We start from the raw sequence: 144,179 nt of genomic DNA, 5'->3' as shown, positions 1-144,179 counted from the left end.
ACCAAGAACCAACAACAAAAACACCCACAATACAACAACCACACCCTACAGTTGGGAATTTTTGCTCATGTTCTTGAATATCTTGGGCACAATCTGCCTGTTAATAGTTCCTATCCAAAGGGATGAGGAGGCAAAGAAGATTGTTTTTCAGGTCATTTCTGCAACTGAAGAAAACTTGACTGTCTAAAACTGGTGCTGGGAGATGCAATGAAGATTTTCCATCCACATCCAGTTAGAACTTCACACAGCCCCAGTGCTTATTGTCATTTCCCTGGGCTTTTTCTAGGATGACAAGACAGACCAGAGGACTTGAACTGTCCTGTAGCTCTTTGCAGGGTCAAGGTACAGACATTTCAACTTGTTCAGTGTATGTTTGGACAAAGAAAAGGTGCTGCTTTCCAGTCAAAACCAAAGTAACTGCATCCAGGTCTTGAATTTGTTTGGATCAGGAGGTCACTCCTGAAGCTCTCCATCACCCCCACTTACCCACTGCAGTTTTTATTCACTTCATTGAATTCCTTTTGGGCAAAACTAAATGAAAACATACTTCAGGAGTGTTCCTGATATGGTCCAACCACAAATGCTTCCCTGTCTGTAGGACTAAATTAAAGCTAATTAAAGGAAAATTTCATTGAAATGTGCATAGACTGGACAACTGTTGACACGTCTGCTTTTATGGGATTGCAGAACTAACAGGCATAGGAAAATGGTGCTACTTTTGCTTACATTGACTCTACCAAAGACCAAAATGAGGACATAGAATTTCTTAACTTCCAAAATAATTACTGAAAAAAAGCAATTTTCAAACCGTGATAACTACTGGCAGATTTTCCTACCCAAGTTCGTTAGCAGTGTGATGCTGCACAGGCTGGGAGTGAGACAAGTATTTATCTTCCTGCTGAGGAAGCAGTACCTGCAATCTTGCACGTCCTTACTTATTTTGTCTTCCTTCAGTATCCTGCTGTGGCTTAGAGTTTTTTTGTTTTTTTTTTTTTTAATGAAGCTGAAACCAACAAAATGTCTTGAAATGCTGTAATCTTTGCATTTCATTTTAGAGCTGTTCTGGTGCAGCACAGTGTCTTTACTGGAAGTAGTGACTGAGGTGGGGGAAGTCACAGTGGTGATGGCAGGATTAGTTCTAAGTTGTGGATGTGGGTTTTTGTGGCTGCTTCTAACATGGTGCAGGGGAAGAACTCACAACCAGTCTGTTGTAGAGCTTTTCAGGAAACAATTCATGGGGTGTTGTAATGCCTCTGCTCTCACAGGGACTTTCAGTATCCCTCTGAAAAACGTTAGGGATAAATTGTTTGCTTATGCTTTGTTTGCGGAGCATATTGCTGAAGAAGGCTGTCTGGGCAATGGCTATTGCCACAATTGAAACCCTCACTTAGCCCTTTTCTGTGGCTGTATGGTGAATACTTCTTGGACTTGCACTGACTGAATATGGGATCCAATAGTGACACTTCCTTGTGCCCTGCATTGTAACTTTCATTGACAGAGAGCAGCACGAGCCATGTCCAGGTGAGTCACACACGCACAAGGAGCTGCCTGAGTGCCTGTTCTGTCTATAACAGACCAGTTTGGGGAAGGTGGACAGAAACAATTGCAAAATTATTTGCAAGCACAGAACTAAAGCTGATGAGACTCAGCAGCTCTTTAGGCACCTGACTGGACTTGCTTAGAATCCTTTATTTTTTAAATAAATCTCTTGAAGAAAAGCTGAGTAACCATTGGCTTTTATGTCCTGCCCCTTGGCTAAAGTACCATTTCTAAAATTAAGTAATTTCCTTCTTATTCTGGGAGTTGCAAGGTTGGGTCCTAGAAAGGACAACAAATTACTTAAGGTGTTTTGGCAAATTATCACTTAAGGGAGTGCATTTATATAGTGCAGAATTTGTTCAGAAACCTTCTACTGTCTCTCTGTCACATTAAGTGCTCACAATAACACTGATTGTAATCTTTCTTCAGTTTGATTAAATCTTCATCACACTTGTAGAAGCTACGTTTTGACAGGCAGTCATTAATGTTTATGAAGCATGTTGAGAATGAAAAAGATGACTGGTAATGTGAGAAGCTAAGCTGTACTTGATTGTTCTTGTGCCCAGTTGCTCAAAGTACAATTGTGTGTACTCATAACAAGGGTTAGCTTGGAAACCAGCCATCTAATTATTCTGATGTCACAAACATCACTACTCAAACTCTCATTGATCATGCAAATTGGAAAACTTCATCAAGCAGGTTTCATAGACATATTTTAAACAAGTTGGGCACCTTCCAGAGATCAGACTGACTGTCCTGCGATAATGCCAGCAGGCAGCAATCACACCTCCCTGATGGAGGGTGGAATGCCTACAGCTCTAGGGAGCAAGTTGCCGCCTTTGCCAGGCAAAGACAGTGACGCTGGCACGGAGCAGGGGGAAAGGGATGGCTTTGTGGTGCAGGGTTCAAAACAGAGTCTGGGTTTGTTCCTACCTGCACAGTATTAATGGATACAATTTAAAGATAACATCCTCCCCTACAGCTGTCTTCCTTCCTTTTTAATAGCCATTTGCAATATGTCACAAAGTGTTTCAGTCAGGCAACTGATGAGGTGCCCTTTCCATTTAGTTTTTTTTTTTTTTTTCCCCAGCTGATGTGGCCCATCTGTTAGGTGTGACTCAGAGTGGTGAACAGATGTTGAATTAATTGTGGAAGTGTCTGTTACCCGCCAGGATTAAAAGTGTTTGCCCTCCAAAGATGCTGGGTGAGGGTGAAACTTGGATTAAGCAGGACAAATAGTATTTTTGCTTCTCTCAAATGGACCTGATGCAAATACAGGTGATGAATTTCAATTCCATATTTAATTGTGGCAGTTGGTGAGTGTCCTCCTGCTGCTTTATTTTCAGGGAAGAGTGGTCTGGGGTTTTTTTAGGTTTTGAGTTCCTATGTCACAGCCCCTGCCCTTCAGCCTACTCCAACAAAAGAGGCATTCCCAGCTAAGCCTCAGTGGCTTAGTTTACTTACACAGCTCTGGATGTGACAGTGGTGGATCTTTCTCTATGCCTGCATGAAAAATAATTTCAGTTTTCACCATCTTTTTGAACCTATATATGTTGTTCTGTGATTCCTATGTAAGCCAGTGAAGGGTGGCTGTCGCTGTAAAGCAGCAATGGCCAGGGCAGCATGTACAAAAAGACATTCTGCAGACAGTCACCCCAATTTTGAGAGGCTTCACTTTGTAATGGAATTGGAACACTCCAGTTTGTCTGGTCATGCACAGTCTCACACAGATTTACTGTTCTTATCAGTTGCTCTTGATAATTGGCAAGTCCAAAGCAAATATTTAATTCTGAATCATTAATTTCAACTTCTTAAAATACAAGTTCTTTAATTTGAAGAGGCTTAGCACAATGTTTCATTAAATCTGACAAGTTTATAGGCCCTGATTTTTCAAAGCACTTGAGTTTTGCCTTAAGTGTCTTCAAACATCCAGGTCTTAATTTATGTAAGTATCCGAGGGGCTGGCGAGTGATACTGATCACTGAGGATGCTAAGACAGTGGTCAGTCTGAAAGGAATTTACTGCATAGCCTTAAATGCTGAATATTGAAATATTTACTACGTCAAGTAGTCTTGGGGAGTTGCTTGATGGTCCTAAGAGTTTGCAAACACTTGAATACAGTACAGAGAAAAAAAAATCTAGTCTAAAAGATAGTTATAGGAATCAGTCAAAGGATGCAGGGAAGACCTTTGCTCTCCAAATGCTTTCTAACTAGGCTGGCTGGTAAATCTCAGATTCAGCATCCTATTTCCAGCTAATAACAATCCATGAAAATTAATATAGGAATTGTGGTGAAGAAATTATCTAACTTATGCCATGTTCTTTAGTTTGATAGTTGATGGTTTTGTGTAGTTTTTGCTGGTATTTTCTTTATTTGTGAAATGTCTTGAATGGAAATTCCAACCATCTTCAGCCATGTAGCACCTTTCATTAGAAAGAGCTTTTCTGTTTGCATTTGTGCAAAATATTCAGTCATTCAGACAGCTTTTGCATAGATTCTAATCTGTATTGTTTCGATTGGCACAAAGAATTCTCAAATTAAATTTTCATTAAATTGCTGTATTGGATAGTCTTTTGGAAAATGAGATGGAGGGGAAAAAAACAGTGTTGGCAATTAAAGTAGAATGTGTTAAGAATGATAGAGAACCCTCTTTTTAAGTCACTTTTAGAGTTAATTTTAATTGAACAATTAGTTCTTTTTTTCAGAGATAAATATCTTCCTGAAGTCCCACTCTATTCCCTTATAAGCATCTCCTCAGAGCTGATTTGTTTTAGACACTCATCAAGAAGTCAAGTAGGAACAGTAGCTTTGATTTGCAGGAATCTGCATAGACCCAGCTATACATGTCTAAATGAAGAAGAAGCAAGAGCCAGTCCTTTGTCCTTCACCTTTTATAAATGACCATGGTGAAATTACAAAAAAGTCCATTTATCTTCACTTTTTACCAAATGCTAGTATTGATTTTAAAGCTCCCCACATTGTGGAATCACACTGTTGTGATCCTCTGTGCAGTGCTGTCTCATACTCTCCAGTCCCTGAGCTGCTTTTGCTTCCAAGGAAATGTGGCATATCCAGTGTTGCTCCCACGCTTGTATCCATGCAACTGCCTTTGGCTACTGCTGAAGAGTGTGACACTCCTTCAGCTGCTCCTCTCAGGACTTGTGCTCCAGACCCTTCACCAGCTTTACTGCCAGCTAGTTCAAACAGTGTCTCTTCTCTGTATTTAATTATCTTACTTAATATACACATTCATATTCTTAAATAAAAGTGATCGTTTGATAAACAAAACACATTTTTGGTGTCCCCAGGTCTGTCTCTAGAATGGTGTTTATATCCTTGACAGACATTTTCACACAGTTTGATTTTTCTGTCCCTAAAACCTTTGTGTGGCTGTCATTCTTTCTAAGTGTTAGCCGGACACTTGTTACTGACTGCTGCTGCTAAGATGGAAATGAAAAAAAATTCCAAGTGTTTCTCTGAGTTGTGCCAGCAGGGGAGTCATCAAAGCTTCTTCCTTCTGGAAAGAGGCCAGGCGTTCTAACAAACAATAAACTTAAGTAAAAAGAAGTAAGAGAAAGCAATATTTTTTAGCTAAAGGAAAAAGAATCTGTTTGCATGTGCTGGGAAGACTGAAAGAGTTACATTTAATTAGCTTTGGAGAATGTGGCTGCTACTCTTAATATATGATGATGTATATGAAGCATTCACAATCTCTCCCCCTAACACAGGCATGCTTTTCCATGAAATCAAAGGCACGTGCAAGATTTATGTCAGTACTGGATTGCATCTCAGCCAGGGTCATTTCATATGTCTGCTTTAAAACTTGATAAACTTAACCCAGGAGCCGATTTTTTTTTTGTAATCCTTACAAAAGAAACCCCTTTCACAAGAAGGGAGCTAGGGCTCAGTCCAGATGCTTGATTTCAGATGTTTGAGGGCACCTCCCTTGGCCTTCATCTGCTGGTCAGGTGGGTGGGTGACTTACAGCTCCTGCATGGTCCCAGCCAGGCCCATCTGGGCGTTTGAAGAACTGAAATACCGAATTGATTCCATAGGATGGAGCTTGGCTTGATGGCCAGGAACTCAGAGCAACAGGACCCTGAGAAAGGCCTGGGAAAGGTTTTTGCCAGCTAAGTACTGGTATGTACAGTGGTGCTCCCTCCTGCTCTCTGCTGAGGCAAGCAGGGTTTGTTAGTATACGTGCATGGAAAAGCCATTCCACTGTTGCCTTCACAAATCCAGAGAACTCCAGGGGTTTTTAGCTACTTGGGCCAAAGAGTAAGACTTGCCCTTTATCCTTATTCTTCATTTCACAAAACAATGTGGTACAACAACTCCTGGGTGTGTATGAATTAGACAGTGCCACCAAAAATCAGCCAATGCTGCATCTGCCAAGGAAATCCTCAGATTGGAATCCAATTCTTTAGATCAGAACTTCTTTAGAAGTGGCTGGTGCTTATGATAAGATTCTTAACATGATGTACAGAAAATATCATAGTATCTTCTTGTGGGCAAAGCTGTATTATTTACCTTTGATAGATCCATAGAGTACGAAAATTAAAGGGAGTCAGGAGTTAAGCAAAAGCTTAGTGATACAAACTGGTGCTGACATACACAGATAATGTTAACTGATAGCTTTTTGGCATTATGTATTGTTTTATAATTAGGTAATTAAAGCAAGTCTGTACAAACTTTAGCTTTCAGGAAGCTGCAAAAATACATGTAAAGCTATATTTAGCCATTCATTTCTTGTCAAATCTGTCATACTTTCTCATAAAATGTCTAATAAAGAAGCTTAAACATGCACAGTCTCATGCATTTCTTCTAGAAACTGAAGTATGTATGAGTGCAGCCCTAGAATACCAAAGTACAATAGTAAATATATAACTTTTTACTCTTCATTCTTTTCAAATTGAAGATGTTATTACAGCTTTAATCTTTTAAAGGCAGGAGAGCACTTAAGTCCCACCAGAAGCCAGTCCCACTGACTTGGCTGAAGTTGTGCAAAAATGTCAAGCTTTTTAAGCAGGTTCTCTAGACTGAGAACTAAAGCTGCTGGTTACTGTTCCATTGCCAGAAAATAAATCCTAAGACTTCACAGGGAAAGAGATGTTATTTGAACCAGTACTGGGTCTTTCTTCTGGGTCTTGTAGGTCCAAGTATTGTGTACATTGTATTGTACACAATATAAAGGCAGCTCATGACAGACATGGAGAAGCTGAGGATGAATGCAGGCACAACAGCAGATTCATAGTAAAAAATAATCAGAATAAAAGCCTATAGAACAGGCTTAAACCTAGGATATCAGTTAAACTCTCAGTTGTACTTAGAAGTCAATAAAACTTTGTAGCCTGAAGGCTAATTTTGGTCCTGTACATCTGAATTTTTAATAATTTGTCCAGTGGACCCAGGTACTTTAAAAAATATGCAAACTAACTTGCAAAAAGCTTTCTGCATTTTTTCAGGGACTAATGGTGAGGGGTTCTTTGCACACTACTTTTAGTTTCAATAGACTGACATTTTTTCACAGAATCAGGCACCACAAGCTATACAGAACAGACAGAAATCTATCGTGGGCATCTTTTGTGCTGGGTATTTCCTTCCAACATTGAATAAACTAAATTGACGAATTAATGTAAACCTAAACTGCATTAAAACAAACCGACAAATCATGGATGCAAAAAGGGCTGAACTGACTGATATGAAAATTTCCTCAGTTCTGAGTTGTGGGCTTTTTCGGGGGGTGAAGACTGTTGCTGAACAGTCCATACTGCAACAGTCAGACCCTTTCACAAAGATGTAGGTTGCCGCAGCTACCTGCTTAGTCTATTAAAAGTGTTTAACTATCCAATACATGTTTGATCACAATGCATTTGACTGCTCACAGCAGTAAAACCTGTAGAATTTCTAAGGGCATGTTCATTACTAATTTAACCTGAATTTATCCTGTTTGCAGCTGCTAATATCCAAAAAAATACAGATAAATGAAACAAAATGGGTAAGACAGAGGCAAACTGAATGCTGCCAATGTCGATTGCTTTGCATCTTGCTTTACACAAGCAGTTTCCCTTCACTGGGAAAATACTTCTGGCAATTAAATGAACCTTAAGGTGCTCTGGGGGCTGGCACAATTTTACTTCCTTTGTTTCTCTCATGCTTTATTTATGACCTGCCAAGTGCTTGTAAAAGAAAAGCCAGGGCTGGCTCTCTCAGCATTTCACAAGGCTTTTTAATTATTGGAGCAAAGCTTGAACCTCAATAGCATGTTTTCTCTTTAAATTTTAGGTAGAGTACCATTAAAAAAGCAAAATAAGCTGAGATACTGGTATCTGAAATGTTTTTATCTTCCTAAGTGTGTTGTTATAAAGATATATCAACAGTGATGAGGGGCTGTGGTCATCACCAAATCTGGATGAAAGTCACAGTTTTCCCAGTGCACGTGTGAAAAAAGGACTGGTCATAGTAGTTCCACTGCAAACTCCATCAAAACTTCAATTTTATAACTCATTCTCTAAATTAGACAACACAACAGCAAGTTTAAAACACTTTGCCTTTTGCATGCACCTCTATTGTCTGTTAACCATGTTGTCCCCATCCCAAAGGACAGTATGTGTTCTGCTGAGAAGCTAAAAATTTGGTTTTAAGAAGGTTTAAATTGTCTCTTGTCAAAAGGAGATGTGAAGAGATTTGGAAAACAGTGCCATTATAGGCAAGAGAAATCATAAATTGCCTTAACGTTTGTCTTGATACTTCAGCTTTTAGGTAGCCAGAACTGGAATTGTTTGCCTACCAGCTTCCATCTCCCAGTGATGGAACAGATTTGCTGTAGCTGCTGGAAGGAAAGAACTTGAGGTTTATCATGAACTTTGACACTGGTACTGGCCTGCTCTGCAGAACAAATACCAAACAAAAGTGCATTTGGAGATCCAAGCCCTTACCTGTGTCTTTGGTAATACTTCTTTTCTCTGTTTTAATTCACTCACCAGAGGTAGTTAAAACAGCAACCCGGTCTAGTGCAAGTTCCAAACCTTCCCATGACAGGGGGTTTGGAATGAGATGATCTTTAAGGTCTCTTGCAATCCAAACAATTCAGAGATTCTGTGATTTTCTGTGTAGGGGCCCATTGACACCCCACAGGAAGGAGAATCAGCCACGCTGGTTTTAGCTAACTCTGTAGAATGGCACTGAGACCCAAATGCAGCACCAGCCTGGCGCCTCCTGCAATGAATTTATGGGACTCCTGAGCACACTCATTTCCTCCTCATGAGCCATTTCTAGCACATTCTCTGTCCCCATTGCAAAGTAAATACAGTATGTTGCTTGTGACTGCTGATTTGCAGTAAGATTTTAGTGTTGTGGCTGGGAGGCTCCAGAAGGTGGGCCAAATCAAGGCTAGGGGTTTTTTGCAGTCAGATTTTCAGTATTTTATTTCTGGGTTTTGTGGTTTTGCATGCAGACACAGACATACTTACTTTCCTCAAGCATAGGGAATTATAATCCAGCTTTAAATTCAAAGAAACATACGGGCTTATATGCCTAATGCCACAGCTCTATAGCGTAAGTATATTACATGCAGACCAGTCCATATAGGTTTTTTTCTTCCTTTAAGGTGGTTTTATGCAGGAGGAGGACAAAGGATATCTGAAATTACCTGGAATTAGACCAATGTAGCAAATTGTGAGCTATGTAGCAAATTGTAAGCAGAACTGATTTAGCAATGACAGTTACATCTCCAAACTTTCCCTTCTAATGGGTTTGTAATTGTTTAATGCTTTGGTTTCAGGCTTTTAGGCTCTCAGTGTCCAACATGAAGGAAAAACTGGGCCAATATACGTGACTGACAGAATCACAAAATGGAGTTGGGACACACAAAGCTCTGTTTGGGACCACAGCAGAGCACTCTAGCATTGAAACTGCTATAAACACACTAGGTCACGTCTAAAGTAGAAAATAAATGTAACTGGGACCAGACTGAGGGAAAATCTCTACATCCTCCAACAATTTTTCTTAATGTGATAGATTGCAATATATTTTTCCTACTTTCATCTCAGGAAAAGGGAAGGAATGAATTCTACTAGGCTGTTGCATCTGAGGGAGTGGAAATTCACTGTGTACACTTGGATGAAAGTTTTTACTCCCAGATTTTTTGCAGAATAATAGCTTTGTAGCCAGAACTGTAACAGTTCTTTGAATAAATGAGGCCGGTCAGGCTGGAGGGACTGGAGGCGACTGTAAAGCCTTGTCAAAGTGGATGGAGGGAGGGTGCAGTGCAGCAGGGGCAGACATCAGAGAACCAACATCTCGAGGGGAAAGAGGCCCCTATCAGTGAGCTGTGGAGTCACACTTCAGAGATTTAATACAACAGGGAGTTTTAAGTACTTAGAATTAAAAAATTACCTTAATCTTCTGCAAGTCTTGTTCTGCATGAGTGGTGGGTCTTGGCTGGATGCTGGTAGCCTTTCTGACCTGCTTTCATTATAAATTACTGTTTAGGAATTGTCCATAAAGCAGTATGGGTTTGTTTTTAACAAAGATCTCATGATAACTGGAATCACGTACCAGCTGTAATTTTCTTACTTCTGCCTAGAACATAATATTTTGACACAGCAAATAATATGGATAACTACTGTTCTCATCTTGCAACAAACAGACCACCATGCACTGTTTCTGAGCTCTCTGTCTTGTTTAAGCAATGCTCAACAGTAAGATGCCAGCTTCTGGGGGTTTGCTGCACCTCATTTTATAATAGGTTTTCTTTCTCAATATTTGGGTTGCAGGAATAGGGAGACTGCAGTAGAACAGAACTTTGCTAAAGAGAAAAAAAACCCAAACAATCCCTCCTAGCACTTGCACAGAGCTTGGAAAATGTGAGTCAGGACCACTCTCAAGCTCACAAACCAGAAAGCAAATAAAAGAACCTAACAATGTTGCCCAAAATAAATAACCACAGTGTGGAGGCACCTAACTGGGGGACGTGTGGAGGAGAAGTTATTCATTTTTTTTAATCCTCAAGCTTGGCACATCTGCCACAAACTAAACAAACAAATTGTTATTGGAGTCAGGAAGGGACAACTAATGTAAAACAGGCTGAGACATAAATTAGTAGTCATGGTAATCTGTCACAGGTGAGTGCTCCTCAAAGAAGTGACTTGAAATGCCAAACAAACCTTCTACTGATATCCCGGGAATCTGTTTATGCAGCCACTTTATTTTAATCTAAGAATTAGCTACAGCTACTATGAAAAATGCATATAGAGAAATATAAGCACTTCAAACTGTTGTAAAATTATTAGTAAACTTCTTCCATAGCTTCCCTGCCGTCGTAGCACCTGTACAGCCATGTGCAGTACCCAATCACAGTAAAATCCTAAAATCTCCTAAAAACTCCCTAAATCAGAAGCCATGAAAACTTTAAGCACTGCTTTTTTTCTTTCTAAATTCCAATGTTTTATGGAATACAATTATTTTTCTTTGCAGCCATTAGGATTATCAACGGCAAAGAAAAGAAAAGGCTAAATTCCTGCATAATCTTAGCTCCAGTGATGGAGTTTGTGGTTTTATGGGGAAAAAACCCACTCATGGTGCAAGACTAAGGATAAAACAATGACAGCTGGTAACAAGTAAATGGGCTCATCTTCTAAATGCTTTCATACTCACAGCAACTGCTTGAGCAACTTTGCCAAAATTTGTCAGGAAACATCATATTATTTCTTTATATTTGTTCCATGGGTTAGTGCTTGTCTTGTAACATTTCAGTATCAAGACAGTACATTAGGCTAAAGAAGGTGATCATATGAACACTGAGCAAACTGTTAAGTAGCTGTCAGAATGACTGGCTCAAACCAACAAAAGATTAACACTCCTAACTTAGACCAAATGGGTCGACTAATAGAGACACAAATATGCGCTCTGAAAATAACTGAGCGGGGGCTATTTCCGGAGGGCTTGAGGAACACTATGACAGTAAGTTTGTTCTTACAGTTCAGCCAGCCTTAATCATCACCTCCCATTTCTCACTTCAGATTACAACTGTCTGAAAAAATTACTTCTGTCTAAAGTGCTGATAAACTCGGAAAACAATGTGGTGGGTTGACCCTGGCTGGATGCCAGTTGCCCACCAAGGCTGCTCCAATATTCCACTCCTCAGCTGGACAGGGAAGAAAACATATAACAAAAGTCTCGTGGGTTGAGAGAAGGACAGGGGGAGATCACTCACCAGTTACCATCATGGGCAGAACAGACCCACCTTGGGGACATTTGTTTAATTTATTGTCAATCAAATCAAAGTAGGATAATGGGAAATAGAAACTAAATCTTAACACACCTTAAACGGCCCACACACACTCACACCCCCCTTCCTGGGCTTAACTTTACTCCCAGTTTCCTCTCCCTCCTCTCTCCCAGCAGTGCAGAGGGATGGGAATGGGGGTTGAGGTCAGTCCATCAAACACTGTCTCTGCCACTTACTCCTCAGGGAGAAGACTCCTCTCATTCTTCCCCTGCCCTCCCATGGGAGACAGTCTTCCACCAGCTTCTTCAATATGGGTCCTTCCCATGGACTGCAATTTTTCATTAGCTGCTCCAGCATCGGTGCCCTCCAGGGCCACAAGCCCTTCCAGGAAACCTGCTCTAGCATGGGCTCCTCTCTCCATGGGATCACAGATCCTGCCAGGAGCCCACTCCAGTGCAGGTCATGGGGTCACAGCCCGTGGGGTCACAGCCTCCTTCGGGCTTCTGGCTTGGAGGACCCCAGCTCTGGCTTGGGGTCCTTCATGGCTGTGGGTGCATCTCTGCATCCCCATGGTCCTCCACGGGCTGCAGGGGCACAGCTGCTTCACCATGGGCTGCAAAGGAATCCCAGCTCCAGAGGTCGGAGCACCTCCTGCCCCTCCTTCTGCGCTGACCTTGATGTCTGCAAAGATGCTTATCTCACATATTCTCACTCCTCTCTCCCTACCAAACTTGATATTTGGCTTTTTTTCACTTTCTAAAATACATTACCCCAGAGGTGCTACCACTATTGCTGATGGGCTCAGCCTTGGGCCTGTGGTGGGTCCATCTTGGAGCCAGCTGGCATCGGCTCAGCTGGACAAGGGGAAGCTTCTGGGCTCTTCTCATAGAAGCCACCCCTGTAGCCTCCCTGCAACTAAAAACTTGCCACAAAAACCTAGTAGTAGAAGTACTGTCTGCTCAGGCCCACATGGATTTGATCAGAACTCGATGAACTTTACATTTCTTTCTTAGGGGTGAAGCTGAAACAACAGTCCTAGAGGCTTTTTTGAATCTTTGCGACCTGTGCTGTTTGGGTATAAGAACAAAGCACATTTATTTGATGCCTGAACAGTCTTAACAGAGCTAAATATCTTAGGAAATCTTTATTTAGATTTAATGACAGCAGAATCTAATTAACAGTTGTATATTAAAGACTTGAAAGTCTCTGATCTCTTAGAAAATCACCAATACTGCCAAAACTGCAAACTCATAAAAATAAAAAAAAAGGAGACTGATTTACATTGAGAGATCTTTGCACTGAAGTAGTTTATACAATTTTTTCGAAAGGAAAATAATAGCTGTAATGAAAAACTAGCAGAAACACAAAAGTGATTAGAGGGCCAAATCTCTGTGAAAGCACGAAATATTGGAAGAACTAGTAATGAAGGCACTTGCCAAGTGTAAGCAGCAGAATACTTCAGTATCAGTTAGATACTGCAAAGTTTCAGGTATCTTCATACTATCATAAGGAGGAATCTAGGAAACATATTTATACTTTAACTACAGAGTTCTAAAGGCAAAACTGTGCCCCTAGCATGGGTGGGTACAGCCCTGCTCTGCCTGGCTGCCAAGTGATGAGGGAAGCCTGTGGATGCCAGGTAATGTGAAGCTGTAGCATATTTTTCACATTTCTCTGCAGCAGTACAGACACTCTTCGGTTCACTTGATCTGATACACAGAAATGAAAAAAGAAATTGCAATACTCTACTGAAGAGCAGAGCAGAAAGAGCAAAGGACACCTACAATTATCATAGAATCACAGAATCAGATAGCAATTTTAGCTATTTATCTGAAAATGTTTGGAGAAGTCCTCCAACTTAATTAAGTCCAAACTTTCACCAAACGCCACCATGCTAACTAAACCATAGCACTAAGTGACAGTCTTTTTTTTTAAACATTTCCAGGGATGGTGTCTCCACCAATTCCCTGGGCTGCCTGATCCAGTGCTTAAACCACTCTGTCAGTGAAGAAATTCCTCCTGATGGCAAACCTAAACCTCTCTGGTTATGACTGAGGTTATGCCCTCTTGCCCTGTTGCTGGTTGCCTGAGAGAAGAGACCAACCCCCACTTGGCTACACCCTCCTTTCAGGCAGCTGTAGAGCGTAATAAGGTCTCCCTTGAGCCTCCTTTTCTTCAGGCTAAACAATCCCCATTTCCTCAGCTGAACCCCTTAGGACTTGTGTTCCAGACCCTTCCCCAGCTCCGCTGCCCTTCTCTGGAAACACTCCAGCATCTCAATGTCCTTCTTGTAGTGAGGGCACAGTTCAGTGCAGCCTCACCAGGGCTGAGTACAGGAGGATGATCAATGCCCTGATCCTGCTGGCCACACCTTTGCTGACACAAGCCAGGATGCCACTGGCCTTCTTGGCTACCTGGGCACACAGTGCTTCATGTTCTGCTGGGCTCTCAATAAGCACGCCCACGTCCTTTTCCACTGGGCTGCTTTCCAGCCACTCTTTCCCAAGCCTGTAGCGCTGCCTGAGGTTGTCATGATCCAAGTGCAGGACCCAGCATTTGGCCTTGCTGAACCTTGTACAGGTGGGCTCTGCCCATAGATCCAGCCTGTCCAGATCCCTGTGCAGAGCTTTCCTGCCCTCCAGCAGATCAACACTCCCAACCAACTTGGAGTTCTCTGCCAACTTACTAAGGCGGCTCTCAATCCCCTCCTCTAGGTCATCAGTAAAGATATTAAACAGGATGATTTTGTACCTCGCCTCCCTTCAAAATCCTTGGCTTCTGACTCTCTTACCAGAAGAAAGTACAGGTTTAGAAATAAAAACAAACAAACAAAAATTCACGTGACTTTGCTTTTGTTTATCATCTTTTTGTTCCTATTGCTCCATGGTAGATGACTAATTTCCCCTTCAGTCCTCAGGGGGGACTGACAGTACAGCATGACCCCCAGCTGTTTCAGGAATAGCTCTTCATTTTGCAAGGAGAAACTTCTCTGGATGCAGAATGCGCAGCCCATGTGCAATCTCCATACTGTGTCTTTCTTAAATGCAGCTACCAACCACACACAGAACATGAAAATAAGGCCTATGGCTACCTTTTACCAGGCAAAATGGTTCCAGAATAGGATGAAGACCAGTAACTTCTGTTCTTCTGTCCCACAAGTTCTTTACAGTTGGAGAAGACATCTGACCATGACTGTCGTACAAGAAAGAGAAACCCTGCACTTATCTACCTACCTGAATGAGTTCCCTCTAATCTTGCAACCTGTAGCATTTGCCCAGGTCACATCACCCAGCTCTTGGGCTTGTAGATCCGCTCCAAGGAATGTCACAGCCACACAAGGAGAAAATATAGTGATCAAAGCAGTAACAGGCAAATATTCAATGCAATTCTGACAAAGTCAAACAGTTGTTTTATATTTGATCCCAGCAATTTTTTGGTGAGCAGTGAGATGCAGCTGTACTCTGACACTGCAGAAATGGAGAAATCAGAAGTACCTACAGGCTAATTAAACCATGAAGATTGCAAACTTAGCTTTTTGCCTTCTGCATGGAGCTCTGATGTGTTTTATATAGCTTTTCTCTGAATTTTTTTTTTTTTTTTTTTTGACCCAGAGCAGTTGGGAATATTAGCCCTCCAGAAACAAGTTTTGCAGGAAAATCTAATTACGTACACTATATTTCAACTCAGAGCACATTTTACAGCATACTTTGAAAACAAAGCTACTAGTTATGGTCCTATAATGTTATTACTGATGTTATAATAGGGATTTTGTGTCTGACCTGACTCCCATCTCAATACTCTATCAGACTGGTTGACTTACGCAAAGTCTGATTAAGCATTAAGTCAAAACATAAATCCTAAGGAATTTTCCCAATCACACTGACATTTACTAGTTTTCTGCCATGCATAAAAACACCATTCTGCAAAATCCCATGCTGTTGCTTTAGTGAATGAATGCAAAACACTCTTGGAGCCATGGTAAATACAGACTTTTACATGGAGACATGTAATTTATTCCAGCTGCATAATCTCTTGTCTATTTCTACGTCCTGTACTTTCCTAATGAAACCACCTGTTGTTTCAGATAAATGGCTAAAATTACTATCTGTTTAAAGTTTACAGTCCAAAGAGGACACAGTAACAAGATGGTCATTCAATCCGTATTCTCCAAACAGATAACTAAATTCAATATTCAGATGAAAGACAACTGTTCAATTGGACAGAGAAGCAGCTGAAGCAGCTTGGTAGCCTGCATTCCTAGCAGGAAGAAAGTCCTCTGCTTTTTAAATCTAGGCTGTTCTCACAGTTAGAAACACACCCTTAGGAAACAGCAATCAGATTCTCCCAAATATGGGGAACTGCACAGTTCCCAAATAAGGAATTCTCCACTGAGTCTTAAACAAAGGAAATCATCTGCTTCTCCTACTGTAAGTCAAATGAATCATTTTTCTACTAGAAGAGACTTAACTATGCTTTCCTAGATGAACACATTCACTTCAGCATTTTGAAAGTCCTGTGCTTTCAGTTTTGTTTTTGCAAAAGGATATGGAAACGAAGTCTCAAGTCCCAGTAGGCAGACTTGTTTCTCTAGCTTCTTTGTATTGTCTGCCACAATTGATTTGGGAGAACCTGTTTGTCTGCAGCAACAAGCTGAAAAGCACTTTTTTAAAAAATACAAACTGCCTGAAGTTTGTAGAGAGTATGTTCACATGGCAAATATTTGCTACTGCTCCCAGAACAAAGGGACCAAACCCAGATGTGTACAACTCATCTAGGAAAGGGAAAGGGAACCCAGATGTTTCTGGGATTTGCTACTGAACAAAGGGACCAAACCCAGATGTGTACAACTCATCTAGGAAAGGGGGGAAAAAAGTCTTAACCACTGTCTAATCTGCTTTTGCTACATTAGCCTTTTGCTGAGTAACAGGCTTTATAAGCCTACAACCAAGATCAGATTTTTACACTCACATGAATGTGAAAAACTGCCTTAGACCCCATAGCTGACACGATCGTGCACTCCGGTTCCAGGACAGCTCTATCTCTATGTTACTTGTAATGCCAGCTTGGGAGCACCTGGACACAGCTGAAAATGTGCAAGTCTACAGTTCCCACCTGGAGTTAGGATTTTTCTCCTATAGAAGTGCTTTGTGTCAAGTTCTTACTTGCAACTTTCTAAGAGCTGTTTTAGCCCACAGGCAGACCTCTCAATTACTGTTGCAAGATCTCCCAATAAAATCAGGACCAAATTATTGGTGATTTTTTTTCCCCTTGGAAAAGTTGGTAAGCAATCAGATTTAGTGGGAGCATGGCCTCTGACCAGCCTACATCTTAAACATCCTCCTGACCCTCAAAGACAGCAGTGGCTTCTAGGTGCGTCAGCCCACTCAGTTCTTGGAAGATGCCAGCAGCCTCCTAGTCATGCTTCCTCAGAGTTGCCTTCAAGAACAAATACAGTTAGGCTTTATAAAGAAGGCAACACAGCTGGAATTTCCATGAATGTCATCTGACACTCACTTTCCATTTCTAAACTTGAGGGCTAGGTCTCAGTTCAGAACATTTTTCAGCTCCAGCAGAGACTGGAGTTCCTCAGATTTTTTTTTTTGCTGGTAGCAACAGCACAACTGATTAACAATGCCAAAAGAATACTGGCAGGAGTGAAAAGGTTGTTTTTCGTTTTAAGGAAATAATGCCCTCATTCCATAAGGCTTCCTCTTCTACTTGGAGAGAGCAGAAAGGTGGAGAGGTAAATCAGGACATTGACATTTCTGTTTCACTTCTCTACAAGGCAGTGGAGGGAGTTGTGTTCCACATCTGGTCTTAAAGCGAGCACTGGACAAAGCCCATCCTTGCTGCACAGTTCAGCTCTCTCAATAACTTTCTCCCAGCTGTGTTCTTCCCTGGGAAGGCGCTCTACTGCCAGGATGTTCTTGCCTCCTCCCACCCACTCACCCACCCGAGTTTCCCTGGCAGCTGTGTCTTAGCCTTGCTCCAGCCCTTAGGATATCTCCACCTACCACTTCCTGCCATGAAAACCTTTTAGATTTATACCACATCTGCTCGCTTGGATAACGAGACACCAAATGCTGAGCTATATCATCTCTCAAAGGCACAGATGGGGGATGGGATGCAGAAGTGGCTTAACATACCAAGGCAGCTTTTTTTCTGCTTGGGTTCTAGGGGATCAGCACACATTGAGAACTGAATGTGTTTCAGCAGCCCTTGAATTCCTTTGATTCATTCCAGCAGCCCCAATAGCACACAAGCGTCACCAGAGTGAACACTCCCTGCACAACAGCTACAGGTGGGGGAGTGTTTATGACTGTGCTATACAGCGCTCAAGATGTGACAGTTCTCTGCTCCCGCTGTGATCCTCCACAGTTCTTCAGCTGCTGTGGCCTGGCCTTGATGTGATCCTTAGTCACTGACAGGGCTCCTATGCTGTTCCCTGGTGCAGAGCAGGAGGACAAATACACAGCTCTACTACAACCAGGACTGGAGGTTGCAAAGGCTTGTAAGACAGAAAGAAGCTGGGAGAAGAGGTAGGAAGAGGTGAGCTGCCCAGCTGTGTGGAGATCAGGAAAGGAGCTGCAAAAGGCTGCAGTCCTTTGGGAGGAGACATCGCACAGGAAGCTCTGCAAGAAAGAGGAGTGTTCTTCAGACTCCTTGACACCTTTTTTTGTGGAAAAAGGAGTGAATTGGTTCAATGCATTGCTATTCAGGAGGCGACTTGTTCCATTTGCTGTATTCCAACTTATTAAAAATGGAAATACGAAAAACTAAATCAATTTTTCAGACTCACTCCATCAGCGGCTGAAAGGAAACAAATATTTTCACATTCTATTTCTAGCAGGTGTGTAATTTAATGTTGCAAAATAGTAATGTTTGGGCTGTAAATGCTTCAGGGAACTTCAAAGAAAACTATTTCCATTGGATTTTAAATCACATAAACCTTTCTATTACTATGAATTTCTCACAGGGTACAAAAACGAGCTCTGATGCTTTTAAATTTAGCTCTTCTTTATTTACCTCATAACAGCAGGAAAGAGTTCAAAAATACTGATTATTACACCACAAATAATGTCAAAACAATGAATGCTGAGATTCCTAAAGAGAAAAACTGTAGGTTTATGACAGCAGACAAAAGGGACAGAAGAGAGAGACAAAGAGAGAAGGTAATTTATTAAAAGCTGAACATTACACAGAAGCAAATATATGACTGTTTCTAATGTAGCTCTCAGAATCCTGTTGAATCCCTTAAGACTTGTGTGTGGAATGCAATATATGCCAGAGGCCCAAACCAAAGAACACATACAAATACTTCAAGGAATTAATTATAAATGCTATAAGATTCCTGTGTGTAGTGTAAATTATTGTTACTGCAATTTCAAGGCTCTTTATGCCTGAGATGAATAAAAGCAAGGTTGCTGTGTTCCCAGAATATAGGAATATAGCTGTGAAATGAGTGATGTCCATCAAAATAAATGGGCTGTGAGAATGCTGAGATTCTGCTCCATGGCATGATAAATTAGGGCTTTTTCTCCTTACTCATACTGGCTTTCTTATACTAAGAAAATCTCATTGCTGACCAAAAGCCATGTAGGTTTTTTTTTCCTCCACAAGAGACCAGTGATTATACATTTCCTAACTGCCCTACATTTCTATCTCTTGTTTCCTGGAGAGTATTTGTCCCCACCATGCTGGCCTAGCTGTCATCATAAAACTATGCCCTGTTCACTTTCTACAAGACAAAACAAGATCTAAACCCAGGAAAGGGTTCACGCCTGTGAATCCATTAAGGAGACTTCCTCCAGTCCAGAGTTAGTTAAGTAAGACCCTGAGCCTCAAAGATTTAGATGTCTAACTTGTATTTAAAGGTACCTAATTACCTTTAAGAATCTGAACCTAAGCCCCTTAGCCCCTTGGGGTTAACTTGTGGCTCTCTCCTTAGCATTTCCTACAGCTATTTTGGAGAGATCCCTGTTCAATTTGCTGACATTTGGCATTTCAGGAGCGAACAGGGTTCATTTCAAATCTGTGGTTGTTATATGTAAAAAGCTAAGGTGATTCAAAGGGGTGCTGGCATCTTTTAAATCCCCAGTGTGAATTTACCTTCTCATTTCTACTGCCTTTGCACACACCTGAAACCCTTCTTCTGCTCCTTCTTCTTATGCTTTCCTCCTTTAATACACTTCACAACAACTTCTTCCATGAGGCCTACACAACATGCTGCTTTCCTCTAAGAAGCAGCAGGCTTTTTTCTTCCCTCTCCTCCTTTGCAACATCCTTGCTTTGGAATCCCTCCAGTAAGCTCCTTAAGCACAGGGAGTCACAAGTACTTAGCACAGAAGAGAATTACATAAATAATAATAATAATTAATAGCCCATAAATGGAACCTTAAGGGGCTTCTAATCTTCACATGTGCTTGGAAAGCAACTCTCTGAAGCTATTTAATTTGGGTGAGAGTTCTTAGCAGCAATATAATAATCAAAATATCAAACAAGTTTATACAGTTACATAGCCAAGTAGGCTTCTGAACAAGGCAATATCTGTATAGAGCTTGGCTGTGGCAGAGCATTGCCCATCCCAGATTCCTGAAGTTGACTTTTGAACAAAGTTTGCAGGGAATGTGTAGGATGTGTTACTCTTCTGTACTACTCACTTGAAACCGGGTGCCAGGTTGGAGGAGTGAATCATTTGGAAGCAATGGATTTCCTTGAGTTTCCTAGAATAAGACACGACATAATGCATGCAGTTACACAGCACTAGCAAAGCACTGTTGATGGTTATATTTAATGCTCTTTAATTTTTTAAAGTTAAATTATTTCAATAACCTTAGTGTTTGTAAAAACATTTCGCTCTCCATTTTCATGAAGATTTCAGTACCAAAATTGCGAACAAAATGAAGAGAAATAACTGTGCTGCTGTGGCGTCTGTTCTTTCTTGTGACTGAAACACTGTTTATGTGTAGAAAAATGGAGATACCCTTGAATGAATAATGACTTTTGTTTCAGACCAATTTGACTACAACCTCATCCCCCCCACTGATCAGCAGTGGGACCTTGGAGGAGAGATCGCTGAGTTTTCCATTGAATATGTTACTTTAGCAAAATCCTGAACGGCTGAGAGTGGAGTACTGAACTGCACCTGGAGAAGAGCTGTCCTGGAAGCGCACGTTCCCAGCGGCACAGGGACAGGCCACAGACCCTTTCCCTGGCATGGTGTGCTGGCCACCACTTTCCACTTCTGGCCCCGGGAAGCCACCAGTGTGCTTTCCACAGGGACATAGAATTATCCTGGGGAAAACCAGCCTCCCCCTGGAAAAAACAAGCTGCTGTTGCTAGTCCACCAAGGATGGGGAAAACTGCTGGCTTGGAAAGGGCTGCACTGAGGCGCTCAGCCCCTCTCACACGCCATTCCCTCGACTCGCGTAATCCTCTGGGGTGAAAAACAAAGATTTACCCCTATAATCTCTCTGTTTCTCTTAAGTTTTCCCTCCCGGCTCGCCGGAGAGGCCTCCGGGGGATGTCAGGGCCGGGCCGGGCCGGGTCGCTGCCGCCTCTCCCGCCCAGCAGCGGGCGGGAGGCGCCGGGCCGGCTCAGCGGCCGCCGCCGCCATGGAAACGCGATCCCGCCCGGCGGCTGCCGGGGCACGGCGTGCCCGGCCCGGGGCTGGGAGAACCGGGAGAACTCAGCGGAGAGAACCAAACTGAAAGAAAGCAGCGCCACGCAGTGCTGGCGTGTCTGCGGGGTTTTTTTGCTTGGTGGGATTTTCCTGTTGTTTTGTCCGAGGTATTTTTATTTGTTTTGAGGTTTTATTTTTTGGGTTTTTTTCCGGGATGGGGAGGAATACTCCAAATGTAGTCAGCATTTAGTCACCATTTGTTATATTTACTGAATTTAATTAACATAGGAAAGCGGCAGCGGGCCGAGCTGGCGAGTTTTTCCCCCGTGGGTGAAAGAGGAGGAATTGAGGGAGGAAAGGGAGGTGAGAGGGAAAGGGAGAGAGGATGAGGCGGGACAGGGGCGGCTGGAAGGGGCGGGCGGGAGCCCGTGGAGGCAGACGGGGCTGCGAGTCTCCTCCTCCAGGGCCTGAGGGGCGAGAGCGGAGCGTGGCGGCTGCAGCTCCGTGCAGGGACCTGCTGTGCTGGGGGTGGCAGGCACGGAGGCCGGAATGTAAAAACAGGGTTACTGAGCAGGGTAGATACCCAGTGGGTTGAAGGGGGGAATCTAAAGTGTGCCTGGGAAGTACAAAGGCAGCAGGAGTACTCTTCATCAGTTCCTCCCGAGCCCATTACCCCTCGGGGGCCGACTGACCACAGCCGGTGTGGCCGCAGGGACACTGCAGCGTGAAATAAATGGGCAGGAGATCTTTTTCCTTTTTTAATGCCTTTATTAAAGAGATTCAGCTCAGGTGGGGAGAAATCGACGGGTCGCGCCCACGCCGCCGCTGTCCCCAAGAGTGGCACGGAGGAGGAGGGTGATGCAGCTCTGTCCGCTGGTCTGCAGGCAGAGCTGGGGACTGCGTCCTCACGGGAGATTGGCAGATTCCTGCTTTTCGGTCCAACACTTCGGGTCCCTTCCTTAGTGAACATCCTTTGAGGTCAGGGTGAGAAGCAAAAAGGATCCGAGCAGGTACTGGACTGCGCGCCCGTCCTTAGACATCACCTAGGGTCCCCTAATTCTATATTGGCTCGTTGTTTTTAGGGGTTTTCCTGGGAAACTTTTGGAGCAGTGCATTTCTCATCTGCATATGTGGTCTCAGGCCACTCCTATTCTCCTGGGCTGCCTGTCCAGGTGTAGCTCCAGGGCAAGCACTGGGAGGACAATGGCTAAATCACCAACCATTGACGGGCAATTAAATAAGAACTCTTAACAATGAAGCTAATTTGACAGCAATTGGTCCAACCGGTTTTAGCTCTGTAGCCTTAAATAAAAATAGGTAACTTTTTATTCATAACACAGCGCACACCTCTGCCTCCGTCCCTCTTCATGCCGTGCACTGCCCTCTGCTCATCCTGCCCACAGCAGGACAAGGAAGCAGAGGGGCAGGCAGAGCTGAGGGCGGTGGGGTGTCCTCTGCTGATGGAACAGCTGGGCTGGAAACGTGGAGCTGCGCCCACAATTTGCTATTCCTCTGCTGTCAACAAATACAGTGAGAAACCATCAAGCTCTTGCACTGCTCATCTGTGTAAAAGATGGCAATTTGCCACTGACAGAGGTTAATCCTCCAGCTCAAATGGCAGAAGGCCATGCTGTGGAGTTACAGCATTCATCAAGCCTGCTAATGATCTTGTGGTGACATACATGAATTCTGATGATGGGTGTCCTCTCTTTGCTTTAAATATGATCTGAAAAATTATGCTGCAGGCCTTGTTCTTAATTTATCCTCCTCCTGCATATATTCAGCATGTTGCAGGTTGTAATGGTAGATTGTGTGTTGTTTTCCACAGGGTGCCTCTGTTCCTCAGTGCTTGAGGTGGATGGTGTTCTGGGGATGAATTGTAGCTGGGCGCTTAGAGGGATGTTATTTGGGTAGCTCCTGCTCTTGTTTTGCAAAAACTGGACCATGTACAGTGAGTGATGTGGGGGAGGCATGATGGAGATGGGATGGTCTCAGGAGCAAGACAGTTAAATGCCATTTAGCATGCATGACAGAGCTGCTTACACAACTCTGGGCAGCAGCTTAAACTCCAGCTTGCTGGCCACTGCAGGTGTGTGCCCCATTCTGAGATATCCAGCTTGCATTGTCATGGCTGCAGCTGAGATCACCAGACTTCTAGTCCCTTCTCAAAAAAAAGATAAATACTTTGAAAAAGTAAGCAAAAAAAAAGTTGGAGGTGTCTCAGACTGAGAATCCAAAGTACCATGTCCTTTGTTCATGTTCTCTGTCAGCCAAAAGGTTTAGTTAAATGCAGATTTTCTATGAAAGTTCAGTTCCTTCACGTCACATATGCCCTTACGCTGTTCCTGGCTCTGTGTGGCAGCTACCAGCTCCACAAATGCACCAGTGAAACTGTCTGTGGGCTTGCCATGCAGATGATTTACAGGCCAGCCTTGTAAATTATTGTGTCAGTGCTACTATGGAGGCAGCAAACTGTGCTGCCAGAGTGGCAATGGGAAGCTGGAGACAGGAACCAAGAAAGAGAGGATGTCTTCATCTGCTTTTGCTATGGGGGGAAATTTTCCTGTAACAACATCATGAGTCCATCATCACTCAAGTAGTAACACTGGTGTGAAAACTTGCCCCTCTGCTCCTGAAGGTGTCTAACAACATCTGCATTAGTGTTAGTGAGGGACTGTGCTCTCTGAGCCCCCGAAGAACACCAATAAATAATCCTCTGTGCAGAACACAGTTGGGACAACATTTGGCTTAGGAAGATGCACAAACACAGGCAGAACAGAAGAGAAATCAAATTACTGAGCAGGCACTCACCAAGTGGTCACTGGCTGTTCTGCTCACCAATGATGCTAGAATCCCACAGGAAAAAAAACACCTTAGAACATCTCATGTAATTACAGACTGCATCTTCACATAGTTGTGCAAGAGGCACAGTTCCAAACCAGCATTCGACTAAAATAGTAATATCCTTTGAGATATTGTGTTTATCCAAAAATACCTCTCTTCCCATTTAGGCGTGGTGAGAGTGGCTGTTTTTCCATTTCAACGGAAGTGAGGCACCTGGGAGGGTGCTGCAGGCTGTAAGAAGCATCCTGGAGCCCGAGGAGTGACAGTGAGCTGATTTGGCATTCCAAGTCCTACCTGTTGCTGGGGCAACCCAGCCCAGCCCATCGCATTATCCAGCCCCGGCTGCTGCTGCCTTCATTTCCTTCCCCTAAGCTGCACGGGTGGAGAGAGGCAGGCTGCGTTCCCCGGAAAAAGGCAGGCTCTGGGATACACTATTGATTTGCTGGGGGAGACTCTTGCTGGAGGGCAGTGAGAGAACAGGGCAGCTGGGCCCTGTGAGAGGATGGCTTGCCCAGCCAGAGATCAATATGCTTCAGCAAACCAGGGAGCAGGAGCTGGCAAAGCCAGAAGTTTCCTTTGTTCTGTTTGTCTTGTGGAAAAAATAGACAAGCAAATAGGCTTAAGGATTCTGGATACAGAGAAGGGGAAAACCTCCTTATTTACAGAGTAGCACAACCCATCCAGCAGTGGCAGTTTTAAACCAGACTGTTTTAAGTTTGTGTATAGCTGAGGAAATGGTGACTAGTAAGGGTGGGGAATCTAGAGAGTTTAGTGCATGTCTGTTGGGTTCCTTTTGGTTTGAAATAAGGGCAGCTTCAGGGACAAGTGACCAAGTTCCCAAGTCAGTATTTTGTGGTTTTACAATCACACTTTCAAAAATGTTTTCTCATTCCTGTTGCTGGTTGGAAGATCCACCAAAATAGCTCTGAAGATTGCCAACAAACCAGGCGAAAGAATAAAATACTACTAATAGCATCTGTTTTGAAGTTTGTGTGACATACAATACCAGGAGACAAATAGATTTGAAATGCAAGTGTGTTTTCTATTGTTTTTAATTTGACAGTGACTCCTTAAGAACATAACATTGCCTCCAGAGTTTATTTTACAGTTCAGAATAAGTAAGAGTTAGGCTGCCAGGCATGATTACTTTGTTTTGGGTTTCCTTTCTTTCTTTCTTTCTTTCTTTCTTTCTTTCTTTCTTTCTTTCTTTCTTTCTTTCTTTCTTTCCTTCTTTCTTTCTTTCTTTCTTTCTTTCTTTCTTTTCAGCTGCTCCTAAATTCATGGTCTAAAAACTCCTAAAATGCAGATTTGAACTGCTGCATGGTTTTGGAAGGACAGGGTCATTGTGTCCCCATAGCACCCCATACTCTGCTTCCCTGTTCCACAGTTACCTGTAAGTCTGTATTCAAATGAATTGTTTTCCTAACTACTTTGTTCTCTTCTGAAAAGCACTTCCCTTTTTTAATAACTACAATATAAAAATAATGAGCTAAACAGGGCACAAGTGGTGACTGATGAGTTCATGCCGACAGCATGCTTCTTGGGATGGCTTTGGTCCATGCAGCCCATACTTCTCAGTCAGTGCCCAGACACAAGCCAGAAACTGTTCCCAGGAGACATCATGGAGACTTGTTTTAGGAGACAGGGAAAATACTGCCACATGGATACAAGCTGGGCAGTGCCACTGGCCTTTAGAGTCAGAGGACAGGCACTGAACCTGTTCAGTGTAATACAGATGTAACTGTGATCAGGTAACTTAGAAGAGAAACCAACACAAATTTCAGTTTCATTAAGTACTTAGATGTCCTGTGTAATGATCTTGGTCCTCTGCAGAATCTGCTAGGAGGGTCTCAAGCTGGTAGAACATGTAGGGTGCATGGCGCTGCTTGCTTGGATTCTTTATAGAGTATATAGTGATTTAAGTTAAAAAATACAGATTTCAGCAGCACCAGATATATCTGAGGAGTCTTCTTTTTATTAAAAAAATGTGTGTTTCTTCTAGGCTGTGAAATATAACCTACAAGGTGAAGGGAGAAATAAGATGGATGTAATTTGTGTTTTCTTCTCCTACTACAAGTCTGTAACCTCTGGCAGTGAGTGTGATGCCAGCTGGGCACTTTCATTCCTCAGACCTTCCTGCTAAGCCTTCCAGCATTTCTCTGTGAGAGACCAATTGGAAGGAGAAAGGAGATGTCAGGAGCCTATCTCCTTCAGCACGTCACTTCAGCTGTTCAGCCACTAAACTTGGGGATTTAGCTGTAAAACAACAAAATAAATTCCAGCTTCCCTTCCTGTCCCTCCCCAAGCCCCCTGGGTTCTCCCTAAATAATGTCTGTGGTCACCCATTTAGGTTATTTGCAAAGTTTCCACTTACCACAGTAATTTCGTAGGAATGACTGTGTTCCTTCAGTGCTTTGTGATAATAAGAACAGAAATAGGGAATGGAAAAAAAGAGCAGAGGAGAGCAGAGGCCTCACCTAGAGCTGCCCTTTTACTAAGCAGCCTGAGCAGAGTGCCAGGGAAAAGCCAGGCAGTACTACATCCTGAGCTATCACATCACATCACTTAAGACTGAAAGAAATTACTGACATTTACACAGGGCTAAGACCACATTTAGGGTTGAATATGTTTGTTCAGGCATAAAGTCTGCCCATGCAGTTAACTTCAAGACATTTAGTTAGTCTGATTCATGGATTGTCACATCTGAAAACAGTAAAGTCCAGTTGAACTGGGAAACAGAATATGAGGACCCGTGTACACCTTTAGAATGGCCTTCCTTAAAAACAAGACAGTGAATGCAAGCACTCACTTGTAAAATAGTTGTGCCTTAAAATTCCTAAGGTTTTGCTCCTCGCTCCTCCTGTTAGGCTGTATGAATACCTGGGGACTTTAAATCACAGAATTTCCCTGGATAAGTGTGTTGATGACCTGAGGCTTCATCAGAGCAGTATCCTTATACCCTGCAGCAGCTGTCTGTAGAAGACCAGGTGGGTCGTGCAGTTGACAAGCCTTTAAAATCAAGTAACAAGCTCGCCTGCTACATACTTAAGATAGGTCTTTTTTAAGGCAGAAAAAATACAAATGTTAAAGAAAAGGTAATGTGCATGAAGTATTGTGTGCAGTTCAGGGCACCACAATATAAAGAAGCTGTTCCAGAGCATCCAGAAAAGATCTGTGGTGATGGTGAAGGGCCTTGAGAGCCATGGGAAGCTAAGGACACTTGGTCTGTTCAGCCTGGAGAAGAGGAGACTGAGGGAACACCTCATTTCAGTTTAGAGCTTCGCTGTGAGGGGAAGAGGAGGGACGGGCACTGATGTGTTTTCTGTGGTGACCAGTGACAGGACCCGGGGGAATGGCCTGAAGCTGTGTCAGGGGCAGTTTAGGTTAGATATTAGAAAAAGATTCTTCACCCAGAGAGTGTTTGGGTGCTGGAACAGGCTCCCCAGGGAAGTGGTCACAGCACCAAGCCTGGCAGAATTCAAGAAGTGTTTGGACAATGCTGTCAGGCACATGGTATAACTCTTGAGGATGGTTCTGTGCAGGGCCAGGAATTGGGCTTGATGATCCCTGTGAGTCCCTTCCAACTGAGGATACTCTATGACTCTGTGCACACAATAGAGAAGGACAGCTTCCAGCACAAAGTTGGATGTGTGTGGAATCAGGATGTAGCAGTCCAGATTTGCACAGATAATGTCCTGAATTCATATGCACCCTTTTCTTGGGAGTTTCAAAAGGGTGAAGGTGCCTCTTGGATTTAGGTATTCAATCTGCAGTGGTACCAGGGTGCTTAAAAGCAGTAATTAGAAGTACAGATTTACTCTGTGTTAAGACACAAAGAGAAGGGCTCAGAGATTCTGAGTAATAATTCTATGACTCAAAGTAATGCCAGTGTGTGGTCCCAGCTCCATAGCTGTGCAGCATTTCAGCGAGAGTGGTGTAATGCCATATCCCTGGGAGTGTTTAAGGCCAATTTGGATGGGATGTTGAGCAACCTGGTCTACTGGAAGGTGTCCCTGCACAGCAGAGGGGTTGGAATTAAATAGTCTTTAAGGTCCCTTCTATGATTCTTTAACAACTCCAGCCACTGTGCTGCAAATTGGATTTAAAGGTACTAGGCTTTCCTTATCAGCATGGAGAAGGAAAAGCATCCTGAAATATTTGTTGATACTACTCTTTATCTTACAAGCAGGGCCATCCTTGGCTTGACCCAAAAAAACTTTCAGTGCTTCAGAAATGAGTTGTCACTGATTTTGCATTGCTCTTAAGTGGAATGCTTTCTGTGCCTGGCTTTCTAAGTGTCAAAAACCTCCAGCCTAAAGTCTACATACATAACTCTGTTCCCCTTTTTATTTCAGTCTTTTCTCAGAACCTCAGAGTACTGAAATAGGGTTCAATTTCCCCAAGCAGTTCTAGTAATCAAATATGAAAACAGTAGAAAAATCTGTCTATGAAGTTAAAGAATATCTTACAGAAAATTCAAGTGGATTTTTGAATAGTTTTAAAGCTAATCAGTAGCTAGAAATGCATTTCATCTTTGTAACTTCACATGAAAACCACTTCTAAAAGAAAACGCCCCTGTTTCTCCTTTTTCTTAATTCTAGGGGTAATTGCAACAGCTTGTGTTTTGTGTAGTGAAATTAGTGTATTAGGCACTGAATTGAAAGAAACTAAATGATACTTGTGCTTTGTTTATCTTGTTTATTTGCTGACTTCTTTCAGACCTGAGTCAATCCCTTTTGTCCTTTAGAGAAATAACACTCCTTTACGTTGTGGGGCCAAGCCACCAGCCCCTTGGAACAGCCCACATTTCAGGCAGTAGTAACCTCTCCCATCCCTCTTTTAAAAGGCCAGTGTGCTGACATTGTTAAACTCTTTCTGTGGAGTCTCATGACATGTGAAAGGAAGTGGCAAGGACAGGAGGCCTGAACATGGTGAAGGGAAAAAGTACAGTGCACTATGTAGTCAACATATATAGAAGATGGCTAAAGATGGTACAGAATGGCTGAAGAAAGAAAAATCTAACCAACAGAAAACTATTTTAAGACCTTTTCAGCAAAAGCACTCGTGTGCCTACTTTACAATGCCGGGTTTTGTGGCAGTGCTTTATGGAGTTTGTCAGCCAGACCCTTTAAAAATCTTGGCTTCTACCCTCCTCACTGACATTGTCAGCTAAGCCAAAGATTTCACTGTCTTTCCCTTCTTCACCTGCACTCCCTTGGAAAGTTCCTTCTCTCTCTTCCCTTTACTCCACACATGGTGCTTGTTTGCTGTCCACTACCTCCTAGCCCTTTACCCTTCTGAGTCTGACCACATCTCCCAGATACTTTTAAAATATTTTAGAAATTACTACATTAAAATGTCTCCAGTTTTGAAGCCTCTCTTCCTACATTTCCCTCAACTGTACATTGGCAGATCAAAGGAGAAATTGTTGCCAGTTTAAAACATCTCTGCTGCATCTAAGCACAGCTCTTGATGAGCACAGACTGTCCTATCATTTTTCTGTTCCTCCCTGTGGCTGCTGTCACTACAAGCCCATTTTTCAATTTTCTTCCTCATCTTGTGCCAAAAACAGGATCCAGCTATTAAGGTATAATGAAGTGCATTAGGACTCAGAAGTTTATCTTTACAGCAGGCCAACAAGCACCAGCCTTTCAAAAAGCAGGGCCAACAAAAGGGCGCCTCCTGCTCCTCCTAAGCAAACTGAGAATTGTAAATTGTACTAAGATGTGAATTATATTCATATGAATGGTATGAATAATGAAGAGAAGTGTTCTCAGAGTAATAATTGTGATTACCTGAACAAACAAGATAGGCACCTTGGACATGTAACCCTAGTCCTCTTTATCTGCACCACCACTTTCTCCCTAACACCATGCATTGCCTCCCATCTAGACTTAATTCAACACCTTGAATTGTGTTTGATCGGGGACAGATCAAAGAAGTTGCCACCAGACATCTTTGACAGATTTTAGAAATACCTAGTTTTTTATTTAGAAACAGAAACTTAAAATGTCTGGTGGCTTGTCCTTAGAGATAGTAGTTTGCTCAGTTTAAAACACAAAATTCTCTGCTTGCTGTAACCTGCCAGGCCAGGATTCTGATATCCTCAGAAATGGTTTACATGCACGCTGGCCTTTGCTGTGCTGAACAAGTAACTGGAACACTTTCAGTTCTAGTATTTCAACACAATGTTTTTGTCTCATGTTCAGGATGAAAACTGAAGAAAAAAAATTACCCCCACCCCTCAGTGAAATATGTAGAAAGTTTCATTTTGAAATCTTCCAATTCAAAATAGTTCATTTTGGCTTTGTTTCACATGGAGATGTATCCTTACAGGTGGTTTTACTGTTTTTCAGTCCTTGGGATCTATATCCACTCAACATTGTCACAGTTCTCCTCATGCTCCACTCCAGCCAGAAAACAGAATGCAGTGAGGGGAAAAAAACCCACCTTGATAAGAGCCACCATACCAAACTTGTTTCTTTTATGTTCCAACAAGGCATGTTTGAATTAAGATGATAGAGTTATTGATCAAATAGTTCATTCTTCTAGGAAAAAAAAAAAAAAGTCAACTTCTTCCCAGTTGCATTTTCCTATAAAAATTTGTTTTGGTGCAAGTTTTAAAGCAGCTGTAAAATGTGATATATTTAACAATTATCCTTTTATTTATAGACATTAATGTAGACTAAAGAAACCCAGATTCAACTCTTCTAAGTTTTGGTTAGGAAAGAATGTATTCAGATGTTTACTGAACAGTACTACTATAAATTGGATTAATCTCTACCATATTTTTCCTAGACGGAAATGTCACTTCCAACTTGATTCTCCCCCAGTGCTGATAATCCCCTCCAGTCAGTGAGTACTGCCTGCAGTACAAGCAAAAGAGCCCTGTTGTGAAAGAACAAAATCAGCTTGGCCACAAATTGTCAGCTCAGAATAAAAATATAGTCCCAGAAGAAGGGCTGAGGTTGAAGGACATCATTCAGAAGATGCAAGAAGCCAAATTAGTCAAAAATAGACCAAATGGCAGGGAAATGCTGGGTGAAATTGAAGCAGAAGTCCTCAATACTGCGGCTTTCACTACATAAAACCTGCATTTTCACTTTGTGTCACAAGTCATTAGACATGTCAGTTCCTGTTCAGAGAACCTCACTGCTGACTGTACCTCAGTTGGAGGTAACGCTTTTCTAGTTTGATTTGTCTTTGCCTGTGCCTTAAGACAGCTGCTTTGAATTTCCCAGTAACACCTGCAGTTAAGATCCCTACAATGAGAATTCAAAAATTCTTCCCATCTGTCTGTCTGAAGAGCTGTGGTAGTGAAGTGTTTCCTCTGAAGTCCATGTGCATCCTTCTCCCCCACAGCCTTTGTACCTGTGCTCTGACACAGTGTTTGAAGTCAGCAAGTGAACAGTACACACTGCAGAGCCTCCTTTCTGGACTGAGGGATTGCTGTTGCCTGCACACTCTCCCCTTCTCCCTGATGAAATCTGGAGTAACAAGGAGGAGTCACGGACTCCAGCTCTGTCCAGCTTCCACTTTGGAATCTAATCTAATTACACTAGATTTGTCTGTGTCTCCTCTGCAGATTTAACTAGACACAGTGCACAATTCACTTCCTGCTAGAGCTTGCCATGTAGTTTCTTGGGTGACTGAGATACAGTTCAGCAAGAAGATAGTGGATAACTTTGTGTATCTGTTGAAAAATAAACAGCATTTGAACAGACTGAGAATAGCCGTGAGTCTTTAGTCTATGGAAAAAGAAAAGCCCTTACATCTGCTCCTGAAACCTGATTCCTGGTGAAACATGCACCCCACACTCTGGATCACACCTTAAGATCAGAGGAGAAAAACATCAAAACCCGAGTCAGACCTCTGCAGCTAATGGTTCACAACTTGGGGCTCCTGGTGGCAGGAGGCTGCTCAGGAAGTTCTGACACCCCTGGAAATTCAAGCTGCCAGGATGGCTTGAGAGAGAGAGAGCCCTTCTGCTTTGTGCTGGTAACACGGTGCAGGCTAAGCAGAGAACCCCAGAGCCCACATCTCAGGAACAAAAGCAGAAAGTAACCCCTAACCTATCACGTCACCACACAGACAAAGAGCACATTTGCACACACATTTCATCAGTGCTCTGCAAATTCTGGGTCCAGCTCCACCGTCTGTCCACATCTTGTTCATGCTGTGAACTAGCAGACTGACTGCTCAACACATCTCTCAGCAGCCCACTGAGATAACTGTTACCACTGTTATTTCAGTAGCCATTCACATAAAACACCATTTCCCTCTTAAAGCCTAGGAAATCAGAACACCATTACCCAGGGGAAAAAAAACAACAACAACAACAACCACAAAAAACCCCCAAAAACAAACAAAAAAACCCCAAACAAACAAACAGAAAAACCCCAAACAAACAAAAAACTCCAAATCCAACCAAATCAGAGTCAGTCAGGCTTTCTTTCTCTCTGGTGAATCATAAGAAACTTGAATCACCAAGACAAACAATATATTCCTCTCCCAAACTAGAAGCTTTTGAAGTCTTTGAGGCTGGGACATGCAGCCCTGTGACTCAATTCATGTCAGCTGTGCCCATCCACACCCCCCAGGAGGGCAGCTGCCCTTTGGAGGTCTCAAAGAGCCTCCCCAGTCTGTGATACATCCCCAGCACATAACGCTCTCCAACACTTGGTAGCCATTTGTTGGCTTGCTGATGCTAATGCTCTGTGAACTCTTATCAGATGTATTTATTACCACAGTTGTTAATGTTTTGAGAAGGCACTGGCTGGCTTGAGTTCAAAGAAGAACCACAAGAACAGAAAATAAGCCCTGAAGGTGCTTATTTCAGGAGTCTGACTAATGCACCTTACTAAAGAGAAGGTTGAAAATGCAACGTGGTGAGTGGGTGTTGATACTCACAGCTGCAAAAGGTGTTTTAGTGCAGGGCTTTTCAGTTCTTCAGAGCAAGATCCAGTTTCTTGCTCTCAATCTTAGAATCTTCAGTAATATATGAAGTATATTCCTGAGAGGAAAATATAATTAATCACTGGGGCTGGAGAGTGGAGCTTTTGTGATTAATTGTAATTGATCAGCAGGGAACAGAAGGGGCATCAAGTAACTCACTGTTAAAGATTTTTAAAGAGAGAGAGAAGGCTGAGCTGCATCACATGAGATGTGAAGGTGTGTTGAGGACAGTAGTGCAGATGAAGAATGTGAAGTAGCAACAACCTGAGGTCTCGTTTGTGTGTCTGCAGTGTAGCCTGTAAGGGTGGCAGTGGAAGCATGTTCAAGGTCATGTTGTGGTCTAAGAATACAAAACAATGAAGTGCTGCATCTTATACTGCTCTGTATTCAAATACATCTATCTTACTAATGGATTCATTTGAATACAGAACAGTATAAAAAACAACCACAGTCCCACTTAATTCCAGAGAGGCAGTGCTGCATGTGCAAGAGCTCAAAGCTAAAAAACTTAAATGCATTTTGTCACTCTTATCTCTGCAGATGCTTTGTTCAGTGCTTGTTAGCACAAAACTCATGTGAAGGAAAACAAAATGAAATCACTTGTTGCTCTTCTGGAATCTCAAATAACTCTCTTCCCAAGGAAGGGAATAGTGAGGACAGCATGGGTCTGGTACTCTGGAGGACATGAAGCCACAGAGAATACAAGATTTTTCTAGAAGATGTGTTGCTTCATAGAAGATTAATGTAGATTAGGATGAAAATTACAGTTTAGATTCTGTCCTAGTTCCTTTCTGTGGCTCCTTTCAGTGGCTCTTTTTTTCCCCTGAGCTCTTGGGGTGCTTATTTGTAGGTGCTTGTCAGGAATTCAGTGATGAATGGAAAGAAGAATTTTTCCATCATGTTCTATTTTTCTTTTAAAATCAAGAGGTTTAATTAACAATATTCGTGCTACAAGCTTCTTAAATATTTTGTGGAGTTTGGTGTTTTTTGATACTCCTTATCACATTCATAAGTATAGAATACATACATGCAGTTGATTACTTCAGACTATCCAGGCCATTCCTTTAATGTTTCTTTTAGAGAAGAATGAAGACAGGATTTTCTTGCCATCCAGGGCCAGTGTGTTTCATACACTCAAAAGGGTTTACCACAGCTAAAATAATATTACTTAAAACCAGCGAGAAGGAGAGAAAATGTGCACAGGGCTCCAGGTGTTCTTGCCTGGTGTCAGCCCTGCAAGAGAGAGGCTGCCCCGGGGTGTGGGATCTGCCCTGCCCCTGCAGAGGGATGGGGCCAGCCCGGGCTGGGCAGCTCTGCTTTGCCTCCTGCTTCCCACCAGAGAAGGCAGCCCCAGCTTGTCCTTGGGAGAAGGAGCATCTTCCCTATTGACTTTCCAGCTGACTCTGCTCTATTCTGACATTTCCGACTATTCTGCTCAACTGTTCAGCTCAGGGAATGCTTCAGCCCTGCCAGCAAGCCCGGTCTGCAGGGACAGGGAAAGCAGGGGTCCCAGGAGAGGGTGGTAGAAGGGAGGCAAGGGGATGAACAGAAAAAAGAGGTGGGCTTTTTTTCAGAAGTTAAAAAAAGAGAAAGAATCAAGGGGCTGCCAGTCACAGGTTTGTTTCTTTATTTTTTCTGCTTAGCCTTGCCATGAAGAGCATACTTAGGCGTTCCTCTCTGTAGATTGTGTTCTTTTATTGTATAAAATTGTAACTGTAACTTATACAAAAATAAAATGAAGACATTAGAAGGACCTTTCCATTTGCTACATTTTTACTGGGAGTGATGCCTTAAGTTTTAGCTTTCATGTTTTTCAGATGCTGGACTGCATTAATATGTAACTCTAAACTTCATAGAAAGTGTTAGCAAGTTCTCTTCACAGTTTAGTCAGACAAAGCAATCCTTTTCCAGTCTGAGAACCAAGGATATCGTTGCAGCTTCAGGCCCAAAGCGTATAAACAACAGTGAATTGACAAGAGCAATCTAGGAAGATAGGACTTCATAACTGAAGCTGCAATTAGACATTAACGCCAGTATATAAATGGACCAAAACTTATAAAAGTGTGAAAACTCGCGTCTCTGGGTCCATCTTGGGTGGAGCCATGGCTGGGCTCTTGTATTGCCCAAGGTGCATCCTTTGAAACCTTTTAAACAAATACTTACTTTATTCCTTTAATAAATACCTACTTTATTCCTTTAACTCTGCCTAGCCTCTGTTCTAGGCAGCCTCTTTAGGCATCAGGAGCTGAATCAAGCCTGACTGAGGTAAGCAGAAAGGATTGTGGAAGGACACACAACTTAACTGGAGACACAATGGGGAAATGAAATCAATGTACATTTTTACATATATATGCAGGAGTCACACAATCACTCATATGGCAAGAAGGCATGGATCAAAGAGGAAGAGCCTAGCACGAGATTAAAGGGGGGATAATTGCAAGCAACCAGAAAGTTTTTTAATAGAGGTGATAATAATATACAGCAGAGGAAGGAAATGGTAAGGAACAGAAATGAGGATAAAATGCAAATATAAGAGATCCTTTGATCCTTCTGGCTTGCTCCTATAACACAGAATTATTTTATCACCCACTTACTTCATTTCCCTTCCACTTTCATCTTGCTTTCCTCTGATAGCTTTCTAGTTCCCCTGCCCTGACACCATACCCACCCTGCCTCTCTCCACGTCTGGTTGCAGTGCAGTGCAGGATATGTCTTTATCATAAAGTGCCTGCTCTAAACATGAACCATCTTCAGTGAGGGATTGTACTTCTCATTTTGCTGCTGACTTTGGGAAGGAACAAAGCTGGCAGGGGGAGGAACGCAGAAAATGAGCACATGTAGTGAGCCAAATGGTCTAAGTTCAGCCTGAAATGCCAAAACCCCTCACCACCATTCTGGGGGAAAACACAAATATTTAAAGAAAAAAGAACCCAAGAAAGAAGCGGCCTGGGAGTGGATTTCATGAATTTTTTTGAAAATTTCTGGTTTTTAACAAAGCTGCGGAAGTAAAAAACATTTTCCTTCCTCCTTCCTTCCCTTTTTCTGTATCCTGTTTAGTTTCATAGGTCAAGAGGTCTGTGACCAGAAGGAAGGAACCAGCCCTTTTCTAAAGAGGATGTCATTTAAGTCTCCAAACAGAAATCTCTGCCCTACAGCACTGTAGAAAGCCTGGTCAGCCCTGGCTGAAAACTCAGGCTAAACTTGGTTCCGTGAGTCACCACTTCACTGACTTCATACCGCAGGCACGACGGGAAGCAACAGCGGTGATGCTGATAGACACCAGAGCTTAGAAGAGAGGACAAATAATAGAAGCAAAAATAAAGTGCCAGTTTCTCCTCTGTGATGGCTAGAAGGTGTGTTGATGCCTGAAAAAGACTTAAAAGCATATCTGGCAGTGATTTCTGGGGGTGGCTTGCTCACTGTGTGGGGGTGGGACTTGAAAGCACAGGATCTGCAGCTAGAAGGATTTTGTGTTTGTGTTTGAGTAGCAGTTCCAGCTGTGTGGTAAGATGAAGGCATCCTCAGTGTGCTCTGGTTTCAGAGGGTGCCCTGGGAAGGCCTGCTTTGTACCCAGTGCTGCTTCTGCCAGTGACAAAGGAGCGAGGCTGTAGGAATAGATTTGTTCCCTCTTCTGAGGTAGGACTCAGAGCTCCCTTTTTACTGAGCACTTGTATGGGCACTGTTGGTCAGAGCCTTGTGTCTGTGGGGGTAGGGAATGCCCTGCATCATCTGGAGAGTAGGTGAGGTGTATTCCAGGGACAGGGAAGCAGGCCTAGTGGGACAGGTATAGGTGTACCAAAATGAAAGAGTACCTAGTGCAACTGGATTTCAGGGTGGGGTAAGAACATGATAATCCTGGTCTTGTCCCAGCCTAAGGCTCTGACAGTTCACTCCTGGCAGAGCTAGTAGTGTCTGCTTCCTGTGACCTTAAATGGGCTCACTGCTGAGGGATGGTGTTAAATATATTTGGGTTCCCACTTACTGACTCATTTTCTGATCCTCTGGAGCCTAAATGGAATGAGTGATTTGAATGATGTGAGCAAGCCCTTAGAAGAGTGAATAATGAGATGCAGAACATGTGTGTCACCTCCCTGGGACAGCTGTGGTGTGCAGCGTGCTGGTGGGGAATGGAACAACAGCAGAGGTATCAGAAGTGAGACAAAAGACTTGGCCTTCCACAGGTTAATTAGTCAAATGTTCTCAGCCACAAGTAGTGAGAGAAGGATGCTCCATGCCTTGGAGATAACTCAGCGTTAGAGATGACACAAACACAGCTCTGACCTGCAAGGATGAAGGACAAGATTCCAAGCTAAAGCTGCTTGGATTTCTTTGCAAGGAATTTAGATCAACCCTTCTCAAATTTAGGAACTGTTTGTACCTGTTTGAGCAATTCACCATGTTTAAGCATTGGGTAAGATGTAGGATTTTGTGTGCCTAGGAGTTAAACACCAAGGTTTAAAGGGGTGTGGGCTGTGTGTGCTCTGGGGCGCGCTCATTGTGCTCCCTGCGTTCCCATCCTGGGGCTGGAGGACCAGCCTGTCGGCATTTCTCCGGCCTCGCCGTGCTCTTGACTTCTGGCTACTATTTTTGGTGACTGCAGATTCCTTACTTACCACAGGAGGTCAGCACGGGATAAGTTTTTACTTCCACTGAAAGCGTGGGAAAAAAGGGTCTCGATTTCGAGACTGTGCAGTTCCCACCTGCTTCTACAAGCGTGGTGTTGCTTTTGGTATCAGTTGTATGTAATATAGTTGTAGGCTGTGCATATTTTTATTCTCATATTTTCTAAGAAGGGCTAGCTTATAGTTTCACCCCCCCACCCCTTTTTCTGGATGTTGTTGCTATGAAAACTAATTTTGTGAAGAGTATCTCTGAAATATATATACACACACATATTATCACATGTATCTTTTATATATATATATACATACTTACAGTATTTAGAAGGAAAGCTAAAAAGCCTGCAAAACTAACAGTTTGAAAGCTTGGGAAGGATGGGTAAGTTTGCTTCTAGCCAATAGCCAAAGGGGAATGTTCACATATTACTGAAAAATACTGAAATTAATGCTTGGTGGACTAGTGATTGTCAGAGTCAGACAAGACACTTGGAGCTGTGGCCCTTGCTTGGTTAAAAACAACCTTGGTGGCTTAATCCAATCCTTGGTTCCTTCCTTTCTCACCACCTGTAACTTTTGGCTTTTTACAACTTGGGAAAAAATCCAGTGAAGTCTTGTCTCAGAGCAAGACTTTACAATAGGTATCACAAGGCAAAGCTAAGACAGAGCAATAAGAAATTTGTCATTTGCCTTGCAATGAAATAAATTGGTTGAAAACTCTTCTCCTTCCCCAGAAATTATAAAAGAAAAAAAAAATAAAGAAGAGCTGTGTCTGTTCACAGTGGTATCTTCTGGGGATAAACAGGCAAAATATAATTCAGGAAGGTGAAAATTCTTTTTCCTCTCCAAAGTTAATTTTAGAACATAAATCTTAGCATAGTCCTTGCTTTTTATTTTGTAAGCCAGAAAGAGAAGCGTATCTTAGTCTTCAAACAATTTTTGTAGCATAAATATTTTTCTTGGCATCATAGAGATGAGTGTGTGGGAGAGGGAGAAAAAAGTTGGCAGTTTAAGCAAATAAACTGGAAAATAATATGTTCGGTTAAGGGCACCAACATAATATTATTGTTCTCTGAGTGATATTTGCATTGCTAAAAAGTTGTTTCTGGTGCAGCAGATTTCCATTAGGACCTCACATCAGAAGCAATATTATAACATAATGATTCTGTAAGGCCACGTTTGGAGAACAGGTCTCAGATGTAATAGCATAAAGCAGGATGATGGCAGCATGCACAGTACAAAATGCACAGGTCATTGAAACAGAAATTGTTTTCTTGCAGCTAAGATTATTTGAAGTCTAAATTTGAATCTAGTGAATTATTTTACTACATGGAATGAGGTTAGAGGAAGTTACTGATGCAGGTAGAGGCTGAATCATTCTGTCTCAAAATTTTCTCTGGGAAGTACATGAGTTGTGAAGTATGAACCAAATGCACCTAAGCTAGTCTTGTCTTAGTGCAGAACTGGATCAAAAAGAGACAAAGCCTGGGCAGAAGTGGAGGCAGGGAGGGAAGCACAAGTATTGAATTTTGGTCTAAAATGGAATCCCTTTAATGTAGAAAACATGATGAGAACTCTAATTCTGAAGACAGCCCATCTGTCTTCAGAAACATCAATTACAGCAGAGATTATTATCTCTTAAAGTGGCATTTAATTAGCGGAATTTAGTCTTAAATATCACTTAAATGCTTCTTTGGTAATTATATGACTTCAAATCCCTTCCTTTCTATATCTACAGGAATCAGCCATAGGATTCCCCACTCTGATGATCCAAGTCAGACAGCTCTGAGTCCCTGCGTGGCAGGAGCGGGGCTGTGGAGACAGGCGGCTGTTCCAGCTCCAGCTACACGGAGCAGCGCCGGATCTGCTGCCTCAGTGGAGGGACCGGCCCGCCTGCCGGCACCGGCACCGGCACCGGGACCTCTTGTTGGGCAGCAGGGCGCGGCCTTTTAGCCAGAGCTGCTTCGCCTCTGGCTCAGAGAACAGGTTTGTTCACGGATTTCCTTTGCTGGAGAGGTGACCGAGTGCGCACGTGTGTGGTGGGGAGGTGCTGCTTGAAGGGAGGAAAATGCGAGCACGAGAAGCATGATTAAACCACTCATTAAGTTTAATAGCCTTGCTATTTATATTGGACTTGGCATTGCAGCAGTAGGCAGGAACGCATTAGCCAAAGGAAAATCTAAATATGGCCTAACAAAGCTGGAAGGGGAGTCAAGAAGTTGGACAGAAATTGTCTTAGTTTCCTCTTTTTTCTTTTTTCTTTTTCTTTCCCCAAAAAACTACTCCTTTTTTTCAGGGATGCCTCTCCAGCTTGCAAGCTTCAAGCAGTAGCTTCATCGGCTTTACCAGGGCAGAGGCATATCCTGGCCAAACGATCCTTTCTATAGGATTGCTCCTTGCTGTGCACAGGGAGGCTGCAGGCAGGAGCAGGACAGGGGAAGTCTTGCTCGCAGAATGCATCAGGAGGAGCAGCATGAGCCTGGAAGTGGGAAACCACAGTCACCAGCTAAAGGCTGAACTTCAAACTGACAGGGGCAAAACTTAGAATTCAACATCCCTGTCCTGTGTGTCTCAGCTCACAGTGTGTAAACATCAGCCCTCTGATGAAAGGGAAGGGAATCAGCCCTGTTGTTCGTAACAAAGTCGATGCAAAGGTTATCACTGACTGACTGCAGCTGGTCCTTGGTTGAGGCACAGGCATTCATGGCTGTGAAAGAACTGAGGTTCACATAAACAACTAACAAAAGTTATACACAAGGGATTTATTACATGAATAATTTGACATACTCCATGGTAGTCAGATACAAGTGCATTTAATTAATGTTTTGTGGACATCATAACAGTCGGAATATTTCAGCTGAACAGTCAGTATTTGGCTGAATTCAAGCCAGTGCAATTCATGACATAACCAGAAACAGGGAGTTACAGGTCTACAATGAGGTTAGACTAGATAGCAACAGCATATTTATTGTCACATCAAAGCATTACAAAGTATGAAAGCCCAATATTTCAACTATCTCTAAAATGGTATTTGTACAAAGCTGTTGTAGATTAAATGTAAGGATTTGTCACATCAGTAATGGACCATGACTTTATTTTTGGAAGTTATTTGAATATTCAAAACTATTTGGGGCAACAAGAAGAAATGTAAACATCTGACAGTCCTTTGAAGGTCCCTTCTGAGAAAATACATTGTGTGCCTCAGGAAAAGTGCATTCTAACTGGTGTATCTGCTATGGCCAGTTTGACTCACATTCACTTAGCACCAGGTATTTATCCATTTCTGCAGTAAAAAGTTAGAAAATCTTTGTATTAACTCAGAAAAGAGAAAACAAAGTCAAAAGTTTTTTTTTCTTCTTCTTTCTTTAGAGGAACACCAGGTAAATTAAAAAAAAAACCCACCCAACATTTAAACAGTTACCTCTTATGTACAAAGGAACCAGGAGCTAGCAAAGCGCATAGCCCCTGAACAGTCTTTATTATTTTGTCTTCAGGTTCATGTACCTGAATATATGAGTTTATTTACAGGTGGACAGGTATCCACAGAAGTAATAATCAGAATTTTTCTATTTGGCTAAAAGTTGTATAAAAAAAGACAAAACACTGTTCAAATACTTTCCAAATATATATATATATTAAAAGTATTCAGTATTTCCATCAGTGCCAGAGTTGGAAGCTCTTCCTCGTTGTAAAAAGTTAACTTTGTGATAGTAAGTGACAGCAAAGGACTGACAGGGTCAGTCAGAGCTTTGATTTGAGGGACTGCAGCTGGAGCTACCCCAGGCCCACATGCAGTTGCAGATTGCAGGGAAATGGATCCATGTGTGTCTGTTGCAGTGACAGGCCACGTCCTGGCAAGGGTGACCTGCTGCTCCAGAGAGCCTCCCACTCACGCTGGACAATCCTGTGAAACTCTCCGGGGCAGCTTCCCTTTGAAAACAACCACCCAAATACCTCTGAAGTAATGGAAACATTCTTTATGCAAATGAACAACTAGCATGGTGGGCAGGTAGCTCAATAAATGGAAAAACGTAATTGCCACACTAATTCTTGTAAAGAATATAAAATTAAAGACTTGGCCCCTCAAATACAAATACATACCGCAAAAATATTTTTAATTAACATAACCTAGATGAGTGCAAATCTCTGGATACATAAGAATATGACTGCCTTCATACTGGTATCAAATATTTAAACAGTTTGCATATAAACAAAATCTTTCTTTGTTGTTGAGTCCATGCTTGCTTTAGTCTAAAGCAAGGATATTCTTATTACTTCTACTTTTTTGGTCTTTCTTCCTGTAGGATAAAGCATAAGAAACACACTTCATTGAGCAGACTGGGCTGATGTGTATTACAGTGACAACCCAGCATTTAAGTATGAAATGTTGCATGCAGTATCTTTTTCCCATATTTAATTACACCAGCTACAAGAACAAGACATCCATTTTCCATCTTTCCTGCACCCTTCCAACAGAAGGTGCAGTAAAGCCAAGCTCTGATCCTTTGCCCCTTGCACATCCCCGCCCTGAAGTCCCCCAGTGATTAGGATGAAGGGCTGAGCACTTTGGGCACTGCACAGCCTGGGGCAGGTCTCAGCAGTGAGAGCACAACCCCTGAGGAGCCATCCCTGCCTCCCACGTGCTGCAGGGCACTGTGGGGAAGGGATGGTCGGAAGGAACCCAGGCTGCTGGGATGGCTGGAAAGGCTGTCCCAAGGAGGAGGATGGCATCTGAAAGCCCTGGGGCAGTGGCCTCTCTCTCCTTGGCACAGCTGAGCTGAGTGTGGCTTTAAACTCCTCCTGAGCCCCGGTGAGAGCAGCTGCTGGCCCCGCTCGGCCGCCCCAGCGCCCAGGATGCTGAGCCAGAGTGCAGAAGTGCTGGGGCTGGAGCAGCACTGGCAGAGGGAGCACAGACACCGCACCTCTGTTTGGCCATGCCGGGTCTGGGAGCCCAAACTGGTCCCCCAGGGCATGCCAGGTCCTTGACTTGGCCCCAAGCCCCCAGCCCCTCTGCTCCTTGTGCTGTGCAGCTCAGCATTGCTCTGTCCTGCATCTAAGGGTTTTGGAGAGCAGAAACAAGTCAGGAGACAAGTATCTGCCAAAGGAGGTGGGAATACCTTCTGCTCCTGAAGTTTGGGGGTTTCTAAGCTAGGTGAAAGGTTGAAGTGATTCAAGATACAGTATGCAGCTGTGTGAAAATGCATAGTTTGTATGTATACATTCATTTACAAAGACCAAAGGAAGGTCCTTTGCTATGTAGATTAATCACCATCTGCTTTTAACAAAAATGTGAGCTGACAAAGCTACAGGATGTCAGTTAAACACACAACCTGGGAGTTAATGGTAGCTGAATGGCATTTCCCAAATAGAGAACTAACTTTTTTTTTTTTTTGCTTTCATGAGATAAGTTTAGTCCCAAATAGAGAACTAATTTTTTTTTTTTGCTTTCATGAGATAAGTTTAAAGTAGTTTTTCATTTGAAGTCTGTTGTTTCTCTAATCATGTGTTTTAGGATTTCAAGAGATTCCTATTCAGCTGTGGTCGTCTCAGCAATGACAGACCCTGCTTTGAAGGCTGTTAAGAAGTAAAAACGACAAACAACCAAACCAACAGAAACCTGGGTTTAGCTATGGCGTGTGAACTAGATCAAAACATGGTCCTTTTAAACTGCTGAAATTCTAGTTCAGTAGTAAGTAGTGCTTTTTTGCTGTTTTGTTTTTGGTCCTTTTTTTGCAATAGCTGAGCTAATAGTAAGAAAATTCTATGAGTTTGCTCACTTTCTTTTTATTTAGTTGACACTTTGGAACCTAGCTGCTTCCTGTGAGGAATGTCTGTTATCCTGAGCATTCCTGAACATACAACAGTAATGTAACAGGCAGGATGGGCTTAAATTGAGAAAATCTTGGTCCAAAGGATCTATTTTAATGTTTTGCACTTTTTCTGAAGAAAAATTCCTTTGTCACTTGTGACACTAAAATACAGTGGTCTGCTTCTAAATGTAATTTTAACAAAGATCAGTGCTCTCTACTAATCAATGTGTTCTATAAATATTTAATTCAGCAATGGATTGACTTTTCTCATGAGACTTTATCTTCATGTTTGTTTCATGTACTTGATTTTTCTTAGCATTTGGCTTAGATTCTTCCTTGCAATTTTTATTCAACCGTATCTATGGAAATGCAAAAAGCATTTCTGAAGCTAGAAAAAGGTAAGAATCTCATACAACCATTCACATGGAGGAGAGTAAAATTATCTAAGCATATTTTGCAACCTAAAGTCAAGAAACATTGCCTGTTGCTTAGTGAACTGGTCATTTACTGGGAAATGGAAAAGTAGTAAAGGTGTTTTTTTTTTTTTTTCCATACAAACAATGAATATTAGAAGTGCAAGAGGATAAGATTTGCTCATTTTAAAATGCATTGATCAGAAACAAATTATTCATTACCTGAACTACTTGAGCAACTTAAGAAAAAAACAAACCTTCTCAATTTTTATGAAATTGCTCTGTACAAAGCTGGTTTACTGCGTTGATGAAACTCAAGAGCTCGTGCTTAGCACATCACAAATTCAGTAGTCATTCTTTAAAGTTTCAGGTGCAAGCAAATACTTCTCAGTACCTTAATTATTTTTATCAACTTTTAGGCATTAATATGCATATTGCTAATTTTGCAAATATTTCTAATTTAAGAAAAACAACTGAAATGTTTGGGGAGTCCTGACTTGTACTGAGAATGATTCCCAAGATATCTGAAGTCCATTGGAGGTACACTTGGTTCAGCAGGCAGAATAGACTCATATGCTGACACAAAGATTTTAACAAGTTTTCTTATGAAATAACAGTGAAATTCTCAGAGGAATTTTGCAGGGCCCAATTCTGGGTGGCTTTGATCCAGCACTAAATCATTTTCAGTGGCAACAGACTGCAGAGGCTTTTTGGTGAGTTATGGCCACAGTCCTCTGAATTCTTGACTTCTCCCCAGCTGCTGGTGCTACAGGGGACTGTAAGAATTTGACAAAGGTCTGTATGGTGGCATTTTGCTGTGTGTTTTTAATGTTGTAAGAATGAGAAAAGCACCTGCTTCTTACAAGAAAGTTTTTTGCTATGTCTAAGTCACTGTTAGTGGAAGCCCCTTATCTAAATGTGCTGTGCCAGCCCATGGGCTGCCCCCAGAGCACAGAATCAAAGCAAACTGTGAAGGAATAGCATCTGTAAGTCTTCTCTTCTAAGCCTTCCTTCAAACACACATGGAAATACAGCAACCAGCTGGGCCACAGAGCTGTTATTTGTGCTGCCTGACAGAGCACGACCTTGGACAGGGCCTGTCACTGCTCTTGTTCCTCAGCTGAGCACGGACTGAGTTTTCAGACACCCTATGCTCACTATAAAGGTTTTAAGCTTAATTTGCCCCATAATTGCAAGAGCTGAGCCATGCTGTGCAGCCTCATTTCTGTGGTGGGCTGGATAGGTGACATCAGCCCACACTTCTCTTCAGCACAGGTACCACTGATAAGCACAAGGCTTGCACACCACTGGCAGTGTGCTTGCCTCGCTCCAGGGACTCCCAGTGGTCCCTGGAAAGACTCAACAGCTTTGCAGCACACACAAATACCTGGATCAGGCCCATCTTTTGCAGGAAGAACTGCAGCTTGATTAAAAATGGCAAAATGATACATTTGCAGTCCAAGGGGAAACTATACTGAGGCTATTGGAGCAGCAGGTAGCTTTTACTTTTACCTATGGATGTAGAAATGAGCAGAATGTTTGGAAGCCTCTGAAAAGGAGCTGGGGTCTCTGGGAGGTGGCCAACTAAGAGCTTTTGCAAGGATGGATTTTACATTACTTCCAAGCTGTGCATGGTCCATGCACACACACAGCCTGGGAGAGGGGAGCCCAGGAAAGATTCACCCTGGGGAGGAAATGAGCATCGCTGTCTCTCCCCTCTTCACTGCCACGTGCCTTGTTTTTCCCACTTTTCCTTGTGTGATTTGGAATAAAGAGTTTGGACAAAGTAAAAGTCAAAAAGGTCTTTATTTTTCAGCATGCTTCATAAGATTTAAAAGGATTCTGTGCTGGGGCAGAGTAGCTTTTCTTTGTTTAAAATGCTGAAACTGGCATCTACAAATTAAGACAAACTATGTACAATAGTGTGAGTGCTGTAAGCTTAACACCAAAACCAGAGGGAAGAGGAGTTCATTAATTCACTTAGGAATAAAAGGATTGTCTTTAGGACACTGGTTCCCAAAATTAGTGGGGATGAAGCCAGGAAAAACCAAATGGAAATATTTCTATGCTAACCTGGCAGTGGCCCTGCAAGTTGGGAGAGCAGCTGTTTAAAGAGGAAAATCTGAACTCTCCTGTGGCTTTGCTGCTGCCTTGTACTGCCATGAGCTCACTGCCTGCAGAGCCCAGGGGCTTCGCAGGCTGCCCACTGCACAGCACGGGGAGAAACAGCTCCTGTGTGCTTAACTTAAACTCATTTCCAAATTTCTATGAGCTCCTGGCATTTTAAACTTGCCTATTAAACGGTTTCACACTTCTTTAAACTAGATTAGGCTATTTTTTTAAATCCTTGTCAATTAAACTAACACAGGTTTTGCATATAAAGAAATCTATCATCTAGAATTTTGTGTCCTTCTCATTCACATTCCACTTTAAACCATGATATCCATTAATGTATTGAATTTATCAAATGGGAAATAATTTCACAAGCTATAATATTTCTCAATGTATCATTAAAAAATGTCTCTGACCCAAACAGATTATTTGCTGTATTTTAGGGAACTTGCATTTTTATAAAAACATCTTGATTGTATGGTTAATTTCAAGTTAAAACTAGATTAATAAAACCTTTATTGTTCTGTGTATCAAAAATACATGGCCCAAAAAGTGAAAAATATAAAGTGCAATACAGAGCAAATTAAAGCTCTGTAATTTTACACTGAAGTGAAAGAGGGTTCTAAAAATAATAATTCAGAAAAAAATGTTTTTTAAAAAAGAACTAGAACTTACTTTATACTCTCTGAAAAAAGATTTGATAGGAAACAAAGGAAGAGCAATGTATGCAGGCAAGTATTTCCCTTTTGTGACTGAAGCAAGAAAAAAGGATGTGTGGATATAGATACTGCAGTCTTCTGCAAGCAGAATGTTTTAGAAATCCCTTACTCATAAAAACTAGGAAATTGGGGTTTTAGTTTCCTACAGCTGCTTACCCTGTGCTAAATTCACCCCCTTCTAGGATGGAAATACTTTTCTTACGTGAGACAATATGAACAGCAAGTGACAAGAAAACATGCTTGCTGTTTCAGAGAGTTAAAGAAACCCACAGTGCAATTGATGCTGATGGTCCTCTTTCTGCAGTTACCTGATGACCCTTTACCTCTTGCCCAGCATTCCCACCACTATTAAACTGAAGCTGTAATTAAAAAGAGGCTGAAACTGCACTAGCAAAGCAGCTGAGGATCATTCCTAGTTGTCACCAAGTCTGGGTAAGAAGTATACCCTGGTTCTCTGTAGCCCAGAGATTTACAGAGGTCACGACTTCCCAGCCCCTTAATGAACCTTGCCTGAGATTACTGTGAATAATTCCAGACTGGTTCCAGGGAGGAACAGGATCCAGTTAATGTTTTTCACACCCCTTAACTCCTCCAACATCTGCTTAGCAAAATCACGGCACAGTTAAGATGCAGTCTTAAGACACATTGGACGTGCAATTATTGATCTAATTCCTCTCTTTTCCCCCATATATTTAGTTTCATACCAAAATCAATGCCACCAGCCATAGGTGGAACTCCTGAGTTTAATGCTGTAGGGGTATGTGCAAGTTCAGGTCCTTAATGAGACTCCAGACAAGACAGAGTGGGATAAAGGCAGTATTACCACGCCTGCCCCATGAAAGAGCAGGGGCACAGACCCAGCAGGCCGTAGCATTTTATACAGACCTACACTTACTGGCTCAAGCCAGCATAACTCAGGAAACCTCTCTCTAGAAATGCCTCTGCTGAGGGTAGGAAGAGCTTTTTCAACAGCAGCACAAGCTTATGTCACCTTAACCTGCTGGGAACTGCAGCCTGACGCAGGATGCAGAGGTCTAAATCTAAAATAATATCCCCAAACTCCATGACTGACCAAGAGGATGTCTGGCTCCTTGCAAATGCAGCAGTGGATGGTGCTGTGTTAGAAATGCCAGAGGCAAGTGGTGGGGCAATGTCCCCTTTACAAAGCTCTACTAATGAAACACTAACTTAGGTAGTCTAAGAGTTGGGAAAGAGCTGGGAAAGAGCTGGAAAGAGCCTCCTTTTCCTGGGGGTCCAACTTGGTTTAGGGCTCACTGCTGGGTTTCAGCAAATGTTTGTAAAAAACTTGGTTAAGGTTCCAGGGCTCTGTGAGAGCCCCCACGGGAGCTGCAGCATGGCTCTGGAAGGAGGGAAAAGACCATACCTGATTAAAAGTCTGACAATGCTGAGACTCATTCAGCAATTTTCTGTAACTTAAAAGCTATCCCACAGTTTTATTTTAATAGCTGAAAAAGAGGTTCTTTCTCTTCAAAATAGTGTTCTGTGAACATGTCAAGAGTGCATGTGGATAACCAACCTCCCTCAAGCTGGACACAGCAAAGGCCCCACTTGAGCCACTTGAACAGCACAGGGACTGTGGTGGTATGGACTCTTTCAAACTGGGCTGGCTCTCCTGGATCCCATACTGAGAAAGCCCCTTCTCCCTGGGGCTGGTATCAGTAAGGTAGATTACAGGCTGAATCTACCAGCCTAACAGCTCTTAAATCTGCCACTAGGGAACACATCCAGAGCACTGCCACTTTGGTATTACTAGAAACTCTTCCAAGAGCCCTGCACATGTGCAGAGGTGTCCACTGTATCCATCCCTCTCACAAAGCTGAATGCACAATCAAGCCTTCAGAAAGGGAGATTCAGTTTCACAATCCCAGTCCCACATGGAAAGGACACAGAGGAAAACCCACGTGCCCTTGTTCTACAACTTTTACCTGTGTGAACAGCCCTGGTCAATGATGTTATTCATGGGAATAACTGAACCCTCCTGAGAAAACCTGTACTGCTGTGAGGGCTCAGCTTGTTACACTGTGATCTGCATTCTGCTCTTAATTGCATAACAAGACTTTTAATCAGACTTGTAATTTACAAAAAAAAAATGCAAAACACCAAAAATCAACCACGGAACTTCTGTAATTGACTGCTTAAGACTAGTTTCCTCCTACTGGGATCCAATTCTGAGCAATTTTTTTCAGGTCTTGCCTGACTGACTCAAGCCCCTTTTGACTAATGTCTCTGCATTGGTACTTTGGCCCTTTGTTACAAGTCTGTCAAACAGGGAAAGATCCAAACAGTCTCTGTGCAACAGACCTGATTATTTCTGTCTTTCAGTTAATTCTGGACTCGGAGCACAAGACAAAAACAGTAAGAGAGATGGGAAGATGATCTGTATTTCATTATTTATCAGCAAAAAATCCCCAAACAAGGGTGAGATAGCCAAATGAACTGTACATGGCAGCCTGTATTCCATCAACCCTGCAGTGCAGATGGAGACAAGAAATATGTGAGTGGAGCTTTAGTTTGATTGTTCAGATCTTTCTCATGACTGAACAATGAATGCTCAATGCAATCTTTTGCTTGTATGAACTCTCTACTTAAGCTGGAGCAGATCATGTTGCATGGTCTCATTCAGACTGTACAGTATCATGAAGAACTCGATTTTAAAAGTTTTTTTCAAAATGATACCATTCAAGCCAAATACTGGTAATTTAGGAATATTTTCACCATCAGAACACAAAAAAAATCCCAAAACTTTGAGAAAATGCAAGCGACAAATCAAGGGAAATTTCAGACTAAATTATCTCTGTAACCAAGGGAAGTAGATTTTTTTTCTTTCAATTATCCAGAATTTGTTTGGCTTTGTAAAGGTGTCTTAGTTTACTTTTGTCATGGAAAATAACATACCACTAATCTATGTGGTATACGATCTCTCTCTCCTTCTTTTGGTTCTTAGGAATTCCCAAATCTTGTTTCATAATGTATAATAAGCAGTTATAAAATTACACCAACATTCTAATTTCAGAGAGGTATTAAGATCCCAGTGCTAAAAAAGTTCATTTTCAGAGAGTGCATGCTTGCAGTGATGTACAAACACACATCACTTGCTTCCCTAATTTAGCCCTTTTTAAGTATTGCACCTGGTTAATAAGGCTACTGTCTATTTTCTTCTAAAAATTACACATAGGCAACATCATTTGTGGCTTAAAAACATAGTATTCCTAAAGTTTTTAGGTAAACTCATTTATTTATTTGCATACTCAGAGCTCCTATGCCTCCAGTTGCCCGGAGGAGTGTTGAGTGTACAGGGAATACAGATGGAACAAGAGAAATTTATTTAATGTGACTTGCTTATCATGTATTTTTTTTCAGTGAGCTCAAGTAGGTTTCTTTGAGCTTGATGTCAAATACACACCTTTTACAAACTTAACCAATGCTTTCACATGGTGAAATGTACAGCTGAACTTGTCTCTTTCTCACCTTCCCTTCTGCAGTGCAAAAAAACATAATAAAAAAATTATGTAAATTTGTCTGTTCTTCTAAAAGATAAAATGCATAAATCCAGGAAAAGGTAGATTGTCCCAAAAAGTGCATATTTCAGAAAAAGCTACAGGAGTATCTGCTCTTGCCAAGGCCTGATTTCAGAATAGCTCAAAAATGAGTGCCAAACTTCAGGAGCACAAGGAGTCTCATCAACAAACTCCACAAGTGGAGGTAAACACATACTCGAGGGCTATGATGAACCTAAGCCTACATTTTATTCTTGTAATACCAGCAGTTCTGTGTCTGTGCAGTTGTACTTCATAATTTACAGACTATGTGCTCCCCTTCCCTGAAAGATTTGTTGGCATCAATTTAAGAATTAATTACTACAGTTAAAAACTCATACTAAAAATTCTGATACCATGTAAATGCCATTTACATTTGTAGTTCTTAATACTGAGGATGCTGATTTTTATTCACTTCATTATACACATTTGGGAAGTTGCAAAACAGAGTGCCTGGACACAAGAAAAAGAATTGATAGGAAAAGATTATTACGGATCAAATAGGATTCTTCTGTGTAAAAATAAAGCAAATTTGAGAATTTGCAAAACTTGAGGAATTTCAAAATCCTAGACAGCCCAATTCAAAACCTTGGGTTTACTGAAGCTGATACCTTTGCAGGTATGACAAAAAAATATGTGATGACATGTTTTCTTTTAATTTTATGTAGAACTAGCCCTTTGCAAAGTGCAGTACACAACTCTCCAGGATACCATGCTGACATACTGCTTTTTTGCATTTGCTTGCTGAAGTAATTTGGTAAGAAGTAATTCAATTACAGACAAAGCATGTTTTGACCAAGCAACTTTGTAGACAAGAAGCCCTTATATTTACACTAGACCCTGAAAAGATTTACATAAATGTATAGATTTACATTAGAATTATGGTTTAAGCTAATGTTTGTATTTATATGGTTTTTTTTTTTTTTTTTTTTTTTTTGTATTTGGAACTTCCTAAGCTACAGCATTAAGTAAGATCACGTTCATCAATTAGTGCTTCATTCTAATTTTAATAATTCAAGTAGTGACATATTGCTTTTTTCATTTTGCCTAAAACAGAAAAAAAAAAAAAATCATTCTCTTAGACATCTTCCATTCAAACAAACTCACATCCTCTGCCTTTACAGCCCTCTCATGTTCCCTGAGGAAATCTGTTTCAACTGTTTTCTTTTTTCCTGTCTTCCAGAGACAGCTTTTTACAAACACTTTAGTAACTTTTGTTTATCTGGCTATTGCCATTAAACATCATATATTCATTGATGCTGGGTATCACATACTATGTTAAGGACTCCAGAATCAAACCTGAATCTTTAAGAGGATTGGCAAGCAGTAAATACCAACACTCAAACACTTTAGAATGTTCAAGCCCATCTTTAGATGTTAATTACATAAAGAATTCAGATTTAATGCTGAAAGAGCATTTATATTGCTAAATTTATTTCCCTCAAGGGTATATGAGAGATCTCACTTTCAGATTCAAATACAGAAGGAGAAAATGCTAGGTGTTAAGATGTGTCAAAAACCAGCAGAACACCAGCTTGTTACTAAATTTATCTATTCTCTTCTATTTCATCAACTGAAAAAATTCTTGCTGTGAATGTGAGGAAACACACCAGAGCAACTTGTACTTTCTTCTGGCTGGTGCCATCAGAAACAGGCTGATTTCCCTGTTCCCGGAGTCTTTCTGCATTGCTGTTACAAATGGTCCGTGTGAAGCACAAAGAACGTGATGAGTACTTTCTGTATTGAGGAATAAGCTAAAAAAGTTGCAAGTGGAGACACACACCTCCTTAAATCCCACATTTGGACAGAACTGAGAGCATGGTCAGAGTGAATGCACTCTAGTCCAAGACAGAAAGAGCAGTTCAAGTGGGCACCCTCAAGTGTAGGTGTGCATTGGCTGTTAAGATTTTCCAGCTCCATATGGATGCAAAGAAAGGCCGCTCCCATCTAGGAGACAGAGAGAGTGTATTTAAATGCTCAGCTTGATTTCTGTCCATGACTTCCTTCTAGGTATTTTCCAAAGGTACCATAAAACTCTGCTGAACTTGTATTAGAATAAAATCTACACTATGATACCTCATACCTGCCTGGTTATGTACTAGAAAAACCTGACAAATGCAGATTAAAGCCCAAACTCCATACTGCTCTCAGTTCCAGTGCTACCACCTCACAGGAAGATTGAATAAAATATAAATATACTATCAAGATGAGGCTTTACAAATGTTTCCATATCAAAATATTGATAAGAAAAGGCGCAGCACAACTTTCTCCAGCAGATGACTCTAAATTTGAACCTATAGAAGGAAGCCTCACTGGCAACCTCCAACATCTCTGCAAGAGGCTAGCAAGCCTCTAATTCCATGTCCTGCTTCCAAGATAATGTTCCAATACGTTTACAGGCAGCAGAAGAAAGAAATCACTTTGCAGTGCGACACTTACAGCGATTGTCCTGGATTCTCAACAGGGCCATTTTAGCTGGTCCCAGGTCTCAGCAGGCACTACAAAACCATCCCAATGTACTGGATCAGAATGAATGACAAAATGAAATTAGTGCCAAGAACATCTGGGACATTGCATGGTGCTGGAATCTATCGTGCAGGTTCTGCAAGAGCTTTTGGCTAAAGCTTTACCTCCTCTTGTGCTGCCTATCTAGACATTATTGTGAAAAACAAAAGGGACAAGGAATAAAGATAGCCAATGACTGCAAGGAACCTGTAGATAATTAGATAGCTAACATTCATACCATTCTAAGGATTTGGGAAAATTTGGGAACAGGCATTGTGTTCAGCTTACTCACACAAGAAGGGCTGACCTGCCATCAGGTACGTGCTAGGTGATGACTGGTATTGGTTAAAAGTGTAAACCTGCAAATTGGAACAGAAGAAGTTTTACTCACTTTGCATCTTGTATATCCTGTTGCATTTGTGCAAGGCACTAGAGAATCAGGCACAGTGTTTTGTGTGGAAACCCTTTTATGACTAAGATGATCTGAGTTTTAATGTTCAATAACTTCACAGAGGAGCAGCTGGAGCACAGTCAGTATTAAAAATTGCCATTAAAATTTCCCACTTCTAAAATTATCTCGTTTTCCAAATCTTTTGGGAAATGGGGTGAATGGGGAATTGAGAAATAGTTTTGTTTTAACAATGAAACTCCTAAAGAAAAAATATTTGGGATGAGTATGGTTGATCTCCACTCTGATACTGATACTGGCAATTTCTGTTACCAATTTCAATAAAACAGATCCTTAAATTTTTATATCATGTTCTGGTTCTTGACATAGATAAACCACCATCCAATTCCCTGTAGCACATAGACACTGCATGATGTGTTCAAGACATTCCCTCCGACTTCTCTGGGGGGTCAGAGACAATGACCTACCTCCCACAGAGAAACCAAAAACTGGAACTGTCATCACATGTAGTGATGACAATAAATGACCACAGCACTCAGGCTAGCTCCTCCTCAGGAGAACAAAGAAATCTGCTTATTTTGGTCAGTACAGAAGTGTGAGATAAATCAGGTGTTAGGAGGACAGCAACACAGCCCAAAGCAACACAGAAACAAGAGACTGAAAAATGAACACGATTACTCCAGATTATGATCAGTACTGCCAGCAGAAGGAAGGCTCAGCTGATGACACTTCTGTCCTTGCTGGCTGTGTGAGGATCACAAAGGGGATCTTGGCAGATGCTGAACTGCTCGTGCAACACGAGTTAATTGGAGCTCAAAGCACAAAGTGACTGCAGAACGCCGGCCTTGCCTCAGACACGGTACCTCAACAGGTGCCTACTCATGAATCAAAATGCCACAGCCATAGCATCCAAAACTGATTTAATATAAACTACTGATTAAAGGTTGAGTAAAAATACCGGTAATTTTAGCTTTGTCCCGCAGGATTTATCAATACCTTCTGACTCGTTAACACCAACTTTCTCTCCAGTTTTGATGGTTTGTGGCTTCAGTCCTTTATGTAATCCGTATTCAATTTGTACCAGAGGGCAATCTGGTCTGGCAACAAAACCATTCTTCTGTGCAGAAATTTATAAAGAATAATCTTATTACAATAATTCCTGAAGTGCCCTCGGGAAAGTTGCTCACAATGCCATGACATTATAGAAAAAATACACAATCTGATACATTATTTTCAAAAATCCTCCAAAGCAAAAAGGAGGTGAACCACAAATATATAGGCAAATACTGTTAGTCCAACAACAGTCAAATTATGGAACGCTTTATAGTTTTGGAGCGCCTTTAAAATGGGAGGCGGGGAACAAACTGGCAGGAATATCTTGGGAAAGTCCCAATTTTTAAAAGTTTTATCAAAGCAAGTACACCATCAGCAAGCCCAGTGTTTGAAGATGAAATGTCTATGAATTACTATGAGGTATTGAACCGTGGAAATTGAAAAAATACAATAAGTAAGGAAAATCCATATTTTACTAAGAGGAAAGAAGATAATACAGCGTCTATGTATATCTGCTGACCCTTAGTGTCATTTTTCTCTATTTGTAAAGAAAACAATCTTTCTCTTCCCTGTTAATTTCAGATTTTATATACACATATAAAACTATATAATATATATAGTTTTACATGTATATACATACACACATACAAAAATACTCATACACACTCATATGTGTATATATCTCAGGGTCTTACTGGATTTCAGAGTCTGTTTTTCTTTTTTTTGTGACTTAGAGAACACAATTGGGCAAAAAAATCAAGTAATTGCATGCATGCAAGCGTATCTTGCCACTTGTGCATGTAAATTACACAATTTGTAAATAACTGCAGAAATAGCATGCTCAAATGAGGCACCTGATTGCCCAATTAACTTGTTCACAGAAAATCAGATGATAACCTTCAGTAGCTCCTATTATAGATTCTTCTTTTCACTGCTACCCTATGGAATCCTCAGTGTATATTCCAAACAACTGTACTGTTATTTTGTGCTTTTACACAGACACAAGCAGCGCTGCACACTTAATAAAGCTATCAAGTGAACTTTGGACCAGATTTTAGAAAGTTGTTTAGGTACTTAAAAGTCCTCTTATGAGAATGAGACAGCTTAGACAATTAAAAAAATTAGAAAACTGTTTGGTTCAAATGTTATGAAAAAAAATAACCCAGGCATTTGTGGCCCTTCAGCCTCTATTAATAGGCAAAGTTTTGCTTCTGTGTCTTTGATTTTTTTTAAGACGTCTTGTTTTCTTTAACAGGCAAGTATTATTTCGCCATGTACATTCACTTCCTAGTAAATCCTTCCTTTATTTTTTGCATTGAAATAATCATTAACAGTAATTTGATACAAGTGGACACAGAACACCAGGTTGCCTCATTCCAGTGTATACTTCCTAATGGACAGAGAAACTGAAATACCCAAATCAATCCAAGTACTGCAAATAGAGAAACTCGTTAATTCATATATTAAGGAATGGTCTTTTACCACAAATATGTTGTTCCTTTGCTGTTGTACTTCTTTTTCCGAGATGATGTTGTGGAAAGAGGGTATTTTCTTTTCTCTACCAATTTTTTGCATCAAATAAATCTTAGTATAAAGTAAAACTTTAAAAGAAAAAGCTGAACAAACCATTATCTTAACAACAATCTCTGAAATAAGAGAAAAGGAAGCAAAAGCAGAACTGCTGGGCTGGATCGTTTCCCTGAATTAGTTATTACATATAATCCTCGTGGCTGCATTTACCAGTCCTTCACAGGCCTCCTGCAGCAACAGCTGTGCTGGTCCAACTGTTCCTCCCCCCTCAGAAAGGGGAGAGTAATAAAAAAAGCTACTGGAGCCCCCTTATATCCTTGTGGGTTTCAATCAAGCATCACTGTATTTCTTCCCTCAGACTTCTCGTGACAGTATCTGCTGGTGACTTGCCATTGCTGCTTTTCTTCCTCTAGAGGATCAAAATCCAATTTGGTACTTAAATTACTTTGTTCCACTCCACTGGTCTGTGCCTCTTTTAAACAACTTCCATGAGTGCTGCTTGTCCTTCTTGCAAAATCAGCTTTGCTTTTCTCCTATAAACAATCAAATGAAAATCCCAACTCTTCCCCACATGCCCTTTTCAAAAATATAATCATGATCATTTGTATCAGGAGAATTATTTAGCAGTCTCCAGTCTTAATACAGCTTTTGTTGAGAAAACTGTAGCTTATATGACTCTGAAGTGTTTATTAGAAAGCTTTCAAAAAGAGATCTTCGTTTCAGGAAAAGAAAAATTGTTCAGTTTAGCAAATACAGATGTTCACAGCAGAAAGACTGAAATGGTTAAAAATGATCCTAGGGAGCAAGCAGCTCACAGAGTTAGCAAAATGATTAACATTTTCCTTTCTTTTACAGAAGAACACTAATAGCTGCTCTGGTTTCCACACTTACTGAGACAGATTTTGTTGTGTGGTCTTGGTTTTGCTTTTCTTTTTTTTCTTCGCTCTATTGCTCCACACAGGTTTTAATTAGTGCTTCTCCTTGGCTACAAGTGCTTCATTTAGAAATACAAAGCTCTTAAAAAAAAAAAAAAAAAACCCAAAAAAAAAAAAAAAAAAAAAACCAAAAAAAACAAAAAAAAAAAAAACAAAAAAAAAAAAAACCAAAAAAAAAAACAAAAAAAAAAAAAAAAACAAAAAAAAACCCACCCCAAAAAACCAAAACCCCCAACACCACATCACTGGAGGGGAAAATGGGAAGTGATCCGTGCAGCTGCAGCAATCTGCTTCTGCTGTTGTCCTCCCCCTCCCCAAATCCTCTGCATAATTTCAATCATTAGTCGATGAACCTTTGGCAGGCCTTCTTCCATCGGCAGGCAGTGCACCACATATCTCTGTTCTCCATCCCATAGACCTTCCGACACTTTTTCCCCTCCCCTCTAGGCTTCCTGTCAGAGAGAAAGGGAAGCTCGTTAACGAGATGCTTTAGTAGTTTTGCTTTTCACCCTATGACCAGGACAACAAACTCAGTGGAGTGCAGGAGGCAGAGAACCCATGGCCTTTCATGGGGTTTGGGCTGGTTTCATTCCAGCTGGGAGCTGATGAAGTGACAGACACATGTATGGTCATGACTCCATCATTCTCAGGGACCAGGCCTTCTCCTTGCCTGGCTCCCACAGCTTCTGCAGCAGCTGCTGAGCCTGCTCCTCTGCTCCTGGGATGATCCCAGGAACATACTGCCCTGACTTTAGCCAGCAACTAAACCTGGACTTAGTAAATTATACTTTAGGCACATGAAGTGCCAAGCTGTAATGGGCAGTCATAGCTGTTCCACAGGCTAAAGTGCTGCAGAGCTGTGGTAAAATATTTGGAATAGCTCAGAGCAGCAGACCTCGACCATCAACAGGTATCAGCTATGCCAAAGCAGGTAAAAGCTACCAGCTCCTAACCTTGCTGGTCCTTCCTGCAGTTTGCTCTGAGCTCATTGACTGAAAAACAACAAAGTGAATGGGAAGTTGCTCTCACTCACAGCACATTCTTGTGTGCACCTTCTCTGTGGTCCCCAAAGCCAGCAAGGTGGGCAGCGCCTGCTTTTAAAGCTGTAACAATTGTCCTGTTTTCCAACTTACAACCATGCTTGAAAGATCACAAGTTTAGAAAATGATCCAAGTAACTGTTAAAATGGATTTTTTAATTCAACACACAGCAAGACAGCAAATCTGAGGAGCAATGCTTCACCAAGCAATGCAACATTCACTACTGCAATACCACCTGTCCCAGAATCTTTAAATAAAGTAACTGTACCAACAGAACTGTTTAATACCTTTTTTATATGTTGCATGGCACACATGGGATTCCTTTCTTGCATACCCACATATTTTCTGGTTACTGAATATTAATTAATGGGCACAATCCATGAACTGGGAAGATCCCAAGTTTGGTTTGTAGCATATGCAATGATCTGAGAGTCATGAAGAAAATGAAAAGTATGAAATTTTCTTTTTGCCTCATTTTTGGGTACAGTCACCTTTAGAACTATGAGAAATAAGGAGTTGCTTTACTGTAAGAAATTTAGCATTACAGTTTGATTTTTTAACCTAACTTTTGGAACACTTTAAAAGTAGATTCTGGTCAAATATCAGTTAAATTTAGCAGTAATGAATGCAGCTTATGTCTAGGAAGACAAGGCATAAAAAGCTTTGCCTTAATCTAATTTATTGTAATACAGGGTTTCTTATAGTTCATTCAAAGCCAAATGCCATTCTGACTGAATGGTGATAAACACATCAGACCAGACTTTCAGGGAAAAGTGCAAAGCCAGACAGTGCAGCTGAACTTTACCTTTGATGGTAGCAAAAAGAAAAATAGGTTCTGAACGCTTACTTTGAAGAGCTCTAGCAAGAACCTGCCTGACAAGTGCAATCAGGGTTGGTGGTGGGCTTTTTCTGATTCTCTGGCCACTGACAACTTATTTACTGAATACCCTCCAAGTTGTGAGGCTGTAGTGTCAGCAGGAGCTAATGGTCCCATACCTCAAGCCAAATGCTACTCTAGGCGGTGATGAAAGAACTGTGTGGGACTGTTTCTGCTCTCCACTCCCTGCAGGACGATTATGGGTTGGTGAGACCTGTCAATACAGACAAAAAAGCTGCTTACAAAGAACATACACATGTGAATGCAGTATAAATACTTTTTCCAAGACAATGCAAATGATGCTGCATGGTGGCAAGGATACCCAGGAAAGGTGACTAAATAACATACAAACATAATTAAGTGAAAAGTTAATTTATCATTAGGTACATTACATTAGCTTCTCTTTGTTTTCCTGTATTTCCAGTCATTCTCTTAGAGCAATCCAAAACACAGATGAGCATCACTGAAGGTTTTGGAAAAGACAAGAAACACGTTCATTCTTGTTTAAAAACTCTGAATAGCTCCTATGAAAACCTTCTCCAATTTAAGCAAAGAAAATAAATGGAAAAATAAACTCTGTCCAGTGGTGAGATCAATACCAATAATCTTCTATGAAATAAAGGAATTTAACTTGTTGCTCCCGTCTGTCACTTGGCACTCTTTGTGGAGAGACACCCTTGGAGAAGAGGGTTTGAAGAGCATTTACAGTGGGGCCCCTAGAGGTTTAACAGGCAGGGAGCACAATGCAGCCCTTCTGATCAAAGTTGCTAACAAGATGTATCTCCTTACCCTGCACAGTAAACCTTCTCAGTGGGTGCCCTCTCTGTGAATATTTCCAAGGGAAGGGTGTACTTTGGTCTTCTGAGACTTTCCAAATTCTCCTACATGAGCATGGGGCTTGGCAACATCATTCTAGTGATCACATGGCATAAAGTTTGGCCTAAAATAATACCTAAATTATTTTACTATGGTCTTATTTTGCTCCTGTGTGAAGGCCACAATCACTTTACATCTAAAATACCAGAAAAAAATTCTGAACACTCTTTTTTTTTTGTTGTATATTGAATGTAGCATCTAGTGCACAGTCAGCCTCCTGCTGAACTGCAGGGATGGTCACAGTTCTCTGCACTGCTATGACTTTTCCCTCCTGCCCTTTTCAAGCTCTACAATACCTGGAAGAGAGGGAACTGACTGACCTCACTTGAAGAGCATTTCTGTATGTGCTTTGATTTTTGATACAAAGTCTATTTTAAAGCTACTCCATAGCAGCAAAAAACTAATGCTTGTAATTGAGTGCAGACACTCTTTCAACTTTTACTCTTGGCTAGTAGCAAGAGAGGTTTTTGATTTAAACTGTGTATGTGGCTCACACTGAACAAACTTAGACCGTTACTGATATACAAAATATATCTGCAAAACTTGGAAGAAATTTCTTCTCTCTCTGCCAGCTTATCATGTTTTTTACATCCAAAGACCACATTAGCTCCTTTTGTTCTATCCCTCCAGAATACTAAGGGCAGCTTGTTCTCTGCTACTTTTTTCCAAATTTTTATAAACCACTTTCCATGTTTTACCTAATAATCATTGAAACACTGAAGATAAAATGCAAAGCAATAGCACTTTTGTAGTATTTGGCATTCACCAGACACAGTCTGGTCAGTCAGGTATGGTACAGTCTTCCAGTCATTACCAGTAACCAGAGATCTCCACTCATTGTGCTAGGGTTCAGAAACATTTTAAAAACTAGACATTATTCTATGTCTACCACTAGTAACTGACACTCAATATACTAGCTGCTTGTCATTGAACAGAAGAGTACTTGGATGGCCTCCTATGTTATAAGCAATTATCTTGCTTACTTCCAAACAGAGATCTGGCTGGAGCAGTAATTACAGCACTCAGACTCCTCCTTTGCACTCTCCTGAGAGGGTCCCTGCACGATGGTTCCACAGACTGGCACACCAAGGCAGCCACACAGCACTGAAGCTGAGCTTTAGTGTACTTTGATAGGCTTTGCTGCAGGTCTAAACAATAGCAGTCAGCTGCTCTCTATAGGGAACACTAAGAGCAGATTAAGAGCAAGCCCTGAGAAGGCAATCCTTGCCCTTGGAGGCTTTTCGTGTCTGAAGTGCTGGCTAATGCAGAGTGAAATAACGCTGTTTGTTTGAAGCAAGGACCTGGAGTTTCCAGTTACAACTCCTGGGGGGGAACTGTGGTTTGAGAGAAGATTTGTGATCTGTAAACATCAGATTATCAAAGATCTTGCCTGTTCAACCTTTTTGGGTCATATAGCAGGCACATGTAAGTATCAGATGCTGGAGATGATACTGACATTCAGGAAGACTTTTATCATACATTACATAGAAGTGGAAGTACATGGTCATTATGTTAAGTCCTCCAGTACCAAGACATATGGACTTCACTGTGGCTCATTCCATTTGCATAATTTAATTCACTCTCCTCATGCATCCCTAGGGTGTGGCTGATTTATTCTCAGCCTCAACTGGTAGAACAATCAGTCTGTCCTTTTTGCTTCAGCAAAGAACAACACCTCACCATGGCTCATAACTGTTCCAACATTCAACCTTTCACCTGCAAAGTTGTCTTAGAAAAATGGTATGAAAAAGTGTATTTCCCATCAGCCTTGGGATCTAACCTATGCATGATTCAGAGCACAAAGGGCTTTGGAGGTTCCCCTAATTACAGAACCACAGAATAACCTCAGATGGAAGGGACCCACAAGGATCATCGAGTCCAACTCCTGGCCCTGCACAGAACATCCCCAAGAATCACACCATGTGCCTGACAGCACTGCCTAAACACTTCTTGGACTCTGGTGGTGCTGTGACCACTTTCCTGGGGAGCCCGTTCCAGTGCCCAAACGCCCTCTGCGGGAAGAATCTTTTTCTAATAACCAACCTAAACCTCCTTTGACACAACTTCAAGCCATTCCCTCGGGTCCTGTCCCTGGTCACCACAGAGTAGAGATCAGTACCTGCCCCTCCTCTTCCCCGCACAAGGAAGCTCTAAACTGAAATGAGGTCTCCCCTCAGTCTCCTCTTCTCCAGGATGAACAGACCAAGCGACCTTGGCCACTTCTCCTCCTTTATGGCTACAAGACATCTAAATAAATGCCTGTGTTTAGATACTGTGAACACTCCTGAGCCTAGAGCAGCCACATACTGAGCCCAACTGACCCGGCAGCATGTATGGGTGCTTTTGAAGTGCTCAGTTACTTGCTGGTAAGTACACCCATACTCACAAAGGCCTTTCAGTGCTGCTCTGCTAAAGACTTTCTGAAAACAAGGACTTAATGCAGCTCCTGGTTTTTGAACACCCCAGTTCCCAGGAGAGAAAGCAGGAAGTGCTCAATGTCATTGAAATTCAATGTCCACAGGAATGAAAGGGGGAAATGGTATGTGTCAAAAAAAAAAGTGAAAGAAGACTATATTAAAATATGTAGACCTATGCACTTTTTCAAATCTGTACCTAATCTTTTCCTGTTCAGTGGTTTGTCCAGGCCAGGAAAGTATTCCAAAGCCATTTTAGAACACTGCTTGCTTCAGTATTAAGCGTCAGGCAAAAAGTCATGGTTTGGACTTACTCTCTGAGATTCCCTTGGGTTCTACAGATTTGTGTCTCATCTCAGGGACCATGTATATCACAACTGTGTGAGTTTGTTATCCTGGCTCTCTCACATAGTCTGGCCTTAAATATACCCCATTAGAGAAGAAGGAAGTCTGAATGCAGGTGAAGTACCTACACTCAGTGTAAGGGTGGGAATTGCCAGACCCCTGATTTTGTAAAGCAATATCTAATTTACTTTGAAAGAGAAATAAAACTTATATTTAATATACAGATATTTAACATAAATTTGCATTTGTACCGTCACTTATTGCACATAATTTTTCACTGCAGGCAAATCTTTTAATTCATAAATGATCACACTGATGACAAAGTAGCCAAATGTGTGCAAACCTGGAAGATTTTTTTCTTATAATTATTTTTTTTCTTTGTTAAACAGCCTTATAAATGTTGTTAGAGCTATAATGGCAGTTCAAACGGCTCCCTGAGCAGTTTATAATTCTGCATCACTGCTTCCCCCAGTTTTTGTATTGGGATTACTTTCAAATTGTACTTAAATCATTGCCATCTCCATTGAATTCTCTGAAAGTGATTTAGCATTTCTTAAATTCTATTGAGAACTCTCCACTCTACAGGCACAGATCAGCGTTGTTGCCTGAACAAGGAAACTCGGTGCATACATGTCTAATCCTGCCCTCTTAAATGTCTGATTTACAATGTGACTAATTGCATTTTTAGATTCCCAACACTCCTGGCACCAGTTTTCGCTACTTCACAAAAGGAGCCAGTTTCATAATTACTCCGTATCAACCCCATTGTTGGGAAATCAAATTCTCAGGGAACTCTGTGGATAGCACACTCTGTCAAGGCACTCTTGTTGAAATTGCTGCCAGCATGATGTCTTTCACTGTTAGTTGTTCCTTGATGGAATTTAATAAATATTCATTGGCAGAGTGCAGTGTAATTGATTCAGTCACTTTCATTTTTATCAGCTCTGCAGGATGCCACAGCCTCTGCAGAAAATCTCCAAGATTTGCCAAAGGTTGACAGTAAGAAGCTTTGGAGATTCACTTGGTGAAGAGAAGGGAGGGAAATAGTATCTCTTATCGCCTTGTCTAATATTCACTGTCAGGAGAAAAAAAGCTATATGGTTCTTTGGATGAGCAGTGTGCCTTATATAACACACTTTAAAAATTCATAAATTCATGAAGTGTAATATTAAATGAGATGTTATGATACCAAAAAGGTTTATGATTAGAGAATATCAATTTATCATGAGAACAGTGCTTTCCAATAAATGAAGATACTTTACATTAATATTTATTTATATTAATCATAGAGAAGATTTCCCATTACTCATAAACAGTGATTTGCATTTACTTTCAGCAGTCTCCACAGCAGACACTACAAGCAGAATCCCTTGCAACTCTTCATGAAGGTTTTTCACTCCCCCCACAGTACCACACCTACACTGTGGTGTAATACACGTTTAGAATCATTGCAATTCTGTGTTTAAGCAAATATCACATTTCTGCAGTCCTGTTGATGCCTTAGGATTTTAGCATCACTCTTCATAGAATTAGGCCTCGTATGCCAGCTTTTTTGAAGAAAGGTCAGTGTTGAATTTCCATCGAATACATCCTCATTAAAAAGCTATCAAACTGCAATATTTATTAATAACAAAATGCAGTAGATACTGAACATATTTTCTGTATAAAACAACATTTTTCTGCTATTAGTAGGGGCTACATACTTGTAGCCTCCTAAAATAGGACTTTGCATTTAATTTAATTGTTTCTTTCAGCTGCCTTTCAAAAATGCTTCACCTTCAGAGTTCATTTAGGTAATAGCCCCACTGCCTGAATCCAACTGGCCTGTTAGCATAACCATCACCAGGCTGATTTTCCATCTACTTTTTAAAGAAATCTCTTAGTGGCACAAAAAAGAAGGACATAGTGCCAAGCTCTGCACCTACCAGAATGTTCTTTTGTAAGCATATAGTTAAAAATATATATATAAATACTATAGATACTATAGATTCAATGGTCTGCTTGTAGACATTGATGCAAAAATAACCTAACTGCATTGATAAAGAGAGTTACAAAGGTGTTAAAAACAGGCATGCTGGCAAACTCAGGCACATGTTTAATTTGTTTATTTTTGGTATCTACTGTGTCACATTTAATTCCATTATTACACACTGTGAAACAAACCAAAAAGATCTAAAAAACCTTTTTTCTCTCTTTCTTTCCTTTTTTGATGTGCACTTACTGGAATGCCGGTGAAGGTAACTGGAGGCGACTGCCAAGAGATGCTAAAGCTACTGCCATTGGGAGTGAACTTTGCTGACCCTGGAATGTTCACCGGAGGAGTGGCCTGTGGGAAAAGAAAGTATTATTCCAGCAAGAAGAACCATTCCTCTTCCAAAGGTAAATATGGTAAATATGTGAGAGATTTTCCAAGGCATAAAAAAACTCCATGGTGACAAGCATTTTACCCTTGTGAGAGGGATAATCATGGATAAGCTAGTAAGGAAGGGACAGAGCTATATATATACACCACTGTTCCTGAACCTTGTTTAGAGAAAGATGATTGCTCTCAAAAGAATCCATAGAAAACTTTTAAGAGCTAGATCTGTTATAAAAACAGACAAAATCAAACGTCACATACAAGTAACTTAAAATAATGCCAGCAAGAAGCAAAAACTACCTCACAGATGACCACCTGTTCCACAGTGATAATCAGGGCCATACTTAAACTCATGGCAGTTGTTTTACACAATTTTAGTGTGGATTGCAAAGCTTCTTGGATGGAAGAGATTAACAGTAAGTGTTGGTCATTTCTCATTTATCATAAAAATGTTTAGAGTCATCCCAACTAAAAGTTTTTCCTATTAAGAACAAGGCTCTGTAAATCATCCTTTGGACTCAAAAAACAGATCCTGAAATACTAAACTGAAGCAAGTATTTGGGCTCACTGAACTCCCATGTTGTTCCCATCCAGGCTGTAATACCCAGTGCTGCTCTGGGGTACAAGGGTGATAGCCTGAGCTTAGATTGTTGAGCATTTTTCATCTTGTGCTTTTCCTTTGGTTTTCTCACTGGGTTATGAATTTCCATGAATTTTTTTTTCCCTCTTTTTTAATCCCATTTAATTTTCAGAATCATGAAATTCATAGTTGTGTAGCTACCCTGCCTAGCAGGAGCGTGAGCAGCCAGCATGAACAAAGGCTCACTTTGACCCTTGAATTTCAGGCTGTCACCACAAAAAAGAACCCTCCTTGGTTTAAACTTACAAAGAATTTGCTAAAATGAGTTTTCACTTCTGCCTTTCAGTTGATGGTATGTGACAATAACACAATACACTCATTTAAGAAGTGTTTGTATTTGGGGCTGCTGAAATTGTCTCACTGGTTCAGGAAGAGAGTGCTTCCTTGAGCCACCAGGCAGAGAGAAGTGATGACAAACTACAACCTGATAGTCCCCATTAAAGATAATCTTACAAGTAAACAAGGGCTGAAGCAATCCCCTACAGCCTTTCCAGGAAAAGGAAGGTGAGACCACCAGATGCCTCTGTGTATGACAGCGATGCTCTCTGGGCTGCCAAGCTGCTGACAGCTCCAAGAAAATCCACACAGACATGCAGAGCAAACATCCACTGAGCTCCATAAAATACAAAAACCTCTCTGAAAGGTGTCAAGAACAATTTGGCAACTTCAAATTGTACCAGTAGTTGGTCAAATGAGGAGTGAATGACCACAGAGCTCCAGACAAAAATAACTGGAGAGAGCTGGATGAGCAGTGAGGCAGCACTGCCTTTGCCCAGCATCCCACAAGGATGGCAGCTCAGACCCAGGGTCAGCTCAGTAACTTCCTCAGGTATTTGAGAAAGACCTGGAAGGGAAATCCTAGGTGCTGAAAGAGCCTGCCTGTAGCTCCTCTAGTTAAATTTAACTGGTACAGGCAATAGTTTTGTAAAGAAACATGAAGTTTAAAACTGACGCAATTGGCAGTTGCTTAAAATACTCTAGTGCTCAATTCCTTTTTCTCAGTGCCTGAATATCTACCTCAGACATGATCAGACTTAGACAGACAATCACCTTGTTCACTTGTTTCCCAGATGTGCATCTTTGCTCATCAAGCACAGTCTGCTTTTTCAGGCTAACATTTTAGTCCATCTCTTCCATAACGTAAGCAACTACAACATTACAACCAACTGAAGAATTTCTATACCCCAACTTTAATTGCTTAGAGACCTCCAGCTAATTGCCAATCAAGATATATTAATGAACAAATTGCATTTATTTGTGCCAACATTACCCTTATATCTGAAATAGCCCATGCTCACCCTCTTCCCCTCTCATGCCTGTCCTTTCACTTTCTTCCCAGGCAGCAATTCCATCCTCTTCTTGTCCCTTGCTTTGCCTGAGGTATCAGTCCCAGGACTGGAGAGGCCACCCATGCCCTCTATGTCCTCCTTCTACTTCTTCTGGTTGGAGCCCATCACATCAAATTTGGCTGACCAGAATTCTAACTCAGGATTTCAGCTCAAGTTATATGGGGGCCTTGTATAATGGCATCAAAAACCCCTCTCTCTCCTAGGTATTTCTTATCCAAGAGAGCTGACAACTATTGTTTTCCCCCTTCACAGCTCTGTTATTGTTGGCTCACAGTCATTCTGTGCTTGATTAATGAACATAGGTTTCCTTCTTACATAATTTTCTAACTACCCTAGTTTATAGCAGAAAAATCTCATTAGTTCCTTAGATGCAGGACTTCACATGTTCTGACATTAAACTGCATCCAAAACCTATTATTCTTAAGATCACCTAGTCACGTAAGCCTGATATATAACTTCCTTACTGCTGATGTCTCCCAAATTTGTTATCAGTGAAGTTTATTATAGTATTGGTGTATTACCAAAATGATTTAATGAAAGTGAGATCAGGGCCAAGAACAGCTTTTCATTTAACTCCACTAATGACATTCAGAGACCCTTTCAAAATAACTCACTGCTGTTCTCTGTGACTTTCCAGCTCCTTCTCCTACACTAAATTTAATCTCTTGCTTAACAAATACTACCTATATGTTTTAAGATCAAATGCTCTCCTTGAATCCAGAGGGATTTGTTCTTTTGCTTCCTGTATTGTTATAGCATCATCTTTCTCTGGGACTCCCCCAGTGCAGTTTGCCTCAACTGCTGTACTTTCCTGAATTTCTTCAATTATTTTTCTAAATAATTTCTCACCCATAGGATGGGGTCAGGGAAGAGCATCAGGACTTTCCTCAGTTTCCTCATACCTTTCTCACTACAAGTAGTCTATTTGAAGTTTTCCAGTCATAGAGGAAATGGCAATTATCAGATTTCTTTAGGATTCTTGCGACTGAACTTTGAGTTCTGTATTTTTCCCCCTTTTTTTTTTAACAGGAATCCTGTGATGAACAATATTCAGCCTCCCTTATGCAAGTTCCTTGAGCTGCTCCCAATGAAGTAATCTCCACTTTCTCCTCTGGCTGGTGAGATCTGCATCTCCACCCTGCCTCCTGGCCCTTCTTTCAGGGCGGAAGGGATCTTGGCAGAGGATGCCACTGACCTTCTCTACGGAAGCTGCTTCCTTTGCCAGGACAGCCTGAATGCTTGAGCAGGGACCTTGCTTCCTGGTTCCAATTAGCACACTGTGAACAGTGTGGACTGTGTCACTCACTGATGAAATTAAGCATTGAAACCAGAACAACCTGAAAAGCCCATGGCGGTCAGGCACTTGTAGTCTTGTGTCATGCAATACATCGATTCAAATCCAATTCAAGGACTTTAAACACTTGAATTAGGATTTCCTTAGCCAAGTGCTTTACTCAGAGGCTGCTTGTAAAAAAGAGCTGAGTGGGTCTCCAACAGCAGGGCAGACTGTCATGACTGCAAGTCCCAAATGAAGCAAAACTTGACATCAATCTAGACTTGTTGCCTCACACTCTGAGGCGGGGCTTAAGCTACACTGCGAAGAAGTCTTCTCTTAGCTGGTTTCATCAGTCCCCAGGTTGGCATGCTACCTGATGCAGCTTCCACCTGCAATGCCAAGCTTCCACCCATGCTTTTTAACAAGCACAAAAGTCGAAAACAAGCCTGTGAATTCTCTACAGTTCCTTCTGACCTTTTAGTAGGTGTGCTCCAAACACACCACAAAAGTTTTATCTGCACAATGCTACATATGATATTTATTGAATCTGAGAAATTTAACAAAGTTCAGTTCTCCAGTGCATATGCAGGTCATGGACCACACTACTTCAAAGCCTCTATTCCTCTTTTATCTTATGGTATCCAGACCAAAACATGTCAAGTTTTAATGCAGCTTTATAATTAAAGCTTTCTGTCAAAACTTAGCTGGAATGTTCTAGGACAGCAGTTTCTGCCATTTGAAAAGCATCACCTCCAAAAATAGGAAGGTACCATATTTGCTTTTTCGCTCTTCCTATTCTACTTTACAACTGCAAACTAACATCTCACACTGTACAAAAACAGGAAATTAATTGTTCCTGGCATCCTTTGGGTACTTGTTGACACTTCAAGCAGAGCTTGTACTTATTCAACAAAAACAAAGCTGACATGAAGACTCTGGGAGGGATTCAGCTGACTGGATGGGAATTTTTACAATGCAGGAAACCCCATCTGAGCATATCACCTAGGGTTCTCCTTATGGTCAGTGAAAACTGAACTGATCTAGGCAGTGGGATACACAGATCAACTCTTCTCAACCTGAAGTATGCACCTATGTGTGGCTGGATAAACAGCACCCCAAAGTCCACCATCTGTGGCAGGCATGTAAACAAACAATGAGTTCAGAAGAACACATCTCAGCTTAAATAAAAAAAATGCCTTTGCCTGGTCTGAAAACCTTTCAGCCCATTAAAACCCAAACATTGTGATGTGACATTTCTTTAAACATTAGTGAGATTAGTGTAATCACTGGAGCTCACACCACTGGTGTTACCTGGTAAGCATGGTCCGTGTGTACGAGGTAGAGGTTGGTAGGAGCTGACCGGCTCAGAGGTGTCATCACTTTAGTCTCGGTTTTGGCACAGGAAGTTTCAGGACGGATTGTGTCTTGGGTGGGAAAGGAAGGAGGAGATGCTAAAGATGGAGACACTGGGGAAAGACTGCTTAAGCCATCAGCTACTGAGTCCGTGTTGAGCCTGATTTCTGTATAGTAAAAATCCTCCTCTCCATCACTGTAGTCAGACTCTCCTACACGTCTGTATCAAGAGAAAGAAGTAAGAATTGATTGAAAGCAAGAACCTCGAGATAAATTTTAAGTTCTAGATGCATGAGTGAATATATTAATATTGTCAATAAATTAATATTTGCAGTTTCAACCCTTCCTACTTTATCTGCATTCTGACTGCAGGTAAGGGGAAGAGGAAAATCATCTAATCTGAAGGGAAAAGAAGTAGGAATTACTTTTTTCCCCTCTCTGTGTTATTCTTGACCAACTCTTTCACCTTGGAGTAGATGTTTGACTCTCTGAGATCAAGTATCAGCTTCTCATTCGTAACTATTGTAAAGTTAACAAGAATCTCAATGCACTCTGTCTTTGAAGGTCACAGCAAAGATAACAGACACAGGCAAGATATACTTCACTCATGTTACAGCAAACAATAGGCAATCTTATCAGAAGTTACTTAATTATATCAAATATACTTACAGCTGCCATTCACTGTAACTTTCTGTAACATAACGGAAGAATTTGCTAGAAAACAGTCTCACCATGCAACCCACTCTGACACAGAGGAAGCACTCATATGGGCTGGCTTGCCATGGCCAGGACTTTCTGGTTCTGCTCTCCAGAGACACACTTATTGAAGGAGGGCATGTAGGAGGTTTAATTGCCTTAAAGTTTCATCTGATGTGCATTTGAGCACAAGTGCTAACAGTGAAGCAACCCAGTCAAAGCAGTAGCTCCCAGTAGACTACATGCTATCTTGAAGTCTAAACCAGAACTCGTTGAGAGAACATAGGCCCAGCAGGTTTGAAAGGCTCTACCAGAAGTACCATCCATCAGAATGTAGCCAGTCATTTTCACCAAAACTACTTTTTCCAGAAGTTTCTTGTTCCAGCAAATTCCAGAAAGGTTCTGCTGTTTATTTCTGCCTCTCCCACACCACAAAGAGGACGTCCTCATAATATAAAGCACAAATCAACATTCCTAACTGCATTTTGAGAGGGATTTTCTGCTTCCCACAGCCATACTCTTAAGCCAAACAGTAATTGTTGACCTCTTCAAGACCATCCTGAGCTCCAGATCTTTCTTGTGGTGGCTTTAATTTTTAAGCTGTGGGTAACACAGACCTACAGAACAGAGATGTATTTATGTATTATACCTAACAGGTACAGACCGTGGGTCCCAACTGTAATTATAAATAAGACAGGTACATCACTCAGTGAATTACACGGGAGAGTTTGGTTGCAAACTACGGCTCTGAAACAAACTTGTCTCCTAAAAGATCAATTTGCTTTTGCTTCTAGTCCAAGTAACATACATGTGTGTCCTGGTTTTGTCTGGCCTGGAGTTAATTTTCTTCCAAGAAGGTGGCCCAGAGATGTCTTTTGGATTTAGGATGAGAAGAGTGCTGATAACACACTGATGTTTTAGTTGATGCTGAGTAGTGCTTACTCTACATCAAGAACTTTTCTGTTTCCCATGCTCTGCCAGTGAACAGGAGCATCAAAGGCTGGGAGGAAGCACAGCCAGGACAAAGGGATATTCCATACCATAGGATGCCATGTTCAGTAAATTCACTGGAGGGAGCTAGCTGGGATGTGCTGATCACTACTTGGGGACAGGCTGGGCATTGGTCAGCAGGTGGTGAGAAACTGTAATGTGCATCACTCGTTTCTCTTCAGTCTTGTTTCTCTCTCTCTCCCCTTTCCTTAGAAGTATTAGAGTCGTTAGTATTTACTGTTATTATGATCACCAATGTTTTATTTTGTTTAAGCCATTAAACTATTATTGTCTCAACCCCTGAGATTTACTGTTTATTCTTTTGATTCTTCCAGGGAAGGGAGGGGATAGTGAGTGAACAACCTTGTGGTACTTTAAACCATGACAACATGCAGCTCAGTTTCCTTTTATTTTTAGGTTTCTTATGTGGTTTGTGGTTTCGGTGGGGTTTTTTGCATTAATAATTTTTTTGGCCTTAATTCCACTCAGAACCAGCACAAGCATCTGACCTGATGTGAAACAAAACGCTGAAAAGTATTCATGCAAGACCTTGAACCTGTCTACCACAGAGTGTCATCCCAGACATGATGTGCAGATAGCACATATGATGTAATGGCACTGAGCTGTGCAGCTGACAGGGAAGTGCAGTGTAACCTCCAGCTCTATTTGACCTTCTAGCAAAGCTGACAGAATTTCAGGAAAGAAAGTGCCTCACTGTTTGAATAAGTGCTCATTCACCTTGATGCATTATTCTGCAATTTTCTCAGAAACAGAGCGATATGAGACAGAGAAGCCAAGGACAATCCAGTTCATGTCTCCAGCCAAGGGCAACTGCTCCTTTTCTACACCAAATCCTTTAGACTCCCAAAAAGACTGCTCTCTTACCCAAGGTGAATGGTCCGTATGTGTTTCTGAATCCCTGCAGCTGTGCTCAGCACCTTCCCACAGTTCTTCCACAGGCATTTGAACATCACCTTCATGGAGTTCTGAAAATTATGAATAAAGCAACATTAGCTGTATGGAAATTGTAGGGATATTAGAAAAAAAAATTTCCCTGAAAGGGTTGTCAAGCAGTGGAACAGGTTGCCCAGAGAAATGGCTGAGTCACCAAGTACCTGGAGGTATTTAAGGATGTGCTGCCTGGGGACATGGTTTAATGCTGACTTGGCAGTGCTGGGTTAAGGGCTGAAAATTTCTGTGACTCTGTAATACTATGAAGGTAGAAAAAACACCAAACTACCCAAACCACCCAAACCAGACAAACAGTTACAAAACACTGTGAAGATTCAGAGCCTTTGACTCCAAACTCATAATGATCTAATAGTCTCTTGTCAAATGTGTCACCCCACTGAATTCAAGAGAATCCAGTGAAAAGCTGCAGGAACAACTTGTGACAGAACTTTACTTCCCTCTGTTTATTGGCAACACTTTTCCATTTTTAAGTTTCAGCTCCTCCACTAAGGGAGGTATATGACATAAAACCTTCCTATACTTCTTTCAAAAAAACCCTGATGAGGACTTCTTACTTAATCCAAGGCACCTTCTTAAATTAAGGTCTTTCCAAAGCAAGCTCTTATGAATGTTTCTGCTCATGATATGTGCAGCATAAAAAATATTGTGCCAGAAAAACATAGCTTCTCTTATGTCCATATTCGCCATGAGCTGGCATAACCTGCTTTTGTTTCGCTCAGAAACTGCTGTGGACCTTACTCAGATAAGAGAATGAGAAGTTAACAGTCTGTGTTCAATATTTTAAAAATACAGGTATAATCTCATTTAAATATTCTTTACTATAATTTCATTGATCCCCAATGAGATATCATTGATTTAGAGCACAGCCAACAAGGCTATTACAAGGCCAATCTTCCAATATTTTGAAGACTCTGGAGAAAAGCAGTCTTAAAACAACACAGATGTTACAAACTTGAGAGATATTTAAAAGCTAATTTTACCCCAAAATGAAACTGATTTTATACAGTTTAAATTAAAAAAAGAATTCTAAATAGCTTGTAATTCTTAAAAACAATTTTCTCTATTATTACAGAACACATTCTTAACATGAGGAAGAGCATCAAAACACTGTATTGTTATTATAAAATTTCTGTTACATATAAGATTAAATTAATATATTCATATAAAACTCAATTTAAAAAAAAAGGGGAGAACAAGCACATCCTTAGGGTTAAGTACATTTCACTGTGCCTTGAACAAAAGCTAACTTGGTGCTTTCTTCAATTTGGACCCTTTGGAACTGCATGCCAGTAGATGGTTTCAGCATTTGCTAGAAAGATGATGATCAGAATACAACTTAAAAAAGAATCTCAGTGGATGGGCTTTTTAAAATACAAGTTGATTGTGGCAGCATGTTCTCATAGTTCCCTGCAGTCTAACATCTCCTGTTTTAAAGTATGTATGCCTAGGGCTTTGAGATTTGAGGTACCTGATCATACTGGTTGTTTGAAAAACTTCTGTTTGTAATAAATTGGACATAAATTGCCTGGTTTTTATTTGATAATACAACTCTCAGTCAAGCAGATACAGAACTCTTTCTTTTCTCAAATTAAATATAATCTATCTAGCAATTCTAATTAATACTTTTCTTACTTCCATAATATAATACTAAATACTATTATCAGCTCAAAACTACACAACCAACCACCAACTCTGTCAACAAGATGAAGGCCATGTTTATAACTGACATCCTAGGAATTCCAATATGACATCATAAACACCATATGCATCTTTATGAACACAGAATAGTTTAACATCCATCCCCAGTTTGATGGTAAAATCAGTCTCCTTAGCTCCACTGTGGTTTTGGATTTATTGTCACTGGTAGGAGTTTGCAAAAACCCATGCACTTTTAACATAATCAAGTGAAAGCTCACTCAGTAGAAATAAAGAATATGCTTACATTTCTTCCGTTTCCTTTCCAAAAATTATCTATTCAGGTTTAATGTTTTATTTAAGAAAATAATGGTTTGGTGAGGAATAACTACCTTAGAGGAAACTTTTAAGCAAATAGTAAGGTTATCAATCACTCTATTTCCAGGTTTACTCCTCCTGACTTTTGCACCCTGAAGAAGAAATAACCTGAACATTTTTGTTTCAGCTTCTAAAGGTCCTAACTCGTACTCAGATCAAATACCATGCTGGAACCAGAATAAAGGAAAAAACCTGCAGGAAAGCAAGTTCATTTATAAAAACAAGTTTGACATGGAATGTTACTGTTTATCTAAATAAAACATTTGTCATACAAAGCCAAATCCTTGTGAACCAGAACAGATAGTGTAATAGATCTATGGTGAGTACATAAATAGAAATATTTGAAAGCAACTCAGAGAACAATAAAGACGGCAGCTGCAAACCCATCTGTCTCATCACAGCTGAGCAGTAAGAGTGGTGCTAAAAAGATGAAGGTTACCTGAGAAGTAAAAGGCAAACCAGGACACTTCTGCACTCCTACTCCTCCTGCCTCACACCCCCCAAATTGTCTCTCTGTTACTTAGCTCCAACTTCTAATTTATTATAACAAAGGTGTCCTCCAAAATACTTTTTTCGTTCTTAGCAAGATGCACAAACATTTTCACCCCTTTCCCATGAACAAGGCAACAATTGCATGGGTCATCAAATAAGCAGCTTCTGGAGCAAGAGGATAAAACTGAACAGGTTTAAACAATCATTAAAACTTATTCCTGTTGGTGATGAAGCAATTAACTGTCCCAGACTGAGCCAGAAACAAATTCACTAAGGGAATAAATTCTCTATTTTTTCTCCTTACAAAAAGCCCTTTTATATCTTGCTATGTAAAATCTGTCCTGTTCTGTTGGGAGGGAAGAAAACTTGGACTAGTGCCATCTCTTTGTTTTCTTTTTCTTCCAGAGAAGCTTGCTGGGTTGCAACAGTGCTTTTTTGGGGTTAGTTTTGGACCTTTTTTCTAATGTCATGTTTTATTTAGCCTGCTTTTGCACTCCAACTGAGGATAAATTGGGCTAATGCTAATACTATATCAAAAGCCATCGGGTTTGAGCTCTCTCTCTCCATTTTCACTCCATATGTTTGTGCAGAGAAACCTTCACAGTATTAAGGTATCTGACATGCTGTCAGACACACAGCACTTTCAGGGAACAAGGAGTATTAAGGCCATAGTCAGTTTTTGTGATGACATGTAAAGGTTGCCTGTTGCATCCTGCACACAGAGAAAGTAGGACAGAAAACTCTTGAATGGCCAGAGGCAACACCTTCTGGAAATCCCTCTAGTGTTTTCTGAGCAGGAGGTTCTGTAGCACCTCACCATCTGGCAGGAAATATGTGGTGCTCATGGCAGCATGTATGTGCAGGAGGTGACCACATTGAATGAGACACAGTGACTACATGAAGTCCCTATGTTAAATGCATGCCAAGGAAGGATACACAAGCGGAGCCATTTGGGTGACCTGCTCCTTTCTCACAACAAAATAAGCCTATCAACGTCCTGTCTACCTGTGGATTTGGAATTTAACATAAGGCTAACCTTTCTCTTCCTAGGAATGGGTTCATCGAAGAGAAGGTTGCTTGTTTCACCTTCATCAATACCATCATCTGGCTGGGAAGGTGTCCGAAAAGCTTTGAAGCTATCAGCTGACAGAGGTGGAGATGGGGTGGATGGGTTGGACTGGTCACTGGGAGCATTCCAGCTCCAGTATCCACTGCTGCTGGTACTAGAAGGCACAAATCCTCCTTCTTTCCAAGATCCATTCAGGGATTCTGTCAAGAACAACAAAAGCTATTATTACAACAGTATCATCGTGAGAGAGCTAAGGAGCTCTTTTTTCTAAGGTTTAGATGCCATGTTGGTAATTAAATGCACATTCAGTAAAGGAATGTGAAAGCATTGGATGTAGAGAGGACAACCAGGACAACCATATCTAACCCACTGCACACAAATTACATATTATACACTTGATTTTTATTTTATTTAAAACAAACAAGCAAACAAAAGCAGCAAAGTATTTTTCTAAAAAGAAATGCTGCATTTGAAAAGATAACCTGTTCTGAAGCATGAACAGCAATAAACTCTCATATATTGCATACATGATTTAAGGAAAACATTTAAATTGACCTTTAAAGCTCCCTGCAAACCCAAACTATTCTATGATTCTAAATACATCCTCAACTTTCAACAAGAACACATGACTCTGGTGCAGCACCAAAGCAAGCTCCAAGCCACTGTACAGCCAACAGGAGATCCCCTGGGAAAGGGACACACACTCTGAGCCCCAAAATACTAAGCAGATCCACAAAAACATGACCATCTTCCCAGTACTAAAACATCAAAAAAAACCATAGTTATACTCTGTGTTCTCACAATCTCTCAATAGACATGCCTCTGCCTAATCTGAACCTCTACATGAGGTGGTATGTATCCCTTGGCATATACAGGTGTGCAGGCATCTGGTTTCAGAAGTGGAACACACAGACAATGGATCACCCCCACACTCACCCACTGGAGAAACTGCCTCCTCAGTGCCACAGTTCCCCATCCATTACATGGGAAGAAGACACTGGAACTAACAGCACCATGGGTGGGAGGAACAGCACTGCCTGTGCAGTCTGAGGCACAGCTTGAGCCACGCTTCACAGCAGAGGTCCTCAGGCTTTAGACACCTGCATGTCACTCTCGCTGTCCCTAAAGGGCTGCTGGCAGCAGAGGAGTATGCAGGTCATCAGCTCAGTGGAGGCATGGCTGAGCACATCCAGGTGCAGCCACAGGCAGCTCTGTCTGAGCCCGCAGGTTCTCACAGGGCTTGGGCAAATGCGCAGGGACGGTTTAGGTGCAGCTTCTCCCTAGCTCAGGCATTGGAAGCTTTTCCCAATGACACTGTAGGTGCCTGAGTATTGTGCAACACCTGACTTTGGAGCTGGCAAGTAAATAACATCTTATCTGTTAATGAAACAGTATTTAAGCGAGAGACAAGTCCTTTCAAGCCAGTGCCTGTCTTGAAAAGATCTGCAGAAGTCACTCCTTCATTCCTTCTCAATTTCTTACAGATAAATTTAACTAATGATATTGGCAAGAAAGTTAGCTATCAAAAGCTTACCCCCAAACCAGTGAATTTTTGGTTTTTTTTCTCCTAATTGAGTTGGTTTTGGACAAAATCCTTAATGACTAACATCAGCTGCCCAAAAAAACAGAACACAGTGCCCCCTTGAGTAGGCAGCTGCTACAGTAGTACTGATTTACTGATCAGGACCACACAGCATAAATGGAATTGATCCTCTCCCTCCAGCCTACCCAATTCCTCTTTGGAAAAGGACAAACATACATACTCTGGCAGCTCCGAAGTTAACATATGAAAATGTCATGTTTTGTCTCATGATTACAACCTTCATGTGACTGTAATAAAGGTGGGTTTTGTTTCTTTTATATATTTGGTACTTCAGTCTTGTGCCAAAGCCAAAAATTACATCTGGTATCAACTTGTGACCTTAGCATAGCTTAAAATTTTCATGTCTTCAGAAAAACAAAGGAACACTCTTTCAACTACTACTTTGTGAAACAGTTATGACGTTATTTGTATTCTCAGTGTGTACAGCTTCTCCTCACCTTGCTGAGAAAGAGATGTAAATCAAGAGCATTTTTTAAGTAGCATGGAAAAGACTGAATGAGGTTAACAACAGGGAAAAACCAAACACTGGTTCTCATTCATACTAACAAATCTGTTAATGTAAAGAAGTTTAATATATAAATAAATGCAACTTACTCTTATTTTGGGGCTCTTTTCACACTGCTGGAGTTGCGTGAAAGAGAACCAGACCAAATATTATTCAACTGCAGAGAAACAATGGCCAAACTCTGATCCAGTTTACATGGGTGATCATTCCCAGGAATTCCAGCACGGATCTGACTTTAATACTAACGCTAATGTTTTTTTTTTTTTTTTTAGTTCTAGGCAAAATTCCATTTGTTTTAACAAATGGTCCTTTAATTATACTGCTACTTATTTCCCTTTTTTGGAAAAGCATGTAGAAAAAACTAATCACTAATACATATGTTGCTTGTATTACTAGGATCAGAGCCTAGCCTTGTAATACCAAATAAGCTTTAAATTATCCAGTCTTTACACTTCTATTCAAGTCTTTAGTAAGCCTTGACTAAGGCAAAACTAAGATATTCAGGGAGAAGGTCCCCAAAACCAGCTTCAAGATCTTGTCTGTGACTATTGAAAACATGTGAATTACATTTTCAGGCTAGTCTACCCAGATTTTGGGAAACAAGCAGACAAGCTATATGAAGAAATATCAAAGAGCACTCAGACTATGCTGAGAAATATCAAAGGCAGTTAAACAGCCACCATTTGCCTATTAGCAATTCAAAAGGGCTTGTTTGGAAGTTCTTTCCAATACACAGCTGCAGCTAATGTGCACTGCTGCTCCTGACAAGTGTCACCTGCTCAGATTGTCTAAGGTGGCAGACACTGCTTCACCCACAGCAGAGCAGCTCCCCAGGACAAGGATGCAGCAGGGGACATGTGTATGCCTTGGCCACACCAAATCCCTGCCTGCCACATCAAGCACAGATCCATCTGCAGCTGTGGCTTTGTCTGTGAGCTGAGCAGCTGGAGAGCAGGTGTGCTTTTACCCTTCTGCTGGCCTTTCCCAGGGGCTGGCAACATCCTGTCCTGAGGTGTGACAGTCACCAGGGATGTCATTGCCTGAGGTTTCCCAGGGCTCCTCAGAGCAGTGGCACTCCAATAAACACTTCTGGCTTTCAACACTGGAAAGCACATGAACAAAGGCCATGGGTGTTCACGGCCAGAATTCCAACTAAATGGAAAAAACTTACATTTTCTGAAAATAAATGGAAAAACCACAGCATTGGCATTTGCTATGAATTCCTTTAAGGACATCATTCAGTGGATCATGCCTGTTTGCATGAAGAAAACAAGTACTTCTCAATGTTCCAATTAGTGACAGTAGGAGATCATTTAGTGGTAATTTTAGCAGTTACAAGTGAGTAAGAAAAGTCAGTCATACAAACAATGCTGAGGTAACCTAACAAGGGTATCCTAATTTAAATTATTCCTTAAAATAAAACACTCCTAAAAAATTATTGTAACTCCAGTCAATCTTATGTAGATCAATTATATTTCATAATTGATCTCTTAATTACCTGAAACTTTTCACATGTGTTTTTATTTGCGTGTCTTCTGCCATACCATGAATGAAGTAATCTTTAAACAGATTATGGAACTGATGGAAGACCACCAGAGAGTTACACACAGCACAGAAACTGGAGGTGCAGAGAGAAGCAGACTGCTTGCTGTGCAGATTGCTACTGCACGGCCTCTCAGCCAAGGGCTGTGATGTGGAAGTGCTTTGCCTTATCGTGGCTTTGGGTAAAATCTGATCTCATTTCCATGGAGATGAAGAACAGCTGCTATCATGTTTCCTGGATGTGGCACTCAGGACATGGTTTAGAGGAGAACATGGAGGTGGTGCCAGGTTGATGGCTGGACTTGGTGATCTCAGAGGTCTTTCCCAATCCTAACTGTATGTGTGCAAATGCAAACAAACGCTTTGAAAAATTAAGTGTTTCAGTGATGTCAAGAGACTTTTTGAAGTGCTCATATCCCATTTATGGAATGGGCATCTCCCATTTCATAAACTAGAACTGCTCTACAGTTAAAGAAAATGTTTCTTTTCATTTCTGCCAGTGCTGCACCAAAGACTTTGGCAAAGGATAGGTTGGAGCAAAGCTCAGTATGATCCCCAACAGACCAGAAGACAGCCACTCACCATTTGTTCTCCACCATGGCCACAACTCCTGGAAACAAGCCCCCCGATAAAGGGCCCTGGCACCCCTTCCCGCAGCGCCTGGCTCCAAAGGCTTACCATTGGGTCGGACAGGAGGGCTGCGGACCAAAGGGCTGGTGGATAAACTGGTGAGTACCATGGCTGCTGTTACTTTATCCATGTCCAGTTCTTCTGAAGATTTCCTGAAACACAGTGAGTGGGAGGCAGGAAACACATCAACAAAAATTTAACTTTTTTTTTTTAGGTTTTTTTTTTGTTTTGTTTTTTTTTTTTTTTTTTTAAATAACAGCTCAAATCCTAAGCCAGCACAGCACAGTAACAAGCCACTGCACAGAGTTCTCCAAGTATTGGTCTTCTGGCAATCTGAGCATATCAAGAGGCTTCTATAAGCAAACTAACTGTGTTAATAGGAAAATAAGTGGGAAAAGAGAATACATCTTTGTATAAAATTTTCAGGATTACTGTGACTCTGTTTAACTTTGTTCCTTTTCTATTTTTCAGAATTTCAACTATTCATATTCTTAGAGTGAAGTGTGTTCTTAAGGTGGTTTTCTTGGATGAAGACAGATGCAAAACTGGGTTGAGATTACTAGTAACATTATCAACATATGTGAGTCTCTGTAGGGTAAAGGAAAACTGTGAACTGGAACTAAGGGATGTGAGTTCATTGCTTCTGCTTAACACTATTAACATTCCCATACTCCCTCCAAAGGATTGATCCTAAATTTTTGCTTGTCAGATTAAAAACTAAATATTTTAGAGTAATTAGGAAACTGGCATAAAGATGGTGCAGGAGGGGTAGGATGGTAGGGGAGAGAAAGGGAGAGAGGGAGGGAGAGTAGGTTGTTTTGCAGGTGTGATGGGCACCTGATGGCACAGGGGCCCACTGCTGCCTCAGCCTGGTCTCCATGGGAAACTGTGTACACCAGAGGAGAGGACATGGAGAAGGGGTAATAAGGGAAAGGAGAAAGGGAAAAAAAAAGGAAGAAAAAGTTCCTTTTTCAGGGAAAGGAACAGAAGATTTGGACAATGGCAAATGCCACCAGGAACCAGGATTCAGTGATCCACTGCTCAAGGAGTTGTGGGGGTTTTTTTAGGCAAGGAAGGAATTTTTTTTTTGTCTGTAAAAATTATATTCTGTCTTTTCTACCCAAGAGTAACTCTCTCACAATGTAAAATTTCTGAGAAGTCAAGGCACCAAAATAAAACTACCAAACCCACTACATTTAGCAGACTTTTGCTTTCCACCCTTGTGGGCTGGAAATCCTTGTGGAATTTCCACCTTGTGGGTGGAATCAAAACAAGACAATTTTTTGAAAATGTTTGCTTTCAAACATATGACTGATCATCCAAAATCATCTTCTCAATTCCCACAGATCAAGTTAATTTTGTTCTTACAAAAGGGCACTTCCCCCCAACCCTGTATCCTGCTTTCTGGGTCTCTGGAGATACCTCTGTGCCTTGTCAGGAGCTTTACTGAGCAGATCAGGTTGAGTCTAATTTAAAGCCCAAGATAATAAGTGGTCAGCTACCTGCTGTTTCCCATCAACTGTTGGTTAGTAAGTCACTAAGAGGAACAGGATGTGCTGGGTGCACTCCCTTTTCTGGAATCCTATCTCACACATCAGGTGGAAGGTTCATTAACTGCAAACTATACTACAGTCAAATGCTCTTGATTTTAGTGAGCAAACCTTGAACTTGCCCGTGAAAAGGTTCACAGCTGCTTTCTGGCTGATGTAAGGACCCACACAGATGCTGATGAACACTCTCCCACACCACACAACAGCTTAACTCTCACAACTGTCTTTTGCAACACATCAGTGCCTGGAACTGAAACACTGATGATGGTTCCTGCTGCATTCTGATTATATCTGTAGAAACCCTTTTTTCTTCCAGTCAAGGCTTCTGCAAAGAGCACAGCAGCCATATGGTCATCATCAAGTATTGGAAAGGTCTTGGATATCTGCTGTAATCAGCTGAATTCTTAATCTGTCACCCATTAGCTCCTTGTGCCTACAGAGGAGTGTTTCACTCAGAATGCCAAATTCCTCTGGGCTCAGAAGACCCTTCCTCAGGGTTGACATGGAGATGTTACACTTTCTCAAGACCAACACTGCCACATGATTTTCCAATTACCTAATATCCCAGTATGAAAATCTAGTTTCTGAGAAGGCTTAGCCTGCTCTGTAGCCCATTCCTACCAGACTACACCAACTGTCCCTGTGACTATCCAGTTGTGAATGAACCATTACCATCTGCATTTCTGGAACATATGAGGACAAAATGAGCAAAAGTTCCTGATAAGATGGAGAAGCTGATCCCTAGTGTTTGCAATCAGCTTTCCAACAAAGCTCTTCTGTCTGTGTGGCAACAGGACTAACATGTTCCCATCCAGGCCTCTCCAGAATTGCAAAATCTCACTACAGCAGTTGTTGCAAGTATTTGCCAAGTTGGTGTCAAGATGTCAGAGTACAGACCCAGAGCTAATCACAAAGTTTCCCCAAGCAGTTTATAACTAACTTCTAGTTATTTTGATTTTTTTTCTCCCCTCTACAGTGATAAGGACTGCTGTTCTGAAAATCTAGCCCTTACTCCAGATAATTTTACAATGTCCCAAAATTGTCAGCACTAGCATCTGTGTTCAAGGTGGAAGTTTTCACAAGCAGGCAAAGAACAGGAATAGTCATGAGCATCCTTGCCATTTCTAGCTATGCTAAACCAAACTCTTGCAATTATTGGAATCCTTTTTTCTTCCTGATCCAATTTACCATTTACCAGCCCAAATAAAATGAACTTTGGACTTTGCCCATTCTGAATGACTGTCATTTTTACTGTTTACTGCTCCTCAACTGCATCCAGCAAGCAAGAACTTCCACTCATATTTCCCAGCCACAAGAATTTTAGCAGCTACAAGTTTTGGCTATGTGACTCTGTTCCATTTTTACAGTTTGGCTCATAAATGTAAACACACATATTTCATATATCATTCAGCCAGTACTGCAGCAGCAGCAGCAGCCTTTGAGATACAGGTTAAGCATAAAACTGAAGACAGCAACCACTAAAGCCATCTGCATTTAGTCAGCATCACATGTGAGTTCATGCCTTAAGATTTCCCCAATATTTTCCAGCTTTCTTGGATGGAAAGCTGAACCTGCACACAGCTGTTCAACGCTATTTGGACTCAGAGGGGAGAATAACTTGTTTGTTATGCATCAATTGTTCCCAAAACATTTATCTCACCATTGCTAAGGCAATTTTCTGTGGACTGAAATCATAAGCCCTGATGTTACTGTTATTAGGTACAATGAAATTTAAATCAATTGTAAGAGCATCTACTACATCAACTATGAAGATTTCTTCTTTTCTCTAACCTCACATTCCAGTCTCCAAATTCCATCTCCCATCTTCTGGATGGATGTATTTGTGTCAGCCCAGTCTGCATTTGAGAACCAAGCAGTTTTGGATTCTTTCCTTCCAAGTATTTGTAAATCCAAACACATTAAATAGCCGAATTACAATGAAACAGCTGAGATATTAGCAGTACATGTTACAGCTCCCTGGAGGTAGACCTTTTCCACCACCCCAGGTCTGTTTCATGTCTCCCTGCTTCCTCAGCAGGGGGAGTGGTTTCAGCTGAGATATTAGCAGTACAAGTTACAGCTCCCTGGAGGTAGACCTCTTCCACCACCCCAGGTCTCTTTGTTTCATGTCTCCCTGCTTCCTCAGCAGGGGGAGTGGTTTGACTGGATCCCTGCAATACGCTGATCTAGTCAGCCTGGCAATTAAGTGTCCTTTTCTTTAACAGTCAAGGTCAATCAGACTTGGTTACTATACTTTTGATCAATCCTTTCTTTGAGTTTGCTGATGAATTTATTATTTTTTTGATAACAATTTATCAATGCTAACCAACCATCACAGTTTCCATAGTCGAAGCTATCTACAAGGAAAGGCAGGGTTTAAGCTCCAAGAGACTAGAAAATGAGGGTCCCAGACAAGTCTGAGGCTATGCAAGTGTTCCAAATCAATGCAATGTCCAATCTCCTGCTGTCCCATTTCTTCTGCCAGCTCCTGGCCACTGTTACCTTCAAACTCCCTACTAAGTATTATTCCCATCTGGACACACCTATACAACAGCTCTACTTTGTTTTTTTCTATTCTTCAGGCTTGCTCTCAAATAAATCTTTAGAAATACAAATTTTATTCTAGTTTTTTCAGTCTTTAGACTACTCTTTATTACTTGCCTGGCTTAGATCAAAAAGCCTGCAGTCCTTCCTCTTGGAAAGACTGCATTTTAAGTCAGTACTCTACCCAAGCATATTTTAAGGATACCGGAGAATATTCTCAGAGAAGAGAAAGTGATAGTGGTAGCAGGTGCTTTTGATAAAATTGACCCTATTGAAGAGCACAACCAAGTTTACTTGAAACAAAGAAAAAAAAATCATTAACTATGATTGATAAGAAGAGAAGCAGTCAAGCACAAAAATGCTATTATTCCATGTTAACTGTCTACTGTCCTCCACCCAAAATTCAGCTTATGACAGTGGTTCGCAAAACATCTGGGCCTTCTGTAAGAAGTACCATATAAATATGTGTGCATTAATAAGCTATAAATGAGACAAAATAACACAATATTTAAATTGCTCTCTCCCTCCCATGCTTAGATGTGCTAAATTCTCATAAAGAGACTTCTGAAGCCTGAGTCTGGTCACTTGACTACAGCCACATCACACTGATAATGTCATATTGAGCACTGTATCAATACTGATAAACGTTGTTAGAAGCTTTCGACACCAAAAATATGATTCATCCTATAATGAATCATTGTAATCAGTATACTAGTAACAACAGAAGCACTTCTGAAGTAAAAATCCTAAATTACATTTTACAGGTAAAATAAAAATATTTTAATTTTCTTCAATTCACCATTAAAGGCAAAAACCAATACCCTAACAAAAAAACAGCACAAAAATCCATGTACATAGCTGTGACTCCAGGTATCTAAAGTAACTATAACCACTCTTCTATAAAGATCTACATCATGCTACAAAATATTCTTACTCCATACAATACTTTGCATTTACCATAATACTTGTTTACCATGTAACAACTCAAAATACTGACAGTACAGATAAATTATCTTACTTTTTGCTCTTGTGTTTGGTTAATGATTATGGAGATTAAAAACTACTCACTGGCCAAACACAAAACCAAAAATTACAGAGAAAATGATCCATACAAATAGTCCAAGGTCTTCAGCATTCTTTAGTAAAAGCCGTAACTGTCACAATAAAGCAAAAAGCAAAGGAAAATATTTCCAAATATTATATTAGATCAGCACAGTACTAGAATGATATATCTCAGAACATTGACAGCATTACTGTTTACACATTTAAAAAGAAAACTGGAATTTGATATTTAAAAGAGAGATAAAATAATAATGCACTAATTAGGAGTTAGGGATTTCTGCCTTTGCTTATTGTGGTCAAACATAAAATTAACATTTTCCATGCTAACTTTATATTTGCAGACTAATTCATATGCAGAATGAAGGCCCTTTCTTTCTTTCTGCTGTCCTTGTTATACACAAGCAAATTTTTTTTTATACTGACACTGACTAGAATTAATTCAGATGAAAATTCAAATATAAGAACTTTTCTTCTGAAAAAACATATATACCTGAACTTCTCAAGATAAAAAAGAAAAATGCATCAAAGACCACCTCAAAGTTCTCCACCTCCTCCTGTCCAAGCTAATGGATTTTGTGGTTCATTTATCCAAAGGGCCTTTGGAAGTCTGGCTGCTATGTTAGAGCCTGACAGCACTTGACAGAGTCCTCAGTAACTGAGACATTGACTTTCTATTTGGACTGCAATGGCTTAAAGACAATAAAAAGTCTCTGCACATCAGTCCTAAGAGATGGGAGACATTCACAGAGTCGTTCTCAGCATCCTGGAGTAGAAAATACAATTTAACAGAGCTGAAGAGAAAGTGGTGTGTAACACAGGCAGATTTCTCAAAGTGTTTTATTTGAACTTGCATCTAGCACTGCTCCACAAAGAATGGGCCTATTTTTACACACACTTAGCTCTCTATTGTCTTAATTTTCACTAAAACCACTAAAATTGACAGAAGAGAATCCATTCATTTTTACTACCAATTTGTAGATGTAGATATCCAAGAAACTGCAGTATTTGGTTCCAAAGGTTGGCTGATGTACTCTCCAACACACAGGGCTCTCTCCCTCATCTCCCCCTCTGCTGCTCCAGTCACCTCCTCAAGCTAGATGGCTTCCCAAGCCAGATGTGTCCCCAGGAGCACCTGGAGCACCCTTTCCCAGTGCCCTCTCCCCGCTGAGGAGGTGCAATCCAGTGATGATACCCAGGCTGCCATGGAGGCTACCACCACACCAGGCTTCTCCATGAGTGCAGGCAGAGCTGTATCAGAAATAAAAAGGATGTCAAATTTACTGTGATTTCTGATGTAAACACATCCCATGGACATGCTCCTGCTGCCCCCTCTGCAGTCCAGTGGCAGAAATAGCTGCTTTGCCCCCTAAGCTTCCCCAGAAAAGTTGGCTTAAGTTTGGCAAAACAGATGGAAAAGGCCTTTTTCATAGAAACCCTTTTATTACTGCTTTTTGAGCAACTTGTCTGACTTCCTTAAAGGTAACTGAAATTTCAAACCTATCCATATGGAAACAGGACTGAACTCTAGATCTTACCATCTGATTTACAAAATATGGGATACAGCGTGCTGGGAGAAGGGAGGGAGAGGATGGGTAGCAAAACACTGCTCTCATTATTGGCTGGTGATAAGATCTCCAGTTTTAAATGCTCTTCATAAACAGGAACAGTGAGGCAAGCCAAATTCCACACTGGGAGATAAGCTGCAGTTTACAGGAACAATTTATTCTGAAAATATATTGAAAAGATCGATCCAATGAATAATTTTTACTTTTCAAACAGCTGCAACATATCAGGAAAACTTATGTGGTGAAGAGCCCTTGGGGCAATGACTGAAGATGAAGTAGAAGTACGACACAGAAATTGTCTGCTTCAAAACAGAGCAATCAAATAAAGGGTAATCTCTTGATAGATTATGAGTGCAAAGCAAAAATTAAATTAAGAAAGGAATAACAGAACCCTGTGGAGAACGGTTATCCCTTATGGTCATCCACAAATCTGGAGGATTTTTGGGGAAGATTTTCTGTTCCATTTTTTCTACTTTAAAGGCCACTTGCTGATGCAACAAATAACTCTGTCTGCAAATCAAGCTTCAATAGTGCCCTGAAGCAACAGACCAGTTATTCCAAATTTATCCAAAATATTCATGCTCCATCCCTTTCCTGCACGTGCCTTATGCTACTATTCTGGTTTGTTCACAGGTACATCCCCACTCACAAATGAGATCACTTTGACAGGGTACTGTTTACAGAAAGAAAACTTCACACTTCTGATGCTTTCCTCAGGGAAAAGGGCTGGATCACTTGCTCAATGCAATACAAATTACCACGCTGAACATGAAAAAAGATGGAAAAGAAACAAAACAGGAAGTCCATAAATCTTCCTTAATTTTTGAGAAGAATGATTAGCTGAAGATATCCTCAGAGCAGATGCTACAGGAACTTTGTCCTTCCCAAAGTAAGAGAAAATGCAAGATCAAAAATGTTTTGCTTTTCCTTCTTCCCCCCTTATCTATTGCAAGCAATGCGATTCCTAGTCCGTATGAATATTCCCAAAATATGTTTTATAATATTACTGCATATATACAGTCCTAATGCACGCACATGGGTACTTTGCCTAGCACAATTTGTCTCTAAACAGTTGCTGTAAGTCAAGTTTAAAATAATATTTAACTTTTTTTTCTGTGACATATTAAAGTATAACTTTTTTTTAATAAAATACAAGTGTTGATGAAACACTTGATAAAACCTGCAAGTCCTCATCTCACCAAATCAAAGAGCTACAGGCATGCTGTTCTGTTACTAATGTGAAATCAAGCCAGTCTAAAAAATGACCCAAGGGTCAGTTTCCATTTATTGTTATTATTTACATGCCCTTCTTTCTGCGCTTTCCAATTATTTGGAAATAATTATTGTTTTTTCAAGAAAGAAGCAAAGAGAATTGTAAATAAAAAGCCACTGACTCTGTATAATGCTGGCCAGAGCTGCCAGCACTGCTGCAAGAGATCTGGAGACTCCAGTCAAGAAACACACCTCTGAGAGGATCCTCTGCTTCCTGCTGAAGTGAGATTGTACCTCCCAAAGAGTGAAGCCACTAAGCCCTTGTTTCTACGGCACATACAAGCCAAACAGTCACAGCACGGTAAACTATCTTCCAGGGGCTTCTTTGCTATTGCAGGCATTCAGACACATATAGACACACACTATAGTCCACCTCACAACTGGCTGTATTTCTGTCCTTCTCCATCCATTAGAAACCTGCTTCACAACAGGGAAGGTACAGAGTTAGCTCATCTTGCCCTCTCCAGTCCCAACTTCTCTTCATCTCCTGTCCTTGGGCCAGTTCTGCAGGACTACACGGACTACAGTACCTATGATAGCTAATTCAAAGCTATTTTGTCTATGCACACATTCACGGAGAGCATCCAGGTACACCTCTCAGATGGGTTCTCTTTCCATTTCCCTGATCATCCTACAAGTCTGTGTTCATCTCTTGTTAATGAGAGTACATCCATCATGAGCAAAGGTGCTCCAAGTGGTGTTAACGTGGTTGTGTCAACATCGCCTACAAGAACACTGTTATTTTCCTGTTCCTGTTGAAATCTATGATTTGACTCACAAGGATAGCTCAGTCACCTGTAAGGAACAGTAGAACCCCACTGCTCGCTCTTCATCACTTGTTTACAACTAATGAAGTTGGATTTATTTGGTGCTAATGAACTTTTTGTTTTGAACAGGTGATAGAAATGTTTCCTTCTAAACACAGTAAAATACACAACTTACATTTATCTTTACACCCAGCCTAATTACAGGCCAGATTTTAATGCTTTTCCTTTCTTGGTTTTCATTTTCTCAGGGAAGATCATTATTGAGAGAGCAGCACTTCCAGATACTTTTCAGGTAGAGCAGTAGGGTGCATGGTACAAATACCAATAACACATAAACTCTCATACCTTATATGTGGGACTCTACAGACCACTTGCAGTACTCTGCTGCCAGCATGGACTGTGTCAAAGGAAGATGCAATAGGGACATTCTCACAATTGATGTATCATCCTATCCCCATGATCTACAAATTTCCTTACACTCTATGACCAGATTAAAAAAGCACAAAAAGCACATTTTAGATATTTCAGTACATCTTCTGTCAGCTGTGGCTCTTCTTTTATCAGCTATATTCTTCCTCATTTTCTCCCTTCTCTATACATGGTCCTCATGTCCGGGCTTCAGTCACATTCCAGGGCAGGGAGCAGAGAAATCTAGTTACATTACTCAGGAGACAAACAGTGCCTTGTAGCACGTTTGATTTAGTTACTTCTGCAACTATTCTGTTGTTTTCAACAGACATGGAGAGCAGAAGCTCCAAGCTCATCATTACTTTATTTGTTATGACATCACCTCCTATCAATTGCCTTTTTGATGTGAGCATATCCAGTAACTTCAGCATTTCTTCACATCAAGCTCCTTCCATGTTTATCAAGCCACAGTTCAGGACACACCTGAACTCATGCTGAGAAGTGAAGGAGTTTTGGAATGAAAATGTCTCAGTCAGCCAGTGATATGAATGACGTACTTTGTAGCAACCCACACTTTCTCCAAAGTACAAACTAGAGATACAAAGTGAAGCCTCCGAGGCTATTCCAGTGTCAAGAAGATGCCTCCACCAATTTTATGCCAGGATGACTCAAGAGACAAAATGATGCTCTGACAACACACTGCAATGTGTTGAAGAGCTAGAGGAGACCCAAGTCCTTCTGTTTTAGGAAAGAGAGTGCCAGATTACAGACTGAAATAAATCCCACCACATTAAAAATACATTGTGCAGTAAGCATCACCATCTTGTACACACTCTACATGATATAAACTTGTTTTGGGTGACACATAGTTTACCACTAGGTCTTTCAGATAGGTTGTTTTTTTTTTTTTTTCTTTTTTTTTTTAAAAAAAAAAACCCTCACAATTACAGTCATTAGGTTTCTGTTGTTTCCTTAGCACTAGAAATTTCAACTGGATATTTTGAACTGTGAAGTATCGCCACCAGATAATCTCCAAGCCTAACAAACACAGTGTTTTTAACAAGGGCAACTGACTTTGAAACAATTAGGGCACAAAACCATCTCTTCTCTGAACCATCTCTTATAAAGAATAAATACATTAAATCAAACATCCATCTTTCTTCTTGCTTTTTAAACAACTCTTCATAACTTTTCAAAGGTCCAAAACAACTTAGTTTCTTCCAAAGGAGTCAAATACAACCTCTTAGACAGCCATCTCCTCATCCCATGAGTTAAACTTCTGCTGAACAGGTAAGAACTGAAGATATGTTAAAAAATTATGGATATGAAAAGCGACACTACAAAACAACAAGATTTGAGTAGAGGAATGGACAGTAAGGAAATGCCACTGAAGCTTCTGGGCAGAGTAGAACCTCTCAGGTATGAGCCAAAGGTGCTTGACACTATCTACACATCCATGTTAAAGCATCACTATGGTTGCCAGCTTTCTTTTTTCTTTTTGGCTGAGCAAGCCATCTGCACAGTTGGTGTGTGGAGAAGTTGGGGCTTTCCAAGATCACTGTCCCCTGCATGTGCACTGTACAGCATGTGTATGTCAAAGAAATCCCAGGCAAGAATAACTGCACCAAAATTTATGTATTTATGTACAGCTGAGTAATATCAATAAGAAAATGAGAAAGTATGGACCATCTAGATTATCTATTCCAGACAGCAGCCAGTGCTCACTGATAGCAGGTATTAGACTCCATGAGCATATATATTTCTTCACCACTCAACACGAAGTACTTCATTGAAGATGCTCCTCCTTATAACCCCACTGAAGATGAGTTTAAAATAATCTGAGGTACAAGGCCCTTCCTGAGTCTGTAAACAATTAAAATTGTTCTGTATTTCCCAGCTCAGGATGTTCTCCTAGGGTACAATTTTCTAACTGACAGATGTTTGCAAGGAGAAGTGGTGGCATATTAGTCATATTTCTTTTTTCATTCATGTAGCATTGTTAAGTGTCCAGCATCCCAATAATGATCGTTAAAAACCCCAACACTCGACCTAAAGCTTTGCTTTAAACTATACCATGGGTACAAGTCCCAAGGTGAAAAGGGATCTTTCACACATAGATCTGGTGACGCTGCAGCTAGGAATGATCATTCTTGCTGTAATAGCATGAACTGAAAACATTTGCCATGGCAGGAAAAACAGTACCATGCACCTCTGCTTTGCATTATACTGCACTAAGGCCATCAAGCAAGATGCCACAGTTCACTTAAACTATGTGACATTATGGTATCTATACCAGACTTTCAGATCTACCTTAAATTGAATTAGCATTTCACCTTTTTCCCACCACCACCATTTAAAGTAGGCTTATTCACTTATAAACAGTTGTAGCACCCAAAAACCAGTAGTATGAGTGATGATTTGTGACAATTATGGATACACAGTGGTTTTTCTTTAAAGCTACTGGGAAGTCACTTAGTCCCTCATGAAATTTCTGAGTTCTGGTTTCTCACTTTTGATTCCCTTCTTTGAGGGAAGTGAAAACATTGCCCTTTTAGAGAGATGTCATGAAAAACAAAAACAAAAGCCAAACCAACCAACCAAACAAAAAGTTTATCATAGAATGGCCTGGGTTGGAAGGACCCTAAAGATCATCAGCTCCCTTGCCATGGGCAGGGACATCTTTATCTAGACCAGGTTGCTCAGAGATATGCTGGTTATGTTTTCAAAACAGATGCCACAATCCTGGTGGAACAAATTGGACCGGAAGTTAGAATCTGACCCTGTAACTGAGACAACTGCAACACAACAATACCAAATCATCAACAATTAAAAGGGGTGGACAACACACAATGTGAGACCAGAAGAAGGCTGATATTCAATAACGTGCGATACACAAAACACCTTTCTAAGCGGTAGAGGATGCAGAAAAAGCTGGAGGCAGCAATTACCACATATGGTTCTATGGGGATGTAGGAGATTTGGGCAAAATTAGTCTGCAAATTATTGCCTTCCCTGTCATTTGTTTCCAAGCAATTTACCTATGATCTGTAATGCCATTATAGGAAATAACCAAAATACATATTTACATTTAGAGTGAAATAAAGGCAGAGCTTCATAAACGATCTGGAGATACGAAAATAAACATGGATTAAGAAGTCCTATGAAAATTATTTTTGATAAAGCATTGTAAGCGTACAAGATGGTCAATTTAGATGGAATAAAACTGAAGGGAGGTTTCAGAAATATTTATAAGTACTCTTGATCTGGATGCTTTTCCAAGATGCTTTTATCATTAAACATTCATTGTGCTATGAAATATATTTGCTCTATGAGTCCAGGGCTTTTTGTTGTGTTTCTATTTGCTTTTTAATTACTTGAACACTTTGTATTGAAAATACTGAAACCATTGACATAATATGTGGTAGCTGAAGAATGCATCTGGCTTAACTCTGCTGTCATCTTTAGTGTTCTTGCTCTGAATTCAACTTTTTTTTCATTAAAAGAAACTACCAAAACTGTGGCCTGCAGGTATCAAAGGGAAATTGAGAATACACCACCCAGCCTCTGGTTAGTACTAGTTCCATCTTGTTCCTCAGTTTGGTCTGCTAGACAGAAACACTTCCTTGGTAATGTATGTATTTGTGTTAGAAGCTGATTAGAAAGCCAAAATACAACAATGCTACACGGACTCAGTTGCTGAGTATGTTCTTGTAGTTTTCAAATCAGGCAGCAAACCTGCTCACCACCTTTATTTTTCATTATTATTTTTGTCTAGGAAAACACTGTTCTTACAAATATTTCAAGTGATAATTACCATGACATAAAACAGCTGGTCACTTATTGTGGGTCTGGCATTATGCTCATGTTACCCATTATCAGACTTCCACAAAGTTACTTCTGCTGCTGAGGGAAGTACAACAATTGTAACAGTCACCAAAAGAAATCATACAAAACATGATCTTCATTAACATCTTCACCACTTTCCATACTGTGCTATGCAAGCAGTGTTCTGTATTAAACTACAGATGCATGTTGTAAAAATCTTCCAAAGTCTTACTGAAATGTCCATGTTACACTGGACACTACAAACCTTATTTCTGTTTCCATCTATCAAAGACAACACAGACTTTAATGACAAGAAGGCATCGTTTTCCATTACAGAATTCAATTCTCTTCTTCCTCTCAGAAAAGAACCGGACTCTTTTCCACTATTAGTCAACAAAGTACAACATTTTCCATCTTTTGTGTTTTCATACAATTTGCAATGGCCTAATGGTCTAGTTTCTTTGCCTTCAGATCACAAATGCAGAAGTGGCTAAGCATGTGGAATGTTCCCCACTAATGAATTAAGAGTATTTATAGTCAGAGAGGCATTGACATTTAAACATTTAGCTAAAATTATTGAAGGAATTCTCTCCATACGCAACAACAGCACCTCTTTCTTCAGAATAGAGTCTCAGAGGAGCACTGTTATTAGTTTACTCTTAAGATTATACCCACTAGAAACACAGGCTTGGAAAGCTGAGAGAACAGTAAATGCAATCACACCCCAGTCTGCACACTCTCAGGTAGACTGTCCACAGTTTTCTTAAATTCAAACATCCTTGCCCCTCATCTTAGTCCTTCTGTGATGCTCTGCTCCAGTCTTTCTACACTCCATTTACTTCCTGACACCAGACTTCCCCTAGCATGTCTGTCTTTTCCAACAACCATCAAAGAATTTCAGAGAGAAAAAACCCCCATGATTTAATGAAAATTCTAAGGTTCTGGCAAATAAAGACATTAACCAATAAATAAATCTTTTCATAAAACAGATGAAAAGGAGAAGCTTTAGCCTGTGAGCAGCTGCCACATGCCTGCTTAACATCTGCTTTTATCAAGTCCTCTCTGCAGCCTGGACAGCCACAGCTCTCTCCTTGCTGCTCTCTGGGGAGCCCCCAATTAGTGTGTTAGCTACTTTGGACAAAAGAGACGCACCCATCATGGAGAGGTACTGAACATGAGTCACTGAAAACAGCATTCACCTGACAGCAGGTTTTAATACAATACAAACATGAGCACTTCCACAGGGGGATTACTTTACTATCCTGTAGATACACTGTTTTGGGCAAGTGGGAGCACTGCAGCTCTACACGGTCTTTGCTGAACACCATGGCATTTTGAAAATCTACCAGTTTTATTTAAAGAATAAGCTATCTTGAGAATGTCCATAATTTCTGATTGTTTTTCCCCACAGAAAAATAAAGGTGACTGAATTTGTGCTCTCTCCATTACACATCTCAATACAGATGTAGAAACTGCAATGCAGCTGCCACTCTCCAGTGGAGCTGACAGCAGTCTCATCTCTACCATCACCCTTTGGCTTTTAAAAATAGATAAACTATATTATTTCTCTCTTACTTCCCTTCAACAATCTTTTCTCGTCCACACACAACCTTGACTCTTCCCCTACCAAGCACAACTTGGCAAGTCACTAATTCCCTTGCCTAGCTTAAGGTAACTCTTGCCTTATTTAATCTCTAGCACTAAATCCTCATATAATCTGCCATTAAGGGAAAGACATAGGTAGGAAAGTACTCCTGGATCCCCACTATGATCCACCTGACACAAGTCACTATGGAGAAGTGTCTGACAACTTGCACAGCAAAGAGCTACTCCCCTGGGCAGTGGGAATTGCTCTCTATCCTTTATGTGACAGGATTTTGCTGTTTGCTCTGCAGATCTAAGCAAATGAGGAAATTTAGGCCAGCATCTTTCTTTAGAGTATGCTGGGAGTAAGGAAGCCCAAGTGATACCAAGTGCATCTTAGTAGGATGTTTCCTGTTTGCAAATAAAGATGATGATAGTCTTACAGCCCTGATCATTGTGGCTGCAGCTTCAGTAGTAGGTTCAACTCATCCCTTGGTCTGCATTGCCACAAAGGTATTAATCTCGGGCAGCACACACAGATCTCTTCCCAGAGTATCTGTATGCTTCAGGCACAACTCCATACAGACGAAACTATTAAAACTGCTTGACTTGGAACTTTGAGAACCATGGGTCTTGCAACTTGGCCAACTAAATCAAATTAAAACCATATTTGTGACAAACAAATTCGGCAAAAAAAAAAAAAAAAGGCATTTCTGTGCTTCAGGGATGACTGCTAACCATGAAGAAATACACGGCAGAGCCACTGACTACAACAGCTGGACATTTTTAATTCATGTTGTGATAATGTACAAGATAATGTACATGATCAAACTGGAGCAAAATGGGAACAGAAAAATAGAGTGCATGTGCAGATAAAACTAAAAAAAAGTACAATTTTATGACTCAAATTTTTGTTGTTGTTGTTTTACATTTCATATTCCATCTCTTGTCTAAGACCTCATAGTTGAATTTTTTTGTTCACTGATTACATATAAGATAAAGAATCATGCACCCAATGTGTATTTGTCCACTTTAAAGGAATATCTTAAAAAGATAAGCACTGATTTACAAAGCTGGAAGAAAAATCATAGTCACATGTTTGTATCTGTACACGATCCAGAAATGGATTTCCTAACAAAAGATATTCAGCTATAAACAGCAATATGCAGAGCATGATAAATCACTTAGAAGCAAGCATCTGTAACAACACAGCCTCCAAAGAACATTTCACAAGCAAAAGTATTATTAAAACAATAACACATGCTTTCAGACTGATTTCTCTTGGTCTCAGTTTGCAACCAGAGACTTGTTTTGAAGATGTGAAGATAAACTCAAGGGCAGATTCAGCTTGTGACGGTTTCCGTACGCCTGCTCTCCTGCCTGCCCTCCCTGCCCACTGCTGCGCTGAAGGGATGCTCTGTCACAAGGGATACATCAACCAGCCGACCAGCAAGGCTGTTATGCAACGCGCCCATCTGTGGTTCCTCTGCTGGCATTGACTGCTCGCCTCAGGAAAGCCAAGAGTGTCAGCAGCCTTGCTTTGTAGAAACTCTCCTTGTTCTGTAAATAACGCCAAGGATGACGTTTGTGTGACTCCTCGCTGCCATACCTGGCTCATGAAGAGCAGTGCATAGAGTCCTGGCAGTACAACACCAACAGCATTGTCCCTGGGACTGCAGTACTGGGAACTGGCAAAAAAACTCAGCAAAAAACCCACAACACCCAACAGAACAGGAGGTGAAAATGCAACAGCTTCATCCCTGAGCATTTTATTTTACCTGACTCTTCATCCAGGCTGACGTCTGACATCCAAGCATGTTTCTGGCTGAGCACAGATCCAGACCAGGAGGAGAAAGAGAAAGCTGCTCCCTCCTGCTCCCACTGGTCTGTCAGCGACCCAAGCATGCCAGCATGGGAATGGGTAAGACTCCCACTCATTTGAACTGGTCTGGTTTCTGTATTTCTGCCCAGATAACAGAAGTGCTGCTAACTGCAAAGATTTGTCTGCAATTTAATGGTGTTTAGATAAACACACTCCTAAGTAACACCTACACTTCAACCAAAGGTGAATAATTAAAAACCAAAGATTTTCAACTGGATAGTGCTGGGTGCAAACACACAGTCAAATTAAAAAAAAAAAAAAAAAAAAAAAAAAAAAAAGAAGAAAGAAAAAAGCTTTGGCCAACTTCTGTAATTCATACCTTCCTTCAGCACACCTCATTCCCAAGCAACATACCTGAGACAAATTTAAACATCTAAAATGTGAGAAGACACAAGTGCACCATAAAGCTACATGTGCTGGGCTGTTTAAGTATATTCATGTGCTGTCAACATCAGCAGACAAATGTTATTTTGGTATCCATTCAAGAGGGCCATGTCTGAACCACCTTAATCACTTGATGGTGGATGTTCTATCAAAAATGTTATCGTTTCAAAATACCTAATGAAAATCTAAAGTAAAATAGAACTGTCCTGTTGCATGTGTCTCCACACTCATGCTTCATCTAGAATAACAGTAATTTGGGACACACAGCCCAGCACAACATTGTAAGGACCTGTTTTTCAGAGAAGTCTTTAGGTGAATACTTCCCCAAAAAAAGTTAAAAGCAAAAACACCACTGCAATCAGTTGTTGCAATCAATGTGATCAACACAGCTTCATGCATCACTCTTAAATCAGAGAAGTGCAGAAGTAAAGCTGGCTTCACCTTTCAGCCTATCTGAGTTATTCAGGGAAGCCCAAATGTCTTGCACAATTCTGCTGTGGCATTATTGTCATGATGAACAGCCAAGATTTCAGATCAAATGAATGAAGTAATCAAAAAAGTAATCACAGTCTTCATTTTTTGACTAATCTCCTAATATTTTATTCCTCAAGAATAAGCAGTTTCTTACTCAGTTGATTTTTTTTAAAATACCACTATTGAAAGAATCAAAGAAGATTCACTAGAACCAAAGAATATGCGACTTTAGAAGTTGCCTTGACATAAACATTCACAAGTAACTTAAGTTACTCACTCACATGGAACATACTTCTATATATAACATGGAACCATACTTCTTTAACATGTGCAATACGTTCTCTAACATTGCAAAATGTTTTCAAAAGTAATATCCAGTATTTCTGAGTTGTTATGAGTGGGTTGGAGGTTATTAAAATATCAGTCAAGAAAAAACAGCATTTGCTTCAAAAAGTGGTAGAAGAGAAACTGCTATTAAAGAAAGAGACTTTATCTAATTATTTCTGGCAAGGATCTGCATAATGTCTGTTCCCAAAGCTAAATCACAGGGACAAAAATCTGTGGGGTCAATATTTATTTTTGTTAACTTGAGCCTCACTTCAGCTTCAACTTGTATGAACAGAAATCTGTAAAAAATAAACATTTAGAGAAGCTTTTTTGCAGCCAGAATTTTTTACTGTACTTTAAAATCCAGCTCTGGAGTATCCATTTTCCCAACCTTTTTCCCCATGGAAGTTTTTGTCAGATGAAAATCATGCATCTTAGAAGTTGACACTGAATAGTTATATGCATAGTCCAGAGGATTTCAGCACATTTATTGATTGCATTCTTCCACATTAGACTGCTGTGAGAAATCTGTAGTTTCAGCAGCCTACAGTCCTCCATACTGAATTAAAACCACACATGATGAAAAGGGCATTCTTTTTGGCCCCCATACTTGCACTCAAGAAATTTAATTAAGTTATATGTTGCCTTTTTCTTCTCTTAGTTAGAATATAATTTGACAAGGGAAGCTTAACAAGGTGAACCTCAGCTTGCTAATGTGGAATGGTAATTGATTGCATAATGCTTTTTAGAATCCATTTATAGGGGGAACAAGAATATAGTTATTGGTGGAAAGTGCAAATAAATACCTGCTCCACTCAGAAATCAGCTGACAGCCCTGGTGACCTGCTACTTGATTTAATTGTCATTAATTTTCCCACTGGAGAAACTCCCAGCAGGGAACACAAAAGATTCAACAAGAAGTTTCTACAAATATTTGGCTCCTTTATCCAAGCAATCCTTTTTCCTGTGCTGCTTTTAAGCTAAATGTGCTAAAATCAATGTTTTTGCACATGACTGGCTATTCCAAGCCTTGTGGAAAAAACCAAAACACAGGGTACCAGCAGTGCACTGCACGAAATGCTTCAAGAAGTTCCCAAATTAAAAAATCAAATAGTCAGCTAATGAAAACAATGTATTTTTTTTCAAGTTGTCATAAATATCAAGGATCTAATCCTGTAAAATTTAGTTCACACCAGGAAATCTACAAAAATTAATCTTCTTTTTTCCCCTCTAAAACAGAGCCTCCATCAACCTAGAAAATGCCTGTTTGGTATTTATTATAGGATTAAAATGTATCAGTATTATGACTTAAGCCCTATAAAAGGGAGTTTGATGAACTACTTCAAATTTATTTATTTATTTATTTATCTATTTAGGTAAATGAAATGTGGAATTAAGCAACAGCTGAGTGGATAAATTGCCATGCATTTCTAAACCAGGAGAAAATGCTCCAATTAATTTAAAACACCATTCTGCAAACTGAGTACTAGAAATGGCCAGATGCAAATGGGTCACTCTGAAACGGTCGTTTTCAAAATGTGAGCTACTGAAAGAATAACTAAATAGGAACACAAATTAAAATACAGCTGCACAACAGTATTTATTTATTTATACTGACACAAGTCAGCTCCAAGTTGACAAGCTGAAGTCCCCCTAAGTGAGATGTTTGGTGCTGGGGAGAAGGCAGCACAACACCGCTGCTTTCCAACTCAGGATTAGGCCCAGGCAAGGGACCACTGGGCACAATGCCAGTGGTAGTTCAAACTTGCACCCCCTGTCTTCCAGACAAAGATCTTACAACTGCAGGAATCTGGAATCTCAGCTGCATCTCAGGAAATCAAAACCCAGCCCCGAATTAAAAAATTGCACCCTGTTGAGTTTGTTAATAGATGAAACCAAGTGGTGGTTTCCCTCCTTCCACCCTCAAACCCATCTCCTCCCATTACACCTATACCCAGCTGTATCTTGAAAATACAGCAAAACCCAGAAAAAAAATTCAGATGGCTTTAGTAACAAATCTAGGACACCCATGCCTGAGTTTAAGCTTTTAAATATTGCCTCCAGCTCAATTATTTAGCTTCCTGGGTACAAAAAGGGTATGGTTGAGAGCATTGAGTATTCTCACTCTCCTGCAAGTAATGACACTTGATTTGTAGCTCCCATATGCTTAACTACTGTAATTGAAGGATGCTTTTTAGACACAGTTCTGAAAACAATTTGTATCTGTATCAAGGTTAGCAAGAAAGCAGCACTACCTCTCCCTCTGCACCCCCCTGCTGAAAGCTCCACATTTTATTCTCAGTGCTTAGAACTGTATGCTGTTTGGTGCAGCACCCAAGGCTGCTCCAGCTGTAGGATCTGCACTGGAAGTCCTGGTTTCTTTCAAGAAATTCTTCTCTCACAGAAACCTTTTCACATTTGGAAACAAAATGTCTTTAATGCATCAGTATGTTTTAGAATCTACTGCCATAAGCAAAGTATGTTTTTAAAATAGTCCTTTTGAGGATTTTTAAAACCAAAATACATGGGATATATGACATGGAGCTTCAGTTAAAGGATGTGTTAGAAATACATGCAAAGCTGTCTGACACAGGGTGGGATTCAGGTGCTGTACGCCTGCACTCCTGCTACTGTCAACAGAAACCTGGTCACAATAATTAGCAAAACACAAGACTAGGTGCAACCAGTAGGGTTAAGCTTGAGCTTGCCTAAATCTAAGTATCCAGCATCTTTGAGATGCTCTAGCATATTCTCCTCTGTCTGGCCCAGTCATTAGCTGCCGCATGAGCCACAGACAGAGCTCCACACGGGCATCTCAAACACCTGATAGCCCTAACATGGCACTGGAGTTGGTTGTGCTGACCAACTCCATCTCCCACTTCTTGTTTCCTTCATGTAAGATGAACTGATCTCAAAGTCAACTGGCCTCTGTATTGAGGAGATATCCTGACCACAACAGCTTACACAAGACTTATATTCAATCCTCTGAAAGGAAGATTCCATTCTTAATTAGTTTTTTCAGTATAGCAAAATAGTCCTAACTTTACTTATGGAAAGGCAAAAGAGCAAAGGAGTTTGCTCAGCATCAGCCACACCACCACAATCAGCTGGTGCTACAATTCAGTTGTGAAACCCAGAGCAGATCCCCCTCCTTTGTTACTCCTGGACCAACAGCATCCCCAACAGCATTTCATAGCAAAACAATTAATTAAACTTTACTTCCATAAATCAAGGCGTGGGCTTGTCTCAAAACTTCTACATCTGTGTAGCAGCCTTATTTTTGCTTTTGTCTCTGAACGCGAAGATTAAGTTTGTCCTTGAGCACGGCTGTAGAAAACATGCTGTAAAATACTGGAAACTAAATAGTGTTTATTGAAGATTATGGTTTTTTTTACAGAGGGACATGCTGGGTTGTTAGTCCTGAAGTCATTCTGAATTCACTTCTGAATAAGTGTATTTTGGCACTGCTCCCATTCATGGTGTGAAATTAAAAGATTACTATTTTGAAAATATACAAGCTGGCAAAATATACAATTTGTCTGTCACAGATAAAGCTGACTACAAGGAAGCCAGCACTTAAACTGCAAGTCTGTTTGTTATTCTCCAGACTTTCCTAATGCTCCTGGAGTGGGAGAAGGAAAGGAAGCACTAGCAGGCTCCCAGCTGAAACATTTTATAGGTACTGAAGAGCTGTTACCTGCTGCCCATGCTTCTAGAATATTTTCATGAAGTTGAAATGTATCCTGCATCTTCATCTGTTCAAGTTATAGAGTCTACAAGAATTACACCAAGTCCTTCCACAACTTCAGCAGCAGAATTCTTTTAAAAACCTACCTGAAGGTAGAAATACCTGTTTTGTGTACAAAAAATATTCTTTACTCTTCAGAGAAGAGGACAGCCAGTGCAGAATTGCCATCCTCTAACAGGATGCAGTAATTTTTAGAAAACAATGATTTTCTTAGTGGGTGAACCGACTGAGAAACCAGCTTGGCCTTTGGACTGAGTTCTTTTCCCCAAGTTTGAGTATTGTTGCCCAGCAAATAATTAATCTTTTTCTTCACCTCCAGGATATTCAGTCTCTCCCCAGAACCTGAACGCAAATCTGAAAGGGGGACACAGTGCTTTTAGAGCAAACCCACTGCTTACCTCTATTTTATTTCAGATTTCTCTGTATTTGTATTGCTTACTGTTCTACAGCTACCAAGACAGATGCATCTATAAGAAGTGGCCAAAGCACCTTACATCACGAATAATGAATAATCCTATAAAGCTGTTACAGACAGCAGCAATAATTAGAGTTTAGAAGTACAGCAGTTCACCCTATCCTCAACTCAGAAGGCAGGTATTGCATTAAGGGAGAAGGTACAAGGTACATAGAAGAAACCAAAATAATGCTGAAGATTTATCTTATTTCTTAGAGGTGTCCTGAAATATTTTTAGATGCTAGGCACAATTCACCCTTTGAAAATGACACCTAAACCTAACACCTTAATTTTTAGAAATATCTGGTAAAATGCATTTCTGAGGAGAATTTCACTACTCTAAGTATACAAATGCACTAACAACTCTAGCCTGCAGCCAGGCAGGAGGCAGAGTACAGCTGATGCAGTTCCCAGGTACTTTAACTGATTTTCAAATAGCTGCTCTGACCCATTTGCAAAATGGCATGGTTTCTGACAAACACCCAGACTGGACTGTGAGATATTTTAGGATTTAGAATTTTTTTTTTTTAATTTCTGTACAGAAAAGCTTATTCTATATATTAAACACAACCAAATTCCTTAAGATAGTGAAAGGCAAATCTATTTAGTTCTCAGGTACTTTCTTGTGGGTTATTAAAAAAAAAAAAGTTAAATAAATAAGTAGTCTTAACATGGACTGTAGAAATAGAACATGCTTGTTCTTTTCTAACAGCCCAAGTTTTAGATTTAAACTCCTATTAGAAATTAAAACCGGTTATTGAGGGGAGTAATACAGTTTTGCCAGAGTTACACTGCATCTGAACAAGAAATATACACACATACACACATTAGGTCTACATACCCACCTTCCACAAAAAGGTAACTCAGATTCCTGCTGAAAACAAGTAGTGCAGGAATGGGGGAGAAAAAAAAAACTGCTTATATTTTGGGAATGGCAGACATGCCATTCTCTGACAACATTGTGGAAGCAAAATAGAGTTTTCACTCTTTTGTTTTGCACTGATGCTTGTTTTTATTTAGTAGAAGCTCTCCTAGGTCTTTAAATAATTCATAATGCAGTGCCCGTTGTTCAGTTCTAGGAGGGAGCCTGGAGAATGTTAATCAAACCAGAGATGAATTGGCACAGCTGTAACTCTGCAAGGCCCCTCCCCGATGAGCTCATCCCCTAGCAGTGCAAATTAGAATGACATCATGCTTGCAAACCACGAGTGCACTCACTCTGCTCCCTGTCTCCTCCTCCCCGCACAGGATTTCTCCTACTTTTTCACGCAGCATTTTTCCCCCGGAAGATCATTATAGTGATATAAGTAGGTAGAAGGAACAGAAGCTGGAGGACCTGCATTAAAATCCTGGGGTTTGTTCTCTTGTATCTGTTAAGAAATCAGCACAGACAAGAAATATACATCTTTCTATTTAGAGAAGACTGAAACTGTGTATTTATCAGTCCAGCTGAAAAAACACTTTAAAAACATTAGAGACATGCCTTTGAATAAGATCTACGAGTACTTCACAGAGTACCACTTCTACTTGCTTTCTTACAGAGCATGCAATTAGATGACCTTTGGAGCACAAAAACACTCTCAAAACCAGGTCTCAAAGAGATGTATTTGTAAAAGAAAATGTTCATACAGCCATGCTGCTGGAATCCCTCATTTCTCTAACCCTGTTTCAATTAGTTGTCAGGCACTTAAGGCACAGATATAAAAATATGCAACAGAGACAAATAATCAGAACCTATTACTAGTGGGTAACAGATAAACAGAACAGTTAACAAAAAGCCCACTGAAATAATGCATGGGAAAGAAATGGTCCAGGAACAATTTTGATACAAACCTGCAGAAATCCAAGCTGTTTTCCTATTTGTCCATGAACAGAAGGGCCAGCTGCATTTGTTTACTTTTATGAATATGTTAGCCGAGGTCCATAACAAGCTTAGTAACTTCAGAAAGTACAATAAGCATTAATATTAACAAGCTCATTTAGGTCTATTTCATGCTCTTTAATAATTAAAGTTATTATTTACTGGAGAAGTTTATAAAATTACTGATTGCAGTAGAAAGCCCAGCTCAGCTGTCTGATGCAGCCAGCATACCACTCAATGAAACTAAATTGGGAACACCTCTCAGTCTCATAGCATCCACTGGTCTGGTAAACAGCCCATGCTAAGATCAGGTTTCTTCCTTCTCACTAAGGAGATACTATATAAACTCCCATATGAAAATATAATGGGGAAGAAATATAATCTTGGGAAATTTTTAAACCCTATCATCACATATTCCTCAGAAAACACATAAAAAGTATGCTTTCTGCAATTTTGAAATCTTACTTTTTTTCCCTTTATAAAAGTCCTTGTAAGAAACAATTGAAGTCAACATACCCAAAGCTATGTAATTTAGTTTTAACAAGCAGTATCACCTTTTAGTCCAGACCAAAACCAAGTTTCTGCTTCCTGTGAATATGACAGAATGTGGCTGCAGGAGGTTTACAGGTTTGCTAATTATATTTCTGAACTCCTGCATTTTCTGTGCCTCATGTTGCCTGTTGAACTGTGCTCTCTAATATCCATAGTTTGATGAAAGAAACCAGGCACACAGTGATTCTCAGTAATGTCTGAAGAGCTTTGCAGACAGCAATACAGAGGAAAATTGAAACAGGTCTCTGAAGGAAAAGAGTATAGCTTCTTAAATGCACAGAAAAAATAGAAAATGAGAAGAAATCAACCACAGACAAACTGCAGAAGCAGCACACTTGACAGTGATGAAGGATGCAAGGTAGCAGGATGCACCCAGAAGTCATTACCACATGGCCTCAGCCAAGATAAAAGATGTGCCACAACACAAGAGGTCTCCCAGCCATGCAGGAATCATGGCTGCTCCCCGGGGAACACAACTGGGATATTTCTAAAGTGATAGAAATGCTTGAGAAGTACTTGAAAAAAGCAGAAGAAATTGGTTAGAGGAGGGTTGGAGAGGAGTTGCAGAGGGACCATTACAGCTTGACACAACCTGCCTGGTGTGAAAGCAGAGGAGCAAACAGATCCAACTCTAAGGTTAGAGGACGACTTTTTTTAGGACTTTTTTAGGACTACAATTTTGCATAGCATGTTTAGTGTCATTCTGGATTAGGACTTTTTTCAGATACCAACAGAAAAACAAAACTGAAGTGGTTCTTTGCTCAATAAACTGTGAACTAATTCTTCCATTAACAAGCAGGACACCTTGTTATTCCAAACTAATACAAGTTCCAATTACATTTTCAGATATGAGAGTAAGAAACCCAAAATACATACACCCAGAAAATAATAAATGCATTAATGAACCCATACTTTAGCTATAGACTTTGGAATGCCATAAAACAGTGCCTGCACAAATGCTTAGGATCTTCCTTCCATCTCTATTCCAAAGAATCCTGCCTAGCATTCCTATGTAAACAGCTGCACATTGATATGCTCAAAATTTCAAAAAATGAGATTTCAGCAGAGGAAAAAAAGCCAAAACATCCCTTCTGATCCAAGTGCAGATTTTGAAACTTGTAACCAGACTCTGTATTACAAAGAATAGGAAATCTGCCATGTTAGCATCAAAGTCTTTGGCAATTAGCCCCCATATCCAAATTCTGTAGCTTTATTCTACCTCATTTTGAGGAAACATACTTATCCTTCCATATTTACTCATAATGTCAACCAGCTTGTACCTCTCCCAGCTTCCCCCAAGTCTCCAAGCTTCCCCCCTGCCCTCAGCTCCCATGTGGATGCTTGGAATCTGGACAAAGTCTAACAAGAAACTTTAGAAAGTTTTGATGAAACAACAGACTGTTTGATCTCTCTGTGCTATCACTTTGCCCAGAAGATGGTAACAAAATGTGCCAGCAATGCCTCTGCTTTAAAAAAGAAATTTTAGATTTGTAATTCAGAAAAAAAACATTTAACCTAAGCTCTTCCGCATTTTGTCTCCATCTGCAAGTACAAAGCAAGTATTTAATGCAATCTAGTGACTAATGGCAAAAAGTTTTAGCCCTTAGTCCTTGATAAGCCTCTTTAAGTAGAAAATATATACAGGAAAAATTACAATACGGAAAAATTCTATTGACATAGAAGACTTGTTATTTCTGTGGCATTCAAAGGATATACAGAATGACACCCACTTGGACAGTCAAAATGATAGCTGCACTTTCATTACTTGCTATTAATCTTTTTAAAATAATCTAATTCTGTAACAATTAGTCTGAAAATCTGTGGAATATAAAACATCTCTTCTGGGGACTGTGTACAGGCAAATGCAACTTACAATGGTTTAAAGGATGGTTTAAAAAAAACCTTCCAGAAGTTGCATGCAAACCTTGCTTATGTGGCTTTTCAAATAATGGGATGTGTTAATTGACATTTCTTTGATCTGCATAACAGAAGCTCAGAACCAAGGACTGCTGCCAGTTTCTCGCAGGCAGGGATCTAATCCATAAAATGCAAGATGGGCAGGTGCATCAATACCAGCTGCAAAAAAAGAGGCATGCCCAAAAGCAGAAGAGGGAAAGCTGTGGTGTAACATCAGGCAGAAGTGGCACTTCAAAGAATACCTAAAGATCTCTGGAAAGATCTGGTTGTGCAAGCCATGGACAACACAGCTGGATACAAAGGAAATGAAATATATACAGAATATGCAAGAAAAGGATTTTTGGATTAATTAACCAGAAAGGCTTCAAGAGCTATGATGGTTAGATGTAAACAGAAGTGGACAACAAAGAAGGATAATGAGCAAAGAAAGGGCTATGTGCCAGGTGGAAGTAAAATCATGGCTGAGAACAGAATCTTCACCCCAGTGTAGCTTCCAGTGGACTAGGGATGTGAAAATGGGAATGAACAGATCCCCAAGATACAAAACATGCAATCTGTAAAACAAAGCTCTAACAGACATGGAAGCTTCAGCAGAGGTGCTGAAATGCCAATGGGCAGAACAGAAGAGCTCCCTGGCTAGTGCAGAATTTCAGAAACCACCAGAAAAGACAAAATTGCACCTTCTCACTAGGCATTTCATTTTTCTTCCTTTACAGCTTCTCTTCAATGTGCTAGTGAAGCACTATTAAATATTGCTAATAAAAGAGGAAAGAGAAAATCATCTCCGTTCTTGTGCTGGCCTGATTCAATGGGGAAAATCACCAGTTCACCAAAGCACAGCTCCACTCAATGTAAAACACAATCAAGTTACTGTTGGTTCTAAATATGCTTACTCTCCCGTTAAATAGCACCACCATAATCAGGAGGAGGCTTTCTCTTCACTTCTAAGCTCTGCATGTAAGAGAAGGTTCATATTAGTTAAATGCAGCTTTTCCAGTTTCAATAAGATAAGGAATACTCTGTTTGGGGGATCACCATTACTCCAAAGTTAATATAATATCTGCTGCTAGATAAACAACTGCAGGACACTAATACACTGCTTCAGACCACCACATTAGTCATTTACCACATTTTCTTCAGCTGATTTATCCCTGTTTTTTTTTTGTCTAACAGCAGACAGTCATATTTCAAACACAATTTTGTTTTCTTTGTCTCTCCATTATGTGGACTAAAAATGATGAGTTTATCTAATGAGATTAGAGTCTTTTAAGTATTTTCATGCCTAGTTAATCCTTATGATGGGATGCTTAATTTGGAGAGTCTTGCTGAACAAAAGCAAAGCACTACAAGAGACCAGCATACAGTGTAGGAAGCACTGATGCTGTAACAGAGCCACTTCTACTGCAGTGACTGTGACTGACATGTATTCTTCTGTAGTACTGTTTATTTATATAGGAAGTATATATAAATATATACTTTTAAAATATGCACACATGCTCTACACCCATTTTAACTTTCCCATTTCTAGTAATTCTTCATGTAGCTTAGGTTGATAAGTGCATAATTGCTGAGAACAGTACACGTGCTTTGAACCCCCCCATCTCATAGAGGCAGAGGAATCATCCAGCTCATTCCTGTGGCTTGAGCTGTGGAGAATATCAAATGCATGAACACGTATTTTCTTCCCCAAAAAATGTACACTCTGCTATTTACTTTTATATTTGGATGAGGTACAAGGGTTGGTGTCACAGATGCTAAGTTCTTCATAAAGTAAGCTACAATGAAAGAATGAATGATGCTTTTATTCTTTTAAATCTCAACTGCTATGAATTTCACTGTTCTGTTTGAAGACCAATATGACTGCAAAATGGGCTTTAAACCAGATAAAAACATAAAAATCTCAGTTCTTCATTGCCAAACCACTGTTAAAATTTGCTATTTAACACCTTGTCTGGACTGATCAGAGAGACTGGCAATAACCTAAAATTGCTATGGTGCAGCAGGACAGAGAGTCAGAATGTACTGCCAAGGCTAGCAACTCCTTTGTGTCAATCTAGACAATTCACTTAGGCCACCATTTTCAGAAAGTGGTTGATTCCGTTTGATAAACTCATGTCCAAGTCTCACCACAAAATACCTGGGACAACTGCAAGTCTGGATGTTCAGCTGCTTTAAAACCACACTTTACATAATTTGTGTTAAACACCCGAAGATAAAAGGTTTTAAATAAATAAATGACATTTTCAGAAAACATGCTTTTGACCATCATTTGAATCCAAATACAAGAAAATAAAAAGTAATTTACCATGTAAGAGAAACCAAGGACTTTTCCAAGTTCATTTGGCATAAAGGCAGGAATGGCACAGATTTTTTTAATAAGCACATAAGACCTCATATGGAGTAGAAGGTATTTTGCTTTGTGTTTGGATTAGAGGTTTTTCCCTGTTTTTCAAGACAACTTTGAGGCAGAATTTTGAACAATGGACTTTAGATAGGAAGTGTAAATGGGGCATAAAAGTCAGAAAGAGGAGCTGGCTGTTGGGAATTAAAAGAAGGAGGAGAGCAGGGCTAGCCGTCAGGAAGTCTCCACTTCTAATCCCAGTACATCCCCTGCCTTGCTGGGCAGCCACTTCCTCCTGCTGTATTGCTTCTTGAACATCTTTAAAGTGGTTTTGCTTAGTGTTTGCAGTTTACAGCATGTTAGTGTCTGTACAGCACTGAATCATAAAAATGCCGCACAAAGAGCTATTGCTTTTGCTGTCAGCACAGCTGCTATCCTATACACACTGAAGCAGATCTTTTCCCCTAAAACAGTCATCTCTCCGTGCATGTCTGAAGTTCAGTCAAAAAGCAAAAAATCATCTCTCCTAAATTACACAGCACATTAATTAGCTGTGCTGCAGTACCTAAGTACATAACTGTGCGTAGACACAGACAAGGGAAAATAAATGGGAAACTATTTGCAGCAAATGTAGTTAGTGAAACAGCCATTCTTAGAGCAATTAATTCCTAGAGGACATGAGTTTCAACTGCATGATGCTCTTGAAAATACCTGGGTAATGGTCCTTCACTTTTAACACTGAGTCATCTGCCCAACCATTCCCAGGTCTAACTTTAACGCAATTCCCACAGAAGACAATCACAGAAGGGAAAATAGAAGTGACCCTTGAGACTCATCTAAACCAGAGACTTTTTAAATTCGTGTTCACAAGGTTTTACAGGTATTGATTTACAGGCATACATATTGATCTATTCTATACACACATATACACGTTTACATAAACATATGCTTCATCAACACTGTTTGCAATCTGGAGTTTGTCAAAACCCATCTAGTGCACCACTATTCAAACAAATAGTAATCAAGTTTCAAAGCTGCACAAATGGATGGTTGCCAACTTCCCTGTTCCTCCAGGGAGTAAAATAATGCTTCTGCTTTATACCTGCTGTAAACAAACTGTGTTCAAAGCACTGAATCCTCAAAGCAAGCCTCCTTCACTCCAGCAGTACACTGCTGTTGGGAGCCTACATACATTTTGGGAGCAAGGAGGTGGGGGCAGAAAGCGCAGCTGAAGCATATTAAGCATTATAAAGAAAGAGACTACTCAGTTTAAATTGCAGAGCTAGCAGTGATGATAAGACTACTGCTTTGCAAGTGAGCAACAAATATGCCTTCTCTAAACTAGTTCTTGTGCCATTCTTTGGTGGGTAGAAGTGCTTTTCTTGGCTTCCAACCATACATGAACTACAGCAGATTGGGTCAAGTCCAAGCTGTGCCCACACAACGCATCAAGGTGGGAAAAAAAGGGCTGGATTCAGTTTTCAGATCAGGTTATTACTTGTATCAGCACACTAAAATGCCATCAATCTCACCTGGTTATTCTACTCACTAACCTCACACAGGTACTCAACCAGCACTGGAGCTCCTCTAATCCTCTCCACCACTATTTTACCTTCTGTGTTAAAACTGGAGAAAAGAGGCAGAGGTGGAAAAAGAATAATAAAACCAGAAAATATACAGATGCTTAAAAGACATGACAAACAAAATTCCTCATGAGCAACACAAAAACCACAGGCATCTTTGGTTCCTGCTTGCGCTCAAGGGTTTCTGCCACTGTGTGTCTGTGCTGATTGGTGTCAGTCTCATCCCCATTCCAACCCATCCCCATCCCAACCTACCCCAGCTTCCCAGAGGGTGCTTCAATCCCTTGCCCTTGGCAGAAAGCCAGAGCCTGAACATCTATGACACAATTAAATGGGATGATCACCCATGGGATGCTCATTTTCAACTTTATTCATGCAACCTATATTAAATAGCAATTGGATATATGGTGTCACTTCCAATATGTGAAACTATGGCAGAGAAAAGAAATAAATAAAGAAGGTTATATTGTTTCCATGCCCACTGGGGCATGGGGAAGAGGCAATGCATGCAAAAACAATGAAGGTTTTAGCTGTAATTGGAAAAAAAATTACAGCAGAAAAAATATTTAAATCCTGGAACTGACTGCCCTTCCAAATGATGACATGCCAACAGGTACAGACTTTGAAAAACAGATTAGACAGTTATCAAAAGGGGTAAATACTACTTATCTTGCATGATCTATATGCCTCATGGAGGATTTTTAACCTATGGTTATTCTATTCCAATGCTATAAATCATATTATTTCAGTATCTATCATATCTTCTAAACACATCTCTGAGGCAACAGTATTTAAGCTACCAGTGTAGTAAGTGAGCAATTATTTGGCATAGCTGATGATACAGAAAATATGGCAATATACCAGAAATAAAATATGCAGTCATGCATACCCTAAGCGATAGTTTGGGCATATTTTTAAACAGAACATGGTATGAGTTTAAGGTTGTTAAAATCTGTTCAAATATTTTCTATTAAAACAACATCAATTCTCTCTATCAACAAGGCAAGGCTCTGCAGTAACGACAGAATACCCATTTTGCCATCAAGACAAACTCTAGCATAAAGAGTTTACTCTATGCACATACACACGAATATGTTCCAAGAGAAATCTTTATCAATTACCGCCTAGATTTCTGTAAAGTCTTTTATCAATTCCGTAACCTTTCTCTGCAAGCTGGGTACTGCAGATGACGGTCACACCTTGCTTTCACTGAAATCAACTACGGAGGCTGCACAGCAGCAGAGTCCTTTTGCATCAGCAGAGCAAGAGCAGCCCACTTCATCTACACCGTGGCACTGCTCACTCCCATCTCGAGCCCATCTTCCACAGGTAGCTGCCCTACTGACTTACAATGAATGACACTTCCCAATAGCCCAAAAATGGCGTAGTTTTGGGTGCTGGGAGGAAGCAAGGTACCTTTAAGCCCACAAAACATAATTTCCATAACAGATATCCACTCACATTTGTGCAGAACTGGCAGACTGGCAGGCTCCTGTTATTGTCTACAGATAATGTGTGTGTATGTGTGTTTTTGCTCAAGTGTAGTGTGAACAAACCCAACTCATTAGACTTAGCAATATATACTGACAAAACTGGTTTAGGAACAGAGGAAATTAGCCATGTGTTCATAATAGCTGTTCTCCAGGCTTTTGGCTGTCTATCCTTCACTTGGCTTGTGGTGCTTGGTTTGGGATTTTGTGTTTGGCATTTTTTAGTTTGTTGGTTTTTTATATTTGTTGTGTTTGTTTCTAGTTAGAAAGATAAGCTTCTTCAAAGTCAAGTGTTTTCTTTAGGTTGTACTGTTTACAGAAATGGGAAACAATTTGTCCCTCACTGCTTACATAAAGAAAATAATGTGCATGTTGTTTGTGGCCTCACCACAGGTGTTACTCAGCAAATTTTAATTATCCCGTTGGTGATTTAATGTTGTGTAAAAACATATCCTAGCATGTATACACATCTGCCCTTGCTTATTAAAATCTGTTAGTTTTGGCTAGCTCACAGACATGAAGATACTTCCCACTAACCAAAGCAGATTTTGAACTTTTGTCTGTTGTTCACTGCTCTCTCCCAAGTAAAAACTGGGTATAATCACATACCAAATGTTAATTATTTAATGAAAATAGTAGCAAAAAAATTATGACTGGGTTCATGCATGTAGTTAGCCAGATACTTTTTCCCAGCTACTTCCTTCCCTCTATGAGCTTGCACAGCTCTCAAAAGCCTTTCTTCACAATGTGGCGGGGCAGGGAAAGGTTGCTTGGATATTTTTCCAGGCACACAAATGCAGTTAGTGCCCAATATGTCAACTATGTTATTCCTCTAATTAAGCAAAATACAACATATTCTATACACAGTTTATAGAATACACCACAGAAGCATAAGAAATTTTCCTCACTGGAACTAAAGGGAATGCTTTAGTAGAGTGACCAAGAAAAATGTTAAGTACTTCAAAGGTGAGGTTTGGAGAGTCAGTGGTGGTCTTAAGGGATTGCTAGAGAAGCATACTCCCAGGAGGAACCTGGGCAGAACAAGCAGGAGGAGGAGAATACACAGTGAAAGGTGGCAGGCTGCAGAGCACAGTGAGCCAGGTCTTACAAAGCAGGAGGGCACTCTAGGCCAGATGCTTTCTGAATTCTCATGATATCAAGGGATACATTTAGCTCAGAAAAGCTTTAATTTTAAAAAGTAGGTAAGAAAGGCGGAAACACAGAAATGGCACAGAAAATTGCCCTCAGTATAGGAATGAACTGAAAGACAGCTTGCTTTCAGTTTTGAAGTCCAACTGAAGATTTTATCTTCCATATTTCCTGTTTCTGACACATTTGTAGCAAGTAAGCAAGACAGGTTTCTAAGATCACTGGGAGGTAAGTAACAAGGGACAACAGTACTTTAATGACACTGAAGTACTCCATGAATTGCAGCCTGTTATAAGGGCTGTATTTTATCAGGCATATACAATAAAAACTACCTAGGAGCCAGAGTCTCCAGCTGTACCCAGGCAGCCCCTCCATCTTGGGGGCGTGAAATGAGGCCAACATCTCCAACTGCTCTGGAGGCTTAGCTGCAACCATGACTGAGGGGCAGCAGCTGCTGAGACCTCCATCCTTGTCCTACAGAAGGAATCCACAGATGGATGGGTAGCACTGGTAGGTGGGATATCTACTGAGTCGTCATGGTTTCTTTCACAGCAACTGTATTTTTCCCTGGCTCTCAAATCCAACTCCTCACTGCAGAAATGCTGTCTCTGATATTCCTCTGCCATAATAATGACGGGCAAACTCAACTAACACTGTGAGCAGTTTGGATGTCTGCACAACAGGTTGCCAAAAAAAAAATCCAATCCTAAGGGGAAAAAAACCTAACCAAAGATAACTAAGAACATTTGTTGCATAATGTAATTCAAAGCTTCTATCTGTAGGACCAATAAAAGACATGTTTATTATGTCTTAAATCAAGATGTGAAAGCTTGGTTTTGAACTGCTTTAATGTTAATGATTTATTATACATGCAATACTAGAAACTAGTATCTAGTTTGGTAAGACCCATCCTATACATTCAAAACAGATTTTCTCTTCAAGCTTCTTACTGAGATCAGAACATAATAAAATCACAAAATTGTGCATTCCCCTGCAAATAATTTATTCAGAGATTAGCAAGAGAGTAATGTATCTTCCTTTGTAATATCCTGGATTTCTGTCAACATCATCATCAAATATATACCACAGAATACAATACGTGTAACCACAAGCCTTTTTATATGACATGTTTTAAAGGGCTTTCAACATTGATTAGATCTTTACTACTGCTGTTATTATTCTTGTGATCTAAAAGTACTCTAGATAGGTACTTGAAGTAGAAACATTAATTTATAAAGATTAAATATCAGGAAGAAATTTCTCTAGATACTAGAGATGAGCACACAAGTATGTCACCGAACAAATGCTTACCCCATTAAAAAAAAAAAAAAAGTGTGTATACACATCCATAAACATATTATTTAATAGCTACTCTTCACTTACTGTGAGAACTACTCATCTGTAATCTTGGAGCCAAGGGCCCAGTGAACCCCATAAAAGCAACCACCATTATATAAAGTAAATTAAGCAACACTGAGGAGATAACATAAACATTCCCCATACTAACAGACTTTCTATTAGAGAGAAAAGAACAAATCATTTAGTCCAAGAGGGCACTGAGAACAGTCCATGACTTCAGCATGCAGTTGTGAGGAGTTAAGCTAGGAAGGAGCAGCCAAAACATTCTTTTTAAAGTGTCAACACACGCTTATAAGGAAGTGACATCAAACCTTTTTTTCAGACACTTTTCATTACAAAGAAATTTCAAAATAAGCCCAGCACACCCTCTTCATCATCTTCTCCCTCCTCATCCAGCCAAGTGAGGAATCTCCTCACACCGAGCCATCAGGCAACAGCACAGTATGTGGGTAGCACTGTGTGTGTGTGTACAGGAAAGTCCTAAGTGCCTTTTTCAACACCTTATGTCACTGCCTGCCTTCAACAGAAGAACCAATTGGACATACACAATGAAAACAAAAGACATGATCCAAATTAACATACACAGCAGGGAGCATAAGCTTGGGAACACAGGATGGGATGAAAAATGTCCTTCACATACAAGATTAAGACTACAAAGTATTTAACAGAGGTTTTCCTGGGGAAAGCATTACCTAAACACATGCTCTAGACTGCATTATAAAGCTGATGATAATGACAGTACATCTGCTACTCATGGAAATATCACCCTCTGTTCTTCCTCAAACAAACAGCCATGACATTAAGTTTTGGGTAACAAACCAAATCAAATTAGGAGCAGCAGTTACAACAACTTACAATATAAGAATAATTTCCTAAAAGCATCAATTGGCTGTTGACTCCATTTGCCATCTGGAATATTGCCATTACTATAAAAAAATACATATGTCAACAGAGTAGCAGCCTCAGTGCAGTATGCGGGTGTTGATGCTGCAGAGGACAACTATTTCCATAGGATAACACAGCTCAGTTGTCCAGCCATTTGTGGGCTTCTGGAGAGAAGGAAGGACAACACCCAGATACCTAGAATTTAGTATAATGTATAATTAAAGAAACTCTGCTATTTAATTTCGGCAATTCATTCTTTACTTTTCCCCTCAGCTCCCCAAGGAGACTATCACATATGCAGCCACTAAGAGAGAATGTATTATCCCAAAATGAGAACAAACAAATGTTTCTAAACGTTAGTTTTATGCAGAGTGCAAAAATACATTTGCTTGAGAATGTTAAATATTTTTAGCAAAAATTCTAATCTAATTTCATTTTACTCATTTGATGGAAGAGCAAAGAAGCAAAGTACTTTGGGATGAACCTTTTCTGCTGGGACAATTAGTAGCAGAAATTCATAATCTAAGCACAGTGCCCCCTAGTCCTCTGAAGATGCTACTACCTCTGTTCTGGTCACTGGGTACCTAGCACAGATGGGCTGATGTCACAGCATCAGATCACCTGCAGGAATTGTTATGGCAGATTTTAAAATAGAGACCCATGCAAAACTGCAAAGCTGATTATATATTGAGCTTGACTATCATACTTGAAGAACAGAAACTATTTTTTATTGTTGGCTCGAGAAAACTGTGATCAAGTTAAACTTTTGCAAGCTTCCAAAGAGCAGCTGTGTATCCAGGTATGGAGCTAGGCTTTCCACATGTAGTACAGGTGTGGTGCAATATCATATTACCGAGGGCTGCTTCAGTAACAAGATCAGACGGCATCTTTTTTGAAAGACTAACAGCTGACAAAAACTTGTAGAGGCTTTATGCAGACCTTGTGTATTTATCATCACTCCTGTTTCACCATGTTCTCAAAATGATCAGGGATTTGAGAGAAAAGAGTTATAGACTATATTAAACTATGCAGATTAGTAAAACCACAAGAAGATGGGGTTCTGCTTCAAATAAAAACAGCCCTTAAGAAAAAAAACTAATTTACACACATATCCTAATCTAGATACTGATATTTTTAAGTGATTAAGTGCTCTCTTCTTTGACAACACCATAATTGTCACAAACCTGAAGTAGTAATAGGCAAAACAGGTATCTGATGTGTACAAATAATCATATAAATATTTATTATAGTTATTAATAAAAGACATCTTAAAAATAACCTTTCTTCTATACAAACCACTTATACAGCTATCACACCACATGAATAAGAGTCACAAGAGTTTCATTGCAGTGTAGTTTTCTTAGGGATATAAAAAAAATTTGTAACTCCTCATACACACAATGCAAGCATATTACTATAAAGAGAGAAAAGCTACACTACCTATCTCCTTTTTTCAAAATGTGTGAAATGAACATTTTCAGGCATATGATGCTAATTGAGCTAAGACAAAAAATTCTAAATATATTTTACAAATAACTGTCAGTGATATGATTTCTCTCAGAAAGAGGCTTTGTGTTTTTGATGACCTCAGTGATACAACAAATACCACTGAAGAAACTATAATATTTTAATTTTACAGCATTTAAATAAAATTATAGCTATGAACCTAGCTATGATGTGTGTAATCTGTGCAACCATATATAAAGTAGACCATTCTTGCATGTTTTTCACAGATACACAAGTTACAAGCCATGTACTCATTTACTTTTTTCTTTTTCTCAGCACAGATGGCATTTCAAGAGGAATTTTTTTGTGCCACAGCTAACACAAACCACAAAGAAATTACTCTTATTGAATATTGCCTGCTGTTGAGAAGTGTTTTGAAATTACACTCCATTTTTTAAGGAACTGAAGAGCTGAGAACAAGCCATGCATTCACATCAATGGCCAACACAGAGAGCAGCAGTGCTGACTGAATGCAGCTCTTCACCAACCAGTGCCTAATGGTCGCTGCAGATTAGGGACACATTTTTTCCTCTGTACCACTTTTGAGGAATCCATTGAAATTTGCTTCGTAATGAGATCACTGTCTGTTGGCAACTTCCATCACACAGATAAAATTATGTAGCCTTTTGTACTGGCTACCAGTGGAAGAAGCTTTTTAGAAGAAGTAGGTGTACTTCAACAGATGAAGACAGTTCTTCAAAGCAGTCCTTTGAATACAGGATTTCCTAGAGAAATGGGAAACTTATTTATGCATGTATATATATACAGAAGCAAAGCCTCCATCTGAAGATAATTGCCTAAAATAATATAGACTCCAATGTCAGGCTGCAGAACAACTTAGCTTTACCACACTTAATTGAACCATGAAATTTTCACACATTGTATTTTTCACTGGATAGCAAGCTCACAGTTAAAAAATGGAAACTAACACTGGCCAAAAACCCAGATGGCCAAAGTCACCAGCTGGTGTTAAAGTTCCCTCTTCTAACATTAATACTATGGAAACCTGGGAACAATGAACTCAGAAATGACGACCAGGTGCTGTAAAAGGTCCCACCAAAGAGAGAGACACTTTTTCATGAGAAGTGAGTTTCAGCTGTATCCTTGTTAGGTCTATTCCTGTTAAATCACACCCGGCTCTCACAGAATCAATTATGGTAAACCAGGCTTAAAACCCACGATCACACATAGTTGTCATTATGCCCCATTGTGTGAGAATCATTGTCAAATATGAAACATTACAAGTAAAGAAGAGCAAGAGCATGTGTCTTTATTCAGGAGATTAATATTCCTTCTGCTTTAAACATTACTGGGAAAAATATCTCAAGAGAAATGTCAACTAACCCAAAATTTGTGCTTTAAAAAGAAAATTATGTTGGCAAAATCCTGCTGGATAGGCCATCCAGCATATCCAAGACAAGTGATGAAAATAAATTGTACTGGTCAGATAACTGGTTCATCTAGAAGCTGCAACTGATTGAACATGATGGTCATGGGAACATCAATAACACACAGTCAAGTATGAAATATCTTGCAAGTGTCAAATCTGCCCACAGCACAGCACAAAGGAGAGAAATAGGGTAACTGAGAAAACGTCCACTGAAAAATAAAGATACACTATGCACAATTTCAGAGCAAATTTTTCTACAGCTGGGAATGCTATACTTCTTTCAATAAACTATCCTACCCAGCATATTGCTGTGGTGCTCTGGCAGTGGGGACTTGTGAATGCTAATGCCTGAGTCCATACCAGCAGCTAGGAAATACAAGCTTATTTATAGCAAGATAACCTTCCCAGTGGTCAACCTAAAATGGGGCAGGCCTACTTTGCTCCCCAACATGTTTGAGATCTGATGCATCTCACCACTTGAAAGGTGAGTTTCCAGCAGTTTGCAAGATGTCAGGAATGCTGACATAATGAGAAGCTGGTTCAGCTATCATGGCAACAAACACTATGTACACCTAGGCAACTAACCTGAAGATGGCCTTCCACATGTGCAAGGTGACTTCTGGAGCTGTGGTTTGGCTCTGCAGAAACCATGTGCAAAGTTTTATTAGCAATTTAACCTACCATTTTCAATGAAGTTTTTGCTACACTGCTTTTGCATACTGCAGGCAAATGAAAGGTATCCAGAGCTCAAAAGTACCTACAGTCCTCCTAGAATGCAAAGGACATGTAGTACTAGAAAACAGCATCAAGAATACACAGGTTTTTACTTCAAAATATGCCCACAGACCCATTCTCTGATTGCTCTTTGGATAAGACTTTTTTCTCTGTCATCAGTTTGATCCTAGAAGGCACCACACACCATTTTGCAGCAGACCATGACAAGCAGTTTACTACCTCAATATTAAATATAATCAAGCTTTACTGACTGATTTGGTAAAATTCAATCAAGCTGCACACATATTTAACTAAACAAGTGAAGTAAACAAAGCAACAATTTACTACTTTGATAATTCACTGGTGTATATGTTTGGAGAAGCTACTTTTAAATGCATGGTATTGCCGACTATTACAGATTTTTTACAGAAACTCTGAAATACAGGAATTACACTAGGACTAGTTTCTGTTATATAAAAACAGCTGTTATAAAAGTTTCTAAGTAACATGAGTACAGAACATGAAACTTAAGAAACAGGAGCACTCAACCTACAGGATTGTGAAAAAATAGGAGAAAATGTCACACCTCCGTGAAAAGCTATTGGTCTAGGAGGGAAACGTAGAGGGCTCAGAAGCTCACAGAGCTACAGCCAGTAACTCCGAAGCACAGCCTGATTTCTTGGCCTCTTGTTTTCACTCAATTAAGCTGAAAATCCTCAGCAGCCAACAAATTGTTGATGCCCTCTGAAGCTGCCTCATCAATCCCCTCAGCAAAAATTGTGAGAGATACAGGAAAGAAGCTCCCCCAAGAAAACTGGGGGCTAGTCTAAAACAGATGGACAAAAATAACGGAAGACAATCTCTGAATAAACACCACCTCTGGATAAACAGAAAAGCACAACTTGATCGGCAGGTTTTTCCCTCTACAAGCAGATTGGGAAGTCCTTCCAGTGAGGTTATCATAGTTAAGCAGATACCGCTTTTGATCTTGAAGTCAGGCTCCTGGAGAGTTTTGGCTATGAAAATATGCAAATGTTTCCATTGGAATGCATGGTGCATAATCAATCATGCCCAGCAGGCCTTACAGATCAACAACACACTCTAATCAGAAGGCTGCCCAGAGCTATGTTCCTGGAGAGACCAGGCAAGAAAATAATGTAGGGATGAAAATACATCACCATCTGTACTATTTCTTTATAATGACGGTCAGGAAACATGGCTGAAATTCATTTTGCCCCAGCTTTCTCTAGCTATTCTACAAAGACCTAAAGAGACAATGTTGGAGAGAATTCTTGGAGGTATTTAATTTACTTTATTTCAATTATTTAACATGTTTTTCCATTAAATTAGAAACTAATTAGTAGATAAAATATAGGTACAGGAATAAAAATTAATTTCACAGTAATAGAGCAGCTTTTTTAATATAAAAGCATCAAAAGATAGTAAAATGCAATATATTACCGTCATGGCAAATGTCACTGCTTAACAGCAGTGAAAATGAAGAGCACAGCAGCTAGGGTTTATTGCACAATAACTATTTTAACACTCTAAGGAAGTGTTTAAGCAACAGATGTTTAGCTGTGGATTGTCCTTTAGCAGCACAAACTATCTAGAAAAAGTTAGGCAGTTAGAAAATTTATCTTGTTCTTTTCTTCAGAGATAACAGAGTACAGGAGGGCTGGGGAAAATGAGGATGATGTATCAAGAAGATAATACAAATTTCACAATATTTTGAGGTCTTCAAGTAGAAGACTAATAAAAGAAAATCTGTTGATTTATTCAAACGCACCTACCCATCAGAGGGGTAGAAGTGATGCATGCCTAGTGCCTTTGGGAACACCTGAAAGGACCCCCTCTGACACTACTGCATTTAAGTTCTGAAGGGCTTCCAGCTACCATAGGTCAAAACACTTCAGTCTTAAAAGGCATTTAACACCACCACCATTTTTCCAACATTTATTTTCACATTTTACTCAAAAAAAAGGAAACTTCACCCCTTGCTCTCCACCCCCCACCCTTCTATCCTATCCTCCTTCTTCCAGGAGGTAGAAGCCATTCCCTGCACTGGGTCCCTTCTCACATCCTCACACCCACTGTATCAGCAGTCCAGGCTCTTTCATGTCTTTCTTTTTGACATGCTTTGGAATTATGTGTCCATGATGGTAAGTAACTGAAGAAACTACAAATGAGCAAGAAGGTCCTGTTACCTTCCACACCTCTGCCTGCTGGGAACATCATCTCTGATTACATTTGACCTCTACAGACATAGCTGTCTGAAATACTGGCAAACCTGGGCCTGCTTCTGCCCACCAGACAAGGCGATTAGTCCCACAATGATACCACTCTCTCTTTACAAAATGGCCTTTCACTACTCAGATCCATGGATCTGGCTGTGTTTGATTGCTGCTGCTTGAACTGGAGATCAGCCAAAAGTGTATTTTTCTCTCTTGTACAGATAACATCTCAATTCTCAGAGATAACTGCAGTTCAAAGCCAGATCACTTTTTCCAAGACTGCAGTTCTTTATGCATCAAAACTGACAATAAATTCAATATTTAAAGGAAAAATAAAGAATTCAAGTTTCCCCATTATATCAAATCATTAATTTGCTCAAGCTGAACAGTTCCATTTATGCTTATCTGCATTTCAGAAGAAGGAACACGATTTAGATCTGATAAATTTTGTTCAAAATGACCAACTGAAGAAATCTGAAAAGGGAAGAATTAATGCTGTTAACTGTCATTTCATTTCTTGCACTCCAAAAATAAAAATCATTATGAAAAAGTCATGATCTCCTCCTGTCTTAATCCAAAAGACACTTCCAGTACATGACATAACATAGAGAGAAACATCTGTAAGTATTTTCACAAGATGAAATAAAATGTAAACAATGAATTTATCAATTCTGTATCCAATAAAATATTTATTTTACTATAATTTCCATGCACCTGACTACCTGGCACACAAAACACTAGGACTCAGTTAAGATATTTTAACATTTCTAAAATGTCAGAATCCATAAGCAATAATGAAAGCTCTGAAGCTGAATGCCTCCAAGAAACATTATGCTGGTGTTTTGCTGAGCTGTTAATTATTTTAGATACAGTGCCTCACAAAGATTTCTGTTCTTATTCATTGAGATCCTTAAAACAGCTAAGAAAAGATGGCCTTTGTTTCATTTTGTGGGAAAAGTGAAGTAAATTTATCCACCTGTTTAGCAGCTCTTTTGCAAACACTTTTTCAGAGCTCTTTTGGACATACTCATATGCCCCTGTTAATAATGAATCCAAAGCTTTGATAAACTTCTGTCTCAAAATCACTTAAATATTGTTATGGGTTTAGTTGGATACTGCAAAATGTTATCTTTCACTTTGGCATCTGAAGTGAAATGGGCTCCGCTCAGTTCCACTAAGGTTTTAAAACAAAATAAATAACAATCTTCACTTTCACTTATTACTACATATGCCCTCTTTACAAAATAAAAAATTTGGGGGTTTTTTTGTAAAGAGGGTATATGTAGCAATAAGAAATAAAGACCCTATTAAAACCCTTATTTGTAAATCCATAATTGTAATTATCCCCCATAATTGTAAACATTATCTGATTAATTCAAGATGATCTTCCACAACTGGGTATAATAAATCTGCAAAGGCAGGTGGATTTTCTCATCAGAAGAGAGAACAGTCTACTCAATGAGTCCTGCCAGGAGGCAAAGGAACAAGGAATTCACCTCTGGGGAACATGCATCTCTCTCAGCACAGTCCTGGACAGAAGACTGGAAGGGGCCTAGAAAGAGGCAAGAAATGGATGGAGTCTTCTTGAAGAACGTGACTTACAGATCAAACTGTGCTGCCAAGGAAGAGAGACTGGGCGCTCCCCTTCCCCTTCATTACAACAGCATATATTTAGGAAGATCTCCAAGCAAAGGTTTAAGTGTTTTTCCCATCAGTTGTGGACAAATGGCCCAATAACACCTCAGCTTCAAAGCAAAACTTGAGCTTGACTGGAAATATGTAGCAAGGGTGACCAAAATGTTTATTATGCTATTGAACATAAATTCCAGGTTTCTTTCCTACTTCATCCTTTAATTCTGCTAAAGCTGGAGCTCAACCTGCATGTCTGAAAAGACACAACATAACAGTAATTTTTATGCCCCCAACAAAATACATGCAGATGGAAAGAACAACTTTAGAAGACACTTTTGTAAGTAAACTTTCTTCCTATCATCTTAAGTATCCTGTGCTCACAACTGGTGTCACAATTAGCCTTAAGAAGGCATTAAAGATGTTTATTCATCCTCTTTTCCAGCTCATTGGGGAAAAAATATCCATCCCTCCAAGGAAGGATAATCTTGTAGCTACAGAAAATGGGGGCTTGACTACTACTTCAAGTAGATTATCTGCATGAAGTCACACAAAAATGCACTTAAATCCTGTACCTTAGCGGCCTGAGTTGTTAAATGGAAATGCTAACATATGGTTTGAGCAGAAGGTTAGCCTAGGTGACTTCCTGAGGTCCCTCCTGACCTACATGTTCTTGTGATCCTATTTGCTTTGAGATACACAGGATGAATGAGAAGGACACTCAGACATCCCAAGGTTGAATACTAGTGAAAATCTCAAATAAGTACCCTACCATTTTCAAGGTTGTAATACATAGCTTTTTACTACATATATATGGGGGGGAAATCCTGTAGAAATGCTCATGGACTCAGTGCATGGACATCTATGACAGCCAGAGAAAAATATCAAGTGATTCTGTTCTGGATGATGTGGTAGAACCTGCTGGTTATGTTGGTTTTCAGAAAGCCAACAAACTGAAAAACTTAACACCTGTTTTGACTACAAATTTTTAAAGTAGCATCATAAACTCGAAAGGCCTTTTACTGAATTGTGTGCAAGTAAATTTACCAGGCAGATTAAGCAGAAATCTTTACAGACAACTGATGCTAACATGAACAAGAAAAAGAAAAAGCACTTGTCATCTTGCAACACAGAATACTCAATGAGTAGAAAGTGTCTCCAAGTATGACAAGTAAAAAAAAAAAAACATTTGAAAAATGAATTGCTAGCAGGTAAGATGATTCTGTGTCTAATTTAGAAGATTACTTGTCAGGGTGAAGCTGAGTCAACAATCTCTTCCTCTTAAGACACATCCTCTTCTCCAAGTACCTCAGCTGCAGCACATTCTAAAAGCAAAAACAATGCAAAAGCACCAGCAAGTCCTACTCTGCAGATGCTCTCATTTTCTGCTACTGGTGTTTTTAATTTCCTAGCACTTCTCTCAAATAAGAAGGTTGTGATTGACTTCGGACTGCCTGGGCACAAACACTACTCTTAGTTCTGTTTACCAAATTTGTATCTAATGTCCCATTGAAAAAATGGCAGGGAAGAAAAAGGAATAAAGCTTAAAACAAAACACAACAAAAAAAAATCAAACTCACCTTGCTGGAGGCACATCAATATTTGAAGAAACAACCTTGCGCTTCTGTTCCAGAAGACAAACAGAACGTGTGTTTTCCTTTTCACACTCATGAGCTCTGTTAAGTTTTTTGGTCTCTGCTGTTTTTAAATCTTCCTCCTTTGTGGTGAACAGGAGAAACTGTTGGTCTGGCAGTTTTCGACTGATGTCACTTTTTACATCCTCCTGTTGAAATGCATGGAAGGTCATTTCACGCTTGATGTTGGCTGCCTGAAAAAGTGAAAGCAATTATTAAATTTTCCTTTAATTCGCCTAAAATGGGAAACAACCCACTACCCACAGGCATTTGCTTCTAATTAATTATTTGAATTAGTGAATACCATTTCTTTGTCCTTCATAAATTCTCAAACGGCCATTAATTTCTCAAAAATGTAGCCAGGAAAATAAACAATTTTTGTCCATTTGATAAAGCTATCAACCTCTTTATGTTAAATCAAAAAGGTATTTGTACTAGAATGTCAGAAACCAGAGTATAAACAATATATTTTTAATGCACACACATCTGTGCTGCATAGCTATGCAAAAGAAATCCTAGCTGCCTTTCTCCTAAAATTGCAGAAAAAAAAAGCCAGAATTTTTCCAGATTAAACACAACCAAAAAATTAAATCACTTCCTACAGCCACATACTGGATTCTTTAAAAGCTGTATTTGTAAATAAGGGGTTTTCCAGGAGCAGTAAAATAATTTACTATGATCCAACTCATCTGCCAGAAGGCAAAGGGGAGCAAGTGATAGCAGCAGGATCTCTGTGAGGAGCCATCACAGAGCAGGGACACACACCCAGGATCAACTCCAGGTTGTCTCTTTGCCAGCACTTCCCAGATCTTCTGGTCTGCCACTTCCCACAAGCAAAGACTTCCCAAGCAAATACAAATACACTACCACTCTGGAATACAATGTGCTGGTGTTTATAAAGCAAATTATTGCAGGGATGCAGGGAAGACCCTGAGAACTCATCAGAACCAAGCGACTCAACCTTCCCAACAAGCAAAACAAAGCACAGGACCTAGATTTTTTTGTGAAATCCATTCCCTGGCCAGTTACACTTCTCTGGCCAGCTACAGTTTCACAGGGGCAGACCTATCTGTGAGGTGACCCCTCCAACCAGCCCAACCAACCAAGCAAAATACAGCCCAACAAAGTGGCAGCTTCTGTCTTGAGCAGAGGCACTTTCACACCACATGCACTTGCTCAGAGAAATCCAGGTGCCTTCTAGAGCTGGCAAACTGGATTTTAAAGTATTTGTAAATTATTGCTGATCTTCACATTGGAGATATCCAAAGCTGTATTGTCCTCAGATAGTAACAGCACCAATAAACTGAAATTCCTACGTCAACTCTTCCAACTTATTCCTCCTTTTCATCATCCAAAAAATTAATGAATGTATTTGTGTATATATTTATGTAGTAAAATATATTCCTCTCTCCACAGATCTGTTTGTAGATTTCAAACTTTGGCAGTTACAAATTTTAAGTTCACAGGAAAGATACTTGCCACAGTAATTTTGCTGTATTCTGTAAAGTGTATCACATCATTAATGCATAACTATTTAGGACTGTTGATTTAATTGTTTCTAGTGCTTCCACTGAGGGGCTTTTAGCAGTTGCTTCAAGATGAAAACAAGAGTTATTATTCTATGAACGTAAACAGTAGAAAGAATTGGACACTTTACACTTCTTCACACACAAACAGATGACACATTACCACGAAAATCTGCCTGGAACACAAAACAGTCAGCATGTGATCACACAGAATTAGAAGAAGACATATAAACAACACAAATTGAATTCTGATTTAATGATTTAAAAAAAAAAACTTCTTAGATTTACAATTAGCCTTTTTTTGAGTGCCTGAGAATCACTGAAATGCTAAGTTGCCTTCAATTTTCATTAAAACTGACTTATAAGTAATGCACTGAAATAACAAAAAAGCCTGAAAATACCCAAGTTCCAATATCCAGCCCCTAGAAATTATATAACATCAAACAAGGGTTTACATAAGGCTTGATTTCCATCCCCTCCACTGCTGCATGGTCTTCCCTGCATGACCACGCCTTCCTTCCTCATCCCATGGATTCCCACCTCATCCGCTGCAGAGGAGGCTTGAGCGGAGCAGCAGCAGCTCCCCGCGCTGTGCATGGCACGGGCGCTGATGTGCACAAGTACTGGGCAGCACCAGCAGCTCCCTCCTTACCCTCTACAACCCTCAGTGTGGAAAACGCCCAGAGCACGGAGAGGAGAGGGACAGCCTCCCTCATTTCCTACTCTCCAATGCCAGACTGAACTCAAGTTTTCAGCAGGATGGCTTTAATTAATCTTTTAATGGACTAAGTGCGTGACTGTACCAAAGAAAAAGAAAAGGTATTTTTGTCTTCTATTTATGAAACTTTAGGATTTTACTCAGTTTCAGAAAATATATTGTGCCATACATTGCTGAATTTTCTTTACAGACCTAAGCAGTGACAACAGAAGGTTGCAGGCTCAGACTACAGCTGTAACATAAAGCCAAAATAAAAAACAGCAGAATACTTTTACTGTGATACCAGATAATCTATTCTTATACATCAAATTTATCCACATCCAGTTCAAACACATTTCATATCTCAATATGCCACAATTAATAGTCAGTCCCATGCAAGTAAGTATATGGAAGTGAGGAAAGACAAAAATCACAGAGCAAATGCTCAGGTTGCAGAAGCAGCTCAGGTTCTTCAGCCAATGGTCAGAAAAAGCAGAAGACCAAATACAATGCTTAGACTAATTCTCTTCCTCACCTTCAGTTTTCAACAGATGCTTGGAAATACTAACTCCTTTCCAAACTTTCCCTTGAGAGTGACTGCATGTAAACAATCTTTTCTGCTTTAGATATAGGTGATCATGAGTAAAAGCCAAGAGTTTTCCTTTATGGGCTTTCTCCAGTAGCTTTCTCCTATTCCACATGCAGTTTTTCTATTTTAATTCATCCATGTCTATGAAAGCCATTTCCCCTTGAGGCACCTGCCCTGTCTGGAAGTCTATGGTGTCTTTTGCTGGAAATCCAACCACCTACACAAGCAGCCATTGATGTGAAGAGTGCTGTGGCCATGGTCATTTGAATGATCAGGTTCCTCACCTCCTGGCAAACACTGATTAATGACCAGGACACCTCAGATTTCAAGCTTTGCTTCACCAGCACTCATAGTTCAGAGATAACACAGACAATTTCCAATATATCTTTCCAGATAGTTAACTGTTCTGTCATATTTTATCAATTACTATTTTTTTTTTCATATATATCCTTAATATTCTTTTACCCACTTGAATCTTGTGGTGGTCCTTCAAGTCCAGAATGTTTCAGCAAAAATTCTGTGGAAGATTAGTCGAACCTGTCTAGGCCTGTCTCACAGACAGACAGAACGTAAGATTTTGACACCATTTTATTTCAGCTTACTTCCAATACTTCACATTTCTCCATCCATTGCTGTTCTCAAATTCCTTGATTACATTATTCCCAAATGGTTCAGCTTTTCTTGTCCTCCAAATTTGCCATCTTATTGCCTCCAGTATCAACTACTGGCAAAATTTCTGTCCTTTTCATGTACTTGATGAATTATCACTCATACAAGCCACTTGATAATAGGCTGTTTTTCTATGCAATTCACTGTGTATTTTCACCCTTAAGCCATCAGCAACCTTCAGCTTACTTTCAACAAAGTTCTTTGCAACCTGGCCTCAGGCAACCAACATCACTTGGAAGTTCAGTCACAGAAACAGGAGCTATGAACCACCTGTAAATTAAAAAAAACCTAGTTTTGTTTCTCTCTGCAGTTTCCTCCACCTGCCTTTGTCAATTTCACCTCCCATCACTATCAGGCAAAGGAGACTTTTGATACTGTGCTCCTTGGAAACAACCATATTACCCAAGTCTTCCCCAGTGGAGCTCAAGCATGGGGCAGTGCCAGAGCTGAGGTCTGATGTGGCGTTACTCCTTCAGTAATCATCCTGCAAAAACTGAAAACCATTTTTTGCTTTGGTTTCTAAGTAAAAACTTTATTAAGAAAGCCTTTCAATTTCTGTTTCAAAGCTGTCAATACAATAGTATATATTTAGATTGAGGGTTTTACTTTTAAGTTAAGGGTTTTACTTTAAAGCCTGATTCATTATTATTAAACTGCAAAGTTTAATAATCCATGTGACAGCTAAATCATTAGCACAGTTACTATTTTCAGCAGTATATTAATAATTTTTCATTGCAAAACCTATCTTAACCTGCCTATAGAAAGTTTTATGTGGTGGCATTTTGTCATAACCCAGTTGCTGGTCCTGAACTCCACATCAAGACCACGTGTTGCAATGTAAGTCCTGTCCAAAATGAGCATATTTCACACTGACACAAACTGAGGAATTTAGAGAAGTGTTTCACTATTCCTTACAAACGATGTGCAGGCTGCAATTTTTCACTAGTTTAGGCCTTAACTTATGTGCAGTCAATTTTTGCCCTACACAAGAGCACATCCTGATAAGATGCTGACATTGCAGTGAAACCTCAGTCTCCTCCAATTTCAGTTAAATTTCAGCTTGCATTTTACCTTGAACAGCAAAAAAAATATTGATCAAAAAGACAACTCAGGCACTGAATTGCCTATTCAAAGGATCAGCAAACACTAGAATAAGTAGACCTATCACATTTATATGGAAACACAGAGACTCAGATTTGACAGATTATGTATGTCACCCCTTGAGTACAACCTGACTGGACTTTATCATCTTCCCTTGCTTATGGTACACTGCTGCTTAAAAACTGGAGTTATTTATTTTCAAACAGCTCACTAGCATTTAACAGGCATTAAGATGTCTGTGTTTCCTATACAATGGAAGGCATTGAACTCCCAAGAATATTAGCATTGTGACCCAACTGTATGGAAATATATCTTCAAATGTGAAAACTGACTCCTACCCATGTTCTTTCAAATGTCCTATTTTTTTTTTTGATGCAGAACCTGTGGATTCAGGTGGGCACAGCAGGAATAGAAATGTCATTTTTAACAGCCTTTGTAACAGACTACACAGACAGATGGAAATACAACAAACTATTGAAAGAACTGGCACACCACATACCATGCCTACTTTGCTGACAGTTTTATAAACATCTCAAGGGTTGATTTCCACATGGCAGCTGTCCAGCTCAACAGAGCACTGCCTCCCACCCCTGGGACTCGATGAAGCACCTGCCACGAAGCCACGCTGATTTACACCAGATGAAGGAGATCCTATCACAAGCGTGACTGCATCTGCCTGACAAGAAACAGGCCTGCAAGCACAGCCCCGGCAGAGAGAGGCTTGCAGCTCACTGTCAAGCAGCAGAGCAGCGAGAGCCCAGCAGGCCCCCTCAGCCTGCTGGGGGGACACTGCCTAACTTCTATTTCTCCTCATAATGTCTGCTGGGATCTGGAAGGACTAAGACATGTGAGAAAGTTGAGCATGTCCCTTCCACACACACTTTGAATCTCAGAGGATTGAGTAAAGTCAATAATCTTCCAACTGTGGCCTATTTTGTGCCATTATGTTTTGTTCATACAGATAACAAAGCTAATTTTATAATAAAAGCAAAGAAGTACCTCTACAAACCAATAAAACTATTTTACAAGGCAAGTATCTGTAGAAAAGCTGACTGCATCCAAAGCTCCTTATAAACAAACACACTAGTGGAAATACATTTTGGGAATCTAGCTCAGAGTAATCCCACAGTTTCTTAATAATCCCGAAGCCGTTGTCATGTATCCATTTTTGTACAAAGTTCTTTTTCTCCCTCAACCCATAAAGCTGTATTTCCTTTACCTCACCTACACACCACTCTAACTGGACTCAACTCCAGTGTCATTTCATTCCAAAAAAAACCAAGATCCCTCACAAGCCACACTAGGCTGTTTTCCAGAGTGGGGGAGGCAGGGCTGAGGGGTGGTGGTATGTGTGTGGGGGTGTAACATGCTAATTAAAAAAAACATATCAAAAAACCCCCCACCAGCAATCACCCAACTCACTGCTCCAATTCTGGCTATTTGCATTGTCAATAGATAAATAATTTTACAGAGAGTCCTAGGCCTACGCACAATATTAACATTACATAGCTGATAAAGAAGACACAGTTTTGGATGTGGATTTTTGATTTCCATCGGATTTACGATGTAATCAGTTGATCTAATTCCATCAAAAAACTCTTTACATTAAACACCAATTAAAAAAAACCACCAGATTAGACAGATTAGCTATGAGATGCTTTAGCACCAGCCAACCTGCTGTATAACTCTGCTGCTTTTCATAAACAGTTTTTTGATTCTGGCTTTGTGACCACCTCTTTCCGTTTTCTGAAATAGATGTAATCATCCTAAGTGTTTGGGACTGCCAATAAAACTCCAAAGTGGTAAGAAAACAAAAGTTCCAGGATTTTTTTTTATTAAACAAGGCTTTAGCAATATTTTTGATCCATTACAGAACAAACAGGCAACTCAATGGGGAAGTGAAAGAAGGAATCAATATATTTCAGCCTAGCATGTTAATGGGAAACAAGAATGAAATGTTTATATGCAACATGACATACATTTAAAATGTTCAGCCAAAACAAGAGCTCAATAACTGCAAGGCCCTTTTCAGGCCAACCTGAACAGCCAGGCAATGCTCTGGGAACAGGGATAAGCCACTTTTCTCAACAAGAAAGAAATCAGGAAGAAAGTTCGCAACAAAACACAACAAGCAAAAATGAGAAATACCAAACCTGCTACCAAAATTCAATGCAAGTAAAAAATATTTAAATTAAATCCCTGGAAGGACAAAGATTTTGGTTTACTCATATTGCTTCGTACAATATTTCCACTTCAGGTTCCTGTAACAGGGGGGGTTTTTTACGTAAAAAGGCTCTAATTTTTGACATTCAAAAAGTGTCCTCACTGGAAGGAAAGAATGTATCAAATTTCCATTTTGCCAGAAATCTCTATTCATACTGGAACACAAAGAGATAATACAGATTCTCATAATGATGCTTGGAAATAATCTGCCCTGAATTTCAATGTATTATTACATTTTCGAGTATACTTTGCATTTAATTACTCGCTTCACCAGCAGTTGCTCATTACACATAAATCATGTTGATCTAATCACTCTAAGCATTAATAAATTGCTGGTCTCTAACAATATAGAACATAATGCATTTTAAGGTCACTGTAAGTGTTCTTTACAATATATAGTACACATTAATGTACAGTAATGTACTATTCATCTTCAACCAGGCTAGGACAAGGTTCCTATCTTCATTTGACTGAACACAGAAAACCACACATAGAATATATTTTCTTGTAATTGAAACATGCATGTTAAGTTGCCTGGATTCACAATGCAGTGTTATGCAGCAAGAAATGGAGTCAGCAAGAAGTTTCTACCCTCCCATCATCCTCACGTGTATGTCAGCACTTACCTGGCTAAACCTAGCTCATCAACAAAACCCACATATCTCAGCACCAGTTTAAGGTGTTTCTGAGTTATAGAGAATCTACCCAGATGAATGACAGAAACTTTCACTCTCACTTTTGAAATCCAGTACCCAGCCAGGTACCTGTTGTATCCCAAACAAAACTACCACCATCTGAAATACTGTCAGTATTTCTGACATCTGAAACACTACACTAACTGGCACAGGAAGCATAAATGTTATTAAAGTTGGACAGAAAGGTCTTACTAAGATTACAAGGGGAGACACCAATGAACACTGGGAATTCATGGTCCTTCCCATACACCATTTTCAGGTCAGAACAAAAATAATTCAGAGATATTTGTGCCTTTTTCTCTCCACCACATCAACAAATGAATGAAGATGTGGAAGTATGGTAGCTTTCTTTCCCATCCCATAAGCAGGCATAGTAAGTTCCTCACAGAAAAGTACATGACATAACTTCTAACATTATCAGACACCAATCAGTAACAGTTACCAAATTTTAATACTAATTACTGAAAGTGTGCATATTCTAAATTTGCTTGCAGTGTTTAAATCTCAAAGAAATAACTCTATTCTGTGTCCTGGCTATGCTGTGCACACAGGGGTGTGACCTGCAGTCACCACCCTGCAGACCCAGCTACCTGGGTTCCAACTGGACAATGGCCCCCAGGCTTGGCATCACTGACAGGATCTCAGCAGAGCTATTTCAGCCCTGTTTTCCTTTTCTTAAATAAAACAAGTGCCTGAGAAACACGCTGCCTCTAAACATCTAAAAATATAGACAGTACATTGGAAAGCCTTAAACAGGAGGAAAGTGGAGGGTCACAGTTGCAAAAAACAGGTTCCTTTTTTTATTTAGGAATTCTGTTGCTACAATCTTCACCAAGCATGCTCACCACTGAATGCTTGGTACTCCACCATGCTTTTAGCAGGACTTGCAGCCCAGGAATGGGCAGTCATAATTGTCTTCCCAATTACTGGTTGCACAGAAAGCAAATTTAAAATTAACTAAACCAATTATCACATATTTTTTCTTACAAGGACCTACGTGCCTCACCCTGCAAGTGGGAAGGAAGAGTTCCTGCCAGGCAGCAGGTTTCCCTCACCTCTCCTGCAGTGAAAGCAGTGTAAGCAATGCCCAATGCCACCAGAGCAACCTGTGGCCACACAGAGAACAGATGAGGGCCTGGAAATGTGTGCCCTGGGCTGGTCAAGAAGAACAGGAGAAAACCCTGGAATAGGAGAAAAAAACCCTCTGGAATAGGAGACAAAACCAAGCACACTAATGTGAGGTAGCAGGGAAGTTCAAACAAATCTTTTCTGTTCTTATTTCTGTTGCATTACTAGATGTACTTACAAGCTCCAACTAGTGAGCAAAACTAACAAAACATCAAACCAGGTGTTCCCGCTGCAGTGACAGAAGTTCTGAAACCTCATGTCAGGGTATTTTCTATGGTATGCCTATGAATACATATTTTCTACAAAATGGTGATTTTACTTGTAAGAGGTGCAAAAAGGGTCCTAGAATCCAGTGGTAAAGGACCTACTGTCTTTGCTGCCCCAAATTTTGATTCTGTCTAGATTAAGAAGTTGTATACAACAGCTTATGTAGCTTAATACAGCCTTGTGTATGGACTGTCTTACTGATATATCAATATGGCCTTTACTAGCTGAATTTCATGTGCAATTAAAATATTTTTTAACTATTTCAAGACCATTGCTGAAGATGTACTAGACACTCCCCTTGCTCCTCTCTTCATCTGCTGGTGGTCTGGTATCAATAAGGATGGCAGCAGCTTAAAGAAGTACTACTACTTCTAAAATCTCATTCATTATCAAGCAAGTAAGAGCTCACAAAAATCAAACTACAGAGGCAGTGGGGAACTCTCCACACTTAGCAGAAGGTTTTGGAAATGCTGCTTCACTGCTCCTCAGCAAAACACCTTGATTGGTACATCTGCATTTGAAAGCCCTCCTCCTCTTGACTGGGCAGAGATACACAGTAGGATATTTTTAGTGAAAAGAAAACCAGGTTGGCTTTATTTTCAAGATCTCTTGCAATTAAGATACAGAGGTGTGAGATTTCTGAGGTCTAAAGTTATTGTCTGACTTTGAAAGCAGCCAGCTGAGATGAGATACTGCAGACTTAGATCACTAAAAAGGGTATAGAAATGCAATCCATTTGCCTTTACATCCTGGAACTTTGCTCTTTTTTATTTGTTTGTTTAAATTATGGCATTTCAGTGAAATTAAACCAAGGGAGTTCACAGATATATGCAACTGTTTTAACTTCTGAATGAAATAGGTGCTGTGAATAAAAGAGCCAATGCCGATCCCTGATGCTGAAAGCCTGGAGAAGACATTACAAGACAAAAATTAAGCACAAGTCCTTATCTCCTCTAACAGATCTTGAGCCTGGAAGTAGAAAGCACGATCCCTCAATGGAGTAGAACAAGCAAGAAGCACTGTCTCCAGTAGAAGATTCTCCCAAGCCTGGGTTCAGCTCGAGACAAAATCATGTAGCAGTTTTGCTGTTCAGATTAGGAGAGGTGCCAAAAAAAAGAGTTTATTTTTGTGTCCGACTACACAATAAACAGTATCACACAGTTACAACTCGTTACCCCTGGAAGCAACAGAATAACATCAGTAAAAACATGCAGAGGCGAAAGGCCACCTTCTCCAGCTGCGCCAGGAAACAGTCCTCTATCAAACCACTACAGGGGTGCAGCAATATCTCACGGGAGAAAAGCCTTCACAAAGAACCTGAAGGACCATCAGGCCCAAAGTAAAGCACAGTCCAACTGCCACATGGCTTCCGTCTTCTAAAGGACGAAGGCTTGCTCCATTTCTAACCTTCTCTTTCCTCCATATGCCTGTCCTAGCTGTGATATCCCATCTTTTCCTCTGCACTATCAAGATGCTTGGCAAGCGCTTCCTTGATCCACCATAACTGAAGGACACCACAGAGTCTACAGACGCTGCTGCACGTATTATCCACTGTTTCAGTAACCCACAAAAGCACACAATGAATTCTGGCACAACCACAGGGCCGCCTGTGAGTAACTGGGAGCTGGAGGAAAGGAATACATTACCCTTTTTGGAACTGATGAAACATAAACTCCACGAACTCCAGTTTGTGGCACATCCAGTGCCCAGGCACAAAGCGCTCTATGCTACCCATGTTGCTGCTCCAGCAGATGGACCTACCAGCATGGAGAAAGAAACACCTGCAAGACCAAGCACTTCTCTCCTGCTCTGAAAAAGTAGGGACAATTGTCTGAAACAATGTTGGTCACACATATTGAAGCAAAATATCACTGTAAATCCTTACCAACCACCAATTCACCCTTATTCATTTCACTGCTTCTTCTGTATGGCTCTGTAAACCAGACGTGAACGGCTTTCCATGGCCTTATGGATCACCACTGACCAAGACCTAAAGGCAGCAAGGACTGCATCACAGTGTTCTCTTTAAAGTATTTTAAAGTAGAAAAATCAGATTTTTTCCTCTGGAGGTACTCACATTTCTCATCACTGCATTACAGAAAGAAAACTGTTGAGAAATATGAGGTAAAAAGGATCCAATGAGAGTTTTTTTACACCATTTTAAAGGGATATGCATACATACATAAAAGATCAGGCTGGCTCAAATGTTTATCTTGCCAGCTTTACAAAGTCCAGTTTATAGAAGGTGATTGAACAATTTGCTCTCTATGTCAGTAGGATATAGGCATCAGCCACCTTATCTGCTGAAGCACAAAATAAAATTTAAGTAACCATCCAATCTTGACTGCTTGTTTTAACAGCACTGCCCATTTAAAGTTCAAATAATCTTTTATCCGCCATGTAAAAAAATACATGAAAGATAGCAAAACACTGAGCTATATAATTTCACACATCAGTATCTGATCACTGAGGCATTTTATCTTCCCTCTGATTCTGTGTTTAGTGATTATAACAGTCTTTTATAATTATTAGGACCACTATGAAATGGTTTTAGTCTACTATAGATTTATACTTGTGTTCAATTAATTGGGCTGAAATCCTAATTCTGCTTAAACTAGCAGGACTTTTCCATCAACTTCAGCTGGGTCAGGATTTTATGGAAATTAGACTCTGTATGTTTTGAAAAACAGAAATAAAAAGATCTGTATTTTCATTCAAAGTCCAAGCAACAGAAGTTGTTCAGTTTCCTGTCTTCATTAGTTTTGTTGTCAAACAACAAATACCACCCACACATGTACTTTTTAATACAATATGACAAATGTCACTGCAAAAATCATTTGAGATTGGAAAGTTTGGCAAGGTGCCAGAGTAGTGAAAGTGATCCTACCACAGATTGTTCAGCAGCAGCAGTGGTAACATTAAATTCCTGTGTGCTCTGCTCAGAAACATGCTACAGTGAAAAACATGAACACAAGATCATGAAATTAAAGCTGATTCCCAGAGAAGCTAATGAACATTCTTTTCATTCACCTTCTATTTCCTGTTCAATTTTTGTAAATAAACAAAAACACTTAAGAGTTTCTCTTTTGACCTATTGTCCTTCTGTAGTCTTTGGGCTGGCCTTAAGCTGCAGTATTAGTCAAGCTGCTCACTATTTTTAGAAATAAGCAATTCAATAAATCACTTGAAAGTATTATAAAGCCAATGTGGACTCATTCTGAGCGAATTAAAAAAAAAAAAAAAAAAAAAAAGCAGCATCATTGCTCAATCCACACAGTATTTACTTTACAAAGCAGACACCAACAAGGACCAGCATGCTCTTGGCTGGTCAAGCAGCCAAACTCTCATCTTTGAGGCAGCGATTTATCCCACAGTCTAGAAAGAGCTCTCTGGTGCTCTTATAACACTGGAATTTCTAATCTAGCAGCTGGAAAAACAGAGTAGGACTTGAGGGATCAAAGCTGATTTACAGGATTCTTAGACTTCTCTGTAACCTTGGGTCTGAAGAAAGCTTGGAAGAGCATGGGATCAACAAAGGCACAGATGGTCTGTGCATCTGCACTTGTCACAGGACACATTACAAATGTTAATTACCAGCCCATGAAAAGCACTTTCTCAATACTTAGTTTTAAGATGAAAAAAAAAATATGTCACTTCTATCTCCAAGGAAGAACCACGAAACTACAGGCTGGCTGATCATCCTCACCTTGATCCCTGGAAAGGGATCACAAGACAGGGAGGAGTGGGTGATACACCTGACAGTCATGCTGCCACACAGAGAAACCTTGACAGGTTAGAGAAATAAGCCAACAGGAACCTCAAGAAACCCAACCAGGGGAAATGTGAAGTCCTGGATCTGGGGAGGGACAATCCCAGGCACTAGTTTGTGCTGAAGGCCACCCAGCTGGAAAACAACTTTGTAGAAAAGGTCCTGGGGTCCCAGTGGACAGGAAGTTGAACATAAGCCAGCAGTGGCAAAAAGCTGAACCATGTCCTGCTCTGCATCAAAGTATTGACAGCAGGTGGAGGGAGGTGATCCTTTCCCCTCTACTAAGGCACTGGGGAGGCCACACCTGGAATGACAGGTTCAGTTCTGGGATCCCAAATACAGGAAAGACATGGACACACCAAAGAAATTGCAGCAAAAGGCTACCAGAATGATTTCAACATGGAGAAGAAAAGGCTTTGGAGAAACCTTATTACAGCCTTCCAGTACCTCCAAGGTACAAAGGAAGGAGAGGGACTTTTTATATGGGCAGATAGTGACAGGATGAAGTGATGGTTTTAAAATGAAAAGAGGACATTTAGAGTAGCTGTTAGGAAGAAATTCTTTATTCAGAGGGTGGTGAAGCACTGGAACAGGTGCCCAGAGAAGTGGTGGATGCCCCAACCCTGAAGTGTTCAAGGTCAGGTTGGATGGAGCTCTGAACAACCTGGTCTAGTCAGTGAATGACATCCCTGCCCACGGCAAGAAGCTTGAAACTAAATGATCTTTAAGGTGCTTTTCATTTCAACCTGTTCTGATTCTATGATAAGAGACTGGATTATCTCTCCTATGAGGAGAGCTGGGACTGTTCAGCCAGAAGAGAGGGCTTAGGGGAATCTTAAAAATGCCTAGAAACACCTGAATGGAGGGAACACAGAGCCAGGCTCTTCTCAGTGGTGCCCAGTGCCAGGACCAGAGGCAATGGTCACACAGAAATACAGGAGGTTCCCTCTGACCATCAGGAAACATTCCTTCATTGTGAGGGTGACCCAGCAGTGGCACAGGCTGCTGAAAGAGGCTGTGGAGTCTCCCACCTTGAAGATATTCAAAACCCATCTGGACATGGTCCTGGGCAATCAGCTCTACATGACCCTCCTGGAGCTGGGGGGGTGGGCCAGGTGATCTCCCAGGGTCCCTTCCCAACTCAAACATTCTGTGACAGAGACTGAGCAGCACATCTCTATCCATGGGTACATACTGAATACCTGAAGGTTGTCAACTCATCACTCTCAACTGACCTCATTCTAGACCAAAAAGAATACAGCAAATAAAGACCAGAACTGTTAGTAGTTACAGTTTTCTAATACAATTCCTTTCAGAGGCAAAGTGGTTTTGTTCGGTCTGTGTCCAAACAGCAACAAAATTACATGAAAACATCCCCAGCAAATTAGTCCCTTTCATTCTTTATCAGGGGAGAGTGGAGAAAAAAATACTATCTTATTTTCTCACCACCCCCAGGTCTGCCTCCAGTAATCTGTATTATGTATAAACTTCAAAAATTTGTCATAAGTAAGAAAAGAAAAAAAAATCCCAAGCCTAGCCATGAATTTTCCACATCAACTTCACTAGACAGTTCTTCACAGAAGAACAAGAAACCAAACAAAGTTTGAAATTTAAAAATTAATTAACTTTATTTACTTACAAAAATATGGCCAAGCTGCTGGTGTTTATCTGCCTCTCTCATCTCACCCTTTAATTGTTCCTCACAGTCCATAAGTGTCCATTCATATCTCATGTTGCTCTTTGTAAAATTGGACAGACCAGGATCATGCTTGTTCTGAGTTTGTACACAGCCTAGCCTAACAGGCTCCAAGTTCAGGACATGAGTTCTGGTGTTCTAATAACTAGCAGTATTCATAAAAATAACATTATCATTATTAGTCTGAAAGGGAACATTTTATTTTCCTCTTAAGTTCCTAATATGTCTTGCAAGGTCTCTACTCCACTAAGCAAATCTGGTATTTGAAGCTTGTATTTTGCAAATTGCCTCTGAAAATACATTTACACATACACATGAAAGCTAAATTAAATAACATTTGCTAATCAAGCAGGAAAACCCACTTTTTTTTGTCCACAATGAGTATATAGCCCATTGAAACAGCAAAGCTGAAAGTCTAATTTAAAGGACAGCAATGAATTCACACCAGGCTTTAGAAAGAAAGAGCAAAAGAGAACAGAGTGAATTTAACACAGCTGAACAACACATAACTAAAAGGCAACTGATTTCTTCCACACAAGCTCTAAAGATTCTTCTGCATCCCATATATAACACAGATATATTTTTCTTTAAAAAAAAAAAAGGTGAAAAAATCAACCCAAAACACAACAAACCATAAAAGCTGTGTCCAAAAGTATAATTTTTCATTAACTCCTACCAATGTGTGCCATCTCCACTCTGAAACCTCTGGATCAGACTTGTACATGCTCCTTACTTTGCACCTGTCATAAATTTCACTTCACAAGGTGGGTGAAACTGAGCCCAATGGTAAAGTGTAAACATGAAGTTAAAGTCTTGTTTATACTGCTTGGGCATTTGTATTCCTCTACCATCATTGCACAGCTCTCTGGGCCTTTAGTTTTCAGACTCTTCATATGGTCATTTTCCATAATTTGGGGAGCTATGTATTTATAGGATCAGATCCACTTGTGGGAAATTCATCCTTCTGAACTATGAAGAGGTGCTCACAAACAAGCCAGTATCTGTAACAGTTAGTTCCATGGGTGAGGAATAGGTGCAGCTTCCATAATCTGCTGCATTAGGAATGTCCTGTGTCCATACTCTCAGCCTGGGGACAGAAACTGGGTTGGAAATAAACTGGGAACTCAATTGGGCTGAACAGAAGAAAGCACCAACCCCTTTACTTTTCATACCAGCAGAGAAAACATTGCAACATGCTGGCATGTTGTCACAAGCCCATGTTCACTACTAGCCCACATTCTCAATCATAACACTCTGATGGTTTACAGACAAATTGGCATAATTCTGCTACTTGCAGTGGGGTTTTCTTCTAAGTATCCGATAAAGTCAGCATTGGAGACTGCTGGTGGATCCTACTTCAAAACTTCTTTCCCCATCATCAAACTCAGCAGTTTCCACAGACTACGTCAACCCCAGCATGGTACTAACGTGGCTGTGATATCTGAACTAGGCTGCATACAAAAGATGAATTACACAGGACTGCAAATTAACCCACGCTTCAAGACAAAGTACTAGCAATTACACTATTTATACTTTTTCATCTCATTTTAAATGGCTGAAAATCCAAATGCAGCCAGAGCAAATACGGGCTGCACAAAAAGGGTTTCACGTGCAAAATGAGTCTGCATAATCAGCACCTTGGTGTAATTCGTTTCCATATAGAGATTAATGAACTAGTTCTGATAAAGTAAAAAACCACAGCACTTCCCAACAAGGCTTTACAGGCTCACCAAGACTCTCTGCTTATTCTGCCATTACCCACCAGCAACACAGAGCATACTTGTGCTGCTTCCAGAAAGGTAGCATAGCAGGGAAGAACAAGCAACAAAAATGTTCTCCAGTGTTCTCCTCCTGGACAGCTACACAGCTACATACACAGCAACATACAGACACAATTTGTGTATCTTCCCCATGCCACCAGTCTCTCTTTTTTGCCATAGATGTTCTCTTTTTCTACAACTTCAGAAACTGGAGAAATAATATTTAGCTTTATAAGGTACTTCATCCTCTCCATCCCCATGCTTAAGAGTGAGGGTCAAAACTAGACTACCAAAGGTGCAGCCACACGGTGGACTTCTTTCTGGAGCAGAGACTGTATGACTTGATAGTGCCAGTACTTTGCTGATTTTGACTAGTGGACCAAATTCTCAGGCACCTGTTAACAATATTAATTCCATTGCTGACCCTATGATGCTTTCATCCATGTATCACAGGCAGTCCATAGAAGTGACTTTGTCATGAAACCCCAAAACCTCTAGCTTTGAAATGCTGTTCCACCCAAGGGCACAGACATCAAGTGTACATGTGAATACACACCTGAACACCATGTGATGCTTCTTAACCGCATTATCCAGACAGCACACACTGCAAAACCCAGATCATGTTGCTTTCAAGTCCAAATAAATTCTGAAGCTCTTTAGGATTTCTCTTATCATGAAGGTATTGGTCAATGCAACAATTTATGCCGTCTCTCAGGAGTGAACACCTCTTCAATATACTTTGCTCCCAGTCCCCAGTTCAGAAGTCTGTGTCTGGAAATCAAATGCTGCTGACTCCGTGCCACTTTGCCATTTGCAAGGAATTCCAGCTGACAAACCACAACCAGATTGTGCCAGTCCTATTACTCTCCCAATGCTCTGCAGTCAGACCTCAGTATCCATTTTATGCCTGCTTCTCTCATTAACAGAAACACAACCTGCTTGGAAAACCCACCTTCCGAGACACTCAGGGCCATATAGCCAGAGCTATTTTTGGGAAACACCTTTGCAGTTCAGTCATTTCAGGCTTAAAAGCACTCAGAAACACAATGCCAAAGGCAGAGAAGTTTAATCTGTTACTTTAAAATTACTTGGAAGAACCCTCCCATTAAGCTTTGAGAACTCCCACACTCACAATCTCTAAAGAAATACACAGAAACCAAAGGTAACTTATTTACAGTGTTAAATTTTAAGCCCTCCCAGTTTATAATACTCAAAAGTATAAACAGAGAAAGCAGAAACCGAGCAGGTAATGACAGTTAGAAACATTCCTGCAAGGAGGGTAAATATGTGCACCTGGTTATCAACGGTGACTTGATAGTTTATTATGTACACTAAATGTAACCTAACAGGCATACTACACTAATCTCACCTATGAGGGAGGTTTACTATTCAAGGAAGTAAATACATGCAAGCACAATATTTTTGTATGTATGCATACTCCTAGGTGTAATGCAGAAATACCAGCAACCTCTACCAGTCCTACTGCTTGAAAGCATGTTGAGGGTTGACAAAGAGGACAGTACACTCACATGTTACATGCAGATTATACCTATATAATCCAGTTATATTTCAGTTCATTGTGCTCCACTTGAGAATTTCACTCTTTTTTCCTATTAGGTACACCCAGGAAGTTCCTCTAAGCCTCCTCTACCACTTAAGACCTTCATTACTAAGGGGAGAATGATGGGACCAGAAGCCCAATATGGTGCTCTTCATCCTAAGGCTATCATTCAAGTGTCAAGTGCTGGTTCCGTTGCAAAAAAGTTGTTTCAGCCTGTCAGGCCTCAGTACCATGGATGGCCTGACCCAGACACCATAACCAATTCATGGCATTTGATAGACTCAGTGACAAGCTACAGTCTGATGACCCAGCTGTGTCAGTATGATTCTCTCAGTGCTGTAACAAAACTGCTCTGAAGTAATATGTGGATAACTGCATTTCTGCTGCCATTTTCCTTTCTGTACTGTTTGTTTAGGATTTGTTTCCTTCTTTTTCCCCACATCTGTGGATACAGGAAAGATCCCAGTGGTAATATAGCGCTCCTAACTATCCAGTCCTGAACTCTTATTAAGTAAGAATTATTACCTAGATTGGAAAAAATAAAAATCAACTCAAATGGGTACCCTTTAAACTTTCATACACACTTATTTTCCATAACCAGTGCACATCTACCACACAAATCCTCTATACTAGTATACATAGATTTAATCTTACTACCCTGGTTATGCCAAGAGAAAAATAATTACAGAAAACGCTTCATAATAATATCATTAAGCCTAAATCTGCAGGATCTCAGCCAGTGGGTGTGTTCATCAGGTTGTTCCAAACCACACCGATTTCAGCGCACTGCCCGCGCACGCTTCGATGGGATTTGAATCGGGCCTCTGCACAGAAGGGCTGCATTCCTAAACTTTCCACAGGTTGCCCACCCAGGCCTCCTGACCACGGCCACCCGCGCTCGCAGGAGCCCTGTCCGGCCCCGGCAGCTCGCACGCCCCGCGGGCACAGCTCTCCGAACAGCTCTGCGCGCTCGGCCGGGCTGAACATCCCTCCAACCCCGCCAGCCGCGCGCTTCACCCAGCCAAGTCTCCACTCCCGACGCTCAAACTCCTCCAGACCCCGCTGGCTCCCCACGCCCCCCGCCCGCTTTTAGCCAGCCGCCCCCGCCTCCCGCTTCGCCTGGGACTCGCGGAGGGCCGGCCGGCCCGCCCGGCGTCGGAGTCCCCCGCAGCCTCCCGGTGCCAGCCCGCTCCCAGCCCCGCCGCCAGCCCCAGGCCGCCCCCAGCGCTCGCCGGCCCGGCCCGGCCCGGCTCGCCGGCCCCGCACCCCGGCCCGGGCCCCTCAACCGCCCCCGCCCCGCTCCCTCCTGGGACGCACCTTAAGGCTCCCCCGGAGGGGGCCCTTGCCGTGGCCGGCCAGCGCCGGGGGGGCGCTCCCCAGGCCGCCCTCCTCCTCCTCCTCTTCCTCCTCCACCTCAACCACCACGTCCTCTTCTTCGTCCTCTTCCTCCAGCGCCGCAGCGGAGCCCTCCCGCCGGGGCGGCCTCCAGGCGCTCTCGGGCTTGGGGGGCCGGACCGCGTCCACCTGCGGCGCCGCCGCGCTCAGCCGCCGGCTGCCCATGCTGGAGCGCTTGGCCAAGCGCCGCGCCTGCATGGTGCCTCCGCCCGGCCGGCCCGGCCCGGCCGCCTCCCGCCGCCCGGCCCGGCTGTCGGGCGCAGCGCGCGGTCCCCTCCCGCTCGCCCTTCCTCGCCGCCGCCGGTCCCCGGCGCCAAAACCCGGACTGGATTCCCTCCGGCCGCGGCTCCGCCAGGCGCGGGGCGCTGGGGCCGCGCTGCCTTCGTCGGGCGCCGCGGGCGGATTTCGCTGCCGGGCAGGCCGGCCCCCGCCGCCCACCCGCCTCGCCCCGGGTGCGCTCTGCCGGGGGAGCGGCGCGCCGGGCCGGCCCTGCCCGCCTGGGCTGTGCTCACACGGCAGGCGGGCCAGGGGCGCCCGACAGGACATTGCGGTGCTGCAGCGTGTCCAGAGAAGGGCAACAAAGCTGGAGAAGGGTCTGGAGCACAAGTCCTGTGAGGAGTGGCTGAGGGAGCGGGAGTTGTTTAGCCTGGAGAAAAGGAGGCTCAGGAGGGACCTTAGTGTTCTCTACAAGTCCCTGAAAGGAGGTTGGAGCCAGGTAGAGGGTGGCTTTTCCCCTCAGATAAGCAGTGACAGGACGAGAGGATAAGTCTTAAGCTATGCCAGGGGAGGTTTGGGTTGGACATCAGAAGGAATTCCTTCATAGAAAGGGTGTTTAGACATGGGACTGAGCAGTCCAGGGGAGGTGGTGGAGGGAGTCGCCGTCTCTGGAGGTGCTTAAGGAAAGACTGGAGATGGCACTTGATACTATAATTTAGTTGACACGGTGGTGTTCAGTCATACACCGGATTTGATGATCTCAGAGGTCTTTTCCAACCTAATGGATTCTGTGACAACCTCCACCTGCGGGACAGGCTGTCAGATTTCTCGGGCCTCAGTAACATAAAATTCTTTCACTTGTCCCCCCTGAAAAAGATAAATGAGGAAAAATGGAACTTTTGAAG

The 144,179-nt window shown here is 40.7% G+C and overlaps 1 protein-coding gene across 1 annotated transcript; it reads right to left on the bottom strand.

The window, feature by feature from the left end:
• Window positions 1–57,065: 57,065 nt before the first annotated feature.
• On the bottom strand, window positions 57,066–143,293 carry ZNF704 (zinc finger protein 704). Its single transcript, XM_041464345.1, has 9 exons — window positions 142,981–143,293; window positions 123,929–124,176; window positions 79,941–80,044; window positions 75,580–75,812; window positions 71,952–72,052; window positions 69,339–69,600; window positions 64,625–64,729; window positions 58,888–58,982; window positions 57,066–57,303 (listed from the first exon to the last, which is right to left on the bottom strand). Exons 1-9 carry the CDS (start codon window positions 143,254–143,256, stop codon window positions 57,192–57,194), a joined length of 1,536 nt encoding a protein of 511 aa, XP_041320279.1. The 5' UTR covers window positions 143,257–143,293; the 3' UTR covers window positions 57,066–57,191.
• Window positions 143,294–144,179: the final 886 nt, after the last annotated feature.

Source organism: Pyrgilauda ruficollis, unplaced genomic scaffold (genome assembly GCF_017590135.1).
Source record: "Pyrgilauda ruficollis isolate IOZ18807 unplaced genomic scaffold, ASM1759013v1 scaffold18, whole genome shotgun sequence".
NCBI lineage: Eukaryota > Metazoa > Chordata > Aves > Passeriformes > Passeridae > Pyrgilauda > Pyrgilauda ruficollis.
The sequence above is the reverse complement of the archived record's forward strand: the minus strand, read 5'-3'. Positions and strand labels throughout refer to the sequence as shown.

Bases quoted from the DNA above. Each gene is read 5' to 3' on its own strand.
- ZNF704 (XM_041464345.1), bottom strand. From the start codon at position 143,256: ATGCAGGCGCGGCGCTTGGCCAAGCGCTCCAGCATGGGCAGCCGGCGG. The intron at 69,601-71,951 runs GTAAGAGAGCAG...CTCTTGATACAG, and splicing joins ATACGGACCATTCACCTTGG to ACGTGTAGGAGAGTCTGACT. The intron at 57,304-58,887 runs GTATGGGACCAT...TCTCTCTGACAG, and splicing joins AGAGTAGCATTTGGCTTGAG to GAAGCCTAGAGGGGAGGGGA.